Source organism: Narcine bancroftii, unplaced genomic scaffold, assembly GCF_036971445.1.
Source record: "Narcine bancroftii isolate sNarBan1 unplaced genomic scaffold, sNarBan1.hap1 Scaffold_267, whole genome shotgun sequence".
Lineage (NCBI taxonomy): Eukaryota > Metazoa > Chordata > Chondrichthyes > Torpediniformes > Narcinidae > Narcine > Narcine bancroftii.
Genome location: NW_027212002.1, coordinates 319,582 through 442,379, shown reverse-complemented (window position 1 = coordinate 442,379; position 122,798 = coordinate 319,582). Strand labels below are relative to the sequence as shown.

Below are 122,798 nucleotides of genomic sequence, written 5' to 3'. Positions count from 1 at the left end.
TATGTGGTGCCGCATAGAGGGGTGGCCAGCGGGTGCTGGGGTCGATGTATGCTGGTCAAATTGGGTGGGTGGAGGGGGGGTCATGTTCATCTCCTAAGGCTGAAGTGGGCCCCTGGTGGTCAAGGAGGCCCTTTGTGCCCATAGCTGCATGGGGACAGGGATGTATGCCTGGTCATTATTGTCCTGGGTTGGAGGGTGGTGTGGTGTGGTAGGTGCTCCTGCTGCTGCCGGGTCCCTGGTTGAGATGGTGTCCTCCCTGCCACTGCTGAACCTAACGCAAGCGTAGTTATGGTTTGCATGAAGGGCTTCGGCCTTGTGTGTCCATACATGCTTACACAGAAGCACCGGTCCCAGGGACGTGAGCCATGCTGGAAGTGACATTCCAGTCGCTGACCTCCTGGGGAATGAGAACAGGCGTTCATGAGGGTCTCGTTGGTAGCCGTGCACAGCAGCGACTGAATGGCATGGAGCGCCTTGGGCAGGGTTGGGCAGGACGTCCTGCCAGTACTCAATGCCCCACCCTTTTTGACCTGAGAGCCAGGAGGACTGCCTTCCAGACCACCCCATTCTCATGTTCCACTTGCCTCTCGGGTTATAGCTTGTTGTGCAACTGGTCGCGATGCCCCTCGCTGTCAGGTACTGGCACAGATTATTGCTCATGAAACTAGACCCCCGTTTGCTGAGGATGAAGGCGGGGTAGCCAAACATGGTGAAAATCTGCCCCAAAGCCCTGATGATGGTGGCCGTGGAGGTGTCCAGACAAGGGATGGCGAAAGGGAAGCATGAGTACTTGTCCACTACCATGATGAAGTAGATGTTTCGGTTCATGGAAGGCAGGGGATCTTTGAAGTCCATGCCGAGATGCTCGAAAGGCCAAGTAGCCTTTACAATGTGGGCCTGGGGTCGGGGGTTGTGGAAGAAATGGGGTTTACACTCCGCACAGACCCGACAGGCCTCGGTCATGTCCCTGATGGTGTACGGCAGATTTTGGGACTTAACAAAATGGTACAACTGGGTGACGCCCGGATGGCAGAGGGGCTCATGCAATGCCTGCAACCTGTCGTCATGCATAGATGTGAAGGTGCAAGAGAGGGCATCAGGGGAGTTGTTAAACTTCCCGGGGCGGTACTGAATGTCATAGCTGTAGGTTGCCAGCTTGACTCTCCAGTGCAGGATCTTCTCGTTCTTTATCTTGCTCTTGTGAGTAGTGTTAAACATGAATGCCATGGCCTGCTGGCCCATGAGGCCAGTGGTGGACCGCTTCCACAATCGCCTGGGCCTCTTTTTCAATGGCGGAGTGCCCTAGCTCGGAGCCGTGGATGGTCCAGGAGAAGGCAGCGATGGGGCGTCCCCCTTGGTTGAGGGTAGCAACGAAGGCCACCTCGGAGGCATCGCTCTCCACCTGGAAGGGGGAGTCCTCAACCACAGCCTCCATTGTGGTGTCCGCGATGTCTTGCCTGATGCAGGTGAAGGCTGCCTGCGCCTCAGGTGGGAGGAGAAAAGTTGTGGCTTGGACCAGTGGGCGGAACTTGTCCAAGAAGTGAGGGACCCACTGCGAGTAATAAGAGAATAGGCCCAGGCACCTACGGAGGGCGTTTACTGTGGGGGGAGGGAGGGGTAACTCCATTAATGGGTGCATCCTTTCCAGATCTGGGCCGACAACTCCATGGGCCACGATGTACCCCAGGATGGCGAAGCAGGTGGTGCTGAACACACACTCCTCCTCGTTGTAAATGAGGTTCAGCTCTGTGGCTGTCTGGAGGAATTTTTCCAGGTTAGCATCATGGTCCTGCTAGTCACAGCCACAGATAATGACGTTATCCAGATATGGGAACGTCGCCTTCAGCTTGGCCGGTCTACCATGCGATCCATCTTCCGCTGGAAGACAGAGACCCCATTCATGACCCCAAAAGGAACCTGGTGGAACTGGTACAGGTGCTCGTCCACCTTAAAGATGGTGTAGGGGTCGTCCTTTGTGTGGATAGGGATTTGGTGATACGCCAACTTCAGTCAATCGTGGAGAAAACCCGGTTGCGGGCAATCTCATTGACCATGTCGGCGATCCTCAGCAGGGGCTAGGCATCCAGCTAGGTGTACCAATTAATGGTCTGGCAGTAATCCACGACTATCCTCTGCTTACTTCCCCCTTTGACCACCAGGATTTGGGCTCTCCAAGGGCTCTATAACGCCTTCCGCCAGGAGTCACCGCACCTCCACCTTGATGAAGTCCCTGTCTGGAGCACAATAGCGCCTACTTCTGGTGGCGATCGGCTTGCAGCCTAGTGCAAGATATGGAAAGAGCGCTGCTGGGGTGATGCACAGTGTGGAGAGGCCGCAGGTTGGCGGAGCTGGTAGGTTGGCATGGTGTGTAATGTGAGTGGAGGTTGAGGCTCCCCGAAAGCAAGGGTGACACTCTGGAGGTGGCACTGGAAATCCAGGCCCAGGAGGAGTGGTGTGCAGAGTGTGGGCATGACCAGGAGCCTGAATCCTGTGTAAGTCTCCCCTCCCACCGTTATATTAACCAAGTAGCGCCCGAGGGTACCAACAGACTTATCCTTGCTGGCGAGGGTGATCGAGCAGGTGGTCGAGTGGACCTTTAACCTTATGGAATGGGCCACACTCAGGTGAATAAAGCTCTAGGTGCTGCCACTGTCGAACAGGCACTTTGTTACCTGCCCGTTGACTCGCATGACCATCATGGAGCGCCTGAGATCGTGAGGAATGTCCCTGGTCAGCGTGGTGGCGGCCAGGACCACTCTGAGTCACTATCCGGAGGGATGGGGAATGTTGATAGGGCAGCCTGGTCATCACCCATGTTGACCACATCGACTTTGGTTGTGAGGTGCAGCGTGCAGTAGCCAATGGCCTCCCGAGGCATGGGGAGCGCCGGTAGGATGGCTTGGTCATCGCCCGTGTCGACAACATTGCCGTCAATCGCTGGGTGCGACGTGTGGCAGCTGATGGCACCCGGAGGCAAGGGGAGTGTCGGTAGGGCGGCCTGGTCATCGCCCATGTTGACCACGTTGTTCTCAACGATGTTGGGGGCCCTCCATGTCGGGTGCTCCCTGGCCCAAGATGGCGGCGGCATGTGGGGAGCTGCTGTGTGGCTGGCCTCCTTCCCCAGCCGTGTCCGCTGTGCCTGGGGAAGTGACGTCATCACGGCTGGCTGCAGTGAAGTTGTTCTGTCAGCCGGAAGTGACATCACACCATGAGCTGGAAGTGATGTCGCTGTAGTTCTCAGCGAGGGCTGGTGCAGATGCTTGGGGCACACACTGCGACAGTTGCTGGTGGGGCCGGATGTTGCATGTTCGAAGACGGGGAAGGCGGAAGTCTTCACGGGAACAATGGTGCCACCCGGCATGCACACGTGGGGGGTGGTTCGCGGAGGAAGTAGGAAGGTCATATAGGGCCGCTGAGCTGCAGCAGGTTTCGAGAGGCACACTATTGCAAAGTGGCCTTTTTTGCCACGTCAGGAACAATACTGGTTCCTAGTTGGGCAGTTTTGGTGCGATCGTCGATCTGACCCACAGTACTTACAGGAGCGCCGGGCGCCTGCCGCAGCAACATTCTCCTCTCCAGCTCAGCCTGGGGCTGCAGCTGCAGTGTGAGAGGGCTATGAGGGAGTCTGGGGGAACCCGGAATCGAAGGTTTCGACATGCAGGGCTGCTGCTTCCAGGGTTTGGACCACTTTCACAGTCCTAGTTAGGGCATAGCCTCTGCCGGATGGCCCTCGAGTGTAGCCCTCGGATGAAGGCATCCCAGATCAGCCTCTTGACTACCTCTGCACCTACCCTGGGTTCAGCCAGACACGGTCAGGCCAGCTCTCGCAAGTGTCCCAGGTAAGACTCCGCCGACTCCCCGGGTTGCTGGGCTCAGGTGTTGAGGAGGTACCTTGCACAGACCATATTCATGGGGGGCTTGTACAAGAGAGTCTCCATTGCGCTCTTGTACGTGGAGCAGCCTTTGGTTACCTGGAAGGTGCGGGGACCCAGCTTTGACTGGAATAGGACCAACCTCTTCCGATCAGAGTCCAGGATGTTGCCCTTGTGTGCCTCGACCGCGTGCTGCCAGATCTCGAAGCATGTCTGGGCTTCCGGGTGGTGTGGGTCAACCTCTCGGCTCCCTGCACTCAGGAGTTTTTCCATGGCAGCCATGGGAAAATTTTGTGGATTAAATAGTGGAGCGCTGTTAGCCAGAATCACACACACAAGGTAAAGACTGTACAATTGGCTTTAATCCACAAAGACTTCCACAGAGCCAGGCTGGCTGTAGCTGCAGCAATTCTGAGTGAGGCCTCGGGAGGCCGGCGCAGGCTTTTAATCCCAGAGGATGATTGACACCCGACCGTGTGGGGCTTGATCCATTCAGGTCGACTGATTGACAGCTGGCCAGGTGTTGTCCTGTCCCCTCAGATTCCTGCAGGTACAGAGGTTGCCCCCAGCAATAGGCCAATGATGTACTATCACATCCTTCATGTCACAGTAGTTTATCTTAGAAATTACATGAGGAACTGGGCGTGATAGTTAAAAGTAATGGAAGGACAATAAAAGCACAACTCGAAAGCAGAGAACTGATTGCTGAACTTTTCACAATAAAACTTGGTTGGGCAACAATTTGAAAGCTGTATAGAGTTCTATTCCTAGTGTTTCTGGAAGGATGTGAATGTCTTTGAAAAGGCATGAACAAGATGTTCTAAAATAGTTTTAGGAATGAGCTTTTTTGGCTACATTTAGAATAGGTTTGATTTGTTCTCCTTTGAGCAACAAAGTTTAAGAGTAAAATCATGAGGGGGTGTCGATTGTTTAAACAGAAAACAAAACTCTTCTCAAAAATTGTTTTTGAGGACCAAGGGCACAGAATTATGAGGGGAAGGCAAGGGAATAGCTATAATGTGACACTCGAGAGACTCATCAATAGAGCTGGTCGATGATGAGGAGTGGAATACGTGGAGAATCAGGCCACAAGTGTGCAGAGACTTGGGAAGGTTGTCAGAATGGAGGAATGTGGATCACTGAGGGTGTGAATGAGAGGAATATGTACCACTCGACACTCGGCTCCCTACTTGGATATGAAGATCTGTTTAACACTATTGTTGATAATTGTTTTGTTCCTTTGGTTGAGGCAATTGTTAAGACAACTTTGGATATAAGTAGTACAAGAAAAATGCGAGAGAAATGAGAATGTGAGAAACAGCAGTACCTTCACAGATTTCGCTCGAGACAAAAATTGAGAACAAAGAACATTTATTGTACAACAGTGCAAAGTTGGGTGCTTCCCCTTACCCTGGGAATACACACACATACTGGGGCTCACCCAACTTTTATACTGTTCATTTCAGTGTAGAGGTACCCTCCCCCCCCCTAACATTCTTCTGCCTCCTGGATTGGTTTGGCATTTGGTAATTCTGTCTGCCTACTTGCAGTTTCTGTAAACTTGAAAGACCATGGGGTATCCTGTCTGGGCCCCATCATGTCATTGTCCTTATTCATGAATCTGCCTTTGTTCTTATTCACACATCTCATCCCCCAGGAGTTGCTAATTCTTTATGCAGAACTTGCTAATTCTTTCTATCACTAGAAGACCCTTATTCTATTACACTTGCGTAACCCTTCCTCACACTCTTATCGGACTTCATCCCTACTCAGCACTTACGTAACTTCCTCTAGTCTAGTCTTCCTTATTTCATTCACTAGTTTTACTTCCTATATTCTAGTATCTCTCACAATCCGCACTTTTTCTTTAGCTACGCTTAGTAAATTCTCAACTGGAAACTTGGTCTTTTTTCCCAGCGAGTCAGCAAACGAACTGTATTCTCAGCATCATCAGACCGAGTTTGGGAAACACATCCTTTGGGTTGTAGTGATCTGACGAAGGGTCCGTTGAATTAAACACTGCACACAAGTCATTAGGCAGGGAAGTATCACGATGGCTAAAATAACGAGTCCAACTGCTATAAGGGCTGTGTGTATCCACCTCCAGTCACCAGTAAAAAGTTCAACCGCCTGACGATTGTGACCATTCTCATCAATCGATCTCAAGAGCCAGGCGGTTTTGATAAGCTGTAGCTCGTATCTGTCATTGTTCTTCAGCCAATAAATCCAAGGCTGTCGCTGTCTGTTTGGTGATATTCATCAAAACTGCCTGGAGTCTGGTTAAACGGTTTAAATGCCAAACAGCTGTGGTACTCTGGAGTAGCTTGAGCCGTTTACAACTCGAATCCCCCTTATAGTGATGGCCTTTAGCCTTCCGAATGTATTCGTGACCCAAAGGATGATTTACAAGATGCCAAGTTGGGGGGGGGGGCGGTTTATTGTTACCTAACCTGTGAGTAGCAGCTTGTCTGTGAGCATTAGCATATACACCCCCTTCATCCCGACTCCAGGTATAGCCCTGACTAATGTTCTGCCGACCATTTTCCCACCATCTTCTTTGTACCATATTTTTACCACTCATCTCTTTAATATCTGTAGAGGCCGGGACGCCAACCCAATCCACTCCCCTAGGGCAGGTCTGTTTCCCTGGTCCATGTTGGGATCCTGAATTAAACCATACTAAATAAGGTACCCCACTATGAATAGACTCTATACCTGTGCCCTGTCTGCATTCTAAAGGTAAACTTGTCCATTCCTCAAAGTAATTATCACCTCTGCTGCCCCTATTCCAGGAGGACTTAATACATTGTGTACAATTGGGTGGTTTCCCAAAAATTGGGAACCAGCAGAAAAAACAATACAGCAATTAATAAAAATAACATTACAGCACTTTTTCCCGGTGTAGCGTAACTTTCAGACCAGAAGGATGCGAGACTGCACGCCAGGTGGAGGGTGTATTATCAACGTCTTTAGTTTGTGGGTTAACTTGTTTAATGCGTTGTATGTGAGTCCACCCCTTTTCTTTTGTCCGCACTACAGGGTCTGTAATCAGAAGTACACAATAAGGGCCATCCCATATCGGTTTTAGTTTATGGTCTTGCCACGCTTTTACATATACCCAATCACCAGGTTTAACAGAATGAATAGGATAGTCCAGGGGTGGGTTTTGAGCTAATAAACCCTTCTGTCGTAAGTCATATAGAGAAGTTGAAAGTCCCTGTAAATGTTTAGATATGTACTGGTCATTAGCCTCAGGGGTAGGGGCATCAGTGTGGAATCCCATGTAAGGAAGACCAAACATCACTTCATATGGTGAGACAGCAAGGTCCTTACGAGGAGCTGTGCGAGTCCTGATTAAAGCTAAGGGTAAGCATTTAATCCAGGAGAGGCCAGTTTCCTCATGAAGTCAAGTGAGTTGATTTTTCAGGGTCTGATTCATCCGTTCAACACAGCCTGAACTCTGGGGGTGCCATGGGGTATGTAACTGCCAATCTATTCCCAGGACTTTACACACACCCTGGAGTACCTGAGAGGTAAAATGTGTACCTCGATCTGAGTCATTGGTTTGAATAATGCCATAATGCGGAATAACAGACTCTAGTAATATCCGGATAACGGTGCTAGCACGATCATTAGGGGTCGGGAAAGCCTCAACCCATCGAGTAAAATGATCCACAATCACCAGGATGTATTTATAAACCCCTATCTTAGGTAATTCCGTGAATCAATCTGTAGTCGTTGAAACGGGCGTATGGCTATATCGCGACCGCCAGGCATTACCTGGCGCATGACTTTCTTATTCACTCGCTGACCGATTGGGCACCCCCGAGTACTTTGCTTGGCTATGGTGTATATTCCCGAGCAATTAAAGGACCGTACAAAAGCCTGTGTTCCCCAATCTGTCTGCTGGTGGACCTGATCAATAATCTGATGAGCCAAGGCTTTGTTCAGTACTTGGCGTCCCTCTGCCGTCCACCACAACCCATCGGCAGTTTGATGCATTCCCTGGTCTTTTATATAAACCTCCTCTTCCTGTGAAAAGATGGGAGTCTTTTTAACCTCATGTGGGGTGGGGAGTAACAGCTGCATATCTATTCTTTTTGTGAGTGCAGCCTGTTTGGCAGCTTCATCTGCCCGTCTGTTCCCCTGTGCTTCAGGACTGTCAATAAGTTGATGGCCCCGTACATGAACTACAGCTATCTCCTCAGGTAACATAAGAGCATCTAAGGATTGAACAATTAAGTTTTCATGGATCAACTTTTGTCCTTTCCCAGTTATCATTCCCCGCTCTTTCCAAATCGTTCCAAATGTGTGCACTACACCAAAGGCATCCTTTGAGTCAGTATAGATTGTGCCCACCTTTCCCTCTAAACCCTGGAGAGCTCTACAGAGGGCATATAATTCACAGGATTGTGCCGACCAATGACCGGGAAGCCGACTGGCTTCAATCACAACTCCATCATTCCCATCCACTACACTTTCCCCGCTATAACGAATGCCATCAATGCAGCGGGAAGATCCATCAATAAACCATCTTTCACCCTCCCGTAAAGGTTCATCACTTAAATCATCTCTAATTTTTGTCTGTAAATCTACCACTTCTAAACAAACATGCTCTAACTCAGGGGTGTCAAACTCAAATTCACGGAGGGCCAAAATTAAAAATTTGGACTAAGTCGAAGACCGAACTAAATATTTATTGAAAATTTTCAACAACATCTGCATGTTTTCTCTTCTTTCAACCTGTGTAATGTTAAACTTTTTCTTATTAAAATAAATGTTTAATAATAGTTTTGGATAAACTCTTTCCAGAAACATTAACAAATGAGAAGTAAAATATTCAATAAATAATATTTCTCTATAGAGGATTTGTCAAATGTTGCTAGTGTGCTGTCGAATAGTAAAATCTGAGGGCTATTGAGAATGTGGGAGAATAACATGATTCCTGAAACAATCCAATGGGTGACTGATTGTGGGCATGAACTCTAGCAGGGTTATTTGCCATGCCCTTTTTCCATTGGTACAGATATCCTTTGATTTACACACTTTTCAAGTTTTATGCCTAATGAGCTTGTATCCAGGTGAAGGACCATTTTTAACCAGGAATATATTTATCACTGTGACATGAAACGATTGGAAGATCGTTTTATGCTGAGATTAAAGTTCATAATCCTTACTCAGGCCTGTGTGCGGGAGGGCGGGGTTTGCGGGCGATCGGGTTGGACAACAACAGTGCGGGGGCGTCAGCTCTCGCTGCAGGGTGGCATCTCGGCGGATCAGCGGCCCCGTCACCGTGAGTCGCGGATCGGCCTGTGGCAGGGAGGGGGAGTGGGCAACGGTCCTGGCGAGGTCAGGCCCGAGGCCTCCAGTTCCGGGCGCTGGGAAGCGGCCTTGGCTTCCCCTGACACCAGCCAGGCCCCAAAACCAGCGTCCATGGTGAGACCCTGCAACGTAAACAGAGGAGGTGGGGGCGATTAGCGGGCTGACGCCAATGCATTCTCGGATTTGTTGTATTACTGTGCATGCGCTATACTGGCGCGGCGGCCAGCGGGCCACCTCTAATACATTTTTGAAATGATCTTGCAGGCCAAATATAATTATATCGTCGGCCAAATTTGGCCCGTGGGCCAGAGTTTGACATGTGTGGTATAGGGGTTAGGTACGACCGGATAACGGGTGAGAATGATTTTGTTTAACTCCCTCAAATCCTGCACTAATCGATAGGACCGTCTGGTTTTCAGACAGGTAAAATTGGGGTATTAAAAGGTGACATACAAGGTATGAGTATACCATCTTTCACCAATTGGTCAATTACTGGCTGCAGCCCCTTTCGGCCAGCCATAGGAATTGGATACTGTTTTCGTCTAATTACTTGGTCAGGGTCTTTCAAAGTAACTTGCAGGGGAGGAACATCTAACCCTCTTCTATTGCCTCTTTCTGCCCATACTGCAGGATTTATTAGTTCCCGATCCTCCTCTGTTAGTACATAAAATTGAACCCCGATACTTGATCCCTGTGGTCTGGTACCGATAGCCAATTGGTCCTGTAAATCCCGTCCCAACAAGCAAACTCCAGCTTGGGGAACTAGTAAAATATCCTCTGTTATTATCTTTTCTCCCATTTGTATCCTTACATTCTTTAGTATAGGGACCGTAAAATCTCTTCCTCCCACTCCCGAAACCAGCACTGTCCCTTCTGTTTTAACACCCTCGGGCTGTTGTAAGATACTAGACTGTAAGATCGCGTCTCCCTGGCTCACATTGGGCATTCCCTCTTAAAGTGTCCCTCCTTTTTACAATAATAGCGAAATAATGCTCCTGTTTCCCAATTTCTACCAGGGTCTCCATGGGGTCCCGGGGATGGTCGTTGTCCCCGGAATTCTCCTCTACCCCTGCCTCTGCTCTGGTCTCTACTTCCCCACCCCTGGCGCTCCTCCCAACGTCCAGGAGCTGGCACACACATTTCCCTGCTGTCCCTCCACAACTTCCTTGACTGCCTACATCCAAATCTTAGCCTTTCCTTTCTGTTTATCTTCAGACGTCTGGATGTATGCCCTTTGTGCGATCTGTAAAAGCTGTGCTATTCCCTGTTCATGCCAATTCTTTGTCTTTTGTAATTTCTTCCTGATATCTGGGGCTGAATTAGTAACAAAGCCCGTCAATACCAACTGTTCACCTGCTGGGGATCCTATATCCAACCCCCATACTGCTGTATGGCTGCACGCAATCTATTCAGAAATGCAGAGGGGGTCTCCTTGGGACCTTGGGGAGCCTCAAATGCCTTCTTAAAGTTCTGTCCTTTTGGAACAGATTCCTTCATTCCTTTTATTAGATTAACCCTGTACTCCTCCATTTGTGTGCGACCATCATTAGTAGTCTTATCCCAATTTGGGTTTACCAGGGGAAATTTAGCTTCTCCAGGTATCGCCTCTGGTCCCCCTTGGTGTTCCCTATCCCAGACACTAATCCCTGCCTGGCGAATCATTCCACGCTCATCCAAAGTAAACAGAGTCTTAAAGATCGATATTAATTCATCCCAGGTATATATATATTAGGTCCCAAAAATTGATCTAATTGTTCTGCACATCCCTGAGGGTCTTCTATCAGGGAGGCCATTTCCTTCTTAAAATTGCGCACCTCCGTACTAGTCAGAGGCACATTTACGAACCCAAGACCCCCCACATCCCCTCCCAAGGGAACCTCTCGTAAAGGTCTCATCCAGTTCATTTCTGGCTTATCCCCTCCTCTATGATGTTCTGAATGACCCTCATAATCAAAGTCTCCTCCCTCTCGTGTCAATTGAGGCGTTAATCTTGTACTCTGTGAGCGGGTCATCATACCACCCCTACTTTCTTCTTCTTTCTCTAACTGTGGAGGTGGAGGGGAAGGTAAAGAAGGGTAAAGCGTAGGTGAGAGGAGGGTGATAGGAGCTGGCACAGGGGGAGCATAACGTGGAGGAAGGGAATGTAACACATCCCATCCTTGTATTTTAGTGGCAGAGGGTTCCTCATCCTTGTTCTTTCATTCCTTTTCACTCAAAATCATTTGATCAAACATTCCACTGAGCCAACAGGCTCCATATTCTCTGCTCTCGGTATTACCTCCTTGATTTTGGTAGAGCCAGATGTTCAATGCCTGACACATCCAGTCCTCGTCGGATCCGAACTTTGGCCAATATGCCGAACTCCCTTTTATTGGATTATTAACCCATTCCTGATGGCAATACCTGACCATGGTCTGTTTATCTTTCCCATGGGTTTTCCCTGCACCCCAATCAGATAACATTAATCCTAACGGACTATGTTTAGGTATCTGATCCTCCCGTCCTTCTCCAGGACTGTTTCCCTTGCTACTCACTCCCCCCATACTAGCAGGTAAATAAATTCCTCTTACCGGGATCCAGTAGCTATTCCTAGCGCGCTTCCTTAACGTCCTCCCGTCGTTTGTTCTCAATACCTCTTCTCGGATATCACTCGCTTCGTCCACTGACCAGTCACCCATCGCCCGGGAGTCCAGCTGAATTAGCCGGGGTACACCTACCCCTGTCGTCGGGCACTCTGTCAGTGGAGGGAGTGGGATCCCGGACGAGCCCCCAATTGTGAGAAACAGCAGTACCTTCACAGATTTCGCTCGAGACAAAAATTGAGAACAAAGAACATTTATTGTACAACAGTGCAAAGTTGGGTGCTTCCCCTTACCCTGGGAATACACACACGTACTGGGGCTCTCCCAACTTTTATACAGTTCATTTCAGTGTAGAGATACCCTCCCCCCCCCCCCCAACATTGGATTGGTTTGGCATTTGGTAATTCTGTCTGTCTACGTGCAGTTTCTGTAAACTTGAAAGACCATGGGGTATCCTGTCTGGGCCCCATCATGTCATTGTCCTTATTCAAGAATCTGCCTTTGTCCTTATTCACACATCTCATCCCCCAGGAGTTACTAATTCTTTATGCAGAACTTGCTAATTCTTTCTATCACTAGAAGACCCTTATTCTATTACACTTGCGTAACCCTTCCTCACACTCTTATCGGACTTCATCCCTACTCAGCACTTACTTAACTTCCTCTAGTCTAGTCTAGTCTTCCTTATTTCATTCATACTAACTTTACTTCCTATATTCTATTATCTCTCACAAGATCAAAGATGGAATATCAATCTTTCAGTTCTTGAATAAAATAACAGTCATTTAAAGTCTTCCTTTGGGATTTGAAGCTGACTTAAAAAAAAACCTCCAAAAATAATTCTGCAAAAATTTGCTTCTTTGTATCGTTTATTTTGAGTTGAGCATTTAAACGGGCAGTTCCTAGTTCTGTGGTTTATGATGTAAAAGCTTCATGTTTTGCAAACACAAACCTTGGAACCCATACAGAGTAATTTGCACCAATGTGTATTTTCAATCGCCCCAGAAGGCAGCCAACATCATAAAGGACTTTTGTCATAACCTCTTCTCAATGCCACCTTCAAGTGGAATGTCCACAAAGCTGAGGACCAGCACTTCTCGGCTCAAGAACTCTTTCCTTCCAATTACTATCAGGCTTTTGAACCTCCCCTTGTTACACTGATCAGAGACTGCTCCAACAACACCAAAAAGGGATGGTCTGGACGATTGTTGGCCACTGTTTTTCCCCCATATGGTAATTGAATAGATGCTCTACCTATTTTTGTATTTATTATCCTTTTAATTTAATGTATATTTTTGTAGATTTGTTTTTAAATGAAGTACCTGTTCAGCTGCAGCAAGTAAGACTTTGCTGCGTATGTACATTGTACAATGTATATGATAATAAACTCATTATTATCGCATTTCCAACGCAGAAGTGCTCTTCGCTTTGGGGGAAATGCTTTCAGCGTTGATTGCAAAATGTGGGCTCCTATCTCTTTTCACATAAGGAAATGACTTCTCTCTCTATTGTGTTTTGGAATTAATTGTTGGGTCATGCTAAGGCAGTCGAGGAATGTTGCATCTGTGCTGTACCTTCAACAGATGCTCATTGTGAATTCTTCAGCTCTACCTGAAACTCAGTCATAGCAAAAAGAATTTGGGTTTGGTACTTTATTGGCTTAGATCAGTGAAAATCTATATTTTGATCTAAATTAATTGTCTATTATCAAATGTGATACAGTGAAAAGCTTGGTTTTGCATGTCATCCAGGCTTGCCACCCTCTACATAGTACATCAGGTAGTGTGATTGAAGTCAAAACACAACGCTGGAGAAACGAATCCGGTAAAGCAGTGTACTTTATGTCGCAAAGATGTGGGTACATAAACCAATGATTCAGGCTTGAACCCCTCATTAAGATATCAAGATATGAGCAAGATGTAGGCATGCACCCAAACAAAAGGGTGAGGGGCAGGGGGAGGAGCCCAGACACGCAGGTAATGGGTGAATAAGGGCACCCCAGTAAACAAGGAAAATGTGGATAGCTTGAATGGAAGGGGGTGGAGAACTGGAGGAAAGGAGACAGAGGGATGGAGAAAAGGGGGGGAGAACAGAGGGTAGGTTAGTAGAATCCAGAGAAGTTCATGTTAATCCCATCTGGTTGGAGAGTGCTGAGATGGAAAGTTACCGTTGCTCATCCTTTACAGGTGGTCTTGGTTTGACAGTACTGTCCATGAGACCTGTTAATGCAGGAATGGGATGCAGAATTGAAATGATTGGCCACTGGGAGATCCCTGTCACTGATGCCTACAGAGCGAAGGTGCTCAGTGAGGTGATCTCCCAGCCTCCTCGATAATAAGGCTGCAATGGGAGCACCACCTGCTGTAGGTGACTCCTGTGGAAGCACAAGTAAGTGTTGCATCGCTTGGAAGGACTGTTCAGGGACCCCAAATGGTGGTGAGGGAGGAGGTGTGGCTCCTCCTGCAGCCACAGGGGAAGGTGCCAAGGGGGTGATTAATATGAAGGAGTGGATGAGGGCGTCACAGAGGACTAATTAAAGCTCACATCTTCACAATTCAAAGTTGATGTCCTTGGATGGTCCATTCGCTGCCCATCTCTGCACTGTTAAAGTACAAATTAAACTAAAATTTTTGATCGTGTATCATGAGCTCTCATTCCATGGTTAAAGGTCGCATGTCACTATGGCTGGAAATATCAACACTACCTTTTGTTTCTAGCTGTCATGAGGGAGCATCATGTGTTAAGAGAGTGATATCCCAACATTCTGAAGGTAACACTGCCTTTAGCAACTGACAGACATTTGCCTCAGCTACCAAAATAAACTTGAGAGTACACTGGAAATTTGCTCAACCCTCTGGAAATGAGAATGCTAGCTAAACAAACTCCAGTTGGATACAGTAACTGATGGCGATGGTATTTTACCTGAGTAATTAATGATGGTTTAATTGAGCATTTCCTTATTAAACTGTAATCATACAGAGGAACATTCTACAATGTAGACCAACCAAAATGAGCTCTCATTCCATGGTTAAAGATTGCAGAGGCTGCATCTAGGGGAATGGGCCAGGTCCTGAATTGCTTTTTTTTGTGGAAGAATTTTGGGGTTAACTCCCTTGCCTGTTTCATCCACTAGCAGGTCATTTTCTTTATTGCAGGAAAATTATTCTCTTTGAGAGGCAACTCAGTTGAGGTGTATAAGATTATGAGAGGCATAGATAGGGTGGACATCCAGCACCTTTTCCCTATGGCAGCAATGGCCAAGACCAGAGGTAATCAATTTAAGGTAAGTGGAGGAAAGTTTAGGAGAGATGACAAGAGGCAAGTTTTTTAATCCAGAGAGTGGTCAGTGCCTGAAATGCATTGCTGGGGTTGGAGAGGTAGGTTGGTACAATAGGAGCATTCAAAAGTCTCTGAGGCACATGGATATGAGAATAATGGAGGATTATAAGGAAGCAGTAGGAAAAAAAATTGCTTGTCATGGAGTAGGTTCACAAACGGGGGCTGAAGGGCTTGTACAGAGCTATAACAGGACCATAGAACATTGAGCACAGAAATGGGCCCCTTCTGCCCTTCTAGTCTGTATGAAACATTTTTTTGGGCTAGTCCCACTGACCTGTACCCAATCCATAGCCCTCCATACCCCCCCACCCCATCCATGTCCCTGTCCAAATTCATCTTAAATGTTAAAATTGAGCCCACATTCACCACTTCATTTGGCAGCTCATTCCACACCCCCTCCACTCTCTGTGTGAGGAAGTTCCCCCTAATCTTTTTCCCTTTCACCCTCACCCATGTCCTCTGGTTTGTATCTCATTGACCCTCAGTGAAAAAAGTTTATCTACATTGACTCTGTCTGTCCCTCTCATAATTTTAAATACCTCGATCAAATCTCCGCTCAGTCTTCTACGCTCCAGGAAATAAAATCCTAACCTGTTTAAACCTTTCCCTGTAATACAGTTCCTGAGTTGCATATCTGTCTCCTATAGATGGTGAAGAGATCAGCTGAGGTTCCTCCAGCATATCAGTGCATTTACTCAGTTCCTGAAGTCCAGGCAACGTTCTAGTTAATATTCTCGGCACTTTTTCTATCTTATTGATATCTTTCTTTTTTTTTCTTTGTTCTCCCTCTATTTCACTGTGTTCCAGAATTCATTGTTGGGACATGCTCAGTAGTCGAGTAATGGTGTGACTAAGTTGTTGTACCTTCAAGAATTCTGGGAAGCTCTGCCTGAAAGTCGATCCAAGTTCCGATTATTGTCAGGGTGCATACATGTCTGTACATACAACCCTGAGATTCTTTACCTGCAAGCCAGGCAGAATTTCTGCATGTCGGTGGTGCAAAAAAAAATTACTCTGGAAAAGGTGAAAACAAAAGAGAAAATGTAAACAAGAAGGAAGTGCAATACCGAAAATAAATATTTACTAATGACTAATGTGCACAAGTCAGAGTCCTTAAATTAGTCTTTAAGTTTGTCGTTGAGGAGTCTAATGGTGGAGGGGGAGCAGCTGTTCCTGAACCTGGAGGTACTAGTCTTGTGGCACCTCGACCTCTATATATCAATAGCAAACAGAATTTTGCTTGGGTACTTTTTTTGATTAGGACAATGAAAAATCTATATTTTGATATTATTGAAATGTTTATTTGCAAGTGTGCCAAGATGCAGTGAAAAAGCTTTGTTTTGCATACTATCCAGGCATAGGACCTACAGGCAGGCATTCATACTTGTGTGGTATACGCGCCTACTTGCAAACTCCTGCCAGATGGGGAACCATAAAAGGTTATTTTATAAAAATATAACAGGCATTTTCAACCTGTTCACTGTCATTTGACATGCCCACATTTGTAGCCCGTGCCACCCAATCACACCCAATTAACCTTTAAACACTGGTATGTTTTGAAGGGTGGGAGGAAACCAGAGCACCCGGGGAAAACCCATGCAGACACCGGGAGAACGTACAAACTCTTTCCAGACAGTGTGGGATCTGAACCCAAGTCTCGATCACTGACGCAGTAACAGTGTTGGGCTAAGTGTGCTGCCCTGTAGATGCTTGAATGTGGAGCAAAAAAAGAAGTTATTGGAGGAACTCGTTGGGTTGAGCAGAATCAATCGAGGGGTGTGTGATAGTACAGACCTATCACCAATGTATATAGTGTATATAGTTACAGTATCTAGACTGTGCTTACAGCGATTGGCTGAGAGCTAAGCCACGCCTACTGTCTGGGCCTTAAAGGTTGTGTCCCTAGCCAGGTCGGATCATACCGGACTGGTCGGCCACCTGTGAAGAGCTCCTGTCTTTTGCTAATAAAAGCCTTGGTTTGGATCAACAAGTCTTTGGTTCTTTTGACGAGCTCTACAGGGTGTCAATGTTTCAGGTTTAATTGGTCTGGATTTATTTGTTCCCTTCTGTTTCTACTACTATCTTCCATTGTATATTCTCTTCATGGGGCCTTGTGCTAATTCGTCTTAAAAATGATGATATACCAGGGACACTGCAGGAAGTGAGACTTTCATTACATTGGTAGATTGTACTTGTGTAAATATCATTGAACTCTTCCTAAGAACATAGATCACAGAACATTACAGCATGTTGAAGGCCCTTCTGCCCACAATTTTGTATTGACCTCTGTCAGCCTACACCACAACAATCTAATCCTTCCCTATCTCATACCCATTTCTCGTATCTGTGAAGAGCCTGTTGAATGTCACTCGGGTACCAGTTTCCACAAACACCACCAGCAATGTTATTCTCGGCACCCACCACTCTGGTTTAAAAAAAAAACAAATTTGCCTCTGACATCTTCCTCAACTCATCTTGAACAGACATCCTCTGGTATTTGATATTGTTGCCCCAGGGAAAAATGTACTGGCTGCCTACCCTATCTAAGCCCTATTAAGTCATCCTTCATTTCTTTAAAGAGGAAACCCCTAGCTCTGTCAACCTTGTTTATAAAACACATTTCCCAATCTAGGCAGCACCCTTGTAAATCTCCTCTACATCCTTTCTGAAGCATCTACCTCCAACCCATAATAACTTGACCAGAACTGAGTGCAATAAACCAAATTTATTCTCCTCCAAGAGATGAAAATTTGTTTATAAAAATGTGAATAATGTACATTTTAAATTACATTTACCTTTTTAAACTCAAGACACACAGCACGGTAACACGAGTTACCTTTAGGCCCGCGAGCCTGGGCTACAACCCCGGTATGATTTGAACGGTGGGAGGAAACTGAAGGCCCTGGAAAAAACCCCAACAGATGCAAACAAACTCCTTACAGACAACACAGGATTTGAACCCCAGTCCTGATTGCTGATTCTGTTGCCACATTGCACCAACCGCTACACTAATTTCTCACAGTATGAATGTGGCAAACATTTTGCTTTAACAACCAGTTGGCACAAGTGGCAAACCCAGGACATGCTTCTTTCAAGACTATTTGATAATGTCCATTCGAGATCGAGTCTGCTCTGCCATTCATTGCTGAGCTGATCCATTTTCCCACTCATCCCCACTCCCCTACCTTCTCACCATAACCTTCTGATACCCTGTGAATCTGCCTGAAAAACACCCAATGACTTGGCCCCCACAGCTGCCTGTGGAGCACATTCTATAGGTTCACCACCCTCTGGCTAAAGAAGTTCCTCCACATCTGTTTTAAATGAGCACCCTTCAAACCTAAAGTTAAGCACTCTTGTCATTGACTCCCCTATCATAGGAAACAACTTTGCCACATCTACTGTCTCCAGGCCTTTCAAAATGCTTCTGAGGTTCCCCTCATCCTTCTGAACTCCCAAGGAGTACTGTCCAAGGGCTGTCAATCATTCCTTGTATGTTAATCCCTTCATTCCAGGAATCATTCTAGTGAATAATATTCAACATTGGAATCATTGAATGGGTAAGAAAAATCTTTCTTAATCCTTTTTGTTGAATTTTCAGGATTTGCTATTTTAAAGCAATGAAGTTTCAGCTAAAATAGAATAAATGTTATGATGGCAGGACATCTTTCTGAACATTTGACTGCTTCTTTCTTCCAAGAGACTACTGATCACCTCTGCATTTACATCTTTTATTTCAGATTTCCAGCATCTGCAATTTTTTTGTTTTTATTGCCCTTTTATTTGGACTTCCTTTCTGTATCTGTCCTTCATGATTTTAAAGACTCCACAGATTGACCCTGTTTTTTTCCTCTTTTTGGGAGAAATTTCCATGTGGGTATTTCCAGTAGCATCTGCAGCATCTGCTGTGTTCTATATTGCAGTTCCATCATTTCATTTCTTTTGTGTACTCCTTCATCTCCTTTCTACTTCACCTTCAGACCCATCATTCACCTCCCTTTCTCAATGGGCACTGATGCATTTGCACTGTCTCTACCTCATTCTGTCCACCACCTTGCTACCAGAAGCATCTTTTCTTCAAGCATCTCTTAGATTTTCCTCATTCTTAAATTTAGACGTACAACATGGTAGCAGGCCCTTTCTGCCCACAAGCTTGTGCCACCCAATTGATTTACCACATTTTGATTGGTGAGAGGAAACTGTTACATTCAGACACAAGGAGAATGTACAAACTCAATACAGACCGCAAAGATTTGAATCCTGGACACTAACCATATCTTTCTGGTGAAAGGTTCAAGGGTCTACATGTTAACTCTGCTTTTCACACCTCAGATGTGCGCGTGCGCACCCCCATGGGGTGAATGAAAGTACCCCACAGGTTTCCATGACCATTAAAATTAATGATCTCCCATCTGTTGTTCTCCCAACCAGTGGAAATCATTTTTCATAGTGGACATTAGAACATAAGAAATAGCAAGTGAGCCCAGAGGTTCGCTTCAGCCTGATCACCTTCATAAGGCACCATCAATCTCCTTTTACAATTTTAAATACTTCTCTTTGTTGCTTCTCAGTTCTGGCATTCAAGTCTTTTTTTAAATTTGAGAGATTCACTACAATATCAATGTTAGATTAGGGACATGGCTGATAATTCATTCATGGCTTGGACAAAAGATGCATTTTCTATGAATAAACTCTCCCTTGAAACCTATATGATTTATGAGGTGATGCTTCAATATTTTGTACATTTTTGCTGATTAAAATTAGGTTTTTCAATCTAGTTTGGTTTTTGCAGGAACCTATGGTATACAAACCAATTCAGCCCACGTCCTAGATGTTCACCAATAGACTGTATGCTCAACCCATTTCCTGGTTCTAAGTTCATGGTACCACAGATTATGGGACTTCAAGTTCTACCCAAAGTATTTTCTTAATGATAATGACTTTATTGTATAATTATTGTACAAGGTACATCTGCATCAAAACTTATACTTGTAAAGAAAAACTATAATTGAGCAGTACAGTTAGGGTTGCGGTTAGTTCATCACTATTGCAGCACCAGTAACTGGAATACAAGTGCAGGGATGTGATGTTGGGGGTTTAGAAGGCCCTGGTGAGACCTTACTTGGAGGATTGTGAGCAGTTCTGGGCTCCTCATTTATGAAAGGATGTTCTGCCAATAGGAAGGGTTTAAAGGAAGTTAACAAGGATGATTCCAGGAATGAAAGGGTTATCATAGGAGGAACTTTGATGAAGAACTCAACCCCAAAATGTTGGTTATATATCGTTATCTTTGCTATATAAAGTACATTGTTTGACCTGCTGAGTTTCTCCACTATTTCGTATCATATGAGGAATGACTGACTGCTCTTGGCCTGTACTTGTTGGAATTTAGGAGAATGAGGGGGGATCTCATTGAAACAGTTTGAATGTTGAAAGGTGTGGACAGAGTAGATGTAGAAAGGTTGTTCCCCACGGTGGGAGAGTCTAGGACAAGAGGGAACAACTTCAAGATTGAAGGGCGTCCACTTAGAACAGAGATGTGGGGGAATTTCTTTACCAAATGGTAGTGAATCTGTGGAATTTGTTGCCAAAGGTGGTTGTGGAGGCCATTGTTGAGTGTTTTTAAGGGAGAGATTGATAGGTGCTTGATTTTTGGGGAGAAGGCCAGTCAGTGGGGCTGGGTGGGAAAATGAATGGTGAGACAGACTTGATTGGCTGGCAAACCTATTTCTGCTCTGATGTCTGTGTTTGAATCTTTCCCTGTCTCGAAGGAGTTTGTATGTTCTCCTGTGACTGTGTGGACTTCCTCTGAGTGCTCTTGTTTCCTCCCATGTTCCAAAGACATATGGGGTTCATGGGTTAATGATCACATGGGTGTATTTGGGCAGCATGGTTGGTGTAGGGGTTAGTACAACACCGTTACAGCCAGCAGTCAAGATTGAGGTTCGAACCCTGCGCTGTTTGTAAGGAGTTTGTACGTTCTCCCCGTGTCTGTGTGGGTTTTCCCTGGGAGTCCGTTTCCTCCCTCCATTTGAGACATACAGCAGGGGAATAAGTTAATTGGGTGTAATTTGGTGGTACAGATTTGTGGGCCAAAATGGCCTATTATCATGCTTTATGTCTAAAATTTAAAATGAAAAAGACAGGAATCAGAGTTCAATGGATGGAGGGGAGACAGGGGATGGAGTCCGAATCCTTGATGGATTCTGCTATGATTGATACCTTCTGCATTCCTGCAGGAATTGCCAAACCAAGCTGTGAGCCATTCAGTCAGCATACTTTCCACAGTGCATCTGTCGAAGTTTGATTGATGGTTTGCTAAATGTCTTCAGGCCCCTGAAAAAATAGAGGTGCTGGTTTGCCTTCTTTATGATTGCCTCAATGTGCTGGCTATAGGAAATGTCTTCTGAAATATGGGCTCCCAGGAGCTTGAAGGTTCCAAGTCTCTCCTCCTTCTGCCCATCAATGCAGGCAGGCACATGGTCTCTCAGGCTCCCTTCCTCAAATCTTCAATAAGCTCCTTGGTTTTCGTGATGTTAATGTTCACGTGAATAGTCAGATGAGCCCTTTTACCTAAATGATCTCTGTGGGGATAAATTTCCTGGAATGTGCTCGTGAGCCTTTGGAAATGGGCTTGATGTAATATTGTGATCCAAGTGCCTGGAAAGGATTCCTTTTGTCAGAGAAATTGATAGTTTCTCCTCTAGTTCCCTCAATTGTGTTTCCAATCAAAATAATTGTGCTCTTTCATTTTGCATTTCAGACCAGGAGGCGTTAGATCGATTTCCTCACTTGTTCATCTGCTTTAATTTGGTCTCCTGACGAAGAGCCATAGCTGTATTTACTTCAATTTTCCTCTTCCCCCTTGCTCCATGGTAACCTGCTAGACTTGGACAATGTCAACCATTCTCCCAGGTAACGGCATTTTGAAATAAAGTGAATGTTTCAGGGTGGGTGTTGAGACTCTTGTGATGCTTTGACAAGAGGGGAGATACATAAAGATCTGAGAGGTAAGTTTTCTGAAGAGAGTGATGTTTAATTGAAATGAGCTGTTAGAGGAGGTGGTGGAGGAAAATAGTCTTGCAGTGTTTGAGGTTTTTGGACAAGTACTTAGAAAGGAAAGACACTGAGGGTTAGGGCCTTGCAGGCAAATATGGTTACATCATAATTAATGCAGATATGGTCGTCTGAAAGGAACCGTTTCGTGCTATGTAACCCTTTCTTCCATCACTTTTTTTGATTCTTGAATTCCTTAGTGGCCATCCCCTCCCTGCGTCTGATCATCTGTTCTTCCCAAATTCTAGCATCTTGTGTACTGACCACACCAGCAGTGTGAGTATAAGACAGCTTTAATAAACTAATATGTACACTAAGAGGGTCTTGTCTCTCTGCAAGATGAACCTGGAAGGCTAAACTGTAGCTCTGGACTGCTTTATAGACAAGGTCACCTAGTGGTGTAATTACATATCACCACATTCACCCCCCTTAAAAAAATTGTTATTCCCCCCATCCTCCTTCCCTTGTTTGTAAGTTCATAAGTCCAAAATTTTTCGTGGCTTCCGTTGCCTTCTGTACCTCCTTGGTAGTGGTATAGGGGTGGGGAGTGCGGTCTGTCTTTCGGCCTTTCTCGGTGGAGGTGTGGGAGTGGGAAGTACTGGTTGGTCATGTGGCCATATGGGCTGGGGATTCTCTTGAATGGGATTAGGTCTGCCATCAAGTCTAGGGTTGACTAACCCCTGGTCAATGAAACTTTCAGTGCTTCCACTATCTATTAAGCAATTTACTCTCACATCATTAATTTTGATGCACACAGTGGCGTCAGATAAATTGTGTGGACTTGACTGATTCATGCGTAGGGAAGCAAGTCCTTCGTGTCCTTCTATCCGATAGTACTCGGTGTCATATTCATCTCCTGAAGACTGTGTCCTCTGCTCTGTTGCATTTGTCCAAGATGGCCGGCTGCACATGGCATTCTTCTTCTGTTTGTGAAGAAAGAAGTGCTTTTCCGCCTCTCATTAGCATGAGAATGGGCCTTGGCTAGGGCCTTGGGGCTTCTGTTCTGCTCATGTTTTCCACAGTTGGAACAGACATTTTCTCTGGCAGGGCAGAGGGCTCTGGGGTGCTTTCTTTGTCCACAGAAAAAGCACTTGGGACCCTCACTGTTGCTGCAGTGAATTCCTGTGAAGCAGCACACTTTTCTTTTCGTGGGGCTAGAGAATCCAGCAGTGTGACATTTGTCCTAGCCCCAGGGTCCTGTGAGTACTTCTCCAATTCTTTCTTGGTGCTTTCTAAAGCTTCTGCAATAGTCTCTGCCTCATCTAGCCCCACCATTCCTTTCTCCAGCAATCGATGGTCTCAGTGGACCACATGCCCGCAACAATTCTGTCCATCATAAGGTCCTCCGCATACTCTTGGGCTGATACTGCTTTAAAGTTGCAGCCTCTCGCCAGGTCTTTCAGAGAGAGTATAAAGTCTCTGGCAGACTCCCCTACTTGTGTCCTGGTCATGAGCCTATACCGGGAGTAGAGTTTGCTATGCCCCTTACTGTAATGCTTCTGTAAAGTTCTCATTGCCTCTTGGTAGGACCTGGCATCCTGTATAAGGGAATAAGGGTGGTCTCCTATCTGCGTTAACAGCAGCATTAATAGCTCTTTATCTGATGCCTCAGCACCCTCTACGTAATTCAGAAAGCATCTCTGCCAGCGGCCGAAGTGCGTGCCGGCTCCAGGATTTCTGGGGTCGAGCTCCAGCCTGTCTGGTCGCAGCACATGGCTAAGCCGCATTCTCTTGTCCCTTAGGTAATGTGGGTGTACCCTGGAGGTCGTTCCCAGTCTCCACGTGGTCTCTGTGTTTAGGTGTAGCAAGGGTGGACCCTGGGGTACTGGGAGCTCCTGGTAAAGCCTCTGTGGAGCTTGTGTCTGCTGGAGGAGTAACCTGGGTGCTTGGGGCTGTTGGCTGAGTCTATGGCTTTGGGACGTTTGCAGCGGACTTAGGGTGGATCCCAGAGGTAGCAGTTTCCTTGGCTCTGGCGTGGTCGGGAATTCTGCACATATGTGGCGATCGGGAGCACGACTTGTGGAGATCCTTCCACCCACACTTGTAGTGGCCCCATTCTGATTGGACTGGGGTTTGAGGTCGGCGGTGCCTGTACCAGCGAACCTACAGGCAGGCAACGCTGTTGGCTGTTTCTTACCTGCCCTATCGTACTTCTGTGGTCTTCCCCGCATTCCACGATGATTCCAGTACAGCGGTCCCTTGCCGTCTCTGTCCTCAGATGCACGTGTGTGCTGGTTGTTCCTGGATTCCATTCCCCAGGAAGAGTCTCCAGGTGGTTGGGAATGCGTGTTGGAGCAGGAGCAGCTTCCATGCAAGTAGCTATGATATTAGTTTATTAAATTGTACTGACAATAACCACACTAGCAGTGCGAGTATAAGACAGCTTTAATAAATTAATATGTACTCTAAGAGGTCTTGTCTCTCTGCAAGATGAATCTGGAAGGCTAGACTGTAGCTCTGGACTGCTTTCTAGACAAGGTCACTGGGATGACCCCTGGTGATCTAGTAGCGTAATTACATATCACCACATCTTGATCATCCTGACTTTAAAGAAATCTTTTATTGATACAATGCCTCCTTCAGTTAAGTCCCTAATATAGTCGACCTCTCTCCCTTTCTTTATATTCTAGGTGTTCCTTTCAAAACCCACTTCTGTGAACAAGTTTTTAGACATTTCTCTTTAATTATGCTTGTTTGTGCATAATTAATAGGGGAAGTGTTGATTTTGGGTATTTAATGGCATGGTGAGAAGGAAGTTTGAAAAGTGTTTGTTATTTTACAGCCAGAGTGTGGTGGGTGCCACGAAGCCTAATATCTGAGGTAAATAGAACTTGCAGGTAGAGGGATGGGAGACTGAATTTGCTGTTGTAATAGACTGGCTGCGGACTCCTGATTTCTACATTTTGGTATTAAATTCTGCATGAAACCTTTCATGACATATTTGAAAAGTCCTAACATAATGAGGACTCTACAATTTTAAAAGGAGACTTTGATTTGTAGATGAATTTTTTTCAGATTTATTGTTAAGAGTACTTGTACAACATCACATATAACCCTGAGATTCTTTTTCCTGTGCATGAGGCAGATGACCATTTATTGGAAGTGTAAAAAAAACTGTATTCAACATGTAAACAAATAAAGAAATATAAACAAACTCTGTCAAAAATACAGAGAGGAAAGAATAAAGTGCAAAAGTTAGCCCGTGCACCAGTCACTGAGTTTGTTGTTGAGGAGTCTGATGGTGGAGGGGGAGCAGCTGTTCCTGAACCAGGTGGTGCGAGTCGTGTGGTACCGAGACCTTTTTCCTGATGGTATGATGACCTGTGATGTGTCCACTACCTTTTGCAGGGCTTTAGACTCGGGGTATTGGTATCCTCATACCAGACGGGTCAGCACAGGGTTTATAGGATCATACCAAACCTCGCAAATTCCTGAGGAAGTAGAGGATTTGATGTATTTTCTTCACAATACAAGATAGTGACTCCCAAGAACATAAATTTGCTCACTTCTTCTCTAATTTCCCCCAATGATCACTTAGAGAACCTCTGATTTTTTTTACCCCCCTTGGTTTTGGTGACATTGGGTGCACCATTCAGCCCAGTTTTCAATCTCCCTCCTGGATGAGCAGGTTGTCCAGGTACATCAAACACTGTTCTTGCTTAAAAGTAGGGCCTTGCAGAAAATGAACAGGTCGGGCTGCGGAGGTGGGTAAAAGAACCTGAGTTACCATTGAGGGTTGATGCTCTTTCAGATGCTCAAACTCCCATCAAATTCAGCATGATCCTTCTTTCAAACAAAATCTGATAAGTCTCCCTCTGTGGGGAATGCTTGTCACATAAGCCCTAGGAATGTGGTGCGAAGCATTCCTTCAACATTAATTAGTCATCTGTCTCTTGACTTGCTTCTCAATGCATTGAATTCAGTTGGGATAAGAGTGCAGGTGTATATTTAGGGAGATATCACATGAGCAGTATTTTATATGTCATTAGGAAATACGTTTTAGATATTTTTGGAGGGCTGATAGTCTATATCAGGGATTTTCAAACTTATTATTTCCACTTACAGAAATAGTAAGGGATTGCCTAAGGTGGTATGTGAGTAGAAAGAAAAAAGGTTTGAAAACTACCATTTTAATCGTACCTCATTGACTCGTTATGTGCATGGTTTCATTACTCCAAAGGAAATGGGCCAATAACAATTTTTCTCAAGCAAAATATTTCAGAAACAATTGGGTCTAGAGCAGTGGTTCTCGACCTTTTATTCCCTAATCCCTTACTAATCACAGAGCACTTACGGCATAGGGATTACTTAAGGTGGTATGTGAGTGGAAAGAAAATGTTTGAAAACTGCTGGTCTATATCAGAAGACGATGCAGGTGTTTTCCTGCCTTTTGATTTGTCTGTACTTTACTGCAGTTCAGATTTTTAAAAAATTCTTGGAGGCATAGATAAAGCAGACAATCAGCACCTTTTTCCCAGAGGATATCTATTCAAAGTGAAGGGAGGAAAGTTTAGGGGAGACATCAGCCTATGGGCCTTACATACACAAAGTTATAGGTGCATTGCCAGGAGTGGTAGTGAAGTATGGGACAACAGGGGGATTTAAGAGTCTCTTGGAAGACTACACAAAAGAGTCTGGAAAAACAACCACCTGAAGAAACACACAAAGATCAGCGTGTACAGAGCCGTTGTCATACCCACGCTCCTGTTCGGTTCTGAATCATGGGTCCTCTACCAGCATCACCTACGGCTCCTAGAACGCTTCCATCAGCGCTGTCTCCGCTCCATCCTCAACATTCATTGGAATGACTTCATCACCAACATCGAAGTACTCGAGCTGGCAGAGTCTGCAAGCAAGCGTCGAATCCACGCTGCTGAAGACCCAACTGCACTGGGTGGGTCACATCTCCAGAATGGAGGACCATCGCCTTCCCAAGATCGTGTTCTATGGCGAGCTCTCCACTGGCCACCGAGACAGAGGTGCACCAAAGAAGAGGTACAAGGACTGCTTAAAGAAATCTCTTGGTGCCTGCCCCATTGACCACCACCAGTGGGCCAATATCACCTCCAACCGTGCATCTTGGTGCCTCACAGTTCGGCGGGCAGCAACCTCCTTTGAAGAAGACCGCAGAGTCCACCTCACTGACAAAAGACAAAGGAGGAAAACCCAACCCCCAACCCCAACCCACCAATTTTCCCTTGCAAACGCTGCAACTGTGCCTGCCTGTCCTGCATCAGACTTGTCAGTCACCAACGAGCCTGCAGCAGACGTGGACATACCCCTCCATAAATCTTCGTCCGTGAAACCAAGCCAAAGAAAGAAAGAAAGAAAGATAGGGAAAATAGGATTGAGGTTGGGAGGGTCCAGTATTTTTATTCTTTGGTAGGTATATTTCAGTCAGCACAGCATTGTGGCTGACGGGACTATACAGTACTGTAACGTTGTATGTTAATACTATTACAGCCAAAGCTATATTAACCAATCCAACTAAAATGTGTTGAACCTCATCAGCACATTGAAGGTTATATGAATAAAACTCGTAGTCTTGCTGTTTCGATTCTGATGAAGCCAAGAAATGAATTGACGCATGAATGTGTGAAAAGATACAAAGAAAAAAACATGAAGATGCTGCTGTGAACATGGAGAAGCTGGAGAGACTCTCAGGCAGCATCTGTAGAGCGAAGTGGACAATCTGTCCAAATCTAAGTATGTACATGCCTGTGGAATGGAAGGCCTTTGAAATGCAAGTGAACAATACAACTTACTCATCCAGGACAGCCTTAAACCTGATGGCATAAATAGAGATTTTTTAATTTTCCCCCTCTAAATTTGGATACCCCTGCTTCCATGAAGGGCAGCACAGTTAGCCTGGTGGTGAGCAGAATGGTGTTCCAGTGCCAGTGATCGGGTTTGAACCCTGCACAGACCGGAATGAGTTTGTATGTTCTCCCAATGTCTGCATTGGTACTCCAGTTTCCTCCCACTGTTTGAAATGTAGGATTTGGAGGGAAGTGACCAGAGGTGACGAGGTTGGAGATGGTGTTGGAAATAATGACTTGGATGTGGGGACCTGTGAGAGGTTGGAGGAAGTGTCTGAGAGCTGCCTGATAGTTCAGTGCTCCACACCACAAACAGGACCACTCCTTCTTCTCCACCCCCCACCCCCCCACCACTGCCGCAACCCCACCTTTTTATTCAGGCTCCTGTTACTTCTACCTTGAGAAAAGGATCAGGCCTGAAACCTTCAGTCCCGTTTACTTCCTATAGATGCTGCATGACCTGCTAAGTTTCAGACAGCGTGATTGAAGTACAAACACAATGTTGGAGAAACTCAGAAGGTCTAACAGTGTATGTTATATAGCAAAGATATAAGTACACAGCCAACATTTAAGACTTGAGGCCTTGACCAATGTCTGATCACCTTTATACCAAAGTATGAAGAGCTCAAGCCCAAAAATGTTGGTTATGCCATTTTTAAAAAAATAAACTTGCTGAAAACTGGTGTTGGGATGTTCTTCAACATGTATATTACACAAGAGAATTTTGCTGTCTGATATCCAAGGAGTAAAGAGTGGAACTATTCAAGGTTTCTTGTCCTCTTTAGGCAAGAACACATGTAAATAGTTTTCCTGGGCTTGGCTGAAAGGTCCTCCAAAGAAGGATGAACAAAATTTTCATTTAGGTTCACTAATAGGTCAGATTGTTTAACAATATTCAATATCTTTTCAGATTTATTAACATGGTAAACAGGTCAAGATTTACATTTTGAGTGGATGTAATTATTTTGCAACCCACCACATAAATAGATTTGAGTCTATTTCTGCTCAAGACTGCTTCAAGTATCCTTGGCTGCTGTTCACAAAGATGCTGTGAAGTCCAAATTAACAAAGGTCCTTTTCTCCAAAAGTTGCTGGCAACACCCTTCACCATTCTCTATTGCCCCAACTGCAGTTCATTCCACTTTCTCTTCCCCTTGCCAGGCTGTGCGCTTGTCATTTGAATGAAACTGGGCTTGTGGATGATGTAGATACTTCACCCTCTTTTCAGATCCTGTCCTCCTCCAAACCCCCTCAAACGTTTAATGAGATGGTTTCATGCCACTTTCCCTTGTCATCATTTTGGTTCTGAAACCTCTCCCTTGGATTTCTTCACCTCCAGGCAAGAACATCTCCTCCCCAATCTCCATCAGTACCAGGGCACCACAGGACTGGGTTTTTAGCCTCCTGCTCCTCTCACTTTACACCTATGACAGTGTGGTTTGGTACGACAGTAACACCATCGACAAATTCACTGATGATGCCACGTTAGTGGGTTGAATAAAGAAAGGGGATGAGCCCATAGACAGGAGGGAGATTGAAAACTTGGCTGAATGGTGCACCAACAACAACCTTGCACTCAATGTCACCAAAACTAAAGAGCTGATTGTTGACATTAGGAAAGGAAAGCCAGAGGTTTACAATCCAGTCATCACTGGGGGATCAGAGTTGCAGAGGGTGAACAAATTTAAGTTCTTGGGAATCACTATCTTGAAGGATCTTTCCTGGACCCAACACACTAATGGCATTATGAAGAAAGCTCGTCAGCACCTCGACTTCCTCAGAAGCAACTTTCTATAGCTGTGTGGTGAAAAGTATTCTGACTGGCTGCATTACAGTCTGGTATGGGAACATCAAAACCCCTGAGTGTAAGTCCCTTCAAAAGGTAGTGGACACAGCCCAGGACATCACAGACATAACCTTACCCACTATCAAGAATATCTACAGGGATCACTGCCATCGGAGAGAAGCAGCAATCATCAAGGATCCCCACCACCCTGCACACGCTCTGTTCTCGCTGCTGCCATCATATAACCATATATGGAGCGGAAACAGGCCATGTTGGCCTTTCGAGTCCGCACCGGTTCACTGATTTTGTGCGCCCTCTTTTCAAGTGGCTGAGACAGCATACGTCTTGGTTATTCTTCCCAAAATGAAGCACCTCACACTTGCCTACATTAAACTCCATCTGCCACCTTTCCAAACAGTCCAAATCCTTTTGTAGTCCATGAAAACCCTCATCACTCTCCACAACTCTTCCTTTGATGGCTTCGTACCTTCTGGAAAGAGGTCTCACACCATCAGGTTCAGGAACAACTGCTACCCCTCCACCATCAGACTCCTTAACCACAAACTCAGTTAGGGATTCATTTAAGAACGCTTACTTGTACTCAGTGGAATTTCTGGTGTATTTTTATTGAATGACAACATTGTCTGACTGATTTAATGTATCCTAGATTTTGTACCTTAAATGGACGGGAGGGGGGAGGTAGGGAGGGTGGGATGGGATGGGAGGAGGGAAGGGGGGGGAGAAAATGGCACTGTATATGTGTGAAAAGGAAAAAGTGTGTATCATGGTTAATGTGATTTATGGTGTGAAAAATTAAAAAAAAAAGAACGCTTACTTGTGCACGTTATTGATTTTTAAAAATTATTCTCTCTGTAGTGCACAGTTTGTCTCCATGTGTACGCTATGTCTAGTTTTTTTCTGCACCAATAAGTAGTAATTCTACACCTCGCCTCCAGAAAAAAGAATATCCGGTTTGTATGTGATGTCATCTGTACTCTGACAATAAATCTGATCTCCTTCCTTTGCAAAGTGGTCTGTTGATTCCTGCTCCAACTTCCACCCACTAATTGATCCTGTGTATGTCTTGTACTTTCACACTCCCGCTTCTGCTTTTCAGTTTTTTTAGCCATTGAGTTTAGCTGTTCAAGAGCCCCAAACATTAGGAAGATCATATTGTTTCAATCTATATTTCATGGACCAGTTTACTTAATTGGTTTAGCTGTTTTTCAAAGGGATTTAGCTGCCAATAATCACTATTTTAACAATGCAGAACAGGCTGTGGAGTCATTTTTGACACCTAACTTGTTGTCTTCTAATTTTATACTTGATTTTTATTTGTCTTAGTTAATGAAAACATAGGAGTAGAAATGGTCTGTTCAGCCCATTCAAACATGAGCTGATTCATTTCCCACTAAGCTCCACTGCTCAGCATGGTCTCCATGACCTTTGCCCTAGAAAATCAAGAACCTACCAATCTCTGATTGAAATCATCCATGGCTTGGCCTCTACAGCCACCTGTGGGAACAAATGTGACCAAATCACTACCCTCTGGCTAAAGTTATTTCTCCACATCTCTGTTCTAACTGGATACCCTTCAATCCTGTTGTGCCCTTTTGTCCTGGACTCTCCCACCAAGGGAAACCACCTTTTCTACTTTGACCATGCTATTCAATATTTGAAATGTTTCAATGAGATTTCCCCCCCCACCCCCCCAAATTCTCCTAAATTTTAATGAATACAGCCAAGAGCCATCAAACGTTCCTCAAATAATAATTTCATTCCTGGAATCATCCTTGTGAACCACCTCTGAACTCTCAACATCAGCACATCCTTTCTTAAACGAGGAGCCCAAAACTGCTCACAATACTCCAAATAAGGTCTCACCTGGGCCTTCTAAACCTCAATGTCACATTCCTCCTCATATGTTCCTCTTGAAATGAATGCCAGCATTTCATTTACCATCTTCACCACTTAGATGCGATCTACGTTTACCTTTTAGGTCATCATGCACAAGGACTCCCAGTTCGCTTTGCATCTGGTAATTTTCAGTTTTCTCCCCTTTTAGAAAATAAACTGTTTGTTTCTACCCAAGTGCATGATCGTCCACTTTCTGACATTGCATCTCATTTGCCTGTTTTCTCAAAACCACCTGCTCCTGCATCTATCTTTGTATCATCTGCAAATGTTGTCACAAATCCATTCATTCCATCATCTAACTCATTGATCTACAACATGAAAAAAAGTGCCCCCATCACCAACCCCTGTGAAATGGTCGGCCACTGGGATGTCACTGTTACTGATGCAGGCAAAGTGAAGGCGCTCAGCAAAGCGATCTTCCAGTCTGCGGCAGTCTCTCCAATGTAGAGAAGGCCACAAAGGGAGCACCGGACACAGTAAATCAAACCTGTGTTGGTAGGGAGGGATACAAATGAAGTGTTGGTAAGGAGGGATGAGTCCATGAAGGAGTCCGGGAGGCAGTGGACCCTATAGAAGGCAGAGAGGGGAAGAGGTGTCTGGTGTAAGTGCCAGAAATTCAGGAGGATAACGTGTTGGATCCAGAGACTGGTGGGGTGGTAAGTAAGGACAAGGAGAATCCTGTGCATTTGGGGGCAGAGGAGGCCAGGAAAAATGAGCAGGAAATGGAGGAGATGTGGGTGAGGGCTGAGTTGATGGTGGAGGAGAGGAAGCTACGTTTGTAGAAGACAGACATTTCAGAGCATGCTCTTTTATCGAGTTAAGCAGTCTCTAATAAACCCATCTATATGCATAAAAATCAGATTTGGTGGTACTATTAGCTTTGATAAAATCAACTGGTTGAGATATTGTCGTTTAATTCAAGTTGTTACCAATAGTCTTGTTTTGCAATACATAAATGTGCCTGAGAAACTCAGCAAGTCTCATAGCATTGAGAAGAAAAGGGTAACCAATGTTTCAGCCCTGTACTTTGTCAAGGTGCCTGAAGAAAAAAGGAGAGGCAGGGGGAGGAGCGCGGACTAACAGGTAAGAAAGAGGCCATGGGTGGATAGGAGTGGGAGGGTAGAAGAGAAAAAAAAGCAGAGGGAGGAGTAGCTCTCTGAATGGTGAAGGAAGGGAAGGAAATGGGAAGCTCGTGGAAAGGAAATGGGGATAGGCAAAGAGAGAAACACAGGGAGAGATTTAATAGAAGCTGTTGATGTTAATGCCGTTTTGTTGGAGAGTCTCCAGACAGGATATTGGGTGTTGATCCTTCATTTTGGAGGTAGCCTCAGCTCAGCAGTGCTGAGGCCATGGATAGATGTGTCTGTGCATGGAATGAAAATGATTGACCACTTGGGGGGTGGGGGGGGGGATCCCTGAATTTACAGCAGAAAGAGCAAAGTTGCTCAGTGATATAATCTCTCAGCCCGCGATCAGCCTCTCCGATGCAGAGGAGCCCATAGCTGGAGCTAAGAGGATGAGCAAAGAGTATGAGTTAAACATTTATCTCCTGAACCTCAAGCAGTTTCTTTGAGTTTGACACTTTAACTGTTATTCAGCAGCAAGCATCTTGAACCTTGACAGTTGGAAGTGTAAACTATTTCCCATTAAGCCTCTCCAACCTTGGGCAATGTCTCAACAGTGCTAAGAAACCAATTGTAACAATAAGCATTGTGGAGAGAAAGCAAAGTTGACCAGGGAGCTTCCGGGACAATGAATATCCATCACACTTGGTCTCACTCAAGTCTCTTTCTTTAACCTCTACCTCCATACAAACTCTTTCACTCCTGCTTGGTGTCATAATCTGTGCAGTTCCTCTTGGTCACTTATTCATTGACTCAAATAGGTCTGACATTGGTGATAGATCTGTACTATCACACTGACCCTGTAGGATTCTCCTTTCTCCTCCTGTTCTTTTTTCTCTTCCCCCTGGCACCCGCCAATCAACTGTCTTCCCATCTGTCCTTCACCAGTTCCCTCCTGGCCCCTCTCCAACCCCTCCCACCCTGTTCTCATCAAGCTATCTTGCTTCTCAAGGGTTTCAAACTTCTTTTTCTCCTCTAGCAGATGATTTTTTGTTCCTAATTCCAGCATCTGCAGCTTCTTGTATCTTTTTCTCCCTCTCTTCCTCATTCCTGCACAAGTTTTGTTTGCTCTCTTATTCCTCAACACACAAAAATGTTGCTTACCCTTGCTTCTTGATATCTTCTGTTGTACATTCCAAAGTGGAATACAATTGAGCTAAACTTTTAGCCCAACAAAGCATGTCTATTGTCGTGCCCTGTATGAGACCAAAGTACATTCTTCTCAATAAAATACTTCTGAACTGAGATTCTTGTTTTAATGCAGGAGATTCAGCCCAGTTTGATATTATCTTGGTTTTTATCATGTCGCTAAGAGTCCTGATCATTTTATTGCAGCTGATTGAAGGTGCAATGTTACGCAGGGTAGTTGGGGTACCTGTGTAACTCTTTTAAAAGGCCACACAATCTGTTTTGTTCCCTTGCGGAAATGGACAGAGCTTTTATTTAGTGTTTTAAGTTTGGTGTTACCAGCACTTGCTTGGAAAATTTTGAGGGGGGGGTGATGATTTATGTTGGATGTTAGTCTCTTGACTTTGTGTTCGTGAAATGCTGAATGAGCAATTATTGTACATAGATTTAAGTTCTTCTGCATGGTACTTAATGAGGTCAGTGCATGCACGCAGTAACATTACAACTGCTGCTCCTCCACTTCGAATGATTGTGGGCCAGGGAATTCCAAGGGTGCATTGAGGGATATTGGCCAAATACAAGCAAACGGGTTTGGGTTAACAACTCGGTCAGCATGGATCAGTTGTGCTGAGGGGCCTTTTTCTGTGCATTAATACTCTGTGTGATTATGTTTCATGGAGGCTTTCAAGTGGCCCTTCTGGTCTTCTTTCCATGACAGATGACAGAATCGAATGATGTTTGGCATATGAGTGATATGGCCTGTGCAACATAGCCCACCAAATACACCAGGGCCTCAAATTTGGGGATCGAATGCCCATCAGCACAACTTGTCCACGCTGACTGAGTTGTGGACCCAAACAGGTCCTATTTGCTTTTGTTTGGGCCATATCTCTCGATGCATCCTTTGAATTCCCTGGTGCACGATGTCTCAAAGTGGAGAAGCAGCAGTTGGAATGTTACTGCAAAGAAGTTACATATCAGGAACACCTAGAATACTAGCACAAGCAATGGTTCATCTCAAGAACTGCCATGAATGAACACCACATGTTTGCTTCCTTTGCTGCCCTCATAAGTCACCTCCACCTGCACAAATAAAGGAAGAGATTTTTTTAAATCTTGAGGAACTGTCCAAGGAGGAGTAATCGTATTTCCATATGTGAAGGAAACCGAGACAAGGATTTACCACAGTACATAAAAGGCATCTTTTTAAAGACCAGAAGCTCAATGTCTCATGCAATGGGTCAAGCCTCTTTTTAAAAAAAAAAATCCAGCTGGGCAGGAAGTGCTTTCGGCATGTTTCCATCCTCTTAAAAAGTGACTGGTACTAAAGTTGTTAATGTAACAACTGTCTGTAAATCTCCTAGTGATATAGATTTGCCCGTGATATAGCTTTGCCCAGTTTTATGCAGGAGCCTGCATTCATCTTGTAATATTTAAATGCAAGTGCCAACCTCTCAAATATTTTTTAAAATTCCACAAGGTTTGTGAATTTTTCAAAATTTTGCATCTCCTGTTAAGAGGCCTGTCATAAAATCCATTTTACTCCCTGAATTTGATTCTGAAGGGAATAAATAATGATGAATCGGAGTCTGGCTGCAGAGGGTTCCATCTATTGATGAATTCTTCAGGTAACAAATCCCTTTTATGAAAATGAAATGTCTCAAAGTAGAACATAGACCAGAAGGGCCCAAGGACTTGTTTCTGTATGGTAATATTCTATCATTCCTAAACTCCCTTTTGAAGTTGTGCCAGAGAAATCATGAAATTTCCCCCCCTTTCTTGGAAGTCTGTGTGCCTGATTTCCATGTAACACTTCAATACAGAATCCTGCTGGTCTGTGTGCATTCAAACTCTGGTTCCCAAACTTTTGTGTGCAACAGTTCATGGACTGTAGATCGTGATCTTGACAGAACTTATCAATAATCTTCTGTGGCTTGTATCTGACTCCGCACCACTATGTCTGATTACAACAATTGAATATTTTAATCATGGCCCTTTGTTTTGAGAAGTTAACCTATGACCAAGTGGATGATCTGGAAGGTGTGATAATGAAGTTAGGAAGCAATTCAAGTAATTTTCAAAAGTTCTCAGAGTGCGACCCAATACAATTGTTCCATCAAAAGTGGAAGCGCATGAACGATTGTGTGTTTATAGTTTTAACATTCCTTCAAGTAATTTGCTAGGTGAGCAAAAAGGGAATTTATTTTTTCATTTGGAGATAAAGTATAGCAACAGGCCCTTCTGGCCCATAAGCCCTTGCCACTCATCTATAAAACAAAGTTAGTAGAGGAGGTAAATAATTGGTTTTGATGGGGCAACACGGTTAGCATAAAGCTGTTAGAGGGCCAGCGTTTGGGACCAGGGTTTGAATCCTGCGCATTCTGTAAGGAGTTTGTATGTTCTCCCTGTGTCAAGGGTTTTCCCAGGAGCTCTGGTTTCCCCCACTATTCAAAACATTATGGGGGTTTTAGGTCAATTGAATGTAATTGGGTGCCATGGACTGTATTGTATGAATGTCTAAATTTAGATGGTATCTTGCAAACTAACATTCTCTACCATAGAGGAAGATAAGATAGAAAACACAAAAAATTGCTTCCTGCAAGTTCCTCTGACCTGGGATAATATCACCCTTCTTCCTCTGTTCATTATGAATACTGGAACTTCAAACTTTGCCGTGACATTTAAGAAAGAGGAAGAGCTGGATCTTAAAACATTAGAATTGTTGAGTCCCAGGACTGGATGAGATAAACGCAAAGTTACTGCTTGAAAAGACGCAAAAGGTTACAGGGGCTTGGCAATGTGTCCTCCCTGACCTTAGAGGAGGTACTGGAGCATTGGAGAAAGGCAAATGTGGCCCCTTGTTTAAAAAAAGTAATAGGAGAATTCTGGGAATTCTACACCAGTCAGTCTTGCCTCTGTGGTGGGCAAAATATTGGAGAGGATTCTTGTTGGCAGGATTTATGAGCATTGAGAATTGGTCTTCTCATGGACAGTCAGCACAGCTTTGAGGGGTGGGTCATGCCTAATTGAGAATTTTCAGGAAGTGACAAAAGAATTTGATGAAATAGAGCAGTAGACATGGTGTACGTGGATTCTAGGAAAGTATTTGACAAGATCCCCATGGCAGAATCCTTTAGAAAGTCATGGAACCTTAGCTGTGTGGATTTAGAATTGGCTTGCTTGCAGAGGGTGGTAGTAAGTAGACTATATTCTGCCTGGAGGTCAGTTATTTGTAGAGTTCAGCAGGCATCTGTTCTGAGACCCATAATCTTTGGAATTTTAAGTTGTCACAAAATGCTCAATTCAGTGAGAAATGTTCTTCTACAATCAGTCTAACAGGTTATCCTTAACATTCATGACGATCCAAAGAGCACAATTTACAGAGAAAAAGGTTACAATGGAAAAGATCAATTAGTTTCAAGCAAGGGCAGCAAGATGGCATTGCTGAGGGATTCGTTCAGGAGCCTCACAGCTGCGGGGGAAATATGGTCTCCCACCTTGTACAGCTGTATTATGTGGTCCCAACTTTGTATCAATAACCAATCGAATGAAGGCAAGCAAAGCCAATGTGGCCACCTCCACCCTGTCAAATTGGGTCACCACTTTTGTGGAATTATGCACCAGTACTCCTACTCTGTTCTGCAATAGTCTCCAGACCCACCATCCCAAAATTGAGGAGCACAGATCGAGTAAATGCAAGCAGGCTTTTTCCATTGAGGTTGGGTGAGGACATGGGTCAAGGGTGAAAGGTGAAATCAGGGAGAACTTCATGCAGAGAGTGTGGGATAGGCTGGCAGCTGAAATGGAGCATGCAGGCTCAATTTTGACATTTGAGAAAAGGTTGGATAGGTACATAGATGGGAAGGATATGGAGGGCTATGGTCCAGCTGCAAATCAATGGGACGAGACAGAGAAATTGTTTGGCTAAGACTAGATGAGCCAAAGGGCCTGTTTCTCTGCTGTAGTGCTCTATACCTCTCTACAAAGAGGGATGGGCAATAATTACTGGTCTTGTCAGCACCACCTGCATTCTAAAAGCAAGAAAACGTAATCAACATTTTATTATTGCAGTATGTAACACAGCTGAAATAAACTGTAACCATACTGAAGCTTGATGTGAGCAGGAAAAATGGGCCATTTAGGTTCCCTCGTTTTGTATGTAATCAGCATTTCATTTCACTCATTGATGACAGGGTTGTTCCAGATGAAATGCTCTTTCTGTACTGTTCATGAATTGTACTTGGCACACCTAATGAAGTCAAGATGCAAAGATAAACTTGACGTGTGCTTGCTGATCAGGTTCTTGAAGCTAAATTCCTTCAGAATTGGTCTGGTTATAAAGTTCAGGTGTCTCGACTATGAATTGGGGTGATAAAGTATCTCCAGGCCGGAAATCAATTCCTCTCTCCATTAGTAACTTAGAAGAACATACCAGGAGTGTCACACTAGCTGACAAACTTGCAAAGTGATGTCACAAGATGGGTGGTAATTAGTGATGAACAAAATTGAGCATTCCACCTGTGGCGCTGAAGGCTAGATCTCAGAGCTGTTCCAGTAAAGCGACATTGATTTCAATTCCATGATGAAAATAGAGACGTCTGCTCAACATCCTGTCCTCCAAATTGGTGGATGAATCCTTCCTTTAAAATATTTTTATTGCGTTTAACATAATAATCCTATATAAATGTTGTACTAACATAACAAAGGAATATCATAGCATACAATTAATATAATGCATTTTAAAATGAATTTCATCCATAATTGTTAATTTGACATTATTTATTAAATTAATTATGAATCTAAACCAACTGGGTTACATTACACCAACATTCATTATACTAAGTAATTGTTATGATCGAGGACAATCAAAATTAAGCCATATATCAGGGGTGGCCAAACTGCGGCTCACGGGCCACGTGCGGCTCTTTAACATGTAATGTGCGGTTTGAGGGGAGGGTGGGTGTCGCCAGCGGGGAGGGTAATTCAACAGGGCTTCTTCACTACCTGGAGTGTATCAGCATTTTTCAAATGGGTGATTTGCAAGACAAGGACTGGAAAATACTTTCCCCAACAAAACTGTCCCAGCCCTGATGTTCCGTGTCGGGGGGGGGGGGGGGGGGCTGTCAGGCAGTGGGGAGTTGGGTCACCAAGTGGCGGGGATTGTCATCAGCCTGCCCCCTGCTAGCCACTTTCAGGTGCCTAGGGAGAGTGCTTGGAAGCAGAGAATATCCCTCCCTGAGGTGGGTTGAGTAAGTACACCTTGGGGACAGGTTCTCCGCTTTCAGGTGGCCTCCCGACAGCCGCATTCAAGTATTTTAGGCGGATTTACATTTGAGTATTATGACCACCTGAAAGGGCCTGTTAATTATAGTGTTAGTGGGTGTGGCTTGCGATCGTGTGATTACTCTGGCTATCGAACATCTGAAGTTTATGGTATGTGGCTCTTATGTTAAGCAAGTTTGGCCTCTCCTGCCATATATGATCAACGTCTTTAAAAAAAAAACTCTAAAACTAATACTTATCTAACCCTTCCCTCTAATTAAGGTCACTTAATAGGACCAAAAAAATCTGGATCAAGTAGCGACCCTCAGAGGACAGACGGAGCATCCAAATTACCTAAAACTGCCAATTACGATAGTATTCTATGAATGGGCCCCATATCTTTTCTAACTGAAACTTTCTATCGTTAACATTATATCGAATTTTCTCTGACCTTAGTTCATCTTTCTATCTCCTTAAAACTGCTTGTCTAGCTACCAACGTGCCAAAACTTTCTCTTGAGATGCCAACAAAGGTATATCCGGTTCACAAGAAAAAACATACAAGGCTATTAAAGGGCATGGATCTATTTCAATTTTTAAAAATTGTTGATAAAGATTGAAAGCTATTCTCCCAATATCTTCCTAATTTGGGGCACTCCCAAAACGTATCAATGAAGCTTCAAAAAATTTGCACTTTTCACATAGTTGGTCAACATTTGCATAAAATGTGATTAATTTAAGTTTAGACATGTGTATTTTATGTACCACCTTAAATTGTAATAAACAATGCCTTACACAAGGCCGATGAATCCAAGGCCCCTTAATACCATCAGTCTGCATCAGGATCATCTATCATTTTGCCTTCAACAATTCAACCAAATGGCACTTTTGTGGTATGCAACCAACGATAGGCTGAAGACATCATCATGGCTTTGGTCCAAATGTAGAATCAGATGCAGATCTTGATGGTGGCTCCTCATGTGAGCACAAGTCGAGATGAACATTGCATGTTATCCTTGCCTGTATTCCTATATAAAGTTCAATTTGTACATGTACAACCAATTGAAAGTGTTTTTCTGGTCCACGGTGAATACATATACACATATAGTACACGATATGGAATGCATTAAATTGCATAAATATAGAATGATGTAATTAAAATAAGTGTAAATAAATATTTTGGAATTGACTTGGTTACATCAATTTCACAGCCTGTGGGAAGAGCCTATTTCCCAGCCTGGTGGTCCTGATTTTGAGGCTCCTTTTCTACCATCCTCATCTCCACCTGATTGGAGTGTATCAAAGGTAGGTACACGGTGGATGATGGGGACCTTCAATAATTCCTTGAGCCTTATTTGAACAATGCTCCTGGTAAATGTCATCAGTAGAGGATTGGAGACCCCAATGATCTTGACTGTTTTAATGATCTTCTGCATTGACTTCCAGTCTGATGTTTTGCAGTTACCATCCCACCAAATGATGCAGTCAGATAGGTCACTCTCAATTCTGCACCTGTAAAGGGTTGTGAAGATAGAGGCTGGTAGCCCCCCCCCGCCCACCACAAGCTGACAAGGAGGTGTTGTGGGTCCAGGATCCACCCTATGGAGAAAATAAACTAACCAAAGTAATTGTTTTCACTTGGCTTGTTTCAGGTTAGATTCTGGAATTGTTTGGCGAGCTCTTAACAGAATGGGTGTAACGCTCAGCAGAATTCTTAAAACAGGAAATTGTAATTACCTAACCTTAATTGTAAAGGTGAGGAAATGAAAGGATCAAAACTTGAATTTTTTTGGCATTCAACGCTCTTTTTAGAACAGGAAGTGTTCTTTTAAATAAATAGTGAGCAGGAATATGGAGTATTAAGCTATTACTGGTCACATTTCCTGTCTCCATGGAGAGGTCAACGAACTGAAGTTAAACAGGCTTCTGTGAGCAGGAGGAAGACTGGTGAAGATGACAAGGGATGCACATGTGCAGAAACTTGAAGTATGAACAGATCCCAGCCAATCTGTGAGCTTGTAGATTTAGTCCCATATATCCTTGAAGCAAATAACTTGTGGAATTTAATTTTAACAATACAGAACAGTAGAAGGCCTTCTAGCCCATGAAATTAGTGCCTCCCAATTTACCTCAAAGGTTTTGGAGAGTAGGAGGAGACCAGACCACCAGAGAAAACCCATGCAGACATGGGGAGACAGACAGCACTGGATTTGACCTGGGTAATTGGTGCTAAAAGAGCATAGATCTAACCATTGTGCGCTGCATGATGTCTGTTCGGGCAACGTTCGACTGCAAATGTGTCTGTGGTCTCATAAGGTTATAACAGAGTTCTGAAATCTTGATCGAATGGGACATAATGTATGCTAAGTACGTAATATGTTGTTTGCACCACACCTAATGTCCTATTTCACAGAACATAGTGATGCATGACTGTACTGTACTGGGGGTGGGGCAGGGTCGCTCATCCAGAGAAGGGGTCGGTCGGTCAGAGAAGCAATGTTGAATTAACATTTTGGGTCGAAGAGGCTTCCATCCGTTCTTCATCCTTCCACATATGCTGCCTGACCTGTTGAGACTTTGCTACCATTTTCTGTTCTTTAATTTTCTACTTCCTGCATCTGTAATTTTAGTTTTTGATCCATTGTTGTGTATTAAATAGGAGACACAAAATAACGTGAGGGAGCATGAGGAAGCAATATTACTGTTTGTGATAAGGTCAGACATGATGTATCAGTACCTTGAATCACAGCTGAGGTTTTGAAGTCACTGGAAAGCAGGGAATATTTGTATCCTCTGTCAGAAGTTTTGGGACAATCAAAGCAAATTAAGTGAACTGAAGGGGAGCTCTCAGCCTGCAGGATTGGTGCTCGCTGGTCTGTGGACTGTGAGAAAAGACAGCAGTTTCACATTTGGCAAAAAGCAAGGCTACCAAATCAATAATGATGAAGTGATCCTCTTTCTTAAGGCTTGGCCAATCTGGTCTGTCAGGTCACCAGCTCACAGAAATACTGGAAATGCTACAAGTATATGGAAGTTTTGCCATAGGCCATGGAAGCTTTTCTTTTTGGCTCATATCCTTTATTCTTGGAGATTTTGTCAGCCCATTTCTCTCCATGGATGCTGCTTAACTCATTGAACCTCTTTTGCTTTTCTTAATTTGCTTGATGAGTGAATGGGATGGTGCTGAGGGATATTTCAGGAATCTGTTGTGACTTGAGTGAGCTGACTACAGGGCTCATGTCTGTTTGCAATGAGGAAGGAGGAGTGAGAGAGATGCTGCCTTTCAAATTCTCTTGGAGTTGAAGGTGTATTGTGGAATTTGGGGGCATTGTTGTGGACATCATTGGAAGAAGGAATGCCTTGGTATGAGGGCGAGCTTGAGAAAACTGGTATGTCTCATGGATGCTGGAAGGTTCACAATGACATCTTGTCTATAGAAGATGAATGAGCTGAACTTGAAATTACAAAGGTTTCCAGAACCACAGCACTAAGAATGATTTGAAGTAGGAAGTCAAAGTGAAGTTCCCTCATTTGGGAGAAGAAAGTGATCATAATTTTAAGAAGGAAAAAAACAACCATGAAAGTTGAGGTGAAAAGAGGTGTTTGCAGAATGGTGTAATGTTCCACACTTTAAGAACCTAGTTGACTTCAATTGAGCCATGTTGGATAGAATCCCTGTCCTTGCTGCCTTAATTTTGAATTTTGAGCTTGTTGTAGCTGAGATATGAACATTGGAGTAGAATGAAAGTGTGGGTCAGTCTATTTGTTGTCCCCCTTGTGGACTCTACAATGTTATGGAAATATGGCAGAATTTGAAGGAATATATTACAGATGAGATGGTGGGTTTTGACATGAATACAATAGTGGAAACGGTCATGATAGAACCTGTTGTGTTCAGAATAGGTTCAATGGGTCCAAGGTGAATCAAGGTTGGACACGTGCTGGTATTCAACTATGCACAGCGGAATTCATGAAAGACATTTGATGGATATACAGCAAAGACGATTGTGAAACAAGGGTTAAACCTACAGTGCCTACCATCCAGAGGCACAATATACTGAGTACACAAATCAAGGAGGGTTAAGCTTGTCGTGCCTACCAGCTACAGGCACGGTATACCACCTAACTAAACAAGAACATCCAAATGAACCTGGTCTCCAGTGTTGCTGCAACTCAGAATCCAGGTCAGGCCCAGCACATTTGACCTTTCAGCATCCTGTAGCTCAGCAATGGTTCTGAGGGAGCAGTAAAGAGAGATAGTAGGGGCCTTGTGTGTGCTTTGTCAATGCAGGGTCCATCCATGTGACCTGCAAGGACCAAATGGGCATCAGCCTCACCTGTAGGCAGCTCTCACCTTTGGTAGATGAGATCACTACCAATCCCTTGCCTGCTGGAGAGGTCACGTGATCCTCCCATTACAAATCCCACTGGCTTGAGACCTGACAAAGTGTGAAAGATATTGATAAAATGTTGTAAATGAATACCTGAGGAGCATAGAGGGAAGTCCCATGTAAAGACCCACTCATTGTCTTAATTGGGAGGCAATTGCATTTCTTCACTTGCTTCCAATGTGGATACAAAAACAGAGAGCGTCAAAGGGTGAGGTCGGATCCCCAAATGGGGAAGAGGGCAGACCTGATTGAAATCCATTTTTGGGATAGCACTGAGATTTCTCCAGCAGAAATAATGGCTCAAAGCTTCAAGGTGAGAGGGGAAAGATTTGAGAGGGGACCTAAGGGACACTTTTATCACTCCTGATGGAAATTTTGTATCAAAAACCAAAGTGTCAGAGAAAGTAGAAGCAAGTGGAATTATGACAGATAATGAGAGGAAAGGTTTGGAAGAATAAGCACAAAATGTGGGCAGACAGAACCAGCCCCAGAATATCAATGGTTGACATTGGAATAGTTGAACTGAATGGCCAATTCTGCACTGTCGGACTCAATATCAGCAACAAAATTTCATTCCTTGTCTGCCTGTGTTTGAACTTGTATGTCCTCCCTTGACCCTATGCATTGCTTTTGGATACATTGTGTTCTCTCACATCACAAAGACTTGCTGGTTGATAGGCCACTCTAAATTGCCCCTCATGTATGGGTGAGTGGGAACTGGTGACAAAAAGATATGTGAAGAGAATCCTATCAGATTAGTGCAAGTACAAGTTCAGGTCTTTGATCTGTGCCGACTCAATGGGCCAAAGAGCACATGTCCAAGGATCATCAGGACTTGCGAGCAAGTGCTAACAATATTGTAAAGTTTGATCCGGAAACTCCTTGTTGAAGCCAAGTGTAGAATTTCATTTTAAGTAATGGTGTATACAGAATGGCTGATTTAGAAAATCTGGATCTGGTCAACGTTGGTCAGGAAATTCCAAATTAAGAGCAGTTAGTTAGTAAAGAAAAATTAATAAATAAAATTAAAGTCTAATTTAGGGCAGTGCAATTAGCCTGGTCTAGTGGTTAGTGCAATGCTATTACACTGCCAACAACCTGGGTTTGAATCCAGTGCTGTCTCCACGGAGGTTGTACGTTCTCCCAATGTCTGCTCCAGTTTGCTCCCACATTCCAAAGTCGTACAGGGTTAGTAGGTTAATTGGTCACATGGGTGTATTTGGGCAGCGTGGCGTCATGGATAGTCCACGAATGTAGGCAATGCTCTTGACAACTAATGGATTCTTGATCACCTATGTGCTGCAGGAATTAAAGATCGTATTCTGGATGGAAGCACAGTCCATGATAGATGTGCCTGAGAGAATACATTTGATGGATGTACAGCAAAGACTAATAATAGAAAGAAAAATAGCAGTCGATCAAGAACTGGAAAGTGAGGAAAGAAGTTAGAGTGTGCTGAGAGGAAGCTTGAGTGATATTTAATCGTGTACTAAATACAGAAATGTGTTTGGAGTTTCTATTAGAATTCACATTTGGTATGTTGAAAACCCTGCAGATGTTCGTTCAACAAATAGAGGTATGGAGTATAGTTTTCAAAGTAGCTTTTTGAGATCATTGAATACATTTGCTTACATATTGAACTATTTCTAACTTTGTCTAATGCTACGTATGAATGTTAACTGAATGTTAAAGAAATGGCTTTGTTCTGAAAGGAAAGTGAGACACGAATGTGTGGACCATTTGTAGGTTCTGTGTACAACATGGGATGATCTTGATGCATTGTACCAGACTCAAGAGAACAGTTGCCTTCAAAGAATGTTCTTTTTAACTCGTCTGTAATATTGAGTACATCAACACTTTAAAAACGCATAATACTTTTTTTGACATTCAGAATGATGAAATGCATCCTGAAAGAATTGCAAATACTACCAATTATATGGAGATGTTCAAGTTTAAGAGCACATATTTTAATGCCATGCCAACAGTATCTTTTATCTGTTAAAGCTGCTTTGCTGCTTCTCAGTCCAAATCTGAAAATGTTAAAAATTACGAAGCTGCTATTAGTCTTGACAAAGGGAGAAGATCGTTTTGATTTGTATTTAAGTTTCTCTTTTTGTTTTGCAAATATACTCAAATTCTGAAAATGATTTTTTTATTGCTACCTTACAACCTAAAAAATAATTATAGAAAAGCAGCATTTCTTGAAGCAATCCCACCATTGATGGACGATCGCTTCCTCCCTGGATTTGTCTCTAAAAAGAGAAGTTTCAATTAGAGCACATCATTCCATTCTGTTTGAACAATGTTTCTCACTGGGATAATCGTTGACATCACACAGGATCTCAGGGCTGAAACATTGGTTACCCTTTACTAACCAATGTTGTATAACCTGCTGAGGGTACATACCCCTGTGACCACAGGGAATCACAAGAAAAAGGAACAGAAATAGGCCATTCAGCCTATTGAGTCTGCTCTGCTAATCCACCCGGAGCTAAACTGTTCTTGCATCTAGTTCCAAATTCTGGCCTTTCCCCTATATCCCTTGATACACTGACTAATTAGATACCTATCAATCTCCTCCTTTAACTCCCTCAGTGAATTCCACAATTCCACGACCCTCTGGCTAAAGAAATTTCTACTTATCTTTTTTAAATGGGTCCTTTCTAATTCTAAGACTCTGCCCCCTTGTCCTGGATTCACCCACCAAGAGAAATGCCTTATTCACATGTACTCTGTCCAATCCTTTCAGGATTCAAAATATTTCTGAGATCCCCTCTCATTCTTCTATATTCCAATGAATAAAGTCCAAGAGTTGCTAAACGATCTTTCTGGAAAATCTTCTCTCTACTCTCTTCAACATTATTACATCCTTTCCAAGGTAGGGGGCCCAAAACTGCACACAGTTCTCCAAATGAGGTCTCACCAGTGCCCCATGGAGCCTCATCAACACCTCTTTACATTTTATAAACTCTTCCTCTTGAAATGATGCCAACATAGCATTCGCTTTCTTTACTGCTGACCCAACCTGGTGGTTAATCTTTAGGCCGTCCTGCACGAGGACCTCCTAAGTTCTTTGACACTTCCAAATTTTGAATTTTCTCCCCATCCCAGTATTAATCTGCCTGTTTATTTCCTCAACCAAAATGCACAACATTATATTTCTCAACATTATATCTCATCTGCCATTTCTTTGTCCTCTCTCCTAAATTGTCCAAGTCTCCCTGCAACCTTTTGGTTTCTTCAACACTTCCTACTCCACCACCCATCTTGGTGACCTCTGCAAACTTCACCACGAAACCGTTCAATCCATAATCTGAATCATCAAGATACTTTGTAAAAAGAAGAGACCCCAACACCAACCCCTGTGGAACACCACTAGTAACTGGCAACCAACCAGAATAGGATCCTTTATTCCCATCCTTTGCTTTCTGCCTATCAGCCAATGCTCCACACAGTGGAGCATCTTTCCTGTAATTCCATGGGCTCTCATTAAACAGCCTCTTATGTGGCACCTTATCAAAGGCCTTTTGAAAATCTAAATACACAACATCCACAGCATTTCCTTTCTCCACCCTACTTGAGATTTCCTCAAATAAAATTCGAATAGTTTAGTCAGGCAGGATCTTCCCTTCATGAAACCTATCTTGTTATGCACCTTGAAGTATTTCATAACCTCGTCCTTGAGGATCGACTCCAATAACTTTCCAACATAAGACTAATAGGCCTATAATTTATTTTTATCTACCTCCCTCCTTTCTTAAACTGCGGAACTATATTTGCAACCTTCCAATCCTCCGGAACCATACCAGAGTCTATTGATTTCTGGAAAATCAATTCCAATGCCGCCATAATCTCCAAACCACCTTCTTCAGAACCCGTGGGGCATCTCATCTGGTTTGGGAGACATCTTTAGCTTACTAAATCACTAGCAACCATTCCCGGAGCCCTCTTACTATTGGGTATGTTGGTCTTGTCTTCCTCAGTGAAGACTGACGCAAAATATTTAGTTCCTCTGCCATCTCTCTCTGACTCCTTACAATTTCTCCAGCATTATTTTCAATCAGTCCTATCTTCCTGTCTCTCTTTTACTTTTTATATATTTTTTAAAAAGCTCTTAGTGTCTTTTTGTAAGTTACTTGCCAACTTCTTTTCTTTCATAATAACTTTCTTTGTCTAAGTTTTCAAATGTTTCCCAGTGGTTTTCATTAATTTTAGCTTCCTTGTATGCTATCCCGTTTGCTTTTATTTTAGCCTTCACTTCTCCTGTTAGCCACATTTGCTCAATTTTACCATTCATAATTTTCTTCTCTCGTGGAATATATCTATCCTGCGCTCTCCTTATTCCGTGTAGAAATATCAACCAATTCTGCTCTGCCGTCCCTCCATCTAGCTTAATTTTCCAGTCAACTTCGGCCAGTTCCTCTCTCATACCACTGCAATTTCCTTTGTTCCACTGAAATATTGACACACCTGATATCAGCTTTTCCTTTCCAAATTTGAAACTGAACTCAATCATGTTATGGTCACTGCTCCACTTGCACCTATATTTTCCCTCCACCATCAGTTAGAGCCCAAAACGATCCTTCCAAGTGAAGAAACATTTATCTTGTGAATCTGCAGGGGTCATTTGCTGCTTCCAGTACTCCTGTTGTGGTCCCTTCTACACTGGAGAAACTGGGTGCAGACTGGGAGATCGCTTTGTTGAGCACCTCATCTCTGTCCACCACAATAGCATAAATCTCCCAGTCGCCATCCATTTCAATTTCCCATCCCATTCTCTTGCTGACATGTCTGTCGACGATTGCACTGCTAGACTGAGACCACCTGGAAATTGAAGGAACAACACCTCATTTTCTCTCTGGGCACCCTCCAACTGGTTGGCATTTAAACCCCCCTCCCCCCATGGCCTTCTTCTCTTTGTCATCTTTCCTCCAGCTCTGTCTCGATCTCTCTCTTCCCTTTTTCCTCTCATTTTTCAGAACCTAAATCAATTCTCATCTCTCTTCATATCCTATCCAATTAACACCTTTTGTTGGTCTGGACACCTTCCTGCTCTTTGCTCCTTGAAGGGCTCAAACCTGAAATGTTGGTAATATATCTTTAACTCCAGTGGACGCTGCAAGACCGGCCGAGCTCCTCCAGCATTTCCGTGTGTTTTTACTACAATCGCAGCTTCTACAGAGTTTTGTGTTTCAGAACCTGCTGAGTTTCTCCAGCATTTTTGTGTATTGCACGACAATCCCAGTGTCAGCAGACTTTCCTGTTTAAAACCTGATCTGTAGATGGATGTGGGTGAGTCCTGCTGAGAAGTGTGTAATTTGTGGACTGTTGGTAAATGGAGAAATAAAAATCAACTTTTAACCTTGTCATGAGAGGGAGATTTTGTGGATATGCTTGTAAAACTAATGGCAGCTCTTACTATTTGTTCAAGAACTCTGATTACAAAAAAAATGATCCTGCAACTGGCTGCACATTTGCCTTTCTGCTCTCTAGTCAGGAGGGGCTGGGTTTGTCGCTTCAAACATCAATTAACATTCCCAACTTTGGCCTAGTCAATAAATGTGTAGTGAGGTAAAGCTAAGGAGACAACCTTTATCATTCTAAAGTAGATTTTTTTTAACAAGGAGTGGCACAGTTAACGATGAGGTTCAAATTCCACGATGTCGTTAAGGAGTTTGTATGTTCTCACTGTGTCTGTGTGGGTTTTCCCCGGTGGGGGATGGGGGTGTTCCAGTTTCTTCCCACCATTCAAAATGCACCAAGGTTGATTGGGTGTAATTGGGCAACACGGACTTGTAGGCTGAAATGGCATTTTACAGTGCTGTACATCTAATTCTTTTTTTAATTAAAAATTTAAAAAGAGGTTGATTCTTGTCATTGAAACCTGTGCTGCCCCAATTACACCCATTTAACCTACCAACCCCATATGGTTTTGGAGGGTGGGAACAAAACAGCACCTGGGAAATCCCATGTCATTTCCAGGTAGGACTTGTCTACTCCCTGCAGACAGCACAAGATGCAAACAAAGTTTGCTGAAGCTGTAATAGCAGTAGCTGCCACGCTAACCATTCTGGCCTCATTTCTTGATGCTGTAACAGAAGTAGCTGCCATGCTAACCATTCTGGCCTTGTTTCTTGAAGACATTCTTAACCCCGAGTTAGTGTTGCAACTTTTTCCCATCTTGTGCTAGTACGATAATTTCAGAAGTGAAAGCTAACAAGCAATAACTATTGAACCTTCAATTGTGATTGAAAAAAAATCTTTCTTCAGAGTTCAAAGGATAGCAAAGTCAAAATTGTACATTGAATCTCCCATCCAGAAGTCACTGGCAGCTCTGCTGTCTAGATTCCAATTTCTGATGTCACTCACTCATCCTAGTTTTGTCCATCCCTATCTGTGTGACCCTTTGGGGGAGTTTTGGAATGTGAAGATACGGCAGATGCTAGACATCTAAAATGTTTAGAAAGCAGAAAATGATGGTGATAATTGACTGCGTTGACCAGCAGATATGAAAAGAGAAACAGTTAATGTTAGAGTTTTCATGGATTCCGAGAGCGAAAGCATGTTGGAGGTGTCGGAAGCTTTCAACTGATCCCTTGATTATGGACACTGTTAAGGTGTAATATCGAGAGTAGGAGGCCTGGTACTGTGGAGGGTGAGAAGAATCCTATCCTTGACTGAATGCTAGAAGGCTATGGGAGCAGAACTCATGAGAATATTCAGTGAAAGGTGCATGGACTTCTTCCTGGATTCCTTTATTACATTAAGTGGCAACAAGCAACTGTTCAATTTCAAGGTCATTATCATATGACTGTCCATATAATCAGAAGAAACTCAGTTTCTCTAGACCAGAGTCCACACTGAGATAATATACATCACATAATAATCACACATATACATAAAGATATAATATAAAATAAATTGTTCAGAATAATTTATCTGTTTCATTTATAAGAGGTGCAAGGTAACAGAATGTGTTCATCATTCTCACAGCCTGTGGGAAGAAGCTATTTATTTCCCAGCCTGGGAGTCCTGATTTTGAAACTCCTGTATCTCCCTACTTGATGGTACTAGGTCAAGGATACTGTATTTTTATTAATTTTTTTTATTTTTCACACTATGAACCATATTGACCACAATACACACAAACATTTTCCTCTTGAATATACACAGTGTCATTTTCTCCCCTTTTTCCCCCTCCATTCCCTCCCTCCTTCACCCCCCCACCCTACCCATTTGAACCCATTAGGGTTCAACATATACAATACAATAAACCCATTAAAAATGTCATCGCACAATGAAAATAAACAAGAAATTTGTGTCATCTACATTTACACACTGGGTCAGTTCATTTCGTCTTCTTTTCCTTCTGTCATTTTAGGTGGTGGAGATCCGCGGTAGGACCTCTCTGTTGTGTTCCATGTACAGTTCCCAAATTTGTTCGAATACTGTGATGTTATTTCTTATATGTTATTTTTTCCAATGGAATGCATTTATTCATTTCCATGTACCATTGCTGTATTCTCAGGCTCTCTTCTGATTTCCAGGTTGACATTATACATTTTGCTACAGCTAAGGCTACCATAATAAATCTTTTTGTGCTCCATCCAATTTGAGGCCTAAATCTTTACTACTTATATTACTTAGAAACATAGAAACATAGAAGATAGGAGCAGGAGTAGGTCATTCGAGCCTGCTCCGCCATTCAACGAGATCATGGCTGACCCTAAAGTTCAGTACCCCGTCCTCGCCTTCTCTCCATAACCTTTAATACCCTTATACTGAAGAAATAGATCTAATTCCCTCTTAAATATATTTAATGAACCTGCCTCTACTGCCCTCTGTGGCAATGAATTCCACAGATTCACCACCCTCTGGGTAAAGAAATTCCTCCTCATCTTGGTCCTAAATGGTTTGCCTATTATCCTCAAACCATGGCCTCGGGTTCTGGATTTTCCCACCATTGGAAACATCCCATCTGCAACCATTCTGTCCAGTCCTGCCAGAATTTTATATGTCTCTATGAGATCCCCTCTCAATCTTCTAAACTCCAGCGAGTACAATCCCAATTTGCGCAATCTTTCCTCCTAAGTCATTCCTGCCATTCCAGGTATCAGCCCGGTGAATCGCCTCTGCACTCCCTCCATTGCAAGAACATCCTTCCTTAGATAAGGTGACCAAAACTGCACACAATACTCCAGGTGGGGTCTCACCAAGGCCCTGTACAGCTGCAGTAAGGTATCCTTGTTCCTAGACTCAAACCCTCTTGATATGAAGGCCAACATACCATTTGCCTTTTTAACTGCCTGCTGTACCTGTAGGCTCACCTTCAGAGACTGGTGTACAAGTACCCCGAGGTCTCTCTGCACTTCCCCATCTCTTAATCTATTGCCATTCAAATAGTAATCTGCCCTCCGGATTGTATTACCAAAGTGGATAACCTCACATTTATCCACATTGTAGTGCATTTGCCATGTATCTGCCCAGTCCCCCAATTTATCCAAATCACACTGGAGCTTCCTGACCCCCTCTTCCATGCACGCAACTCCTCCTAGCTTAGTGTCATCTGCAAATTTGGAGATATGACATCCAATCCCCTCATCCAGATCATTAATGTAAATTGTGAACAGCTGGGGTCCCAATACAGATCCCTGTGGCACCCCACTGGTCACCGCCTGCCACTCAGAAAATGAGCCATTTATCCCAACTCTCTGTCTTCTACCTGCCAGCCAGTTCTCAATCCACATCAATACTTTGCCCCCAATCCCATGAGCCTTGATTTTGGAAGCCAGTCGTTTATGCGGGACCTTATCGAAGGCCTTTTGGAAGTCCAGGTACACCACATCCACTGGCTCTCCCCCATCTATTTTACCTGTCACCATCTCAAAGAATTCCAATAGATTTGTCAAGCACGATTTACCTTTTGTAAATCCATGTTGACTCCGTCCGATCCCTTCTCTGCTAGTCATATGCTCCGCTATTACATCCTTAATAATGGATTCCATCATTTTGCCCACTACTAATGTAAGGCTCACAGGCTGATAATTCCCTGCCTTTTCTCTACCCCCCTCTTTAAATAGTGGGGTAACATTAGCTACCCTCCAATCCATGGGTACTGATCCTGAGTCTATCGAGTTCTGGAAAATAATTCTTAAAGCATCTGCTATCTGAATGGCCACTTCCTTGAGTACCCTAGGATGTAGATTATCAGGCCCTTGGGATTTATCGGCCTTCAATCCCATCAATTGAAAGATCTCTGGATCTTTTGGTATGTTGCTTTTTGTGATTTTTTTTTTGGTGATTTTATTTAATACCTGATTTAGGGTATTAGCAGTACAAATTGCATGTCCTGTTGTTCCCGTTTCCTTCTTACAGCGAAAACATCTGTCTGATACTGTTGGGTCCCATTTATTTAACTTTTGGGGCCTATGTAACCAATTATATTGTATCATGCGTAACCTCGTGTTTATTGTATTTCTCATAGTTCTGGAGCATAGCTTTTCCCATATTTTATTCTTTATCTTTTGTTTAGATCTTGTTCCCACGTTTGTTTGGGTTTACAGCTTATTTCCTCGTTCTCTTTCTCTTGCAGTTTGATGTACATGTTTGTTATAAATCTTTTAATTATCATTATGTCTGTAATCACATATTCAAAATTGCTTCCCTCTGGTAACCTCAGTCTGTTTCCAATTTGTCCTTCAAGTAGGTTTTCAGTTGGTGGTATGCAAACATTGTACCGTGAATTATACCATATTTGTACTTCATTTGTTCAAAAGATAATAAATTATTTCCCAAAAAACAATTTTCTATTCTTTTGATTCCTTTTCTCTCCCATTCTCTAAAGGAAAGGTTATTTATTGCAAAAGAGATTAGTTGATTTTGCGTCAATAATAATTTTGGTAGTTGGTAATTTGTTTTTTTTCCTTTCTACGTGAATCTTCTTCCAAATGTTGAGTAAATGGTGCAGTACTGGTGCACTTCTATATTGCACCAGTTTTTCATCCCACTTATAAAGTATATTTTCTGGTACCTTCTCCCCTATTTTATCTAGCTCTATCTTGGTCCAATCTGGTTTTTTCCTTGTTTGATAAAAGTCTGATAGATACCTTAATTGTGCTGCGCTATAATAATTTTTAAAGTTTTGTAGCTGCAAACCATCATGTTTGTACAATTCTGTTAAATTTATCTAGTGCTATCCTCGGTTTCCCCCCTTTCCATAAGAATTTCCTTATTATTTTCTTCAGCTCATTGAAGAATTTAGCTCATTGAAATAGGTATTGTATCCTTGGGAAGATATTCATTTTAATTCAATTTACCCTTTCTATCAGTGTTAGTGGTAAATCTTTCCAATGTTCTAAGTCAGGCCCGCAGGCGAAATTTGGCCCGTGATATAATATTTGGCACGCAAGATCATATCAAATATGTATTAGAGCTGGCCCGCTGGCCGCCGCGCCAGTATAGCGCACGCACAGCTAATACTACAAATCCCAGAATGCTTTGCAAATGCGTTGGCGCCAGCCCGTCAGGCCACTAATCGCCCCCACCTCCTCTCTTTACTTTCATCTGTGACCTGTCGCCCAACTCGCATGTAATAAACCCCTTACGAAAAATGGCCAAACAAAAGACAAAAAACAGGACCTTTCAAGATAGGTGGGAGGGAGACTCTGACCCCAGAGTTTGATGAACTTGCATCTAAGAAGAGATGCCAAGTATCTGGTTTAGACCCAGGTGCATCAGAGTAATTCACAGTGGAGCAAGCTAAGCTTGGATTAATATTTTCTTTGGTTAACTTTGGACTGTTCATCGTTGAAAGATTGGATTTTCATTGAAGCAAGTTGTTATTTTTTTGACTTGTTGGCTTGTGAAAAAATATGCATTTAAAAGGAGCTTAAAGGCTATAGAGAAATATTATTTATTGAATATTTTATTTCTCATTTGTTAATGCTTCTTCTGGAAAGAGTTTAACCAAAACTATTATTAAACATTTATTTTAATAAGAAAAAGTTTAACATTACATATGTTGAAAGAAGAGAAAACATGCAGATGTTGTTGAAAATTGTCAATAAATATTTAGTTTGGCCCACGACTTAGTTCAAGTTTTTAATTTTGGGCCTCTGTGAATTTGAGTGTGACACCCCTGTTCTAAGTCATCTTATAATTTCTTCATTAATGGCTGATAATTGAATTTGTATAGATGGCCTAGATTATTATCTAGTCTAATACCTAGGTATAGGATTGTTTGTGTTTGCCATTTAAATGGTGATTCTTTCTTAAACTTTGTGAAATTCGCATTATTCATTGGCATCACTTCACTTTTATTTGCGTTGATCTTGTACCCTGACACTTCTCCATATTCCTTCAATTTCTTATGTAATTCTTTTCTTGATAATTCTGGTTCTGTTAAGTATACTATGACATCATCTGCAAATAGACTGATTTTATATTCCTTCTCTTATTTTTATCCCTTTTATTTTATTTTCTGTTCTTATCAGTTCTGCCAAGGGTTCTATAGCTAAAGCGAACAGTGAGGGAGATGGTGGGCATCCCTGCCTAGTTGACCTGCTTAATTTAAATCGGTTATTTATATATATATATATATATATATATATATCCATTTACTGTCACCTTTGCCAATGGTCCCATATATAATGCTTTAATCCAATTAATATATTTCTCTGGTAGGTTGAACCTCTGTAGTACTTTGAATAAATAATTCCATTCTACCCTGTCAAAGGCTTTCTCTGCATCTAAAGCAACTGGCACTGTTGACGTCTTATTTCCTTGTACTGCATGGATTAAGTTAATGAACTTGCAGATATTGTCCGTTGTTTGTCTTTTCTTAATAAATCCAGTTTGATCTTGTTTTACTATTTTTGGTACACAGTCGGCCAATCTGTTTGCTAATAGTTTTGCTATTATCTTATAATCTGAGTTAAGTAGAGATATTGGTCTATACGATGCTGGTGTTAGTGGATCTTTCCCCATCTTTGGTATTACTGTAATTATTGCTGTTTTACATGAATCTGGCATGTTTTGTGTTTCTTCAGTCTGGTTCATTACTTCCAGGAGAGGAGGAATTAATAACTCTTTAAATGTTTTATAGAATTCTATTGGGAGTCCGTCCTCTCCAGGGGTTTTATTGTTCAGAAGCTTTTTTAATATATCTTGTATTTCCTCTATTTCAAATGGTTTTATCAATTTGTTTTGCTCCTTTTCTTGCAATTTCAATAGTTCAATTTTGGCTAGATACTATTTATTTTGTCTTCTTTCCCTTCGTTCTCAGTTCGGTATAATTGCTCTTAGAATTCCTTGAAGTTTTCATTGATCTCTGTTGGATTGTATGTAATTTGTTTGTCCTTTTTCCTTGATGCCAATAGCGTTCTTTTAGCTTGTTCTGTCTTAAGCTGCCAAGCTAATATTTTGTGCATTTTTTCTCCAAGCTCATAATACTTCTGCTTTATCTTCATTATGTTCTTCTCCACTTATACGTTTGTAGTGTTTGGTATTTTATTTTTTTGTTTGCCAATTCTCTTCTTTTTGTTGTATCTTCCCTTGTTGCTAATTCTTTTTCTGTACTTACTATTTCCCTTTCCAGGTGTTCTATTTCCCGATTGTAGTCCTTCTTCATCTTAGTTACATAACTTATTATTTGCCCTCTGAAGAAAGCTTTCATTGCATCCCATAATATAAATTTATCTTTCACTGATCCAAATTTATTTCAAAGTACATTTTAATTTGGCGCTCAATTAATTCTCTAAAATCCTGTCTTTTAAGTAGCATGGAGTTTAATCTCCATCTATACGTTCTCGGTGGGATGTCCTCTAGGTCTATTGCTAATAACAGGGGTGAGTGATCCGATAACAATCTAGCTTTATATTCAGTTTTCCTAACTCTCCCTTGGATGTGGGCTGACAACAGGAACAGGTCAATCCTTGAGTATGCTTTATGTCTACTCGAATAATATGAGTATTCCTTCTCCTTTGGGTGTTGTCTCCTCCATATATCAAAAAGTTGCATCTCCTCCATTGATTTAACCATAAATTTGGCTATTTTGTTCTTTCTGCTAGTCTTTTGTCCAGTTTTATCTAACTTTGAATCCAAATTAAGGTTAAAATTCCCTCCTATCAATATATTCCCTTGCATATCTACAATCTTCAAAAAAGATATCTTGCATAAATTTTTGATCCTCTTCATTAGGTGAATATACATTGAGCAAATTCCAAAATTCTGAATATATCTGACACTTTATCATTACACACTTCCCTGCTAGATCTATTATTTCCTCTTCTATTTTTATTGGTACATTTTTGTTGATTAATATAGCTACTCCTCTGGCTTTTGAATTATATGATGCTGCCGTTACGTGCCCTACCCAGTCTCTCCTCAATTTCTTGTGTTCCACTTCAGTTAGATGTGTTTCCTGCACGAATGCTGTATCAATTTTTTCTTTCTTCAGTAAATTTAATAGCCTCTTCCTTTTGATTTGGTTATGCATTCCATTAATATTTATAGTCATAGTTCAACATGGCAATTTCATACTTTGTTTACATCTCATTTCCGCTTCCTCACCACCACCTTTCCCCTTTTCCCCATTTCTATTTCTCAGTTTTCTACTTTTGAACACACTGTATGACAACATTTCTAAAACATAAAATACTTCAACCATTCCCACATCTAAAATTCCCTCAACCCCAAGTGTCCCCCCCCCCCCTTCTCTGAGTCTCCCTTTGTCCCTTGCCAGGCAACCACAACTCCCCTCTCCATTCGGACTGCAAACCTGTTCGCAAGTGTCAACTGATATAGCAGTGACTGTTATTCTCTCCCACACAACCCCCTCCAGAAAGACTTTTATCTTCACATTACAACAAAGTTCCCCCTTTTTTCTTCTCTTTATCTTTTTGATTTATTTATTTATTATTATTTTTTTAACCCCTCCTCTTCCCCCCCCCCCCCCCTTCTCCATTACTTCCCTTTTCTTCCCTCCTTTCTTCTTTCTTTGGCTTGGCTTCGCGAACGAAGATTTATGGAGGGTTAATGTCCACGTCAGCTACAGGCTCGTTTGTGGCTGACAAGTCCGATGCGGGACAGGCAGACACGGTTGCAGTGGTTGCAGGTGAAAATTGGTTGGTTGGGGTTGGGTGTTGGGTTTTTCCTCCTTTGTCTTTTGTCAGTGAGGTGGGCTCACTCCTTTAGTTCTTACTTGTACATTATTTTTTCTTATTTATATGTAGTTTGTTGTCGTTCTTTGTTCTTGTTACATCTCTTCATCTTTCCTTCTGTCTTGCAGGTGTTCTGCAAATTCTCATGCTTTTTTGGATCCAAGAACATTAATTGCTGCCCCGGGATTATTATTTTAAGCACCGCTGGATATCTTAACATAAATTTATAGCCTTTCTTCCATAGGATTGATTTTGCTGCATTAAACTCCTTCCTCTTCTTCAGGAGCTCAAAACTTATTATGTCTGGATAGAAATTTTTTTTTTTGACCTTTGTATTCCAGTGGTTTTTTGTCTTCTCTCATTTTATTCATTGCCTTCTCCAATATATTTTCTCTTGTCGTGTATCTCAGGAATTTTACTAAAATGGATCTTGGTTTTTGTTGTGACTGTGGTTTCGGGGCTAATGTTCTGTGTGCCCTTTCTATTTCCATTCCTTCCTGCATTTCTGGCATTCCCAGGACCTTTGGGATCCATTCTTTTATAAATTCGTTCATATCTTTGCTTTCTTCAACTTCCTTAAGGCCCACTATCTTTATTTTGTTTCGCCTACTATAGTTTTCCTTCTTCTGAGCAAACACTCCTGTGTTTCCTTAACTTTTTTGTCACTTTCTTCCAATTTTCTTTTTAAGTCGTTCACTTCCATTTCTACCGCCATGACACGTTCTTCCACATTTTCTAATCTTTTCCCTATATCTGCTATGACCAGCTCTATTCTACTCACTTTTCCTTCTGTACTTTTCATTTTTCTTTTCATTTCACTAAATTCTAGTGTCAGCCATTCTTTTAATGCTTTCATTTGTTCTTGAAATTTTTAAAAATCTATGTACTGTCCATTCATTTTACCTCCTATTCCTCTGTGCAGAGCTTGGTGTTCTCCTTCTTCTTCTTCTTCTCTGTCTGCTCTTGGGTTTGTCTCTTCTACTTCTCTTCCTTGTATCTGTGTCTCTTCTGACTTTCTTGTTGAACTTCTTGTTTCAGTTTGTTGGGGGTTTTTTTCCATGGTGTCTTGATGTTGATCCTCTTCTTCTGGGTTGGTTATCTGTTGTGCCTCTAGTTTCCTTTTTTCATTCTCACCCCTCCCGTTCCCGTTGTTTTCTTTATCTTCCAGCTGGGAGCCCTGCTGTCGGGTCTCTCTCAGCTGATCGTGCTGTGGAGTTTCATTCCACAGCTGGTGCCCCCTCCCGTCGGTGTTGTATTTGTCTTGCCCCTCTGTTTGGCTCCGTGAGCCATTTTTGCAGTTCTGTGGTCAGTGGGTCGCAACCCTGCGGGGTCTCCACTAACCTCGAGGAATGGGCTCCTCTTTCCACGGCGGGTCCCTGCTTTTTCGTGCAGATAAGGCCTTCACCTTTCTCTTCCGGCGTCTTTCTTTCTTCTTTTCTTGTTGATTTTGGCTCTTCTTTCTTGGGTGCCATTTTCTCCACATTTTTTTAATTTGTTGTGATTTGTGTGTCTGGGGCTTTGGTTTTTCTTCACTTTTTTCCTTCTTTTCTGGAGAGGGCTGGTATTCTCCTACCGACCACTACTCCATCACGTGACTCCTCCTTCATGAGAAGAACAGGTTGATGCCAAAGAATGCTCATTCTTCCCTTGATGAATGGGCCCCTTGCATAGCATAGGTGAGGAGACCCTATCCAAAATGAAACCACTCAAAGAGGTGGCACCAGACAACATACCCAGTCAGGTACTAAAGGACCCGGCAGACCAATTTTTGGAGGTTCTTACAGACCTCTTCAACATGTCACTAAAGCAATCCATTGGCCCAGTGGGTTTCAAGACAGCTACCATTATCCCAGTACCAAGAGGGTGACAGTAACAGGCCTCGATGACTATCGCCTAGGAGCACTGACCTCCACTATTATGAAATGCTTTAAGTGTCTGGTGATGGAATGCATAATAGCACACCTCTCAGAAATATAGACCCATTTAAACTTGCCTACAGATGGAACCATTCAAATAATGACGCTATAATCTTGTCGCTTCATCCTGCTCCATTTGGAGAACAACGCATCATTGACTTTAGCTTGGCATTTAATGCCCCAAAGACTGGTGGAGAAGCTGTCCACACTGTAACTGGATTCTAGGCTAATGGAAAGACTATAGTCTGCCTGGGTTAGTAGCAGAACATCAAGCACTGGTGCATCACGGAGCTGAGGACCAGGATCAGCAGCCCTCCACAACACAGTACTAGCTCTGACATGGAGAGAATTGGGAGCATCAAGTTCTTCAGAATCCACTTGAGAAGTGAGCTACTCTGGACACAAAACATCTCCTCACTTCCTGAGAAGAGTAGGGCAGGCAAGGCTACTGGTCACCATCCAGTCAACTTTCCACAGGAGCTCTACTAAAAGCAACACTGTGTGGTATGTTTCTTGTAGACCGTCAGATAGGTGGTCAATCCATAGGACCATAAAAACAGCAATGTGGATAACTGGGGTCTCCTTCCCCCCTAGTTGATGGCATTTAACAGGATCATTGTCTAAAGAGGCTCACACACTCAAGGAGGACCCATATAGAGCATCTTTCAGCTACACCCATTGGGAAGTAACAGAGGTAGAACCACTTGGCTGAGAATCAGCTTCTTCCAACGTGCAGTGAGACTACTGAACTGCTCGTATAATCCCTCTGTGACAACTACTTAGTTACCAAGAATTTTAATATTTGTATATGAATACTGTGCAGATGGTATTGTTTGTGTGCATGTATGTTACATCTGGTTGTGCATTTGCAGCGTGTTGAACCGAGGACTGGAAAATGTTGCATTATTGCGTTGTATTTGTCAATTGAGTGATGAATAAACCATCTTGTACTTTATTGTGAGCTTTTCTTGAGAGAGAGAGAGAGAGAGAGAGAGTCTTAATTCGTCAACATTTCTGTTCTCTCTGTTATCTTTAGGCTCTTCCCTGCTTTGAGAGTAGTCATTATTTTGGCTTTGATCATCTACTCATCTAGATGTCAAGATGATAAAGACAAAACGTGTTTAAAAGCAGGAATGAGGAAATGTCTCTATATTTGATGCATGATAGATTTAGTCTGACGAACAGGTATGATTTTTTTACACAGCCGCTGCATTTGAGGAAATTATTCCCAATTTCCCGGCACGTAGTCTGTGTCAAAACATCGGAACGGGAATAAGGACTCATTCCCAGTCCAGCATTTTACCTCCTACTCCCCTCGCAATTTTCATGGATCACCGGGGGTCTGAACTGAACTGCAGGTGATCCGTGAACAATGGGTTAATGTATAGGAAGTCCAGCCTATGAAAATACCACATTTCAGGTATTCTGTCTAAACTCGCGGCGAGATACAGATATTTGGAATTTTGATCGTTCCTGTGTGAACGGCCACTCTGGGAAAGTAGGGAGATATTTCAGAACAGAAAAATCACACAAATTTTATGTAAAAATAACATAGAGTCTCTCTAAGGCACAGTTAAAAATAAAAGATTCAGATGCTGGAAATTTGAAGTGAAACTGGAGTTCAGGAAACATTCAGCTGGTCATATAGCAACAGTGGAGGAAGAGTTTGTTTCTGGTTAAAGACTCTTTGCCACAGGAAGGGACTTGAATCTGAAATGTACTTTGAGTTTTGCTTTTATTGAGCATTTTAGAAAATGCTTATTTAGCCTGAGCTGTGATATCATCTCTTCTCCATCTGTGGGGTGTGCATGCATTCTGTGGTCCAGGGAGAAATGACTGTATGGGCCTGATGTGTTAATCAACTCCCTAAAACACTTGGCAGCACTTCCATTATTATCAGCAAAATCTCTGTCACATTCCATTTATATGAACAAGGGGAAGTAAAAAAAAAAGGAAAATACTGAGACCAGAATTTGAAAGGTTAGATGTGCCGAGTGACTAAATGAAAATTAATCGCACTGCACTGTGAGTTTGATCCAAGGTAGGAGGGAGAACTAACTTCAATGACACACAAATGCATTCCCAGTCTCATTATAATTAGGTTGCCAGCACTCCAGAGAACAAAGACTAAAATCCTGGGCACAAATGTGTGCAAAACTGTTCATTTTACTTCAAGCATTTATTTGTTCTAGCAATGTTAGTTTTCTTTTGACAGGTCCTTGACAAGAAACATTTCATTCTCTGCAATATGAATGTCTGACCTTTGTATTTAAAAAAATATATTTTTTGTCTAATTTCTAGTGAATACATCGACAGATCATTCCCAAATATGGTGGATTCCCATCAATCGATGGTTTTGAATTGGGCGGGAAGAAAAGGCTGGTGTGATGCCAACAGAGCTGGGCTGTCAGATTAAGGCACTCACCCACTTCAACTCATTGTCGCCCTGCCTCTGTAGGCCTTACAGTTGAGATTCGTTTCTCTATCACTTGGCTTGGGTTGTTTCAGATGTGGCTTGAATCTTCTCAAGCACATCACAAAGTATAGCAGCTGGTGAGCCTTCTTCGTGATTGCATTGATGTGGAGGTTCCAGGACAGATCCTCAGAGATGTTAACACCCAGGAACTTGAAGTTCTTGACTCTCTCCATTACTGAGCCCTCGATGAGGACTGGGTCGTATTCCCCTGACTCCTGAAGTCCACAATCATCTCTTTAGTTTTGCTAACATTGAGTGCAAGATTGTTGGTGTGACATCACTCAACAAGCTGAGCAATAATAATACTATGGGTCTGGGCTTGCCATGAGGCCGACTGGGAGAGCAATGGGTTTTTATTCTCTTTCAGGGTACAAATTAAAACAGTTAGGTTTACACAACAAGTAAGTAGTTTCCTTTACAATGATGCTATTATTCGCTTTTAAATCGGCTCAATCAAATGAACAATTTAAATCACCTCTCTAATCTGGTGAGTTTTAAAATCCTTACAGATCTCTAATTCAGCCATGAAAATCACCTGGAAGTCTTTCTCAAACTGTAAATAAATTGATAATGAACTTGGTGCACGAGGTTGTGCAGTTGTTCATTCAAATCCCACTCTAAGATTCAAAAATACAACATTCTTGCCCATTGTTCCAGTGAAATATTGATGGTGAGTGACATTTGCAGTGGTGCCAGCACCCTTTCAGTTGAAATATTAAATCTTCAACCCTCATCGTCTCACCTTGTGGAAGACCCTGTAGGAGCTATCCTCCATAACCTGTTTAGAGTTTCTTCCTCAGTTAACTCCCCTAAAACAATGATTCTGCTGGAAATCTTCAAATCTGTCATGAGCTGTAGAAGTTCAATGTTTAAAAGAGATTTGGACAGGAATATGGATAGGAAGGGCTTGGAAGGATATGGAGATACTGAAAGACAAATGAATATGAAAGAGATGGAAGATATCAATTGGGTGCAAGCAGGAGAGCATTAGATTGACTTGAGCTTTGTGTTTGGCACAGGCACGTGGGTTGAAGGGCCTCTTCCTATGTTTAAATGCATACAAATGGGACTCATCCCAAAATGCCATGATGGCCAGCATAGATGGGCTGAAGGACCAGTTCTATGCTGTGTACTTGATGGTGTGTGTAGGAGTTTGCTGCCCACTGTGCTTCCAGGCAGAATCATTGTTTTAGGGGAGTTAACTGAGGAAGAAACACTAACCAGGTTATGGAGGATAGCTCCTATGGGGTCTTCCACAAGGTGAGACGATGAGGGTTGAAGATTTAATATTTCAACTGAAAGGGTGCTGGCACCACTGCAATATCACTCACCATCAATATTTCACTGGAACAATGAATATTCTGGATAGATTGGGTTTGTTTACACTGGAATTGAGGAGATTGAAGGATGACCTGATTGAAAAAACACAAATTAGAGGTGAATACATTGGATGGATGATATTTTCCCCCACATTGAGTTCAAAGATCTAAGAAAAGAGGTGAGAAGTTTAGAAGGCATTTGAGAGATTTTTTCTCCCCTATATGAAATAGTTGGAAGTTGAAACACAAAACATGAGTCGAAGTAGAAGTAGATCGTCCCTTTGACATTCAAGAAACTTCTGGATGAATTGCCATTACAATCATTATCTTTCTTTGGCTTGGCTTCGCGGACGAAGATTTATGGAGGGGGTAAAAAGTCCACGTCAGCTGCAGGCTCGTTTGTGGCTGACAAGTCCGATGCGGGACAGGCAGACACGATTGCAGCGGTTGCAGGGGAAAATTGGTTGGTTGGGGTTGGGTGTTGGGTTTTTCCTCCTTTGCCTTTTGTCAGTGAGGTGGGCTCTGCGGTCTTCTTCAAAGGAGGTTGCTGCCCGCCAAACTGTGAGGCGCCAAGATGCACGGTTTGAGGCGTTATCAGCCCACTGGCGGTAGTCAATGTGGCAGGCACCAAGAGATTTCTTTAGGCAGTCCTTGTACCTTTTCTTTGGTGCACCTCTGTCACGGTGGCCAGTGGAGAGCTCGCCATATAACACGATCTTGGGAAGGCGATGGTCCTCCATTCTGGAGACGTGACCCATCCAGCGCAGCTGGATCTTCAGCAGCGTGGACTCGATGCTGTCGACCTCTGCCATCTCGAGTACTTTGACGTTAGGGATGTAAGCGCTCCAATGGATGTTGAGGATGGAGCGGAGACAACGCTGGTGGAAGCGTTCTAGGAGCCGTAGGTGGTGCCGGTAGAGGACCCATGATTCGGAGCCGAACAGAAGTGTGGGTATGACAACGGCTCTGTATACGCTTATCTTTGTGAGGTTTTTCAGTTGGTTGTCTTTCCAGACTCTTTTGTGTAGTCTTCCAAAGGCGCTATTTGCCTTGGCGAGTCTGTTGTCTATCTCATTGTCGATCCTTGCATCTGATGAAATGGTGCAGCCGAGATAGGTAAACTGGTTGACCGTTTTGAGTTTTGTGTGCCCGATGGAGATGTGGGGGGGCTGGTAGTCATGGTGGGGAGCTGGCTGATGGAAAACCTCAGTTTTCTTCAGGCTGACTTCCAGGCCAAACATTTTGGCAGTTTCCGCAAAGCAGGACGTCAAGCGCTGAAGAGCTGGCTCTGAATGGGCAACTAAAGCGGCATCGTCTGCAAAGAGTAGTTCACGGACAAGTTTCTCTTGTGTCTTGGTGTGAGCTTGCAGGCGCCTCAGATTGAAGAGACTGCCATCATTATAGGCTGTGGCCAAAGGGGTGGTAAATGGGGTTAGTATAGATGAGAAAGCAATAGTGGAAAAGGCATGCTGTGATGAAGAACATGTTTTTGTGCTGTCTGCCTTGATAACTTGTGAAGGAATTGTGTTGCCCTCCACGAGGTTTATTGTTGTCATGAGGTGATTTAATGCAGTAGCACAAATATCACCAGAATACGATTTGGATATTGTAGAAGAAAAAAAGTCCATGGCTTCTTATAAATCTTTCCAACAAAAGAAAGGACTTTCTTATGAAACAAATATATGTTTTGAGTTTAAACAATGTGGTAGCTGTGCAGTTAATTGTGCTATTTTGCATGTGGTGTTCAGTAGAGTGGATAAATCCATCATGGACCAAATATGTAGAACCCAATTTGCAATCATTGTTGCAAATCAAGTTGGCGACAATATTATTTTATAGTTGTTCCAGCATAGAACATGGAACAGAACATGCGGCACATATTGGCCCATATTGTTGTGTCGACCCATTTAAACCTACTCAACAATATAAACCATCTCTACCTTACATCCGTAACCCACTATTTTTCTTGCATCTATGTGTCTGTCTGAAAGGCTTTTAAATGTCCCCACTGTACCAGCCTCCACTCCCACCCCTGGCATTGTCTTCCAGGCACCCACTGCTCTCTGTGTAACAAATAAAACTACCCCTAATGTTTCCCAGGAACTTGCCTCCCCTCACCTTAAACAGATGTCCTCTGGTTTTTTTACTTTCACCCTGGGGAAAAAAGGTACTAGCTGTCCACCCTTTCTAGGACTCTCATAATATTGTAGTCATCTCTCATCCTTTTTCACTCTGAAGAGAAATGCCCTAGCTCTGTTAACCCTGCTACATAAGACACATTTTCAATTCCAGACAACATCCTGGTAAATCTACTCTGGACCTTCTCAACAGAGTCTGCTTCCTTCCTGCAATGTGGAGATCAGAACTGAATAGAATATTCCATGTGGTCTGAACATAGTTGTTTTAGAGCTGCACCATTACCTCACGACTCTTGAAGCCAATCCCCACCCAATGAAGGCCAGCATGCCATAAGACTCTAACTACCCTATCAAACTACATGGCAACCTTGAGAGACTTATTGTTTCAGTCCCCAAGGTCCTTTTGATCTTCCACACTGTGAAGAATCTTTCCATTAATCATGTGTGCAGACCGACTGCATCACAATTTGGTATGGGAACACTAATACCCCTGACCGTTAAGCCCTCCAAAAGGTAGTGGATATAGCCCAGGACATCATAGGCAAAACCCTCCCCATTATTGATTACATCGACAGGGAACGCTGCCATTGGAGAGCAGCAGCAATCATCAAAGACCCTCACCACCCACCACACGCTTTGTTCTCGCTGCTGCCATCAGGAAAGATGTCTAGGTGCCCCACCATCAGACTCCTCAATGACAAACTCACTCAGAGACTCATTTAAGGATTCTTAATTGTGCACTTCATTGATTTTCTTTTTTATTCTCTGTATTGCACAGTCAGTTTGTTTACATTCATTATGTTTACAGTTCTTTGTGTTTACATGTTTACACTGTACAGTTTATTTTTTGCACAACCAATTAGTGGTAATTCTGCTGTGGCTGCAATGAAAAAGAATCTCAGGATTGTATATGATGTCATGTATGTACTCTGACAATAAATCTAAAATCTGAAATTTGATCCCACGATTAGGTCTCTTCTATTCCAGATTATCCAAGATGTTCTCCTTCAAAAAAACCTGGCTTCCTCTTTATCACCATCGACAGCCCTTACCCACATCTCCTCCATTTTCTGCACATCTGCCCCTAGACACAACAGCCCTTACCCACATCTCCTCCATTTCCCGCACATCTGCCCCTAGACACATCAGCCCTTACCCACATCTCCTCCATTTCCCGCACATCTGCCCCTAGACACAACAGCCCTTACCCACATCTCCTCCATTTCCCACACATCTGCCCCTAGACACAACAAGAACAGGACTCTCCTTGTCCTCACCTACCTTCCCCCCATCAGATTCCACATCTAACATATCCTCCGCTATTTCTCTCAAGACACATCTTCCCCTTTCCTCCCCTCTCTGCCTTCTGTAGGGTCTGCTCTCTCCGTGACTCCCTCATCCAATCATCCTTTCCCACTATCACTGCCTTGGCACATTCCCCTGCCACCACAGGCAGTGCCACACAAGTGGCCAGACATTCTCTTTCATCACCATTTAGGGCCTCAAACATTCCTTCCTTGTGAATCTGTGGGAATTATTTAGTACATCTGGTGCTCCCGTGTAGCCTTCACTATATCGGAGAGACTGAATGCAGACTGGGAGAGTGCTTGGCTGAGCACATTCTTTCTGTCTGCATCAATGACAGGGATCTCCCAGTGGCCAACCATTTCAATTCTGCACCTCACTTCCATATCGACATATTTGTGTGTGGCCTCATGCACGGCCAAACCAGGACCACCTGCAAATTGGAGAAAGCTACTCTTTCCAACTTCCCTTTTCTCCAGCTCTCCAACCCCTTCCCTCTCAATTCAGAGTTATCCACCTCCCCATTTTCTCTTGTCCCCTCCCTCCCTTTCCAACTTCCCTTTTCTCCAGCTCTCCAACCCCTTCCCTCTCAATTCAGAGTTATCCACCTCCCCATTTTCTCTTGGGCCCTCCCTCCCTTTGCCACATATCACCCCTTTCCTGTAGTCCCCCCCCCCTGCCCCATCCTACCATTTTATTCAAGAGCCTCTCTATATTTTGCTCGTACCTTGAAGGGCTCAAGTCCAAAACTGTGGTTATGTCCAGTATCTATCTTTGCTGTATAAAGTACTCTGCCTTCAGGTTTAATCTTCCAAACTGCATCACTTCACGCTTATCTGGTTTGAACTTCATCTTCAACTTTTCCACTCAATTCTACATCCTGCCTACAACCTGTTGTAACCTACAACAACCGACACAATCCACAAAATCTCCAATGTTCGTGTCATCTGCAAACTGACTGAGCCATCCTCTGCTTCTTCATCCAAGTCGTTTATAAAAATCACAAAAAACACGGTGCCAGAATAGATCCCTATAGAACTCCACTGGTCACTGACAGCCAGGCAGAAAACGTCCCATATACTAATACCTTCTGCTTTCTGCAGAAAGCCAATTCTGAGTTTGCATACCGAAGGTCCCTATCCCTCATGTCTTTCTGAATGAGTCTACCACAATGGGGGTAACCCTTGTAAAATTCCTTACTAAAATCCATCTACCGCCCTACCTTCATAAATTTCTTTTGTTACTTCCTCAAAAAACATGAATTGGATTTGAGTGTGATGCTTAATCCAACAAGTAGACACTTAATTATTCAATGGAAATTCAAAATGATTGTAATCTGTCTAACAACGGAGTGGATGAGCAATTAAGGAAAAGGTCCAGATGGTTTGTTTCTTCATAACTTTTTTTTCAGGGAGAAGAGAGAATCAGTTCTGACCAAATGTTGGGTCCGAGTTATCAAGGTTGTGCCATCTGTCATTAGCAAGGTTCACCCACTCCTTTCTCAGGCTCCTCTTGCCTGAGTATGATAGCATTATTATTCATACTGAGTGACCAAAAAAAAACAAGACATCATTCTTCACTAAACACGTCATTTAAAAATTGAAATATTTTGTTGGATCTCTAACAATTGGCAAATTTCTAATAGATTCTTTAATGCATTTTCAGTGCCAGGCTCAAAATGTTCTTCCACCCAGTTTGTGGGAGTTCCTTGCAATTCTCCAGTGAGAGTTAACATGAGATTCACCTTGTAACTCCTGGCTGCTCTGGATGAGTAATCTCTCGATGTGATTTAGTGCCAGAGTGATCTTTTCATTCCACCCTTTCCCTCGTGGTTTGAATATCTATTTTCTGACCTGTCCTTTCTTTCCCTAAAACATAAAAATCCCACAAATTGCTTTAGCTAGAAAAAGCTAACACAAGACAGCAAATATCATAAGTGGAAAGTACATAGTGAGCAAACAAATTGCAGTTCACCTAGGCTTATGGGCACATGAACTTCTAGCAAGACACTGAGCTACTGAAGGCTGTGGGATTGTGGCCACCCACACCATGCGGAGGCCACTTGGTAACTGTTCAGTCAGAAGTTGCTGATTGGAAACAGGAAGGGGTGATTCAGTACTTTGTCCTCTCCAGCATGGTTGATTTTTTTCCCCCATCTCAGATATTTTTATACCTCTTTAGGAGTCCCTTTTGTTCCTCCAAATCCCAGAGATGACAGGGTCAATCCCTCATTTAACAAATGACACCAACTTCAAAACATATGTACCTTCTCCCAATATGCAAATCAATGTTCAACATGGTAGTCCAAATGAGGTCTCACCTCAAAAGACTTTCTATCTCAGTCTTGTTTATTTTACTTAATGATGACCTTGGCTATTGACTTTCCTAATACTTCCTGTTAATTTTTGTTCTGTTGAATTAGCACATTGAGTTCCCATTTGGTTTTAACTTTTCAAAAAAACATTTCAAATGTCCATTGTTTTCCAAAGTTGTGAACAAAGTTGCTTCCATTGCTCTTGTCAAACCATAGAACCCAAAGCACAACTGTGTGAGTTGACAAAATAATGGTTTTTTTTTGCTATATTGCCCAATTATGCTCATTATCTATTTAGAGATTGGCATGTTGGCAAAAATATTTTCTTCACATTTTTCTCTGTCAAAATCCTATTATGTTGAACTACCCTGATTAAACTATTTGATATTCGAACCATTGAAACATATCACACAGAAATAGGTCCTTTCAGCCTATCTCATCAATGCCAACTGTGCTGTCATGCCCCCTATGGTATCTTATGATCATTGAGAAGGAGAAGCAGAGATAACCTCAAGGACATTGACCACGACGGCGGACAAGCAAGGGGCTCAATGGCCAAAGGACACACACAAGCACCAAGCTGTGGGTGAGGAACCTACTCAGGCTGCACGGAGCAGCAGGCCAGTACAAGGCCCCAGAAAGGGAGAGAACATAGCCTATGAGAAGGAGAAACAAGGGAGATGACCGTACAGGGCAGTAACTGCAGCAACAGATAAACCTAGGACCTCAGTGGCTGAAGGACACTACAGGGAAGGTGGATATGGCAGAAGACCAGTGAGGATGTCAGCAGCTGAGGGATCCAGACAGACTGCAGGTAACTTGCAACTGGAGGACCTGCACGGGCTGCTAGAGACTGCCTCATGAGGACCAAGTCTCAGAACCAGGATATGAGAGGGTGCTGAGAACAAGAAAGGCTCTTGGAGAGCCTTGGGTGCTGAAAGTTTCCTGATCACATCCGAGGTTTAGAGCTCCTGGAGAGCCTCGGGTGCTGAAGGTTTCCTGATCACATCGGAGGTTTGGATCTGGAGCTTGGTTTGCCGATGAATTGAACATGGGTCTGTGCAGTTACGGAGGTTGTGGGAATGCTGGAGGAAGATCCATGGATACTTGGTGACTGAAGGGACTCTCTTTTGCTTCTCTTTTTCTCTTACTGTAAGAGGTGCTGGGCAAAACTAATGGTGACCTTTTTGTCTGCCTTGAAGGCAATTTTGTGTAATATTGTATGTTCTGACAATGAAGGAATTTTGACATGAAAATCTTGTGAAAATAGTTCACAATTAAACTCAGATTTTCTTCATATTTCTGGACTTGGGCATTAACTCATCATAACTTTGGAGATTTGTTGTTGTTTATGACAGACTCAATATTTCTTGGTCAAACTGAAAATTTTAAGTGTGGAATTTGGCTCCTTCTGTCAATAAATTTCTGACAACGGCATGGACGAGTAGGGCCGAACTGGCCTGTTCTGTGCTGTAAGTGGTTATATGGTTATAGTAAGACTTGTCCCACCCCAGCCACACTCTCTTCACCTCCTCGTAATGGTATGAAGATTCACAAGACTGAGAGCAAGAATCACCAAATTCAAGGACAATTTATTTTCCCCATCATCAGATTTCTGAATAAATTTTAAAAATGTTGCCTTTAGCTCGTTTATCAACCAATCTCACTCCAACTATGTTTTTCCTGCTATGTATTGTGCAGGTGGATTGGCCTGGTTCTCACTATACCTTAATACCTGTGACAATAAACCTGCACTTGAATTGTTTTAGATGATTTTATTTTAAATTCCCTTTGTCTTTTGGTATCTTAACTGTATCCATATAGTACACCAAAATCAGTGATAGGGGTAGTTTACACAAATTTGCAGAATTTCTCATACTTCGAAGGGCTCAGGCCCAAAACGCCGGTTCTCTATCTTTGCCGTTACTGTATAAAGGACACTGTTTGACCTGCTGATCTTCTCCAGCCTGTTGTGCCCTTACTTCAACCATGCTGTCTGCAGAATTTTTGGATTTACTGCTGGAGAAACTCAGCAAGTAACGCAGTAAAGATAAAGATACCTAACCGACGTTTTGGGTCTGAGCCCTTCATCAAGGGGAAGAACGCAGGCATGAAGTTGCAGGTGGATATGAGAGCAGGACAGAAGAGAAAAAAAAGCTGAGGTGATAGGGGGAGGCGATAGCTCTCTGTATGATGAGGGACGGAGGAAAGGAGACGGAAGGATGGGGAAGATAGGGAGACGAGGGAGGGGCCTAACAGAAACTGGAGGTGAGCAGGCAGGTACTTGAATTAAATATTCAGTGGTAATCATCCTCTGATGCTCGACAAAGTAAGCCAGTGTGTGGATTTAATAATATGTAGTATTGTAAATGCCCATGAGATTAAAGATACCTGAAGCACCAGTTCCTTAATTGATTTGTCAGATGTGTTTTCATCTCCTGTTATCTCTCTGCACCAGACCACATAAAATGTACCCTCCTACACACTCTGCATCGGCTTTCTTTCTCACCTTTATAACCCTAATATTTGTCCGAATGTTTTTAGTTCTGGAGTGTAGAAACAGATCATTCATCTCACCAGCCATTCACACCAGTTCCATTTTATTCTCCCACATCTGGCAATGCCTTGGAGACGTTTGTGCTCCACCATTATCAGTTGATATTTCACAGTTGTTTATCTTTTTTTTTGGAATGAACCTGTTCTTGTAAGAAGCTCATTGAAATCTGGAATGCCCCCTATGGTATCCTACAAATGTTTCTATGGCCACCAAACAAAATATCACGGCCTGGAACGGGAAGTGGTCTACCCAACTCGACAAGAAATTTCAGAGTTTCAAAAGGTACTGGACACAGCCCAGGACATCACAAGCAAACTCCCCCTACCCCCACCCCCCCCCCCCCCCCCGGGCCCCAACCATCATTAAGAACATCCACAGGGAATGCTGCCACATCACCCAGAACAAGCTCTGTTCTCACTGGTCTTCTTTTTCTTTGGCTTGGCTTCACGGACGAAGATTTATGGAGGGGGGTAAATGTACACGTCAGCTGCAGGCTCGTTTGTGGCTGACAAGTCCGATGCGGGACAGGCAAGCACGGTTGCAGGGGAAAATTGGTTGGTTGGGGTTGGGTGTTGGGTTTTTCCTCCTTTGTCTTTTGTCAGTGAGGTGGGCTCTGCGGTCTTCTTCAAAGGGGGTTGTTGCCCACCGAACTGTGAGGTGCCAAGATGCACAGTTTGAGGCGATATCAGCCCACTGGCAGTGGTCAATGTGGCAGGCACCAAGAGATTTCTTTAGGCAGTCCTTGTACCTCTTCTTTGGTGCACCTCTGTCACGGTGGCCAGTGGAGAGCTCGCCATATAACACGATCTTGGGAAGGCGATGGTCCTCCATTCTGGAGACGTGACCTACCCAGTGCAGTTGGATCTTCAGCAGTGTGGATTCGATGCTGTCGGCCTCTGCCATCTTGAGTACTTCGATGTTAGGGATGAAGTCGCTCCAATAAAAGTTGAGAATGGAGCAGAGACAACGCTGGTGGAAGCGTTCTAGGAGCCGTAGGTGATGCCAGTAGAGGACCCATGATTCGGAGCCGAACAGGAGTGTGGGTATGACAACGGCTCTGTATACGCTTATCTTTGTGAGGTTTTTCAGTTGGTTGTTTTTCCAGACTCTTTTGTGTAGTGTTCCAAAGGCGCTATTTGCCTTGGCGAGTCTGTTGTCTATCTTGTTGTCGATCCTTGCATCTAATGCAATGGTGCAGCTGAGATAGGTAAACTGGTTGACCGTTTTGAGTTTTGTGTGCCCGATGGAGATGTGGGGGGGCTGGTAGTCATGGTGGGGAGCTGGCTGATGGAGCACCTCCGTTTTCTTCAGGCTGACTTCCAGGCCAAACATTTTGGCAGTTTCCACAAAACAGGACGTCAAGCACTGAATGGGCAACTAAAGCGGCATCGTCTGCAAAGAGTAGTTCATGGATAAGTTGCTCTTGTGTCTTGGTGTGAGCTTGCAGGCGCCTCAGATTGAAGAGACTGCCATCCGTGCGGTACCGGATGTAAACAGTGTCTTCATTGTTGAGGTCTTTCATGGCTTGGTTCAGCGTCATGCTGAAGAAGATTGAAAAGATTGGTGCGAGAACGCAGCCTTGCTTCACGCCATTTTTAATGGAGAAGGGTTCAGAGAGCTCATTGCTGTATCTGACCCGACCTTGTTGGTTTTCGTGCAGTTGGATAACCATGTTGAGGAACTTTGGGGGGCATCCGATGCGCTCTAGTATTTGCCAAAGCCCTTTCCTGCTCACGGTGTCGAAGGCTTTGGTGAGGTCAACAAAGGTGATGTAGAGTCCTTTGTTTTGTTCTCTGCACTTTTCTTGGAGCTGTCTGAGGGCAAAGACCGTGTCAGTAGTTCCTCTGTTTGCGCGAAAGCCGCACTGTGATTCTGGGAGAACATTCTCGGCCACACTAGGTATTATTCTATTTAGGAGAATCCTAGCAAAGATTTTGCCTGCAATGGAGAGCAGCGTGATTCCCCTGTAGTTTGAGCAGTCTGATTTCTCGCCTTTGTTTTTGTACAGGGTGATGATGATGGCATCACGAAGGCCCTGAGGCAACTTTCCTTGGTCCCAGCAGAGCATGAAAAACTCATGCAGTTTGGTATGCAGAGCTTTGCCGCAAGCCTTCCAGACCTCTGGTGGGATTCCATCCATACCTGCTGCTTTGCCACTTTTCAGTTGTTCAATTGCCTTATATGTCTCTTCCCGGGTGAGGACCTCATCCAGCTCTAGCCTTAGGGGCTGTTGAGGGAGCTGGAGCAGGGCGGAATCTTGGACTGAGCGGTTGGCACTGAAAAGAGATTGGAAGTGTTCTGACCATCGGTCCTTAATTGATTTGTCAGATGTGTTTTCATCTCCTGTTATCTCTTGTTGTTGAGGAGGACTTTGCCATCTGAGCTGCGCAGCGGGCTTTGGACTTGGGGTGAGGGGCCGTACACAGCCTTTAGAGCCTCGTAAAAACCCCTGGTCGCCAATGTCCGCGCTGCGCTGGGTTCGCTTGGCGAGGCTAATCCACCACTCATTTTGGATCTCCCGGAGTTTGCGCTGAAGATGGCTGCATGCACGACGGAAGGCTTGTTTCTTCTCTGGCCAGGACGGCTTTGTAAGGTGAGCCTGGTGGGCAGCTCGCTTCTTTGCCAGCAGCTCCTGGATTTCTTGGCTGTTTTCGTCGAACCAGTCCTTGTTTTTCCTGGAGGAGAAGCCCAGTACCTCTTCAGTGGATTGCAGTATGGTAGTCTTCAGCTGATCCCAGAAGGTTTCGGGGATGAGTTCGTGAGGCGGATTGCATCCTCAAGCTTTGCTTTGAGGTTTGCCTGGAAGTTTCCTCTCACTTCGTCTGACTGCAGGTTTCCAACATTGAACCTCTTTCTGGGGGCTTTACTGTTCCTGGGCTTTGCCTTGAAGTGAAGGTTGAGCTTGCAGCGAACCAGCCGGTGGTCAGTATGGCATTCCGCGCTGGGCATGACCCTGGTGTGGAGCACATCTCGTTTGTCTCTTTCTCGCACCAGGACGTAGTCCAGGAGATGCCAGTGTTTGGATCGGGGATGCATCCAGGTCGTCTTCAGGCTGTCCCTCTGCTGTAAAAGGGTGTTTGTAATGACAAGCCGCTGTTCTGCGCAGAGCTCCAACAGGAGGCGCCCATTGTCGTTGCTCTTGCCGACACCATGCTTGCCCAGGATTCCTGGCCAGGTTTCTGAGTCTTTGCCGACGCGAGCGTTGAAGTCGCCAAGGATGACAACCTTGTCGGCTGTAGGGGTGCATTGAATGAGGTTGCGCAGGTCAGTGTAGAACTTGTCCTTTTCTGCTGGTTCCGCCTGGAGGGTTGGAGCATAGACACTGATGAGGGTGATGCAACGCTTGTTTTGAAGGGGGAGTCGCATGGACATGATCCGGTTCGAGTGGCCTGTCGGGAGGTTTTCGAGTTTGGAGGCAATGGAGTTCTTGACCATGAAGCCTACACCAGATAGGCGTCGTTCATCCATAGACTTGCCAGACCAGTAGAATGTGTAGCCCGCGCCGTGTTCTTGGAGGCTGCCTACATCTGCAAGGCGGACTTCACTGAGAGCGGCTATGTCGATGTCAAGTCTGAGGAGTTCATGTGCAATGGTACTGTCAGGAAAAAGGTATAGATGCCACAAGACTTGCGCCACTAGGTTCAGGAACAGCTACTACCCGTCCACCATCTGACTTCTCAACCACAAACTCAGTCAAAGACTCATTTAAAGGCTCTTATTTTTGAACATTATTGATGTTTTAGCTCATGTCAGTCAGTTTGTTTACATTTCTTTCTTTGTTTTCATGTATGCATATCTTCTAAGTACAGTTTTTTGCACTACCCATAAGTGGTAATTCTGCCTTGCGCACAGGCAAAAGAACCTCAGGGTTGTAGGCTATGTTCTCTCTAATTTTTTAGTAGTCAGTGTGAGCCAAAAATCGACATTGTGCAAATTTGTTTCCTATGACAAAAGCATGTCTGCACTAAATGCTTGTGCAAATGTAAACTTCGGCTAAAATCTTGCTCACAGTCCATACTAGATGCAAGAAAGGTTCCCCCAATGTCATCAACTTTGCAAGGTCACAAAACTGTTAACTTTGAAGTACAAATGCCACCATTTGAGCAAAATTTGCAATCCATAGGGATTTTTTTTCTTGCATGGAAAATTTGAATTCATTAAATTGTGCGCACATTAATCTCCTTTGTGTGCTGGTTGCAAAACGTGTATGCACGCTCGTGTGCACAGTGAAGAGGGAACAGTGGTTGCATGTGAGGTCATGTATGTACTCTGACAATAAGTCTGAAAATTAAATTATGAATACTGCTCAGGCAAACCATCCTTCCTTCTGTTGACTCCATTTAGACCTTCTGCTATTTTAGGAAAGCTGGCGACATTAAAGGATTAGCTCTGCCCTGTTCACACTGTCTTCACCCTTCACTAACTCCCGCCATTCTGTTGGGCAAAAAGTACACGAGCTTGAAGTCACAAACTTCCAGATTCAATGACAATCTCGTTCCTTCTGTTATCTGCCCCTTGAGTGGACCCCTCATTGATAAAAGATGATGCCCTTGCATTGTTTTTTAACTGTATGTTTCTCTATCCCCACCCAGCTCCTTGTCTTATTGATACCACACCTGGTCTTCTTTCACTTATTCTAACTACACCTTGTATCTTTGTTTAATTTTTGCAAGATCAGCTGTGACTATGGGCGGGATAGCGCACAAAGCAAAGCTTTGCACTGCATCTCAGGACGCATGACGATAAACAATTTAATTCCATCGAAGAGAGTGGCCAGTGATGCACAAAGTTCTCAGTATGTTTTCTAATGCACTTTAGAATTCTGGCCAATCAATTATTTAAACATTTCCTTTTGACAGTGCAATGCAAAGTGTTCCAAATACAATAAATCTACACTATGTGGGTAACGCCCCACTTCTCGTATTCCCAGGGCTAGCTGCTAGCTCTCTTATTCTGCAATGGAAATGAAGAGGGGATTTGTTGCTGGCCAGGGATTGACACTGCTTCTCCCAAGTTTGTGGACATCTGTCTGCCTTCTCTATTTCTCCTTCCAGTATATTTAGGGGTGTGGTTATTTATGCATCTGCATTCAATCCAATTTTTGGAGATAAGAAGTTTTGCCATCTGTTTTACATGCAAATAGCTAACTTGCTTTGGATTAGCAGTCAAAACATTCAGCGGACTAATGCAATAGCAATCCAAAAGAGTCTTTTCTGTATTCTACATATTTATTTTTCCAATTGGGCCTTCATAAAAACAGATTTTAGGACCAGGAATAGGCCACTCGGGTCTTTGGATCTCCTCTGCGACACTACGGCCACCACCTCATCGAGGACATCCACAAGAGGTGGTGTCTGAAGAAATTCCTCAAAGACCCCCCACCCTCTTCACTTTGCTATCTTTGGGAAGGAGGTACAGGAGACTGAAGATGTGCACTCAGTGGCACAAGGATGGCTTCTTCCCCTCCGCCATCAGGTTCCTGAATGAACAATGAACATAAACACTGTCTTTCTTTTTCTTGCACTATTTTAATTAATTTTCCAAGGTGGCCTACATGAATGTTTATACTGTGATACTGCGGCAAAACAATGAATTTCGCGACGTCTTCATGACAATTTATTCTGATTTTGATACTGTTCAATATGACAATAACTGGCCATCCAATTTCAATTTCTTGCTCCTAGTTTTTTAACATTGGTCCCTTCTGAGCCTGAGAACTATCTCCAATGACTTGAATCTATTTAATGATTTGGGTTCAATGACTTTCAGTGGTAGAGATGTCCATAAATTCACCACTCAGGAAAATGATGTCTCTACTTAGTTCAATCCTAGGTGGTTAACCCTTTCACCATTAGCTCCTGGTCGAGGTATTAGAAACATCATCTTGAACATAGTGGTTCTGTCCTGTTAGACTGAGAAGGAGGGAATTTGTTGTCCTATGAACAAGCACAAGACACGGATACACCAAAAAAAAACCACACAGGAACATAAGAAACAATAACAATATATATTAACTTGTCACAATATCTCATGAAACAGAAATGTTGACTATTTCTGAGATTCCAATTATAGAACATTGAATGGTACAGAAACAGGCCCTTCAATCCACATGTCTGTGCCAAACACCCTACTACTCAAACCATGACAAACCTCCTGTTTGCATCTGATAGACATTCCTTCATATTTGTGTATCTCTGTGGAAGCCTCTTAAAAGCTACATTGTCTCTCCTTCCACCTCTACTCCTCCCAGCCAATTCCAGGTACCCACCATTCTGTGCAAAAATATTTGGCCCACATATCTCCCTTAACTGCATTTCCACTGGTGTGTGATGTACTTACATAGGGTGAACAGCCAGAATCTTTCTCACTATCAATGCCTCCCATAATTTTGTCACCCTTCAGCCTTCTATACTACAGAGAAAACAACCCAAGTCTGTCCAATCTCTCCCCATAGCTCACACACTCCAAACCAGGCATATTCTGGCAAACCTCTTCTGTACCCTTTCCAAAGCTTTCACTTGCTTCTTGTAATGGGGCATCCAGAATTGCACATAATATTCCAATTATGGCTGAATGATGTTTTATATAGCTGCAACATGATCTCAATGGACTTTTATACTCAATTCTCTACCCAGTGAAGCCAAGAATACCATAAGTCTTCATTACCGACATGTTGACTTGCTGAGTCAGTTTCAATGAACTATGGTCCTGGAGTCCCCAGATCCATCTGTATGTCAATACTTCTAAGATTCTATTATTAACTGTATGCATTTCCCCCTATGTTTGACTTCTCACAGTTTGCATTTTTTTAATGTACATATTCAGCACAGTATCATGCCCTTTGGCTCACAGGGCTACACTGCCCAATTAGCCCCCTGCTAACCTTATAACCTACTTGGAACGTGGGAAGAAACTGGAGCACATGCAAGAAACCCATGTGGTCAAGAGGTGAACATACAAACCCCTTACAGAGAGCAGCAGATTTAATCCCAGGTCATTGACTCGCTACTACTCAAACCATGACACCCAGGCCCCAGACAATCATCTGGATTAAACAAATCAGTCATTTCTTTCTCCCTATCTCTAACTGATCTATATCCTGACTCTTGATTCCCTTCAACCCTGTCCATAACTTCACCAATATTTGTATTATCTGCAAACTCATTCACCCACCCTTCCATCTACATTATCTCCTGAAAACATATTTCTACATTTTAAATGACCAGCCCCTCATTTTGAAATATTGCCCCTTCATTTGGGACTTGCCTATTATTGAAAACATCTTAACATCTCTTTTGTTCTGATCCTTTAGAAGAATGTACGTTCAATAATATCATTCCCCCTCCTGATTCTTTGGACTTCCAAAGAATAGTCACATGATCAGTTTGGCCATTCTTGATAGAATAGTCTTCTCCTTCCCTGAAATTTACTTGGTGAATCTCCTTTGGGTCGCCTCTGATGGCTTCAGTTAGTGTCATGGTTTGTGCAACGTTATTACACCCAGGTTCGAATCAAACACTGTCTGTTATGTTTGTTCTTCCTGTGTCTGCGAGGGTTTTCTCCAGAGGCTCCAGTTTCCTCCCACCCTTCAAACGTACGGGGGTTGTAGTTCAATTGAGTGTAATTGGGCGGCACAGGCTCGTGGGCCAGAATACCTGTTACCATGCTGCATGTCTACATTTAAAAAAATTAATACTGCACTGAGGGGAACAAAGCTGTGAGTCATAATCCAGGTGTTGCCTTTCCAACCTCCTACCCAATTGTAACAATACTCCTCCATTTCTAAATTCAAACCTGTATGTCATTAAGCTGAGTATTCTACTTGTGGGAAAGGTTCTTCAATCTCCTCTCTGCTTTGGCCAGGGAGAACAACATTTTTACAGAGGCGTATCCTATTCTGTCATCACTTGGGAAATTTCAGCGATCTTACAAGACTGTCTCATCTTAGTCACAGAGTTCCATAGCATGGAAACAGACCTTCACCCCAACATGTCCATGCTGACCAAACTGAGTTCATTTGCCTGCATTTGACCCTTCAAATTTTGCAGAAGATGGGGAGAGTCTGAAGAGAGATAAATAGGTTGAGTGAGTACGCAAGGATCTGGAAGATGGAGTACAATGTTGGTAAATGTGAGACTATTCACTTTGGAAAGAAAAATAGAAGATCAGTATATTTATTTAAATGGCAAGTAATTGCAGTATGCTGCCGTTCAGAAGGACTTGGGAATGCTTGTGCATGAATCACTAAAGATTGGTATACAGGAGCAGTGGGCTATCATGAAGGCAAGTGGAATGTTGGCCTTCATTGCCAAAGAGATTGAATTTAAGAGCAGGGAAGTTATGCTGCATTTGTACAAGGTATTGGTGAGGTCACATCTGGAGGACTGCATGGAATTCTAGTCTCCTTACTTGAGGAAATATATACTCATTTTGGACATGGTGCAGAGGAGGTTCACCAATTCTAGCAATGAAGGGGTTAGCCTATGAGGAGAGATTGAGTCGTCTTGGATTGTACTCGCTGGAATTTAGAAGAATGAGAGGGGATCATATAGAAATGTATAAAACTGTGAAAGGCATAGATAAGATAGAGTTGGGTAAGTTGTTCCCAATGGTGGGGAAACTAGACTAGGGCACATAGCCACAAGATCGTTGGTAGTAGATTTAGGATGGAAATGAGAAGGAACTGCATGTCCTCTAGGGTAGTGAATCTATGGAATTCACAGCCCATTGAAGCAGTAGGTGACCTCAGTGAAAATATTTAAGATGGGGTTGGATAGATTTTTACACAGTAAGGAAATTAAGGGATATGGGGAAAAGGCAGGTAGGTGGATATGAATCTATTATCAGATCAGCCATGATCTCATTGAATGGCGGAGCAGGCTCGACAGGCCAGATGGCCTACTCCTGGAACCATAGAAATTGCAGCACAGAAACAGTCCCCTTTGGCTCTTCTAGTCTGTGCAGAACCATTTATTTTGCCTCGTCCCACTTACTTGCACACAGTCCTTTGTCCTGAATACCTCTCCCATCCATGTATTTGTCCAAAATCTTTTTAAATGTTAAAATTGAACCCACATTCACCATCTCAGCTGGCAACTCATTTCACACTCCCACTGTGTGAAGAAATTCCCCCTCATGTTCCCTCTAAACTTTACCTCTTTCACCCTTTACCCATCTTCTCTGGTTTGTATCTCACCTATCTTCAGTGGAAAAAGCCTACCTATATTTATTGTCTATCCCCCTCACAATTATAAAGACTTCAATGAGATCTCCCCTCATTGTTCTACGCTCCAGGGAATAAAGTTCAAACCTTTCCCTGTAATTAAATTCCTGAAGTCCAGGCAACCTCCTAATAAATCTTCTCTGCACTCTTTCAATCTTATTGATATATTTTCTATCATTAGGTGACCAAAACTGCACACAATCCTCCAAATTTGGCCTCAACAATGATTTGTACAACTTCAACATAACATCTCAACTCCAGTACTCAGTAATTTGATTTTTGAAGGCCAATATGCCAAAAGGTCTCTTTACAACCCTATTCACCTGTGACACCACTTACAGGGAATTGTGTATCTATATTCCCAAATCCCTCTGTCAGGGCCCGACCATTTACCGTGCATGTCCTTTCTTGGTTGGTCCTTCCAAAATGCAACACCTCACACTTGTCTGCATTAAATTCCATCTGCCATTGTTCAGGCCATTTTCCCAGCTGGTCCAGATCCCTCTGCAAGCACTTAAAACAAATCTTTGCTGTGCACAATGATTCCAAACTTAATGTCATCTGCACGAGTGGACTCCTGCTCCTATTTCTTATGTTCTAATTGTTTTCTTCTTGTGTTCCTGCCTTTAATGTATTTTTAAAAGTTACAATTGTCTTCATGGCCATCACTTTGGCCAGTTGTTCCTTAAACCCTATCACTCTCCTATGTGAAGAAGTTAAATTTTAAATCGAAACACACAGCATGGTAATAGGCCCTTCTGGCCCACAAATTCATGCTGCCCATTTCCACCCAATTAGCCTATAATCCCTCCCCCCACTCCATGCTCCAACACCCCTCCATTTCCCCTGCATTTTGAACCATGGACCCTCCGGTTTCTTTTTACATCTTTCCCCTCACTCCTTAAATTTATGCCCTCCAGCCTTAAATTCCCCTAGCCGAGGGAAAAGATGATGACTATTTTCTGTTCTCTAACACTATGATTAAAAAAAAAAGTTCTCTAAGGTCTCCTGCATATTCTGGGGAGAAAAGTCCCAGCCTCCTGATTAATTGAAACCTACCTGTCCTGATGACTGTTTATTCTTGTAACATTAGATGAAAAAATATGGGGTTGTCTGGATTCAGGAAAAATGAATGACCTAGCCAAATGACAACAAGCATCAGGATGGATGCACGTGATGTATAATCCTCACCTAGTGTCTTCAGGGGAATTTTACCAAAACTGCATGTTCTGTACCTCAGACAACAAACTTGACCTTTGAAGTGATCGCTGCCTCTGCTTCCGTGGTGTTGGTTTTAATTTCCCCTGCACATGTTGCATAGAGATTGGATGAGACCCCACCTGCTTTAGTTTGGTTTTTCCTGACCCAAGATATAGTCACAGAGGGAGTGCAGCAAGAGTTCACCAGGCTGCTTCCAGGGATAATTGAACTGTCCTAAGAAGAACCTGAATGACAAATAAATTTTGACTGCGTTCAACAGTCTTTTTTTTTTTTTTTTTTTTAATTTTTTATTTTTCACACCATAAATCACAATAGCCATGATATACACTTTTTCTTTTCCACACATTTACAGTGACTTTTTCTCCCTCCCCCCTCAGTCTTGATACAAGGGGAAGAGGTTTTCTCTGGTGAAGAGGCCCTCAAACCAGGTTGAGAAATTCCTTTGGTGAGTAGTGAACGAGTGGCATTCTCTACCACAGGAGGCTTCAGAGGTCATTTCACTTCATACATTTATGAAGGAAAGAAGTTATGAGACTGTCCATTTAGCAGTTATGCAAAAGCGCTTCAGAATATGAAAGAGATTTCAAAGATTAGCCCTGAAGATATTGAATGAAAGAACAATCTTAAAAAGCTTAATAGTTCACTCCTATTTTACTGTTTCTGAACTGCTCTCCAGATATTAGACTAATGTGTAAACAGGTTTATTCTCCTGACACAACAATGAGTGATTTTCTATGATCCTTCATTTGTTGAAATGAGCCTCTAACATCCTGACACCCTTCAACGTGTCTGCAAATGACGTGTTTATAATTATATTTATCGTTGACACTTTTTGAAGTATTGTATTTTTTATCTCAGTGCAATATTATCTGTGGACAAAGACACCTAACAAAGGATATTTAGTAGCTTCGCTTACATTTTCGCGTGTTCCTAAAGAGATAATGCAGATTAATGTATATTTATTTTTTTCTACCCAAAATATTGCTCACAGTTTGCTCTCTTAACTTTCCACTTATCACTGACTTCTTTCCTAACTTTTAAATAGAACCATAGATCATTACAGTGGAGAAACAGGCCCTTTGGCCCTTCTGGTCTGTGCTAAACTATTATTCTGCTTTGCACCCAGTCCTTAATCCCTCCGTACCCCTCCCATCCACGTACCTGTCCAGATTTTCTTAATATTAAAATTGAACCCACATTCACCACTTCAGAGAGTAGCTCATTCCACACTCCCACCACTCTCGGTGTGAAGAAGTTCCCCTTAAACCTTTTCCCCTTTCACACTTCACCCATATCCTTGGGTTTGTATCTCACTCACCCTCAGTTAAAAAAGCCTTCTTGCATTTACTCTGTACCTATCATAATTTTGTATACCTCTATTAAATCTCCCATCATTCTTCTACAGTCCAGGGATTCAAGTTTGGAAAATATTTTTTTTCTGTATTGATCTCTTTTTTTAATTTTACTCTTGCAGGCAGCCTAGGTTTTGTGCTCAGGAATTCCTTCTCTAAACATTTGCACCTCTTTCCTTTCCTTTTGTATAGTTTTATAATGGTCTTGCCTATTCTAATTTATCCAGATGGAAAAATGAATGAACAACCAGACTAATTTTTTTTTTGCAAAGTATTGTTTCAGGAGACAGGATATTGGCAAGAACAAAAATATTCTCAATGAAATTGTGTCTCAGATTAAATGGAAAGGTTTCCCTCTTCAATGAGGTACCCTGAAAACTTTATTGGAAAGCCTATATGGATGTTTCCTTGCATCCTAAGGTGAGACTTGAACCCATATCATTCTGACTGAGAAATGAAATGCAAGTCCAAGTTCAAGGATTTTCTACATGCTATCCACAGTATATTTGGTCTTTTAGAATACCTTCCAGTAGTTTACCTACCACTGAAGTCAGGCTCACCAGGCTATAATTCCCCATATTATTCTTAAACAACAGAACATTAGCTGTTCTCCAATCATCTGGTGCTCATCTATGGCCGAGGACCTTTTAAATAACTCTGCTAGGCCCCCCACAATATCTGCACTAACCTCTCTTAGGGTTTGAGGGAATCTCTTAAATTATCTAATTTAAAAAAAAATTAATTTTAGATACATAGATCAGGCCATTTCAGCCCACAAGTCTGTGCGGCCAAATTTATACCCAATTAACCTACACCTCCAGGATGTTTTGAACTGTGGGAGGAAACTGGAGCTCCCAGGGAAAACCCACGCAGACACGGGGAAAACATACACACTCCTTAAAGACAGTGCAGGATTCGAACTCTGCTTCTGATCGCTGGCGCTGTCAAGGCATTGCGCTAACTGCTATTCCAACGGTATCAGATCATTGGAATTCAAGTTGTCATGTCTCTGTTAAATGAAAGTTTATTGGTCACAAAATGCTCTGTTTTATTGCAGAAAGCTCTCCGCCTGGAAACACTGCTCTGAGTCATGATGGTAAAATGGATTCTGCCGTCATTGGAGGTAAGAAATTCACTGGTCTTGAAAGCTAAGTGACCAGGAAGTGGTCCTCATAGTTAGAGCAAAGAATTCCATTTGTTTACGGTGGTAGCATGGCATTTAACAATTGACTCCAAACCATAGTGATGTTGTACTGGGATTGACTAATATAATGCAAAGAGAAGCCTTGGATTAGGTGTTGAGCAACAAATGAACAAAGAAACCAATAAATTCAAATAGGTCCTAGTTGAGCCATCCCAAACCTTTTGGAAGCATGAATCTGATTTCCTGTAGCACATCAACTAGATTCACATGCCAAGTGGCAGGCTGAACAAACATATCACATTCTCTGGATAACATGCTCATGCAAAGACTAGCAGGTCTACCAAAGCTTCCTTTCATCTACTCTTGTGCAGTACACAAATGTGCTGGAGAAACTCAGCAGGTCATGCAGCATCCATGGGAAGTAAGGTTTTGGGCCTGGGCCTTGTAGAGCGCGTCGAAAGAACCAAAGGCTTGTTGATCCGAACCGAGGCTTTTATTGACTAAAGACTGGAGCATATCACAAGCAGGTCGACCAGTCCAGAATGACCTGGTCTGGGTAGGAGCAATCCTTTTAGACCTGCCAGTAGATGTGGCTACACTCTCAGCCAATCATGGTCATCCTACACGACCATCTGTAGATAGACACACTGGTGATAGAATCTGTCCTATCACAGGTCTTTCATCAGGTAGAAGTAAGAACAGACAGGTCCCTGTCGAGAAAGGTGGAGGGAGGATAAGAGGAGAGAAGAGAGGCATGGGCAGGGGGTTGGAGCACAGGCTAACAGGGAAGGGGCCTGTGATAGTACAGGTTCTATCACCAATGTGTATATGTAGGATGGTCGTGTAGGATGACTGTGATTGGCTGAGAGTGTAGCCATACCCACTGGCAGGTCTTAAAGGATTGCTCCGAGCCAGACCAGGTCATTCTGGACTGGTCGACCTACTTGTGATATGCTCCAGTCTTTTAGTTAATAAAAACCTTGGTTTGGATCAACAAGTCTTTGGTACTTTCGACACGCATTGCAGGGCCATAAGGTGGATTCAGGTAACAGGGTGGAAGAGAAAAAAAAACTGAGAAGTAATGGGTGGAGAGTGTAGCTCTCTGACAGGAGAAGGAAAGGAAAGACGCTGTAAGATAGGAGACAGGGATAGGGGAAGAGTTTCCATGCCTACCTCTTCGACTCTCCCTTCACCCATCCCTCCACAAAGTTCCACACACATTTCAATGCCAACCCCTTCTGCCGTATTGATCTCTGTGCGTACTTCAACCAAGAAGCATGTGACCCCAGCATCTGAAACTTTCTTGTTGAGCAACTTTCATCTCCTCTCCATGGATTCTGGCTGAATTTCATCCATACCCTTTTGAGTGCAGATGCAGAATACCTCAACCAATATATTGATGAAGAATTCCTCCAGGTATAATCATTAGGGTTCTAGTGAGTGAAGGCATGACTCGTAGTTTTCATCTTGCTTCAACAAGCATTGCTGAGAATTGGGATTTTATCACCTGGAGTATTAATGATCATTATTTCAATTCATACTCGAGTCCATGAGGGATTTTGCACTGGAGAACTTGAACTTAAAGAAGCATAGTCTCTTGCAATCTAAAAACTTGAGAAGGAAGATGTGCGAATAACTCCACGTACACATGAACTAAAGAAACAGCAACTCTAGTATTGATCTGTGATTACATTTTAGACAGGAAAATTGTTCTTGTACTGAACAGCCTCATCTTTACATCCAAAGCACAAAAGAAATATGATAAAGGGATGAAAGGTATTAATGTGTTCACAGAAAGACTGAACTAGAGAAAGAACATAGTAATGAAGTATTGAAATGTGCTGAAAAACCAACAAATACCAAACATAGTACTTGATGGAATAGTTGATACCATGTAAAAGTTGAACCCTCTAAAAATCTGGCATTTTCCATATATTGCGTGTAAAAGATGAACCCCCCTCCGGCATTTTTGGGCCTGGCTCTGACGCAGTGACACCATCTATCGCCTAGACCCCAGCTGCTCAGCCACCGGAGTTCCCAACGTCCCGATTGTGGACTGTCACCTAGGCCCTGGCTGCATGCCGACCAGAGTTCCCAACATTCCCACTACAGTCTCACCTAGGCCCTAATCACCCACTCATCCAAGCTCCCAGTGCCAAGGCTGCCCTCCATCTGAGCTCCAGATGTTCTGAACACAGACTTGGTCCTGACTGCCCACCCATCTAAGCTCCCAACACCACAAATGTGACCCAGCCACCTGCCTCCCTGCCCATCCACACTCCCAACATCCCGAATGGGACAGATACTTACCACGGTCAAAAGTAGTATGCATGTAATAGTCAACCCCCTAAATTTTACTCTAAAAATTGGTCTACAATATTTGACAATTTTGCATGTATCTTTGGCTTGGCTTCGCGGACGAAGATTTATGGAGGGGGTAAAAAGTCCACGTCAGCTGCAGGCTCGTTTGTGGCTGACAAGTCCGATGCGGGACAGGCAGACACGGTTGCAGCGGTTGCAGGGGAAAATTGGTGGGTTGGGGTTGGGTGTTGGGTTTTTCCTCCTTTGCCTTTTGTCAGTGAGGTGGGCTCTGCGGTCTTCTTCAAAGGGGGTTGCTGCCCGCCAAACTGTGAGGCGCCAAGATGCACGGTTTGAGGCGTTATCAGCCCACTGGCGGTGGTCAATGTGGCAGGCACCAAGAGATTTCTTTAGGCAGTCCTTGTACCTTTTCTTTGGTGCACCTCTGTCACGGTGGCCAGTGGAGAGCTCGCCATATAACACGATCAGTACCTATCTATATTAATCCAATTTACCTGCAAATGGTACTTAGCCTTGTTCTCCTTGGCCATCTTGCTTCTACTGGTCGAGATATATAAATGCTGAAGAGTACCCAACCCCTCAGTACATACTCCCTAAACCTCTAATATTAGACCTCTCTGATCTAGAATGCCTCTTGCCACATACCCTGACCATGCCTCTCATGACTTTGTGCACCTCCATCAGATCCCTATTCAGCTCGCTTCAGTCTAAAGAAAGCAACCCATTGTCTCTTCAGAACTGAAATGTTCCACTTGAGTTAAAGCTGAACAGCTGTCATCTAGTTGGCAGGAAGTTCAGATGAGGTAATTCTTGCTTTGTAAATCAGAGACCAAAGCAGAAACTGCATTGCAACCTTGTGCTCCCATCCAACTGCATCCTTTCTACGTGGCACAAGAGCTGAAAATCCCTGGCTCCTTTTTTTTTATCTTTGTTCAGCTGGTGAGAGGAGAGTTTTGTTTGAAGAGTGGATGCTGTGTTGTAATGGGAAGATCCAATAGTGATTTGACATCTTCCACCCAAACTCTAGAGCAGCCATTTTCAACCTGGTATGGCCCCTCTAGAACTCTGTTCAAAGTTTATCTGGCCCATTCCCTGTGAAGCAGTCAGGTTTTGGTTTATTCCATGCTTCTTTCCTATTGACTGCATAAAAATCATTTAAAAAATGTTATGTGAGATGAAAAGAAAACAAGACTTTTGCTTACATATGCTGTGGGCCCCAGGGGAGCTGTAGGGCCAAAGTTGAGAATGGTTGCTCTCGAGCAGTGGTTTTTAAAATGCCCCCCTAAACTCACATTCCACCTGCTATTCCCTATGCCATAAGTGTTCTGTGATTAGTAAGGGATTGCTTAAAGTTGGATGTGGGTGGGAAGAAAAGGGTTGAAAACCACTGTTTTAATCATCCCTCATTGACTCGTCCTGTGCACGGTTTCAGAACTCCAAAGGAACTCTATGCCAATAACAATTTTTCTCGAGCAAAATATTTCAGTAACAACTTTCCCTTCCTATTCACATACCACCTTAAGCAATCTCTTGCCAATCACAGAGGGATTGCTTAAGGTGGTATGTGAGTTAAGAGGGCAGTTTGAAAACCACTCCTCTAGAGGGACAGATGAGTAAAGAATGGAAGTTATGTTAAATTTCTTGGAGTATACTTTGCGAACTGAATTCACCTGAGGGGGCCTGACATCAATTATAGCCATAAATGGGACAGGATGTGCCTGACAGAGTGTGTAGGTGGGTAGCTTGTGAGTGGCTGATATAGGAACGAATGCTTTGTGGACCATGTGGCAATGTCGGATTGAGGGGGCATCTGTCACTGAGCCATCTATGATAAAAGTGTTTAAGATTTTAAAAGGGACAGACAGAGTAAACGTGGATAGGCTTTTTCAATTAAGAGTGGGGGAGATTCAAACTAGAGGGCATGGTTTAAGATTGAAGGGGGAAAATTATAAGGGGAACATGAGGGGAAATTTCTTTACGCAAAGGGTGGTGGGGATGTGGAATGAGCTTCCGCCAGACGTGGTTGAGGTGGGATCATTGGTTACATTTAAGGAAAGACTGGATAGTTACATGGAGAGGACTGGAGGGGTATGGACCAGGTGCTGGTCAGTGGCACTAGGAGGGTGGGGATTTGTTACGGCCTGGACTAGTAGGGCCGATTGGCCTGTTCTGTGCTGTAAGTGGTTATATGGTAAGTACGGCAAATCGAAGGGTGCTGGACTCTTTTTTTCCACTGGCACCTATAAAGTAAGGATTCCCTAGGGCTCCACTAATTACCAACATGGACCAACATAGGGTATTCAAGTATGAGTTGAGAGTGGGTCGCGTCGGGTCACGTTTGGTGCCAAAAGCGAAGTTTGTTGTGCAGACAGCATCCGTGGAAAAAATGCTCAGTTTTCAGAGATTTTTGGTTTTCATAATTTCAATAAAAGATTTCATACATGTATTACATGAAATTTACTTTAGTCTGCTGGAGGGCAAAGATTTGCCATCAGCCGAAATTGCCCAGCACTCCTTCCAGTCAGAGAATGAGGTGCAAAAGCAAATTCCCCGACTCAACGTTTTCATTGGTACTCCCACATCCTCCCCAGCCACACAGACTTCAGTCCAAACCATCGGCAACCCAGCTCCATAGCCAAACCTTGCCACAATCAGGGAGCCTTCAGAGCCCTCGGCACTCACCCACATCCCAGATCCAATACCTGACATCTCTTCAGTCAGTATCGTACCAGTCTCCAACAAAATTATAAAAGCATCATAATTCTAAATCTGTTGAAGACATTAGACCAAGTGGGATTATAAGTGTAGAGGAAGATGGTAGAATGTAACATGGAAAAAAAATTTATGTCACCTACTTCAAATGTACCAGATAAGCAGAGCATTTATAAAGTGGTGAGAGATTGGGTAATATTGATTTTCAAAATGATGTAGGTGTGCTTGTATACATATTAGTGAAGGCCAACATGTCACTGAAGGCCAACTCTGAGTGGTGTGATTTGCATCGTGGTTTAGCACCAATGCTACTTATTCAGCACTCAAATCTGGCACTAACTGTAAGGAATTTGCATGTTCTCCCCGTGCCCTGTGTGGCCTTTCCTTGGTGCTCTGGTTTCCTCTCCACCTTTCAAAATCTTCAGGGCTGTAGATTAATTGGGTGTAATTGGGTGGTACAGATCTCAAAGGCCAGAACATGATTCTACCATGTTGTAAACAACAAAAAAATAAAGGAGGCAATTGAAAGGGCATGTTGTGTTATAATGAGGATTGATAACTGAATTAAGAAAATCTTACTGTCGTTGGGTGAGACTGCACCTGGAGATTTGACTGCAATTTTAACCTCATTACCTAAGAAAGAATGTACCTGCCAAAGAGGGAGTGCAGCAAAGATTCATCACCCTTGTTTCACTGTTGGAGAACCTGCTATATTGTGGCAAGGCTGGGAAGGTAGATTAAATAGGCTGGGTCTGTATTCTCTATTGCTCAGAAGAATGAGAGGCATAGGGTAAGATAAGCAGCCGGCGCCTTTTTCCTGTCAGTAGTAGCAAAACACCAGAGGACATCTGTACAAAATGAAGGGAGGAAAGTTTCGGGGAGACATCAGGGGTAGGTTTTTCACACAGAGAGTTGTGGGGGTCTGGAATACATTGCCAGGGATCATGGTGGAGGCTGAATTCCTAAATCGGGGCATTTAGGAAACTCTTGGAGAAGCACAAGGATGGAAGAAAAATAGAGGGCTATGAAGTAGGAAGGATTTGTTTTTTTTTGGTAGGAATATATAGGTTGGCACGACATTGAGGGTCAAAGATCCTGTACTGTGCTGTAGTGTTCTATCATACAGACATTTGCAAAGTCCTGACAAGACCTGACTGGCTTGCTGCAAAGAGAATTTTGGCTCTGACTGACAGGTCATGAACAAGATCCGCAATTTGTGGATAATAGGTAGATGATTTAAAATTGAGGGGAAGAGAAACTATCTTCATTTGGCGAGTGGCAAACCTGCCAACCTCTCTATGCTGGAGGGCTGTCGAGGCTGGGTCATGCGTTCATTCAGAGCCCAGATCGATGGGTTTCTGCATATTAACAGAGGTGAGAGTCATTGCAATATTGCTTGAAAGTGGCATTTGGCTGGCTCCCATTTCTGTTGTTATCAGGACAGAATGTTTTGGTGCCATAGATCAGCAACACTTTCTAAGCTCTTGGAGAATGACCAGAAATAGATGAACAAATAGTTTTATTAAACCAAGAACCCTGCGAGATATCATTCCTCTTATCTATGTTTACACTATAGACCTGCTACTGGTTCCAACAAGCTCCACTCCAACCAGAGAGCAGTTGTTTAACTTAGCAGTTCTTAAAGTGGTACTCCGCCAGTATAATGATAAACATAATTATAACAGACTTGACATTGCAGATCGATAATCGGAGTTTAAATGAAAAATCGTCAACTTTGTTGCTGCTGTATCTGCGGCAGTCTTTAACTCCGATTTCTTCCATCTGCATATTTGATTCTTTTTATTCTCTATCTGTTGCTGAGCATTTAGGGGACGCTCCAACATTTGGACGACATAACAATTTTCCCTGCAATTCTCCAAAACTGAAAATTGATGTCTCATTGAATTTCCATAACGAATCAACACAATCCTAAAATGATTGTTACCATCTTTAGTTCCATGGTAAATACATTTTCAATAGGGGCCATTGATTTTTCTCGCTGATGGTATTTTGTAGTGTTGATAAAATCTTTAATCTGCTGCCGGTGATGTTCTGAGCGATGACCTTTATTAAATTATGAGTGGTGGAGATTGTTACATTTTCTTTTCAAGGAGCAGGTGGGTCCAGAACAAGGGATCACAGTTTGAAGGCGAGAGAGGAGAAATTGAAAGGAGTTCCGTGGGCTTTGTGAAGAGGGTGTTGATTATCTAGAATAATATACAAGGGGAGGCGGTGACAATTACAATGTTTGAAGGAAAAGAGTGAATGAAATGCGTGTATCACAGCCTGATTCTAAAATATGATTTCAAGTTCAAATTTATTGTCAAGTGTATCGAGATGCAGTGATAGAGATTGTATTGGGAGCAGATCAGTAGACATCTCATACATAGTACAAAGAATAAGTTACAGGACAGAGTGAAGGGTTACAGAGAGAGATCAGTTGGTCCAGAGTAAAGGCAGCATTATTAGCATCGCAGTAGGCCCAACGCTGCTCCAGCACCAGAAATCGGGTCCAGGGTTCGAATCCCATCCTGTCTGTAAGAAGTTTGTATATTCTCCCCATGTCTGCATGGGTTTTCCCCAGGGGCTCCGGTTTCCTCCCACTTTCGCAAACAGATGTCTGTTATTCTTGGTGGTCTGACAAGCTAATTGCAGCCTTTAGTTGTGTGTATAAACAAGCCATTTAAAAACAGCACGATGGGAGAAAAGGATTGTGCATTAACATGAGCAAGAAAAATGAAACACCCCACCATTATACTGTCAGCGCTGGAGTTATTGTTAAGGCTTTTAAGAAGTGTGGTAATGGCCTTGACGGCACTGAGGACGATGCATTATTTGAAAACGGTGATACCAGCTGGAGTGACGCTGAGCTTTTGGGCTTTGACCGTGATGACACCTGATGAATGTTCAGGCAGTGAAGATGATTAAAGTCTTTGTTACAGAATGTTGATGTTTTATTCTATTTTTGTTTATGATCATTACTGGTTTTAATGGTCTCTTATTAAAGGGTTTCTCTTGTTAATTAAAACAAGTTTTATCAATGTCCTAGATGCATGTTCTGCCCAAGTTTTACCTATAAATACACTAAAACTATCTTTTTCCTGATCATTTCATGCTAAAAATGAGGGGGGTGGGGTTTGGGGTTGGGGGACTGGGGGTGGGGAGGGGAAGTGTTATATGCCAGTTAGTCCTTTATGCTGTGAAATACGATAGTTAGAAATGGAATTCTCAACCATTTGGCTGAAATTGTTTTTGAAACAGAACATTTTTGTGACTAAATTTTCTTTCACTATATTGCATCCCATTTAATATTGCACTTCCCCCTGTGACATTGATTTCATGAGCGGAAATTAAAACTGTTGGAAATTGTGTCCTATTTCTCTCACAATGTCAAATCTGTTCACAGAAGCATTGATCTTCAAATGAAAGAATTATGTCAATTTTCCAGTGTTTTGTCTCAACTTTGGTCTTCTTTTGCATCCTTCAATTGCTCATGTGCCATAGTTGTGACTTCTGAAAGAATCTTTTGTTGGCGGGCAAGAGGCACAGTTAATAAATTAGTTATCCAGAATCCTGAGCTAATGATTGGAGAAACAAGTTCAAATCCCATACAAGAGAACTGAAATTTAATTAAAATTTATTTTGAATAAAAGGTCTGACTCCGAAAAGACTAGGCAGTTTTATTAAGATCTATTGTATTTATTTTGAAAGGAAATCTGAACTGCCATTACCCAACCTCTCTGTGACCTGCAACAATGTGGTTAACTCTTCACTGCCCTTTAATATTGCCATTTGTGGGTGTTCCAGTAGCAAAGTTCCGGCAACTCACGGATCCAGTAACTCTGGTTTGATCCCGCATTGTCTGTGTGGAGATTGCACCCTCTCCCACTGACCACATGGGTTTCCTGAGCAGTAAAATGTAGGCAGAGTTGATGGGAATGAGGGTGGAATAAAACAGGATGATTGTAACATGAGGTAATATTGCAGCTCTGGTCACACTTGGAGTATTGCATTCAGTTCTTGTCACCTAATTACAGGAAGCATGTAGATGCTGTAACAGGATGCAGAGGTGATTTTCCTGGAGATTTACTTGGGTTGGAGAACTTGTTTTATGAAGCAAGGTTGAACGAACTAGGAGTTTTTCCTATGGAGCAGTGAAGTATGAAAGGAGACTTCATAGAGATATATAAAATTATGTGAGACATGGATTATGAGAAGCATAGGTAGGATGGACAGCCAGGACCTGTTTCCCAGCGTGACAATAACAGGTACCAGAGTACATCTATTTAAGGTGGGTAGAGGAGTGTTTAGGGGAGACGTCAGATACACGGTTTTTGCACAGGGCAAGGTGGTGCCTGCAATGCATGGCTAGGGATGGTTTAGGAGGATTGTATAGTAGTTACCATTGTTGTGGTGTAAGTTTATTTAGTTAATGGTCCAAAGTCCATGTTTCAGGTTAAGGAAACTTTTTTACTCAAATCTACCAAGTTATTGAAATAAACAGAATAAAATAAGGTTAAGAAATTGAGTTTTATAAAGAATATGTGATGGGTGTTGAGAAAACATAATGGTAAAGTGAGGGTACCCAAAAGGAAGCAAAACTGCAGGAAAAGTATCAAGCAAACATATTAACTGAGCCTTATTACAGGCTCCAAAGGATCTGTGGGTGGATACAAATGTATTGGGAATAGTGAGTCTGAGAGTGATTACTTTCAATCAACTTCCTCCAAAAACATCGTGAGCTCCTGTAATCAAGCCAAGCCTCACACAGAACCTTGGAATTGAATTACAAGCCTGTGGTTCTAGCCAAATTGTTTCTGCCTGTGCAATGTTTCCACAGTGAAGCCAGAAGGGGGGTGAGGGAGGAGGGGGTGGTCACAGTTGTCAAATGACCATTGCAAGGTCTTTGTTTCAACCTACAAGGAATTTCCATCTCTTTATCCCCTCCAAACACCACACCATTAGAATTTATCCTTAAATATTGTTAAATTCTAAGTTGTTAATATTACATTAAGTTTCAAAGAATCTTAAAGACCAGAGAATTTATCACAGGATTCACAACTAAAACCCTCCCCACCCACAAAGCTCAGATGGGCATAACAAGAGGTCACAAATCCCACTGAGTCCATATTGGATCTCTGTAAATCAATCCTGTCCCCCCCACATCTGATCTTACCAGCCTTCAGGTTTGTCTCTTGTGTCCCACACTATTTCCTTTTGAAATTGATGGTCTGCTTTCCACAGTCCTGTCAAGAGCATGTTCCAGCTCATTTCCGCTCACTGACATAATGATACCTTTTCAAATAAATTCTTAAATTTCCCTTGCATCTGTTGTCTAAAATCTTAACTTTTGTGTGGTCTAGACTTCGTGCCACCAACTAAGAGAACAGTTGTACTTCATCTCCCTTCCCTAGACCTGTTATAATCTTGTAGACCCCATGCAGAACTCCTTCATTTTTAGAAAACAATCTACTAGAGCAACTTACAGGTCAAGTGCATCTATGGGAAAAAAAGAATGGTCAAAATTTCAGGCCGGAACTAATCGTGAATATTTGAGTCCTCTGGATTTTTTTTCCTCCATATCTCATTTCTTGAAGGTGAACTCTTCTCCAATTTAACCTTGCAGTTAAATACCCTTTGCAGCTTTCAAACTCTTCTGAAATTGTCGCTGGAACAGAACATTCTGAGCAAAACCAGAACTTCTTAAATGCTCATTTTCCTGCTTTTATACTTTGGTAACTACAGTAAAACTCCTGGTGTCTGTCACCTCTGGGGATTGGTAGATGGCAGTTTAATCGAGTTTTCTGGTCGTTTGAGACTGCGTGTTGCGTGAGTTGAGAACTAACAGTGAGATGCATCAATTTTAAACTTCTGGATTTTTTACCCATTTCTTTTCCGTGATTTTTTTTTGCTGGTGACTTGAATTCTGAATAGCAGGGATAATACCCTATTTCCTCAATACTTCTTGTCACTTTCAAAAGTCCATGTAAATTGAAGCTCCAGAGTGGTCTTTGCATGTAGTTTTCATTTACACTGATATCCAGTCAGCGATGATGTGATCTCTCACTGTTGTCATCCACTTTGTTTAGTTGATCTGTTTAATAGCTTATTTGATTGGGATAAAAGACCATAAGAAAATAAGAGCATGCTCCACTATTTAAAATTTCATGACTGATCTGCTTCAGTCCTCAACCTTTATTCTGTGCTAGCTCCATATTTAATTCTCAGATCTTTTAATAATTTATCTGCTTCCTTTTAAATATTCCCAAAGATCCTGCCTCCAAAACCTTCCAAGGTAAAGAATTCACCACCATCTGTGCGCCTGCTGAAATATGCCCATGTAACCAAATAAACTATGAACCCCGTAGTCTTTGGAGAGTAGGAGGAAACCGGAGCACCTGGAAAACTCTTGAAAGTCAGCACTGGACTTGACATTGTTGTTGTAGTAGCATTGTGCTAACTGACTGCACAGTCCTATGAGATGTTCCTACATACCTCCCTAATCCTGTAACAATACCCCCTCACACAGAAATGCTGGAGGAACTCAACTGGTCTCTCAGCATCCAAAGGAGGTAAAGATATATTACTGACATTTCAGACCTGAGCCCTTCCTTAAGGTAGTATAGTATGGTATAACAATTGTCCGTGCTGTAATTGTTATGTTATGTTATGTTATCTCTAGCTCCCATGGACACTGAGATCAGCTGAGCTCCTCCAGCATTTCTGTGTTTTTGTAACCATCGCAGCATCTGCTGACTTTCATGTTTCACCCCCTCCTTTGAGATTCTGCCCTCTACTGAAAACCTTCCTCCTCAAGATCGTGGACGTTTCAATAAGATCACCCTTTCTCAACTCCAAAGAATACAGATCTTTAGAGTGTTGATCACATTAGGAAATCCAATCTTCCTGCAGACTCTCATCAACTCAAAATCATTTGCTGCTGGCGACGTCACTCTCTTTGCCCTGTTCTCAGTACTTTGCTCTCACTGAGTTCAACAGAGAATCTGGGCTACCACAAAATGTTTCACTGGTACCTTCACATCTGGCACACACCTTCTCTGTCGTGGGCATGGCCAGATTGTCACAGACCTTGTTCTGAGGGAGTTTTGGAGAGAAAGTTGAGGAATTCCCCAGGTTAAAAGAGGGTTATCACCAGTACTGGACAAGAGAGTTGATGGAGATAGGTAGAAATGTATTTCCTTGTGTCAACACCAGGTTAAATGAGGTATTGATTGCCGAGATGACAGGAAGAAATTTAAGAGGCTCGATTTACTGCTTCACTTCTGTTGATGTGGGATTTCTCCTGTTGCTTAGTGAATTGTTCTTGTTGTGTCCACATTAATTTTTCAGGACCTTGCTGTTTAATTGCGATGAATGAAAAACTTTCATGCTCTATTTTCCTTTTGAGTAATAAAAATTGGGTAATTGTGACTTTGAGGTCACATTGTTACATCATTAATTTGAGAGAAATTTACTTCTTAATTGTAACTTGGGCTAAAATATGTAACAAAGAAGAATATCTCCCAGCAATGAGGTCCTGCCAGAGGTGTAGACCCAGGAGAATGGGGAGCAGAGACATTCTGCTGCTCCACAGGGTGCAGCCAACTGGCCCAATTGCCAGCGGCTGTGTACAAGCTTTAAATGGTCTGTTGAAGGAAAATCCGCGGGCTGTGCCGATGATTGGCAGCTGCATGAGGGATGCAGATTCTGGGGGAGCAGCAGGCCAGTGCAGGGTGGCAGAAATGGGGAGAAACATCCTGTTGCTGAGAAGGCGAAGCAGAGGGGGTGATATGACAGAAATGTGACCGTGGTAGCAGGCCAGCGAGGGGCTCAGTGGCTGAAGGACCCACACAGATAGCAGGCGGTCATTGACTTGTTGTTGAGAAACTCATGGAACCGGGATTCGTGATGGTGCTCAGGACAAAAAGAGCCCCCGAACAGCCTCAGTCGTATTGGAGATTTAGATCTAGAGCTCGAGTTGCTGATGGAGTAAGTGGGTTGGTGAGGCTGCGAGAGCGCTGGAGGCGAATCCATGGAAAGTTATTGTCTCTGAAGGAACTCTCTTTTGCTTCTCTTTCTCTCTGAATGTATAGGATACTAGCAAATACTAATGGTGACTTTTTGTCTGCCTTATGACAGGCAGAAGGAAATTTTGTGTAATATTACATTTTGTGTATTATTACATGACAATAAATGAATTTTGAATTTTTAATCTTGTTATGTCAACAAGAGTGATAATAAAACAAAGTGAAACAGGAAATTCAGCTGAGGCTGTGAATGTAGCAACGCAGTGTCCATAGGAAGCAAAAATATAAAACCAATATTTCGGGCTTGAGGCTTTGTCAAGGATTGAGCAGAAAGCCATCAGGTTTCTGAATAAAAAGGTAGGGGGAGGAGGAAAGAAGGGTGTGGAGTGGCGTATTGGCCGACATCGGAAATATCTCAGGTGGAAATGGAAAGGAAGAGAGAAGCTGAAATGTTTCTCCATCAGTTTGTGTATTTACTGATATTAACACAGATTTTAATTCAATAATGAATAAAATGCAGCCAGACCAGTTACACGTACTGCTTAAAATATTTACTCCACGATTATAACAAGCATGTAGAATAGCTTGATTATTAATTGGCTCCATCTGTTTCTTCTGTATTCTGATATTAAGGTGGTCCCCGTCTGATTTTGAGAGGGAGGGACAGATCCTGGGCTCAATCGCTTCAATAGAGGGAAGCTCCCAGTGGCCATCCATTTCAGTTCCTCCGTCCATCCCCATGCTGACGTCTCTCCATGGCCTCATGCTGCTGGTCTGAGGCCACTTGGAAATGGGAAGAACAACATCTCATATTTCTGTCTGGGCACTCTCCAACTAGATGGCATTAACATCAACTCCCCTCCCCCCCTCCCCATCTTCAACCCCTGTCTCCTTTCCTCTAGTTCTGTCCCTCTCTCTCTCGCACTTTTCCCTTTTCCCTCTGTCTCCTTTCACAGAGCCTAACCAATTCTCACCTTCCCTCTTGTATCTAATGAACACCTTTTGTTTGTTCTGTACTCCTCCCCCTTCCATTCTCCCCCCTTTATTGCCCAAGTCTTTAATTGTGTCACCTGCCTGCAGTTTTGTTTATACATCGAAGAAGGGCTCAGGCTCTAAATGTCGGTAGCATATCTTTAACTCCTATGGATGCTGTGGGACCAGTTGAGTTCCTAAAGCATTTGCTGCGTGTTTTTACAACAATCACAGTGTCTGCAGATTTCCGTGTTTCACTCCCTTCAAAAGTCCACCAACATTTTACTGTCTATGGTAGATTTTGATTTAAACATTGCTCCGGAAAAGTCATCACCTTTATTGATAAAGAGCAAAAACCAAGAAGTGAGAGGCAGGATCCATGAGCAGATGTGTTTGAGTCAATGTGTCAGGTCAAGACCTTTTGATAAAGGGTCCTAATATCATACATGAACAGACAATTTCTAAGCATGGATGTGGCCTGGCCCTTCCAGTTGCTCCAGCTGGCGTGGTGTTTGCTCAGAATCCCAGCATCCGCAGATTTTTTTGCATTTCTCTACATTGTCTAATAACTTTGCATTGCTCTTGTCCATCCAACCACAGAAAAATAAATCCCCAGTCTGGGCATACAGAGGCCTCTTCATCCCACCATTTCCTGCCAGTTCCTGCTTCCTATATCACTCAGTGAAGCTGCAGCTGCCAATTGTCACAATCCAGAAGTGTGCTTCAACTCCAGTTCCTGTGACCCAGTGAATCACAAAAGCCTAGGTACTGAACGATGCCAGTTTTCCACGGACACCCAGTGTCTCTGAGGGGGCTCTCTATTGCTTCTCTTTCTCTTATTGTTAGGGGTCCCAGGCAATGTTCATGATAACTCTTTGTTTGTCTGATGGAAGGGAAAAGTTGAAGATTATCATTCACATTGCATTTTTATGACAAGAAAAGGAATCTTGAAATGTAAAGACACACAAAGGGCAAAATGCAATGTGCCATTGAATGCTTGATTCAAAGTGCTGCTACCACAGGATTTGGTAGCACACAAGACAGATGTCAGAGTGCATTAGCCATGCCTGGACTAGTGTTAACACATCTGACACAAGAAGGAACTATAGGTAAACTCTTTGAAGCTGCCCAATTCACTCATACGTTAGCTTTTTTTTTGTTTGTCATCCACTTTTCTCTGCATTTTATGTTTGTCTCTTCCCTTTCAAATATTTACTTTCTGTTTGTTATCTTCTTGCCTTCATATATCTTCCTTTCATGCCTACTAGTTGTTCATTTACTGACACTCTCCATTATTTTATTTAATTTGGAGGTACAGCATGGTAACAGACACTTCCGGTCTATGAACTACGTCACCCAAATACACCTAATGACCAATTAATGCTCACCCTGTATATCTCTGGAATTTGGGAGGAATCCAGAGGGAACCCACACAGGTCACAAGGAGAACATACAAACTTGTTACAGGCAGCGCCAGATTCAAACTGTGAGAAACAGAATTTGCTCGAGACAAAAACTGAGAACAAAGAACTTTTATTCTACTATTACAACAATGCAAAGTTGGGGGCTTCCCCTTACCCTGGGAATACACATAGATACTGAGGCTGACCCAACTTTTATACATTTCATTTCAGTACAGAGATACCTTCCCCCTAACAATCTTCTGCCTCCTGGATTGGTTTAGCATTAGGTAATTCTGCCCACGTCTGTTCCCCTGGTCCATGTTGGGATCCTATATTAACCCATTCCCCACTATGACTATACTTTATATCTATGCCCTGTCTACATTCTAAAGGTAAATAATTGTCACCTCTGCTGCCCCTATTCCAGGAGGACTTAATACATCATGAGTAATTTAGGGATGTTCCAAAAACGGGGAACCAACAAGTAAACAATGCAGTAAATGGTAAAAACAACATTACAGCACTTTTTCCCGGCGTAGTGTAACTTTCAGATCAGAAGGATGAAGGACAGCACGCCCGGTGGAGGGTAGATTATCAATGTCTTTAGTCCGTGGATCAGCAGCTTGTTTAATTCGTTGTATATGAGTCCACCCCTTTTCTTTCGTTCGCACTGCAGTGTCTGTAATCAAAAGTACACAATAGGGGCCATCCCAGACAGGTTTTAGTTGGTGATCTTGCCATGCTTTTACATATACCCAATCACCAGGTTTAAGAATGAATAGGATACTCCAGGGGTGGGGAGTAACAGCTGCATGTCTATTTTCTCCGTGAGCGCAGCCTGTTTGGCAGCTGCATCTGCCTGTCTGTTCCCCTGTGGTTCAGGACTGTCACCACTTTGATGGCTCCGTACATGAACTACAGCTATTTCCTCAGGTAATGTAAGAGCATCTAGAGATTGGACAATTAAGTTTTCATGGATCAACTTTTGTCCTTTTCCAGTTATCATTCCCCACTCTTTCCAGATCTCCCCAAAGGTGTGCACTACACCAAAAGCATACTCTGAGTCTGTGTAGATCATGCGCACCTTGTTCTCTAGACCCTGGAGAACTGTACAGAGGGCATACAATTCACAAGATTGTGCTGACCAATGACTGGGAAGGTGACCGGCTTCAATCACCACTCCTTCTTTCCCATCCACTACACTCTACCCGCTATAGCGAGTGCCATCAATGCAACGAGAAGATCCATCAATAAACCACCTTTCACCCTCCTGTAAAGGCTCATCACTTAAATCCTCTCTAATTTTGGTCTGTAAATCTATTACCTCTAAACATACATGCTCTAACTCATTTATGGTATTGTCAGAATTTGGAGAAACCAAGAAAGCTGCTGGATTGTGTTCTTTATTCGTAATCAGTGTCAAATCATCCCTATCCATTAGGATCGCTTCATATTTTAAAATTCTAGAGCCTGTGAGCCACCTTCCAGCACGTTGTAAGAGAATATTGCGGACTGTGTGAGGGGTGTGAACTATCATCGGGGCACCAAACATAATCTTTCGTCCTTCCTCATCTAAAATAGCAGTGGCTGCGATGGCTTGCACACACTCTGGCCAACCACGACAAACAGGGTCTAAAACTTTTGACAGAAAAGCAACTGGCTGTCTACAGCCTACTCTCTCTTGTGTTAGTACTCCGGTGGCTACACCTCCTTTCGCATTGGTATATAGGTCAAATGGCTTATTTAGGTTGGGTAAAGCCAACACTGGGGCACTAATAAGGCACTGTTTCACCAAGTTAAAATCTTTAATCTCTTCCTTTGTCCAGACAACAGCTTCGCCCCCTAGAATCGTGAGTTTATCATAGAGAAATCTGACCAGGCTAGAATAATTTTCAATCCAGATTCTACAGTATCCCACTAAACCAAGGAATTTCCTAAATTCTTGGGCATTCTTGGGAGGGGGGATCTGTAGAATACCATGTATCCTCTCTGGACTTATTTTCCTAGTTCCCTGACTTACCAGATGACCTAAGTATTTAACTTCTGATTGAACAAATTGTAATTTGGATTCGCCCACCCTGAGACCCTTATTCTCCAGAAAATTCAAAAGTTCAACAGTAAACTGCTTAGCTAATTTGTAAATTTTTCTCGTAATTAACAAATCATCAACATATTGTATCAACTGACAATTCTCTCTCCGAGGAGCCTCATCTAGTATTTGTTCTAAGACCTGGCCAAATAAATTTGGTGATTCTGTAAAGCCCTGGGGAAGGACCGTCCACCGATATTGATTCTTGTGTCCAGTAAAAGGATTTTCCCATTCAAAGGCAAACATGTCTCTGCTCTCTGTTGCTAACGGACAGGTCCAGAAAGCATCTTTGAGATCAATCACACTAAACCATTTACTATGGGGATCGATTTTATCCATTATTGTATAGGGATTAGGTACAACCGGGTGACGGGTGAGAATAATTTTGTTCAGCTCCCTCAAGTCCTGCACTAATCGATAGATACCGTCTGGTTTTTGGACAGGTAAAATTGGGGTATCAAAAGGTGACATACAAGGTTCGAGTATACCATCTTTCACCAACTGGTCAATTACTGGCTGCAGCCCCTTTCGGCCAGCCATCGGAATTGGATACTGTTTTCGTCTAATTACTTGTTCAGAATCTTTTAAAGTAACTTGCAGGGGAGGAATATCTAACACTCCTCTATTGCCTCTTTCTGCCCATACTCCAGGATTTATTAGTTCTCGATCTTCCTCGCTTAATACATACAATTGAACCCTGATACCTGATTCCTGTGGTCTGGTGCCGATAGCCAATTGGTCCTGTAAATCTCGTCCTAACAAACAAACTCCAGCTTGGGGAACTAGTAAAATATCCTCTGTTATTATCTTTTCTCTCATTTGTATTCTTACATCTCTTAATACAGGGACCGTAAAATCTCTTCCTCCTACTCCCGAAATCATCACGGTCCCCTCTATCTTAACACCCTCGGGTGGTTGTAAAATACTAGACCGGGCTGCCCCAGAATCTACTCAAAAGGTCATCTTGTCACTGTGGAGTTCTATGCTTAAATTTACCAATGGTTCTCCGTGCAGCCCCACGGTGTGTATTGGCTGAGAACCGTGACCCCCCATAATCTGCTTCCATCTGTCGGACTCTGGCTTTACCCTACCCTTAATTTAGTCTAGGTGTCGTCTGAGTCCAGTGTGTTCGTTAAATGAAGTGATAGGAGAATCAGTTTATTACACAGCATAAGAATAAAGCTTAACAGAGCTCTGGTTCAGTCATTAGTTCATAGGTCACCTGCACAGTGAGCTATTCCCCGAGACTGACCTCTACTGTCCAGTCTCTACAGTTTATATAGCTCAACCTTATCATACAGAACAAAAGTTGGCTTTCTTTGCTAGATTTCTTGTATAAGATTTATCACAAGTAATTTCCTGCTCTGCAGTTATCTGGGGTGTAGAGCTCCCATCTTTTTTAATCCTCAAGGTCAGAATATCCTGTTGTTTTGATCAGAAATCAATTCATACCCCAGATATTTCTAATTATTTCTTTGTTCTCATCTGGCCATATTCTTCTGTTCTACTAAACACCTCCTTCTGTCTTAGCTTCTTACTGATTCCATTCTCTTTGTTTCTGACAGTCTCTGTCAGGATTCTTTTTGTTTATGCTAATCAACACCTCCTTTTGCCTTAACCTTCCTACTAAATTGTTTCATACCTATCCTCTCTTTTGTATCTTGGGAGCAGGCAATTCTAAACCTACTGTAATCAGCCAACTTTGCTACATACTGTGGCTGCCCCTTACTTACATTACTCTTTCCCTTCACCATGAGGTAAATATTAAATTGTTACATAGTACTGGATTCATGTATACAAACTGAATAGTACATAAGCATATATTCTACATATTTTCTATGATTAATTAACCCCTATATTCCAACACATCAGTGTGTAAGGTCGCGTCTCCCTGGCTTGCATTGGGCATTCTCTCTTAAAATAACGCACATCGAGACTAGTCAGGGGCACATTTACAAAACCGAGACCCCCCTCCCATGGGAACTTCCCGTAAAGGTCTCGTCCAGTTAGTTTCTGGCTTATCCTCTCCTTTATAATGTCTAGGTTCCTGCTCTCTGGGAAATGAATCAAAGGGTTCTGCCCTTTCTTCCCGGAGGGTCTCACACTTCTCTGAATTAAAGTCGCCTCTCTCTCTTGTCAATAGAGGTGGTAATCGAGTACTTTGTGAAGGGTCATCATACCACCCCTACTTTCTTCTCCTTTCTTTAGCTGTGGGGGAGGAGGGGAAGGTGCAGAAGGATAGAGCATAGGAGGGGGGGAAAGATAGGAGCCGGCATAGGAGGAGGATAAGGTGGAGGAAGGGAATATAACACATCCCATCCTTGTGTTTCAGGGACAAAATGTTCCTTATCTTTCTTGTCCTTGCATTCCTTTTCATTCAAAACCAGTTGATCAAACGATCCCCTGAGCCAGCAGGCTGCATATTCTCTGCTCTCAATATTATCTCTTTGATTTTGATAGAGCCAGATGTTCAATGCCTGACACATCCAGTCATCCTCGGATCCGAGCTTTGGCCAATATACCGAATTCCCTTTTATCGGGTTTTTTAACCCATTCCAGACAGCAATACCTGACCATGGTCTGTCTGTCTTTCCCACGGGTTTTCCCCGCACCCCAATCAGATAACATTAATCCTAACGGACTTTGCTTAGTTATCTGATTGTTCCGTCCTTCCTTAGGACTATTTCCCTTGCTACTCACACCTCCCATACTAACAGGTAAGTAAAATTCCTCTTACCGGGATCCAGTAGCTATTCCTAGCGCGCTTCCTTAACATCCTCCCGTCGTTTGTTCTCAGTGCCTCTTCTCGGATATCACTCGCTTCGTCCACTGACAAGTCACCCACCGTCCGTGAGTCCAGCTGAATCAGCCGGGGTGCACCTACCCTCGTCGTCGGGCACTCTGTCAGTGGAGGGAGTGGGATCCCGGACGAGCCCCCAATTGTGAGAAACAGAAGTTCCTTCACAGAATTTGCTCGAGACAAAAACTGAGAACAAAGAACTTTTATTCTACTATTACAACAATGCAAAGTTGGGGGCTTCCCCTTACCCTGGGAATACACACAGATACTGAGGCTGACCCAACTTTTATACATTTCATTTCAGTACAGAGATACCTTCCCCCTAACAATCTTCTGCCTCCTGGATTGGTTTAGCATTAGGTAATTCTGCCCACGTGGATTCTAACTTCTTCTCAGTTTATGTGCCTTCCTGCAAACTTGTTAGCCAGGAAATACCATGTCTTTGTTCTTTACTCATTGATCAATCCCCAAGACTTGCTAAAGCTATCCACTTGCTATCCTGTTTTGAAGATCCTTATTTTATTCTACCTTTATGACCCTTCCTCCCATTCCAGCATCCCTTCACCTTAAGTTAACCCATAATACTTCATTTCTAATGAGCACTTGCTTGACTCCTCCCATTCCAGTATCCCTTACAAAACCCAGGCTACTGCCGTTGTACTATTAACCACGAGGCTATGATGGGCTTTGCAAATTTAAGATACAGCAGGGTAACAGGCCCGACCGCTCACGGAACGATGCCACCAAAATACACAAATTGGCCTGGAAACCCCATGTGCTTTTAGAGGGTGGGATGAAACAGGAGCGCCCAGACAAAACCCACGCAGACTTTGGGAGAAAGTACAAAGTCCTTACAGGCAGTGCAGGGTTTGAGCCCTGGTCTCAGTTGTTGACACGGTAACAGTGTTGCCCAAATCAGGGTACTAACTGTGCTGCCTTGAGCAATGTGTTTGGGTAAGTGTGGGCTGGGGATGGAGTGGTTGACCTGAGTCTGTTCATGTGGAAAGTAGTAGTCGCATTCTAGAGAGGTTCAGGATTGAGATATTTAAGAGTTTTATGCATAGAGTCTGGTTGTATGCTCACAATCCAGTGTTGGTTTCAGCCTTGCTGAAGTGACAGGGTTTGCTACATTTGAGCAAGTGATACAGAGTCTCAAAAATAATATTTATTTTCCCTGTTAAGTAGCAATATGATAGAATTTGTAATTTCATTATAACACCTAACATGAAAAGTATTGTCTGACAATAAATCTGAAATCTGACTTGAATAAACTATCTTCGTAACCCACAGGTGTCATAGCGGCCGTGATCTTTGTGGTGACTTGTCTCCTCGTGGTCCTGATCCGTTACCTGTACAGGCACAAGGGCACGTATCACACCAATGAGGCAAAGGGCACAGAATTTGCTGAGAATGCAGATGTTGCTTTGAAGAACGATCCGAACTTCCAAGACTCTGTGGATGAAAGTAAGAAGGAATACTTCATCTGATGGCGGGATCTCCAGACCCTGAAAACCACAGCCAGGACTTGCAATCTGTGCTAGATTTTAAAAACCGCTCCGGTGAGGGCAGGGGAGGGGTGAATTTGAAAACAAAATCTGTTTATTCATTGTTAATTCTTTTCTCTCTGGAAAGAAATCACAACCTGGGCTCTTCATGTGCAAGCAAAGAGAACATTCTTGAAAAATGGACTTTGCAGGTGTCGTGTAGATTTCCTATGGTAGGTTTCCAAAGATGAGTACCACAAGTGTCAGAGAGTACAAGTGCTCGTATATTAAATTGGTGTCACCTTCTAGATTTAATAATTGCTTCAAAGATCCATAAAAGCTATAATATCTCTAACAAAATCCATAGCAATCTTTTTTTCAGACTAGGCCACTGGTCAAGAACCGTTTTGACAGTTTAAGTGCCAACACTAATGAATGCTTTTTTGTGTGTTCTACAACATGATTTAAGAAATTCTGATTGATTTTATGGCCTTGTCCTCTCTTGGTTAATAAAACATCATCTTGTTTATTGCTGCAGTTGAACTGAAGACCATATTTCTGAGCACTGCAGTGAGCCAATCTCATCCTTGCCTACTTTTTTGGTTGACGTAAGGAGCGAGAGCATTCAATAGTTACTCTCTCACATCCACTTTCTCAATGGAGAATTGAAATCAGCTCCTCTCCCTTCACTTTCCTCTTTCCCCTCAACTCCTCCTCCCACTCCCCAGCTACCCGTCTTTCGCTTATTCCTGACGAAGGCCCAAGCCTGAAGCTTTGGTCACCATTTTTACGTCCCGTGGACGCTAGCTGACCTGCTGATTTTCTCCAACTCATTTGTGTATTGCACTTGAACCCAGCATCTGCAGATTTTCCTGTTTAAATTGAAATTAGTTTCTCCTTAACTGAATTTTTCCACCAATTTGTCTGTGACTTCAGACAATAATCAAAAGCTGTGCACTGCCCTCTCTCCTCGCACAGCAATAGAATAGCAATTCTTCTTGAACAAAGTCAAGCTCAGGTTTTTGGGAGCTGCACAGAGGGTTGAATTCAATGCAGGAGATAAATGAAGAAACGAATTATTCTCTCCATCCTGGAAATGTGGTAAATGGTTGAAGTAAACGGGAGAGAGTTCATTAGGTCAGATCCTACTATTGTGTGACATTTATTTACATTTAAGGTATGTAATTTCTTCAAATAATTTGTCTTTATTTATTCTCTGATGTGCAGCTTAGCTGAACTCATCATTATTTCACATCATGGGTGATGTGCACTAATTTTCTTTCCTATTCTCGTATGTACATGAAGTAATCTATTTCAGTCAGATTGTTTTTCTTATTTTTCAATCCAGCACAAGCATTTTAAGTCAGGCATTTCTAATAGCCATTTAATATTTTACTGCAAGTTTTATTATGCATTGCAAGAAATGAAGGATGCTGGATAACAGGATTAGGAAATTATATTTTTAATTGTGTGTGTGTACATATTTTCTCAGTATTGTCCACTTTCACTGTGGTCCTGGGAGTAGTATCAGATTAAATTACTTATTTCAGTTCACCTTGGACCTTCAAGGCACTAATCATTAAATCTTCACCACCCTTGCCCTCACTCCCTTTACAAATCCCTGTTTACATCCTCCGGTGCTGTGTGACAATTCGGCATTTTAATCTGCTTAAAGCTCTTCTCCACCTCACAGTTCCCCAGAAGAGAAGTACAAATTCGACAAACTGGGAGAAGAACTATCTTGGGGCCGATATCTCCATGTACTGACAGCTCGTCATCAATGTTAAAGCAGTGGGTGTAGGTTTTTACATAGAAACGTAGAAGATAGGAGCAGGAGTAGGTCATTCGACCCTTCGAGCCCGCTCTGCCATTCAACGAGATCATGGCTGAACTTAAAGTTCAGTACCCCGTCCCCGCCTTCTCTCCGTAACCTTTAATACCCTTATACTGAAGAAATAGATCTAATTCCCTCTTAAATATATTTAATGAACGTGCCTCTACTGCCCTCTGTGGCAATGAATTCCACAGATTCATCACCCTCTGGGTAAAGAAATTCCTCCTCATCTCGGTCCTAAATGGTTTGCCTATTCTCCTCAAACCATGGACCCGGGTTCTGGATTTTCCCACCATTGGAAACATCCCATCTGCATCCATTCTGTCCAGTCCAGCCAGAATTTTATAGGTCTCTATGAGATCCCCTCTCAATCTTCTAAACTCCAGCGAGTACAATCCCAGTTTGTGCAATCTTTCCTCCTAAGTTATTCCTGTCATTTCAGGTATCAGCCTGGTGAATCGCCTCTGCACTCCCTCCATTGCAAGAACATCCTTCCTTAGATAAGGTGACCAAAACTGCACACAATACTCCAGGTGGGGTCTCACCAAGGCCCTGTACAACTGCAGTAAGGTATCCTTGTTCCTAGACTCAAACCCTCTTGATATGAAGGCCAACATACCATTTGCCTTTTTAACCGCCTGCTGTACCTGCAGGCTCGCCTTCAGTGACTGATGTACAAGTACCCCTAGGTCTCTCTGCACTTCCCCATCTCTTAATCTATTGCCATTCAAATAGTAATCTGCCCTCCAGTTTGTATTACCAAAGTGGATAACCTCACATTTATCCACATTGTAGTGCATTTACCATGTATCTGCCCAGTCCCCCAATTTATCCAAATCACACTGGAGCTTCCTGACCCCCTCTTCCATGCACACAACCCCTCCTAGCTTAGTCATCTGCAAATTTGGAGATATGACATCCAATCCCCTCATCCAGATCATTAATGTAAATTGTGAACAGCTGGGGTCCCAGTACAGATCCCTGTGGTACCCCACTGGTCACCGCCTGCCACTCAGAAAACGAGCCATTTATCCCAACTCTCTGTCTTCTACCTGCCAGCCAGTTCTCAATCCACATCAATACCTTGCCCCCAATCCCATGAGCCTTGATTTTGGAAGCCAGTCGTTTATGCGGGACCTTATCGAAGGCCTTTTGGAAATCCAGGTACACCACATCCACTGGCTCGCCCCCATCTATTTTACCTGTCACCATCTCAAAGAATTCCAATAGATTTGTCAAGCACGATTTTTAAAAATTATTTTACAAAAATTTGATGACCAACAAACACTAATAAGAGTAAAGACATAATTTTTCCCTTCCTGCAAGCGAAAGAAGGAAGAAGGGAAACCTGTTGCAAAACCTTTTTGTGGGTTACTTAAATATGCACTTATTATTAAAGATGTATAGGCTTCCTCCTGAACCAATATATGTAAACCCCGCTGAGGGCCATAGAGTATGGAAGCAAGCCCTTCACTCACTGAATCCTCACTAACCATCAATTACCTACTCAAGTTAATCCACCTTGAATTCTTTCTTTATTCCCATTCATTTCTACCAGATTCTACCACTCACTTCCATGTGAGGGGCAATTTCAACCTACAATCCTACACATCTTTGGGTGTGGAAAGAGGCAGGAGCACCCCAAGGAAACCCACCCAGTCCCAGTGAGAATGTGCAAATTTTACCCAGACAGTACCCAAGGTCAATTTCGAACCAGGGTCAGTATAGTTGTGACACAGCAAGTCTACTAACCGTGCCTTTGAGCAATTGAGGAATGAACAGTAATAGCAATGATAAGATGTTGGAAGCAACAATGAAGAAACATACATTAATGGAACAAACAATATATTTAGTGTGTAATTCCCACTGGAATCCATTGATATAGACAATAAAATGTGTTTCCTACATTCATCTGGATATGACCTGATCATTTGAACCTGAATATAAATGGCAGATGGAACTGAGGTCCAATTCTTATTTTTACTAATTATTATTTGGAATGAGAAAAAAAGTGAATTTCTATAAATAAAACCTTGCGTTACCTCAGTGCCTTACTTTTCAAGTATGGTTGCCATTATAACATGCATAAAATCTTCCATTTGACAGACAAAAAGCTCCACAAACAGCAAAGAGTAATGAATAAATACTCTTGTCACTGCATCGTTTGTTTGAAGTTCAGCAAGTAAGTTGTTGAGCAAAGTGCGATGGAGGTGTAATTGCCTCAAATTATGTCCTTTCACAATGTAATCGATGAGTCAGGATTCTATTTGTGGATCATTGAGAATCTGGCATCCACCACAGAGCAATGCTCTGGACCCTAACATTAAGAATTTTAATAATTAAATTGAAAACTCTTGTTAATCTTCAGCATGTAGGGAAACATTTGTGGAGAGAGAAATAATGAATATTTCAAATCAATGACCCTTAATATCAGCTAATATAACAATACTTACTTGTATCCAGATAGACAACTGCACTAAGTCAACTTCCCTCTCCACAGATCTGCGCGACATGCTGAATATCTTGCAGCATTCTTTTACAGATTTCTGGAATCTTTAGTTATTTGAATGTTCATTAATAACACGAGACAACAAAGATTTTGCTTCCTGAACACTTTTACGTGTATTTTATGGATTTTAGGCTGCAGATCACAAAAATCATCTTAAAATCTTCCTATCATGTATGAATTATTTCAGATATAACCTGTTTTAATGATTTCCTGTCCTGTTTTAAGTCCACTTCAGCAGACAAAACCATGAAGTGCAGCATGTCATTGAAAATTCATTTTCTACCTTCACGCTCGGACGTCTTCCCTGCTGATCTTGGTTTAGTCACTGACGTTCATGGTGAAAGGTTTCACCAGAACATTGTGACCATGGAAAAGCGATATCAAGCACTGTTGGACACTGACACAAGAGGCATCAGATGCTGAGTACAAATGAATATTAGTAGCAAAATATTTTTAAGTCAATTGAACTAATGCAATGTGTCAACAATATTTTGCAATTAAAAAGGCTAAATTCAGAAAAGTTAATGTTATTCCAACTTCCTATCTGATACAGAAAATCTGGAATCATCTTTCTGTTCATCTTGAAGCTGTCTATCATAATCCCCTTCAGGAAGCAAACCTTTTGAAAAATTGTGCTGTCCAGTGTAATTGTTAATATAATAGAAGAGCCAGTCAATCTATTCCACATATATTCCCTCACAACATCAATGAGGACTATTTTCTCCCCTTAAGATTAAGGGACCCAGGCATAGAATGAAATATGAATGAGCATTAGTAGCCCTGGGTCTAGTGTTGGTGCTCTCAAGCGCATACTCTGACCATATCCCAGATTAGTTTTCTGAAAGAAATCATTAAAAAGAGAACTTGTATTTTCAGTTTTGCAGGTGCCCCAGTGTTAATATTTCAATCAAACTAAAAAACAAAGTATTTTGTACATCAAGGGAAAACAATTGAGGAATTAGTTATAATAATGTTACAATGCTCCAGCCCTTCTATAAAATACAACATGGGCAAGATCTTGAAGCACTTACACAATTCATATCTTCAATGTTTCATTTTTTTCAATAAATAGACATAGCTTCTATTTCTTACTGGGTTGCAGGTGAAACCCCAGATGCTTGAAAGTCGTACCTTGGATTACAACCTTGTTGGTCTTTGGTCCTCGAGACCAGATCTTTGCATCACCACCTATCAGACTGTTATATTTTGGACCACTTGAGAAGTGTACATCTGTGGTTGAGGGAAGAATTGTTACATTATAGAAGAAGGCTATTCGGATATGCCAATTTTTTTTGCAAGAACAATCTAATTGGTCCTATACCCTAGCTCTTTTCTTAATCCTCAATGTTTTCCCTGCTCATGACAAAACCAATAGCTCTTCAATAGCTGACATTTGAACCAATTTCCAAGAAAGATCAAAAGAGCAGATTTAACATTTTTGACAGTAGCTCAAAGAAGAGATCAATCAAAACCTTTAACATATTGAGTACCCACTCTATGAAAGGCACTGCCTTAGAAGTATTTAAGGCAATCAGATGATTGTACCTTCCGAGTGTGAAGGTAGAAAATAGTCATTGACTAGAAATGTTAAATCTGGTTCCTACTTCCAATGCCTGAACCATTCAATATTTTGTCTTTTTATATTGGCAGGGTTTTGCTTCTGGAGTCCAATAATTTTGCCGTTTTCAAGATCACAGTTAACATATTGATTAGCGCAACGCTGTAACAGTGAGCCAGGTTCAAATCCAGTACTGTCTATAGGAGTTTATACGTTCTTCCCCATGTCCCCAGTTCCCTCCCACATTTCAAAATATATGGGAGTTGTAGATTAATTGGGCAGAATGGGCTTGTGGGCCGGAAGGACCTGTTACCGTGCTATATCTCTAAATTGAAATATAAAATTTAAATGTGGATTGAAATGTAACTTTTATCTCACACTTATTTTTTCTCTCTAAAGGCAATTGTGCTGACATCTCATGACCCAATGGAAGAAAAAATAGTTAATCCTTAAATAAAATCAATATTTTCTGATTCTTGTTTTCAAAGATACACAAAATACTAGCTTTAAAACTTGAAGTAATTATTAAAATTAAACACTAACTTCACTGTTAACATATTTTAAAATATAGTATAAATGAAGAGTTTGGCTTTCCATCTAAGACCAATTCCACCCATTAATTCCATCCTTCCTCTCAATAAATGAGAAGATCCTTCATCAAGGATCAATAAATCAGTACCTCTCATTCTTCTAATTCAGGACCTTGGTCAGCTGTACCTATGTTCACCTGGAACCACAGTTGACAGCAGATTAGAACTGGAGCTGTGGAATCTAGGCCCAATGAGTCCTCCTCCTTTTAATTAATGGCCAGGCCCTGAATCGAATCCTGAATGAGAACAGATCAACATCGACTTTCTCAACTCTGACAGAAGAAGCAGCCATCAGGTTATAACAACTTATTCCCAAAGTTGCCATCCCAGTGATCTCTTCTATATAAGGTGTACAACACTGCTAAACATGGATGAATTTTTATGTAAGCAAATCTAGGCTTGACTTCATACATGCCAATATTAATAGGAATGGGACAATCACTTGGAACTCTAGGACAATAATACGAGGCATTATCATCTCAGAACATTATGTTTCAATATATGGAACACACGAAATAGTTGAAAGAAATTTACCATCATTTTCTGGAGGTTAATGGTGGTTCGGATTCCTAAGTGGTGGAACTTGAACTTGGAAACAACTACCATCACTTAAATGCAGTGATAAACTCTCAACTTGACTGATGGCATCAGCTGGAAACATATATTTGGATGCATGGTTTTGTGACTTATTTTTTAGGTGTAAATAAAAAAAATGGAAAGCTATCAAGTGCCTGCAAACATCATCAGTTCAGGGGAGAACTTCTTCACAGTCTCAAAATCTTCCAATACAAAAAGGGGCCCACTATGGGCCACTGCAGCCATTCTAAAATGTAGAAAGACCTTTGTTTGCTTTAGAGTTGGAGATCAGTTATGGTGAAATCAAAGTCTGTCTTTTGAGGAGAATTTAACAGAGCTAGGGCTTTTCTCTTTGGAAAGAAGAAGAGTAAGAGAGCTACAAGATTATGAGAGGCATAGATGGCCAGCACCTTTACCCCAGGGCAAGCATAGCAAACACAAGAGGACATCTGTACAAAATAAAGGGAGGAAAGTTTAGGGGAGACACCAGGGGTAATTTTTTTATAGAGAGTAGTGGATGCCTGGAATGCATTGCCAGGATTGGTGGTGGAGGCTGGTACAATAGGAACATTTAAAAGATTCTGAGATGGGGACATGGATGGAAAAAAAATAATGGAGTGTTATAGGTGTGAGGTAGGGAAGGTTTAGTTTGTTGAGTAGATTTGTCTAGGTCAGCACAACATCATGGGCCAAAGGAGCAGCACTGTGTTGAAATTTTCTATGTTCTATAAAGCAACGAACATTGGAAATCTGAAAGAAAAACAAATGTTGGAATCACTCAGTAGGTCAGGCAGCATCTGCAAAGAGAGGAGTAAAGAGGTTGTAGCCAATAACTGCCAGAACTATCATGTTCGGCATCTCATTTCTAACTTTCTGTCTCTAATGGCTAACAAGAAAATTAATATTAGCAGGAATACTTCCACACAAGAAAACATGAGCACAATCCTAAACATTCTCTTGGTGTTTTCCGCCTTGCTCCCCTTGCAGCTTAAAACATGCAGGTGAACAAGGAGTCTGTAGGTGGAACTAGAACATGAATTCAGTATCCATGGAAAGCAATCCGGCTGGAAGCCTTCACCGGGAATCTTAAACACACACTTGGTTTTCTTTTTCCCTATTTTTTCTGATCTGAAAAATTAATTTTTACTCCACAGATGCTATCTGAACTGTTAAGTATTTTGACATTTTTTTTTCCTGAAGAAATTTTTGAAATGAAATCAAAAGATGCTCAAAATACAGAACATGTCAGATTGTCTCTGATGAGGGAGAAACAGAACAAAAGTTTCACTTCAGTGACATTTCATCAGATCTGAACCGAGATTTTTGTTTGCTAAAGTTAAAGAGTTGTAGAATCACAATGAGTCGAGGGAGTTGGACACAAATCAACTCTCATCTCCTTGGTTGAAAGAAACCATTTAATGAATTGTATGACTGAACCAACATGGAATGAATGTTAGCAAAATGAAAATAAGTTCCAACAAACCATCCTGGAAGATTAAGCAATTGTCAGAGACTGGATACCATAACATCAACTATCTACAGTTATAAATGAGCAAGATTATCCTGAAGAAAATAGATGTCTTTTTCCTGCACTGTTTAATGTGAGCTACGTTTTAAGTAAATCTCATTTGATGATCTGAAAGAGCATAACTTAGTTTTATTTCCATTGATTTGATCGGATCCCTTTGCAGGATTTCTCTGTGCACACATTGGAAGGGGTTTGAGCAGAGGTTGGATGGTTGACATGAGATTCAAGGTTTGCTTCTCACTCTGGAGAATGGAATGCAAAAAGTTTGGTTGTCAGACCTTTGTCTAAGTGAGAGATTGTTCTACCATTTGGAACAAACTTCTCTTTTGGCATAAAAATTCCTGGTACTATTGGAAAGAAGAAAAGGTTAAATGTTCAAGAAACCCTGCCCAATATTTGCCATTCACCAAAACCTGCTTTTAAAAAAAATCAAAAGTATCATTAATTATTATTGCTGGATATAAATAAAATTGGAGAACTTTTGCAATGATAGATCAAGAAAACCATGTCCATGAGTGGGAACATTGGTCATTCATATTGAAGCACAAAAACTTTTAAGATAATTGGAACTGCACCAGGGGTAAAAATAGATAGAAACATTTTGAATTAGTGAGATACGGTGATTTGGAGACTAATGTTTGAAAGAGTAGTGGAAGTGTGTTTATGAAACTTTCCAAAAAATGTACATTCAAAAAAATGAGTGAGGGAAAATAAGCAGTGAGTTGACTCTTTCTGGGGAGCTTGAGGCATGAGACAGATATGTTGGACCAAATACTACCACCTCCCTGGTGAATCCATCAGTCTCTGACCTATTAGTTTAGGGAGGCTGATGGGTGGCCTTATATAAAATCATGAAAGGTGTGGATAAAGTGAATGCTAACAACTTTATTCTGGAGGGGTTGATCATTTTATAACTAGAGAGCAGAGTTTTACAGTGATGGGAGGCAATGAAAAGGGACCTGATGGGTAATTTTTTCATACACAGTGTGGGCCTCCATCTTCAAAAGGTTGTCAATGGAAATATTTGAAATAGGTAAAATTATGTAATTCAAAAGACACTTGAGCAAATATATGGGGAGGAAAGATTTTAAAATATATGGATCAAATGCAGGCAAGTTAGACAAGCCCAGAATGCCACCAAGTTAGATGAGCCCAGAATGCCATCTCAAATTGGCTGTAGGGGCTGTTCTGTGCTGTTTGACTATAACTGCATGATATAAAATATTCCCAATAAAGTCAAATACTTCTGAATAAATATATAATTTGTTTTGGTAAGGGAAATGAGAGAATGTTATCTAGAGTGGATAAATGTGATAAATACTAGCAAAATGTTACTGATTGATTTGCACCGCTGTCTAAACAATAATCCTTTGATGTTCACTGTCTTCAAAACCTTCAGGCAGGATTTAACAGAGGCATTAAATTAAAGGGTCTGTTTTCCTTCAAGATGATATCACTGCAGTGACAGAAAATCCTTATGAGTTTTTTTTAATTGCAGCAGATGATATGGCTTGATTGTTTTCACGAGGCAAAAATTATATTTCAGAGATTTTTTCCATGTTGATATTGGATGCTTATTGGAAGAGAAAGTAGAGGCCTCTAACGTTGGACTCGTTCAGCACAGCCTCTCATTTATGTAATACTGTTCACAACCTTATGGTGTTTCAAAGAATTTTGGAGAAAATGAGCAACTGTAATCTCTGCAATCGTGTGGGAAATTTGGAACAGAGCAAGCTCTCTCTCACAAGCAGTAAAATTATAATAGGTTAATCTGTTTATGGGAAAGAAAAATCAAAATTGTTGGAAACACTCATAAGGTCAGGCAGCGTTTGTGCTTCAGGTTAAACACCCTTCAGAATGGGGGGAAGGAGGGAAATAAAGTTAGTTTTTATTTGCAGAGATGGAGTGGTAGGGAGTTGTCTTGGGTAAACTTATACCTCTCATTTTGTTCATTTTAGATTGGTCACAGTGTTTTAGCTACCGAAAGAAAATAGACACACACACCGAGAGCAGTTCAGTTTATACAAATGTTTATTACTAATTCAAAAGCTGATTTCACACTACAATATGCAAGCCCTTCCCAACTATACTTATCAACGCTTGGACTGGTCCCAACTGCCGAAGCGAGGCAACAACTGCACACTTGTAGTAGGTTGTCAGGGCGCTGGTAGCAGCTTCTCCACCTCCCCCGACCGGGACGTTGCTCGGACTCTGGCTGTTCTTCCTTCTTGACAAGGGGTGTTCCCACCCCTCGGAGAGTCTAAACTTCAGCAGCAGGACCACAGACTTTTATACCCCAAAAACAATTAATCATGCACCCACTCCCTCTAACATTTGTCAGTCAAAATCAAAGCTGAGCATACTATTCTACAATTTAGAAGATTAATTATTATGGAGCAGGATGCTATGATATCCTGGTTTATCTCGTAGATACAAGGACTCATTAAAACTTCTTGAGCAAGACAGGTTGTGACCAATACGTCAATTTCAGAGTGTCGTATTTGACAACTGCTTTCCCTGGGCCTCACGGTGGAATTCCATTTCAAAGTGTATCTTCAGATAAGTCCCCATGGCTGAGTTTAATTACATCTGCTAGTTCTGAAAGTAAGGTGACCTGCATGTGGACCCAGTGTCGTCAGTTCCACATAAGCAAAAAGCATCTGAGTACATGGTTTTAATCCTCCATTACATTCCACCCCTTGGTCACAATCTGTCATTTGCGAGGCCTAACCAGTATTTGAGTACAGAGGGAGCGAAAAAAGAGAAATCAAAACAATTACAAAGATAAGCAATGACGCGAGCAACCAACGGAGGATATTGTGGCCCACTCCCCCAAATGTAGCAGTTAGCCATGAGAAAGGATTCCAACCAAGGCTCAAATTATCCTTGTTGGCCACAATACCCAGATACTGGAGCTCACGAACAGATTTTGAAACATGCTGAACAATAACATATTTATATAAGCTGCACTTGAGGCTGGTGACCGAGGACTTCCTTGGTGTAATGCATCGGACCGTGTTTCCCACTGGGAACTCCCTTGGAACGTCCTCGACATTACAAATCCAATTGCTGGCATCAAAGCAGCTGTTAAGCCAGATCACCAGGAGTGTAAAATGGAGAACCTGGAACAAAGAAGCCTGACACATGTCACTCACGATACCATAAGCGTTCAGTGTTTAAACAGACTAAATCATCCTGTCCCTCAATAGCTACCCACCGAGTGTTACCCTGGGCAGGTGTCACTATTTCCCCTTTTACAGGAGGGCCACTACCTGGTGGTGCCACCCATACTTTTTGTCCAACATTCTCTAGTTCGGGGATGGGGGGCAATGACTGTTATTCCTCTGGAATAGGCTGTAATTCAGGAGCGTGAAGAAGTCGGTGGAAAGGTGTACCTCCTTTTAAAGGGCGATGATTCAAATTGTCGACTGCCTGCTGCAGCACATGGCACCATCCCTTCTGGGTCCCCAGTGATGTTAACAAATGAATTTGTTCCTTCAGTAAGCCGTTCATTTGTTCAACTAACCCGGCAGCCTGCGGGTAATAAGGAATATGGTGGACCCATAAAATACCGTTGTCATTTGCCCAATCACAGATTGCTTTCCCGGAGAAGTGCGAGCCATTATCAGAGTGAATCTCCTCTGGAACATCATAACGATAAATCAAATGGTTTTGTCCTTGGATAGTGCTAGCTTGGTCAGCCGTCTTGGTGGGAAAAGTAAAAACCAGGCCCGAAAAGGTGTCAACCATTACTAGGACGTAATATTTACCCATGCAGTCTAGCATGGGGCCTATGTAATCAATTTGCCAGATCGCAGCTGAGTGAGCACCCCGTTTTATTCGGCCATGCGGACCAGGTGGAACGGTATGGAACTTCACAAGCTGACATTCTGGGCATGTACATATGACCATGCGGACATCATCCTTATGGATGGATAAAGCATGTGTACGGGACCACATAGCTGATCCCTTCTCCCCCAAATGACCACTCTGTTCATGTGCCCATCGAGCCAGGGGGACGGTATCAGCACAGCTGATAGTGGCAAGCTGATCTGCTACTGCATTATGTTGAGCCATGTTAGTCGCCATATTGGTATGGGCATCAACGTGATAAACGGTTATCTCACGATGGTGGGAAGCATCCCACAACAGCTGCCACAACTCTTTGCCCCATACTGGGCGGTCATGTATCATCCAGTTGTTCTTTTGCAAATCAGGCATCCATACCACAAGTCCATTAGCCAAAGCCCAGGAATCAGTAAACAGGCGAAGAGGGTGATCATGGGGATCTAGTGGTAAAGTGACTGCCTTCAACTCAGCATACTGACTGGAGCCACCATCCCCCTCCTCCGATAACTGAGTTCCTGACCTAGGATGGTAAGCCACCTGTTCGTGTATGCGGCCCACCCCTTCAGGCCCTCTGGTCGCACGACTCTGAATATACCACTTCCATTTAACAATAGAAGACTGCTGAGCCCGCCGGATCTTTAGATTAGCATCATTAGCCAGGACCCAATTCATTATAGGAAGTGCAGGTCGCAATTGAACATCTGCATCACCTGTCATTCTTTCAGTCTCTAGCAGGGCCCAGTAACAGGCTAGTAACTGTTGTTCAAAAACAGAATAACGAGTGGCAGCCTCAGGCATGGTACGTGACCAGAATCCTAGTGGGACTCGGCGACCCTCTTGTTTCTGCCAGAGGCTCCAGGAGGCCACATCATCAATATAATGGTGAATTGAGAGGGAAGGCGATACTGGAAGGTGGGTGAAGGTATACTGGCGCCCCTTCCAGGTAAAGGCGAACTGATCCTGTGAGTCCTCAGCTATAAGAATACTGAAGAAGGCCTTAGCGAGATCAATGACAGCATACCATGTTCCTGAGTTCCCAGTAGCAATGTTTTCAATAAGAGTGACAATGTCCGGAACTGCTGAAGCAAGTGGTGGGGCATGTTTGTTCAAAAAACGATAATCAACTGTCATTCTCCAGGAGCCATCCAGCTTCTGGACCGGCCAAACAGGGCTATTGAAGGGCGACGTTGCAGGCCTCACTACCCCTTCTTCTTTCAAAGCATCAATGGTGGCGGTAATCTCCTCCTGCCCTCCAGGGAGGCGATATTGCGGAATGCATACAGGTTTTGAGGGGGGTGGCACCACCACGGGATCCCACTTGGCCTGACCCACCACTAATCTTTTTGTAATAGTCCGAATTCCGAATGCAAACCCCCCTTGGCTAGTATTAAGGGCTGTACCGGCCAACATATTAATACCCAGAATACACTCGTCAGTGGCAGCTACCAACGCATGTAACCATATGGGGGAAGGGCCATCACCCACCGTGGCACGGACTTTTATTTCCTTTGCCAGGGTGATTGCCCCTCCCATTCCTTCTATTCGAAATGTGGGTCCGTTCCAGAGGTCGGGGTTACCAGGAATCACCGAGTGCTCTGCACCGGTGTCAACCAAAGCCAAGTATTGGCGATCATTACCCCCACCCCAGTGAATTGTTAATGGTATGTAGGGCCGCGGATCCCCGTGTGTGCGCCGTGTCTCGATGGAATAGACACGGGAATCCTGCCCACACCTTCAGGCTTCAGAAGGGTTCGGGGGTTTCCAGGACCACATGCTATTGTTATCCTTAAGAGCCTGTTTAACCCATTGTTGTACCTCATCACGGGTAACTGGGGCAGGAGAAGCTGACTCGATAGAAGCAGCAGTGGGAGCAGAAGGCACAGCTGGGCCGGGAGGACCCAGCATCTGGGGATGATGTTCCCCTGCCTTCCTCTTATAAAGGGCATACAAGACTGCAGTAGGTTTCCCATCAATATCACTTTTAGGTACACCTAACTTTAACAAAGTTAGAAAAAGCTCTTTTCTGGTCAGTCCATTATTAACAGCAGCCCCTCTCCTTTCATCCTGTCTGTCTGCTTTAACCTGGGTTGTACGTGAGTGGATTTTACCTCCCAACTCCAGTTCTTGGAGTCCAGATAGGGCGTGCACCGCCTCAGATACGAGGTGCCAAATTAGCGGACTAGTTACAGACAGGACCAGTCCCCGTATAGTAGGTTGGGCTGAACGAACCAATCGGGTATGCATTCCAGCTGTGAATAATTCTTCATCAGGGCTCCCCCCATGCATCCACAGCCTCAGGCGCCCCGCATACAAAGCAGAGGCCACGGCCTGTTGGCGAATCACTGCTATACCCTCCTCTGGTGTGCCCCAATGGTTCTGCAAATGCAGATCCCAATCTACTGGTGACGGATACACCCGTAACAGGGCTTCTCCTAGAGTAGCAAGTAAATAGTCTACATCTCTCCTTCTGCCACGTAATTCGGCAGTGACTCGAATATCAGTAGTTAATGATCCTAACCCCAACAATTCCTCAGGGGTCAGATATATGCTACCTCCCCCTTGCTCCCAAACCCGCAGAAGCCAGGCCGCCAAAGTTTCTCCTGTCTTTTGCCTAAAACGATCTCCAATGGCGGCCAGCTCTTTTATAGTAAAGTCACGTATTGTTGTTGACTGCTCCCGACCCCTGTTACCACTCTGGCACATGGGAGGCTGCTGAGACCATCCCGTTGAGGGGGGAGCCCACCTAGCATAAGCAGGGGTTTGGGAGCCTTCCCCTGGGTCCGCTTGGGAGATCGGAGCACCGGTCCCTTCAGTTTCTACACTTACATCATCCCCCCTCTCGCCTTCATCTGCTTGGACAGTCCGCTGCCTTACGGGGCGGGCTTGAACAGCGGAGGGAGAGGGGAGTATGCCAGGCACATGCCGGGGGGTATCTGCATTATTACCATTATCATCATACCAGATATTCCCGTCCCAATCATCAATTACATCAGGATCATTGCCATTCCTTATCATGGCACGAATACGGTGTGGATCAGGTTCTACCCCTTGCTTTTCCTTATTCGCACAGAGCTGTTGCCGGAGTTTAATATTACGGCAAATTGTTTGAACATGCTTATCCTCCCATTCTTTGGCTCGATCCTGACTGGTGCTAACAATTTCGCTCATCATCGAGCAGCGCTGTCGCAGAGTCTCTACTTCCTCCTCTAGTTGTTTTCTCTTATGTTCAGACTTTACCTGCTGCTGAACTAATTCAACTTCACGCTGAACGGAGTGGCGTAAGGCTGTGGCCAGCAGCCAAAAACTGTCTGTCAGCGTCCCCCGTTTTTTTGGAAATTTACTTTCTCGGAGGAGAGTGGCAACCCGCTCTCCCAGAGGCACACTTAAGGGTTCTAACCTTTCATCCCAACTGATGGGTGGTCCCAACAAAGACAGGGTATTAGCCAGCATGCCAAACCCATCATCTTTGGAAGTCCATCCCGGAATCAAAAACTGCTCAGGGCTCACCTCTTTCTTTCGGCGAAACATCTTGAGACCAACCCTGCTCGCAGCGCCAATTGTCTTGGGTAAACTTATACCTCTCATTTTGTTCATTTTAGATTGGTCACAGTGTTTTAGCTACCGAAAGAAAATAGACACACACACCGAGAGCAGTTCAGTTTATACAAATGTTTATTACTAATTCAAAAGCTGATTTCACACTACAATATGCAAGCCCTTCCCAACTATACTTATCAACGCTTGGACTGGTCCCAACTGCCGAAGCGAGGCAACAACTGCACACTTGTAGTAGGTTGTCAGGGCGCTGGTAGCAGCTTCTCCACCTC

The 122,798-nt window shown here is 42.9% G+C and overlaps 1 protein-coding gene across 2 annotated transcripts; it reads left to right on the top strand.

The window, feature by feature from the left end:
• Positions 1-2,190: 2,190 nt before the first annotated feature.
• Positions 2,191-110,268, top strand: LOC138750789 (glycophorin-C-like). 2 transcript variants are annotated; one of them, XM_069912930.1, is made up of 4 exons: positions 2,195-2,351; positions 21,879-22,030; positions 84,635-84,700; positions 106,334-110,268. In XM_069912930.1, exons 2-4 carry the CDS (start codon positions 22,012-22,014, stop codon positions 106,528-106,530), a joined length of 282 nt encoding a protein of 93 aa, XP_069769031.1. In that variant the 5' UTR covers positions 2,195-2,351; positions 21,879-22,011; the 3' UTR covers positions 106,531-110,268. The 2 variants fall into 2 exon arrangements, with proteins under 2 accessions (XP_069769030.1, XP_069769031.1); XM_069912929.1 differs by lacking the exon at positions 21,879-22,030 and having other exon boundaries at positions 2,191-2,351.
• Positions 110,269-122,798: the final 12,530 nt, after the last annotated feature.

Coding starts and splice junctions, on each gene's coding strand:
- LOC138750789 (XM_069912929.1), top strand. CDS start 2,315: ATGCACAGTGTGGAGAGGCCGCAGGTTGGCGGAGCTG. Junction 2,352..84,634: donor GCCGCAGGTTGGCGGAGCTG/GTAGGTTGGCAT, acceptor GTTTTATTGCAG/AAAGCTCTCCGCCTGGAAAC. Junction 84,701..106,333: donor GGATTCTGCCGTCATTGGAG/GTAAGAAATTCA, acceptor CGTAACCCACAG/GTGTCATAGCGGCCGTGATC.